Raw genomic sequence first — 121,847 nt, 5'->3', positions numbered from 1 at the left:
GGTTAAGTTTTAAATCCTTAACACAAACCTGTTCAAAATTAAGAAATTTGTTCAAAATAAGACTGTTCAATATACCTTTTAGACATGCCGTAAGATTAACTGTATTAAGCACTAAAAATAATCATTTTTCCTCAACAATATGTGTAACCATTTTTGTTACAAAGGTTTTTTCTTTATGATGTGGACCCCAGGAAGAGTAGCCATTGTTATGGCAACGACTAATGGACCTTATCACAGGGGCTGCTTTTCATTGGCTGATGCCCATGTAACAGCTGTGGAAAGGATCACACAGGAATCAAGCTCTGCGTTGATTTATTCCTATAAAACAGTGTGGGACACACTCAGCACCGGGTATGATACATAAAACCACCGTCACAGTCCAGCAGCTCAGTTAGGCAGCTTCTGCTTTTTTTATATATATATATATTAACAACAAATGGAATAAAGAAAAGTAAAATCATGTACAAATCAACATCAAACTACAACAAAAATCTGTGTATCCATTACATACCTATAAAACAGTGGGACACACTCAGCACCAGGTATGATACACACAATCACGTCACAGTCCTGCGGCCCAACAAACACATTTTGGAGGGAAACTTTATACAAACTTAATAAACGTAACAAATGAACTTTAACCAACACCAAAGTTTTTTTAAAAAACACTTACACAGTTAACATTGTATTTTTATGCAAAACAAAAGCTGTGAGAACTATTTTTAAGAATATAAACATTATTAAAAGTGAGAGGTAGCTTTAGCGCGCATCTTACCAGCAGCTCAGTTAGGCAGCTTCTGCCTGGCTGCTGCAGCTACGTCACTGAACGTTGCTTTGTGCAACACTAATAACGTCCCCCCATAAACAATATTTACATTAGGAACCAGAAATAAAAGCAGTATAAAACAGAAATAGCCATGTCAGCAGACATGTTAATTTGACAAAATAGAAATAAAAATGTTTTGAGAAGGTTCATAAAATAAAAAATAAACAAATAAATAAAATTAACTCAGCTACACCCATTCTACGTGGTCACGTGCGTGGCCGTCTCACAAACACACTTAGCTTTCCGTTAGCTAAGTGCAGCATAAAGGCAGAACTGATACAACTTCTACACCTTGAAGCCTGTCTGCTACACAGTCTTACGTTAGCTAAACAGATCAATATGCAATGTGTCTGTATCTTCTTCTTCTTTTCTATTATGGCGGATCACAAGCAACTTTAAGGTGCATACCGCCACCTACTGTACATGAGTGTGTAGCAGCATTACTTCACATCTATTAAATTCTAGTTTTTTAATTTTGTATTCTTAAGATAAATAAACAATGCTTTCCTTAATTTGTGAATATCTGTTATGTTTCCTTCATTTCCTAATATACCTTTAAGATTCCATTCATGCCCTATATTTCTAACTATTCTCTTTAATTCTTCCCTTTCGAGTTCATATGACTTACAGTTCATCAATATGTGTTCTACATTTTCTTTCTCTCCACATCTCTCACATTTATCATTATTTTTCCTCCCTATTGTATAAAGCATGTCATTTAAGTAGGTATGACCAACTCTTAATCTACTAATTATTATTTCTTCTCTTCTGCTTCTTTCATTAATGCTTCAAATTCGAACTGACTTTTGTACTTCATATAATCTTCTTCCTTTCTTATCTTCATTCCACATTTTTTGCCATTTCTCCATTTCTTTACTTTTAATTTGTGATTTCCCTTCCCCTTTCCCAAAAGGAATTGAAATTGTTATTTCCCCCTCTAAAGCCCTTTTAGCTAATTTATCTGCCTTTTCATTGCCTTTTACTCCTTCATGTGCTGGCACCCAACAAAACCAAACATCAATGCCACCCCTATATAATCTAAATAAAATATGATGAATTTCTAATACTAAATCTTTTCTATCGTTTCCTTCTCCCTTAATACTTTCTACTACTGCTTTGGAATCTGTGCACACCACCACCCTGTCTGGTCGGACCTCCTCAACCCATTGCAAGCTTAATATAACTGCCACCATTTCTGCTGTAAAAACCGACAATTGATCTGATATTCTTTTAGAAATAAATTTATTAAACTGATATATATATTCCTATTCCCACATATCCTTTTAAATTCTTAGAACCATCTGTATAGATTTTAAGATAATTGTTATATGTATTTCTTAAATAAATATCAGTCTTGATCCCTATTTCATTTCAATTCCAATCATTTTTCATTGTAATAATTTTCAAATCTACATTAACCTCTGGTATTAACCATGGAGGAATAACGCTAATTGGATTAAAATGAGCTATTTCCTTGTCCTCTAATCTATACATTTTAATCTATTTCCTAACCATCCATCCAAATCCATTACTTTGGAACTTCAAATATTCCCAACAATTCTGTAAAATAATTGAATTCACATTATCATCTTTATTACTTTTGATTTTCATCCAATATGCTAAAGCTAATTTAATTCTCCTCATTTCCAGTGGAGTTTCCCCAGTTTCAATTAAAAGAGCATTAATAGGTGTTGTTTTTACTGCTCCTGTACATATACGTAAAGCCCTACACTGTAATCTTTCTATTTTTTGTAATGATGTTTTAGCTGCTGCTCCATATATTATACTGCCATAATCTATTATTGATCTCATGAGAGCCCTGTATAAGCTTAATAATGACTGGCTATCTGCACCCCAATTATTTCCAGCCACAGCCTTTAATAGATTAATAACTTTTTTACACTTGGTTTCTAAGTTATCTAAATGTGTTTTCCATGAATAAGAACTATCCAACCATAAACCTAGATATTTATATTCTGTTACTCTTTCTAACGTTTGTCCATATAATGTTATTGTTTCTATATTAATATTTCTCTTCTTTGTGACAACCATATAACAAGACTTGCTTGCTGATAATTTAAAACCCCATTCATAAGACCATTTTTTTACTTTTCTAATTGCTTTTTAAATATTTCCTACCACATATTTAATATTTTTCCCTTTCATCCATTTGACCCCATCATCTGCATATAGTGCAGATTTTATACATTTATCAGTATCATAGAAAATATCATTGATCATAATATTAAATAAAATGGGACTAATTACACTACCTTGAGGTATTCCATTTTCAACATTAAATTCTTTTGAATAATCATTCCCAATTTTTACTCTTATTTTTCTATCTAGCAGAAAATTTGCTATCCAATTATACATTCTCCCACCTATTCCCATCTGTTTCATTTTTATAAGTAATCCTTCTTTCCATAGTGAGTCATACGCTTTTTCTAGTGTCTGTATCTGACACACACTAAAGATTTTATTTTAGCAGAAAAGGCTTTGGACTAAACTGTTACTCGTGTTAGCCACGTTAGCACCAAGTACAGCTAGTCAATCAGAACCATCGCTGTGTTCAGGGAAGCGCTGATTAATAATCGAGAAATAAATATCAAGCCTGGAAACTTGATATCGTAACGGACTGAATGTTATGTTTTTAACGTAATCTTTGCTCGTCTTGCGGGGCGCAGGCGGTTGCCACGGTAACAGGTGTGCTTAAACTACAAAGAGAGAGTAAAAAGGTAGGAGTGGTTTTGAGTTGATCATATTAAAAGAGGATAATTTAATGTTAACTTTGGACAAAACGTTTGGCTCTTTCCTCCTTAAACTTCCCGGATCCTCAGCGGGCGGCAGCGTGCTGCTGAAGTGAAACAACAACAAAGCGCGTTGACGTCACAGATCACAGAGTTTAATTCCATACAAGCAATCAACAACAAAGCTGCAGAGGAACAGAGATATGCATTTTTCTCATAAAAATAAAGACAGACAAGGGGAAGACAGACAAACACAAAACAAAGACGAACAAAAAGGCAAAGACGCGTCTTTGGAGAGAGCCGATATAAAAAAGGCAAAATGTTGGCCGCTCTCTGTATTTTTTCTCCTGACACGTAATCTTATAGTAAGGAGGTGTTTTTCTATTTAATTTATGCACTCAAGGCGTTCCTCCTGTTGACCAACTGGAAACTCCCTTAAGCACTCAGAGAAACTTGGAACTCCCCCTGATCTACAGCAAAGATCAAAGGGCCATCTGGATTCTGGCGAAACAAAGAGCGCATCGCTGCGCCCTGACCCCCCCGTGGCTCCCACGGTCATTCTGAGTACAGAACAATCCTGAGATAAGACTTCACAGATACCTGTGAAATCTAAAGTCTCTCTGCTGCCGGGAATGCTAATTTTATGGCTGCATGGTTTGACCTCACAGCAGGGAGGCCCCATTGAGTGATCTGCATTTTGGCCCCTGTTTGTCTGAATGCCTGCTCATCTGCTCAATCCCAAATGCTCGACACAAAGCTGTTCCAAATAAGAGTGTTGAATATATCTTTTACACATGTCGTAAGATTAACTGTATTAAGCACTAAAAATAATCATTTTTCCTTAACAGTCCCCCTTTGAGGTCTGAAAAAACAGACCTCACAAAAATTGATGAAGCCTTCTAATACAGAACCAAAAAACTATGTATTAAACTAATAAAAAGAAAAAAACCGAAAAAACCAAAAATAAAAAAAACCCAAAAGAGTGACGTAGCCTAATTATATAACAATCACCTGTTCTGGTTATTTTACCTTTGTTTACCTTTGCTGTGGCGCATTACAGCCGCTGTAGTTTCTAAACGTTGGACTAATTACCTCGTTCGTTTTTGAGTTTACGTCATTCACAACAAACATCAGATAGAACAAATATATTTCATAAAATTTTAAAGAAATCTCTTCTACCGCGATAATTATGTGAAATTAAATTAATTATATCCCAACTTCAGAAGATTTGCCTTTACCTTTACAGAGCTCTTTGGTTCCTCCTATCAGTCTGTAGCTTCTCATATTGACGTCATCAAACCAAATTTCAGATCTACCATAACTGACCGACACCTGCTGGCCTCAGGTTTGCAACCAGCTTGTGACTGAGAAACCAGTAGTGACGTTACGTGATGTGCCGAGGCTTCGAGGCGTGTCGAGTAATGGAGGGGGCGTTTCCGTAAAGCGCGTATCGAAGCTTGCTTCATTTAGGGGAGGAGCCGAAAACGATGACGTCCGAAGCCTCGCTGCCCGGCTGTACCACGTGACTTAGGGTGACCAGACGTCCTCTTTTTCCCGGACATGTCCTACTTTTCAGACCTAAAAAGATGTCCGGGGGGAATTTAAAAATCGTCCGGGATTTTGGTCAACTGCCTCAAAACACATTACATAGCTTACAGTGCATTGTGATTACATTGCCACTCCGATCCACTACTCCATTCCAGGTTTCTTTGTATGGCAAATTAGTCACGCCCTTCTCCCCAAATCCAATCAGGTTGCATTATGTGTGCGAGTGTGTGTGGGAAAAGTAAAGATAGCTGAGTTGACTTGTACACCAGCCGCTAGACTAGTTAAACCTTAAGTGTGACAGGCGATAGCACATGTGTGTCCGCCGATTCTACGGCAAAAATGCCTAAACGAAAGTGTACGTTAACGAAGGAATTAAAGAAAAGATTCCCGTGCTTTCGTCAAGGTCGTGATCCCTATGAGGCGGAGTGTTTGACGTGTAAGGCAGGCACTTATGTGTCTGTGGCAAATAAAGGTGCCAACGACCTGCAAGTGCACGTGAATTCAGCAAAGCACGCGAAAGCAGCCAGAGGCGAAAGCTCTTTGGCTAAAGTCACAGATTTCTTGTGACATTTCCGAAATGTCCTGTTTTTTTAAATTTCCTTCATTGGACCATTAAATTTACAGGCACTAGGGCACGGCGCACGGCGCTGCGTGTCACGTAATCCCTGAGCCGCGTCAGTGCGGGCAGCCCTGTTCTTAATCAGAAGGTAGATAGCGTGGCTGTCAGTACGCCAACAACATGCCAAAGCCCAAATGTATGGTGCTGCTAATATGGTGGCATGCGTGAGAGAGCTGAAGCTTCGCCACCACATTTGTGTTGCTCACACCCTCAATCTTGTTGTGAAGAGGGCGCTTGACCAGCACCCTGTGCTCTCTGGCCTCCGGGCCAAAGCAAGGAAGCTGGTTGGCTACTTTAGTAGCAGCACCACTGCTAAGGTATGCTCTTTTCTTTTATTCCAATATATAATGTTAATAGTTTGTCTGTACTCCTACTGCAGTGACTTAATGGCCTACTCTTCTGTATCTTTAAGGGAGAAGCTTACACAAGTGCAGCTTCAGCTGGGCATGCAAGCAACCAAGCTGATGCAGGAGGTGGAAACAAGATGGAACAGCACCTACTTGATGCTGCAACGTCTGGTGGAGTTGAGGGAGCCAGTAGGAGCGGCATTGGCTGGATTACACACTGATATTCCCTTTTTCACTGACATTGTTGTAGCGTGCCTTTCTTTACTCTCTCCTTTCTATCACGCCACCAGAGACCTCTCTGCAGAAGAACACGTGTCGGCATCAAAAGTTATCCCCCTCCTGAAGATGATAGAGAAAGCCCTTCAGGAGGAAGACACCAAGTCGGCACCTGCAGTAGCAGTGGAAATAGGAGAGCAGCTCATCAGACAGCTCAAGGAGAAGCTGCACATGCTCCAGTCAATGAGCATCTTGTCGCTGGCTACACTCCTGGACCCACGATTTAAACTTATAGCATTTTTCAGCAACACAAAAGCTGCTGAAGGAGCGAAGCGCTTGACTTCAGAGTGTGCCACCGTCATCCGACGGAACACAGAAGAGAACGCTCACGAGATTCCCCAGGCTTCCACCTCTCAAGAATTCACTGGAGGTAATCTTTTATATTAGACTTTGAGATTACTTATTCCTATTACAACACTTACTAACATGACCTGTGGTTTCCATTTAGGTAGCAGACTTTGGCAAAGATTGGACACTAGTGTCATGGAGGCAAAGAGGACTCAAAATGTGTCAGCAGATGCCACCGTAGAGATCCAGCACTACCTGTCAGAGGCAAACATAAGCAGGCTGGAGAACCCCCTGGAGTACTGGGCTAATCATCGGTCACTGTACCCCAATCTGTACAAACTTGCACTTATTTATTTATGCACCCCGGCATCATCTGTGCCATGTGAGCATGTCTTTTCAAAGGCTGGAGAAGTAGTGTCAAAAAAGAGAAATAGTTTGAAACCAAAAACTGTGGAGAAATTGTTGTTTCTTAATAAAAATGCATGAAATCATCCAGGTTACACAAGCATTAGCCTATTCACTACCCCCTCCCTAGTTCCACAAGCACTTTCACTGTCCTCTGCCTGATTAAGCCCAGGCCATTTTTCTAGAGTCACAGAAAAACATTATTACACAACATGCCATATCACATGACACTACTATTTTGGGAATAATTACACACAGAGAATACATTCAAACAATATTTTATTATACATATATGTGTATACATAATTCATGTAGACAAATGATTTCGTCCTACACCTTTTGTGACGTCATTCCCAAGAGCCATAATAGACAAAAATTCAATGCATCACACGTGTTAAGATACAGCTGGCTGTGTTTATACACCTGGCCAGTAGGTGGTTTCGTGTGCAGATGAAGCTTCAAGAAATGAACCCTTTCTCGAACCAGTTGGCTCAAGTGATTCAATGCCTCATGAGGCTTCATCTCACCATCACTACCGGTAGCACTGGAGCCAAGAAGGACACGGCCACACAGCGAACAAACGACAACGACCCGACGAGGACGCAGACACACAGGTGGCATTAAATACACAGAGGGTAATCACAGAAACGAGACACACCTGGGAATGATCAGGGGGAGGCAGGACGGCACAGAGACTCAGAAAACTCAAAACACATAGAAAAACACAGATCCTGACAAAAACACATTTAGGTTAAAACTGAAGAAGTTTACTCTGGTTTAGAGGAATGTTTGTGTTTTATATCTGCAGATTTGTACAAAGTTTAATAGGATTAAAGACACTTTAAACCATGACATGAAGTTTTTTGGTGTATTTTCTGTTTACTGATGATGTTATTTTTAAAAATCAGCTTCAAAAGCAAATATTTTGCTTTGTGCTGTTGCTTTTCTTCTGCAGAGCATCAATGCCCCTCCCCCACCTAATGCTGCAAGTCAGCTGACTGCAATGAAGTTTTCCAGGTTGACTGATTGGAAAAACTTCCACCAAAAGGAGAAAAATGTCTTTTCTTTTGTGTTTAACTTAGCTTTAGTGCTAAGCTAAAAATTAGCTCAACTAATAGATTAGTGGAATTTGCTGCTAATTATGACAGAAAAGAATAAAAATTTAACTCAGAAGTTCTAGTTTAATCTGTTGGGGGATTTTGAAGTCAGTGACTTGTTGCTTAGTGACGGATATTTCATCATTCAGTACATTGAGTCAGCCAACGCAGACGGAAACTGTGATACTATCCCAAGATGATAATCAGGCAAAAAATATGTGTTAACAAAAACTGTGAAGGTAGAAATGAATTTAGTGCAAAGGAGCAAATAGTTATGGTTTCTATGCCAAAAAACCTGATGACTTATTAAAAATGCACCACAGAAGCCCGACCCGACTATCAAACAGGTAACTTTGGTCCAACCGGGCTCAGATTTTGGGTCAGAACCTCAGAGGTTCAGCTAATATTTTAGATTTTCATGTCTCTTCATTCATTGTTTTATGATATAAATGCATGTTGCTGCAGCAACATAAAGGGGCTGGTAGTGTTTAATATTCTAAATAATAAATGTTTTGAGTTCAATGGGCCTAAAATATCTCAGCTCTTTGAAATAAACAACTTTTTCCGGTTGAAGATCTAAAGTTTAGATTTACCCTGAAAAACCTGGTTATGTTGCAACAAAGCTGATAATGTTGCTGAAGCTTCAATCCAGATTAGCATCACTCAGCATGCTCACGCCAGCACACAGAGGCTGAACTACATGCAATTGGAAATAATTACAAAATGGGGCTGCACAGTGGCGCAGTTGGTAGCACTGTTGCCTTGCAGCCAGAAGGTCCTGGGTTCGATTCCCGGGCTGCATGGAGTTTGCATGTTCTCCCTGTGCATGCGTGGGTTCTCTCCCGGTACTCCGGCTTCCTCCCACAGTTCAAAAACATGACTGTCAGGTTAATTGGTCTCTCTAAATTCTCCCTAGGTGTGAGTATGTGTGTGCATGGTTGTTTGTCCTGTATGTCTTTGTGTTGCCCTGCAACAGACTGGCGACCTGTCCAGGGTGTACCCCGCCTCTTGCCTGGAATGTAGCTGGAGATGGACACCAGCAACCCTCCCTACACCATTAGGGACAAAGGGTTAATAGAAAATGGATGGATGTTCCAGATTTATAATCTGAAGATGTTCCATCAATCCTCCTGGAGGACAAACTGAAAACTTTTCCTTCCTCTGCTTCTTTCTCCTACTGCTCTCCATCCTTGAATGTCTGCAGTTTTTGCTGACATTAAGTTTATGTTCTCTCTCTGTTTCTTCTCTTCATAGCAGCTACACCTGGGCTCATTTCTGTTTAGCTGTGACCCCTTCCTGGAGGGAAGCTGAGCTACTGCTGCCAACAACATCAGGTTCCCCTTCAGTGGATCACACACCTGGATCCACTCCGGCCACATGCAGAACAAAGACTGAACTAAACACAGGAACAACAGAGACTGGTGAAACCCCTGAATCCCAGTAGGCCCAGTATGAACCCATCTTCATGATGAGCTCCTAGGAAGGAGGCGTTGTCTCTGAAAGCAGCCAAAGACCTGAACTGTGACGTTCAGGAAGTAGCAGATAAAAAAGCTTAAAGTAGGAAGTGTTCAGAGTTTGGAGCCACATCCTGATCACATCAAGAGACGAAGCTTCACTCCACATCCAGAGGAAACATGGACCAAACAGCTCTGATGCTGCTTCTGTGTCTCTGCAGCTCAGGTAGGACTCCACTTTCAAACAAAAACACTAATATTCACTAGAGTTCAAATTAAAAATGATCGACTGATAAACATGTTAAATTTTACAAACAAAAAACTGGAAACTGTTTCTAGTCTCAGATCATAGAGCTGCTGCTACACAGTTAGTGATGTTTATATTGTCTACTTGCTGCTAAGGAGCCAATAAAATCAAGAATTGTTGGTTTTTGTGTTTTTATGATGTAAAGCACTTTGAACTGCCTTGTTGCTGAAATGTGCTATAAAATAAATCTGATTGATTGATAAGGAGAAGCTGCAGAAACTCTGCACCAGCGCTGAATCTGCGCAGTAAACAGGTGGAGCCACATAAAATGGCTCCTTCTGCATGAATTCTCTCATCTTCCTCTTGGCTCCACAGGTTCTCTATGAGGTTCTGGTCAGGCCCGTTTGCTGGCCAACCGAGCCCAGTAGCACCACGGTCATTGGACCAGCTTCTGGTACCGCTGGTTGTGTTGGTGAAAACGTTTGAGCTCCGTCTGACGTGGGAGTGTCTCAGGCAGGATGTGGAACTCGCCTGCTGCAGATTAGAATCAATCAACCAATCGATCAGTTTATTTGTAAAGCACATTTCAGCACCAAGGCGGTTCAAAGTGCTTTACGTCATAAAAACACAAAAAGTCCTAAAGACACCACACAGTAAACCAGTAAACAGTACATTTTGTCAAAGTGTCGTCGTTACACATCAAAATGTTGTTCAGTGTTTCATTTATTATGTTTCTAAAGCAAATCTGACCAGCTGGGTTTTTAGTCCAGATTTAAAGGAACTCAGAGTTTCGGTTGTTTTGCAGAGTTAATTGTTGAAACAGCTTTTCAATAATTTAGCTGATGGATGAAAGGTTGGAGATCGGCCTGTAATTCTGCAGTAATGATTTGTTCAGATCGTTTTATTTTTTATATCAGTGGTTTGAAAACTGCTGGGGGAAAAAACCTGATGAGAGCAAAGAGTTTAATATTTGAATCAGATCAGATGAAATGACAGGCAGGACTTTCTGAAGAAAAGTTGTGGGTGTTATTATCTTTGGGCATAGCATCCATATTAGATTTTGTGTGGCAGTGAATGTTGACCCTCTAATATTTTTAATTTTCTCTGCAGCGTATTTGGCAAATTCATTGCAGGCCGAGTTTGATTGCAGGTCAGGTGGTTTGTCAGCCTGTCAACTGTGGCAAATAAAGCTCAATCATTGTTCATGTTTTTGTTTATGATTTCTGCAAAGAATGTTTCCTTTGCATGTTTTAGTGTGGAGTGATAGCTTCACAGTCTTTCTTAATAGATTTCATAATAAACAAAGTTGAGTTTTACTCCATTTACGTTCGGCCCTACGGCTAAATTGTCTTGCAGATCTAAATGTTTGCACATTTTTCCATGGAGGTTTGTTCCTACCAGACACGACCTTCACTTTAATTTAGGCAAAGAAATCAATGACATCTGAAATTTTACGATGGAAGTTATCTACCAGCTCATCTACAAGGTTAGATGAGCTGCTCTGATTCTGATTGCTCTGCATTCAGAATCAGAATCTGTTGGATTTGACAACTTTTTACACAAAAACAATGAATTTGACTTTGGTTGGTTTCAGTAAAGACATAAAATATAAATGGGTAGAAAAGGTGAATAATAAGAAACATTTCAGGTCTTACTACAGAGTGTTAATAACATTTAGGTCTGGGCTTTAACTAGGCCATTCCAACATAAAGATGCTTTGATCAGAACCATCCATGATAGCTCTGCCTCTAACAGGAGGAAGAAACAAGAGAAGATCAAATAAACACGATCAACAGGATCCTGTCAACACATCCTGAATCTGTCTTTGCTTTTTGTAACCAAACATGTAAATGTTGTTTCTTCCAGCGCTGTCTGATGAATTCAGACTGGTAGCAGGAAGGAGTCGCTGTGGTGGCAGACTGGAGAAGAAGAATCTGGGAGACTGGGAACCAGTGAATTATTGGAACTGGAACTTTACATCAGCAGCTGGAGCTTGCAGACAGCTCCACTGTGGATCTGTGGTGTCGTTACAAAAAGATGAGGACGGCAATATAGAGATCGTCTGTTCAGGTGATTTCATATCCTGGCCATTGCCTTCCTGTTCTGCTTCCAACTCCACTGTAAAAAAAATGTCACTTCCAGCTCAGTCTGGGCTTCTTCCACTTCACCTGGATTCACTCTGGTAGATTTTCTATCGGACCAATCAGCGAACAGAAGGAGAAGTTTGAACGATGATTTATTTTTTGTTATTTTAGAAACATAGTCTCTGTAGTTTTAGCAATGCAGTGGAGGAAGTTCAGTCCATGGTGGCCACACTTCCAAATATTGAATTAACTTTAACGGCTCTTCTCTGTTTTGTGGTGGACAAATTATTGTAAGGTAATATCTGCTGGTTGTATTGTCTTCATTCTAAATGCTAGTGATTCTCACCAAATGAAGCTGTTTGGGTTGCAAGCACAAGGTTGGGAGATGTTTTCCTGCAGCTGCATGAGAACCAGAGCGTCTCTCCCTCAGCCTTGGTATAAAACTCCTGCTGTCTCTGCCTGAAAGAGTTTTCAATCGGAAATGTTTCACTATTGATCCTCTTATATGTTCTCTGTATTGTGCACAATATGCTAGTAAACCTGATTGAGTGATTCCATCTAACAGTGCTTGGTAATTGATTTTTTCTACATGTTTACAGCCCAGGAAACTTCCAGTAAACTTCTTAGTGTGGATCTGGTGCATTGCATGTCATGGACAAACGTTAGCAACTGGGTGAAATTTAAAAGCTCAACACAGTCCAGACTCTCTGGATGAATCAAAGTGTAGTTACAGAGTGGCTGGTTTTTACCAGGTTAGTGATTTAATGAAGTTTGATTAGATTAAAGGGGAACCAGTGGAGCAGATTCAGGGTTATAAAAACCTCAATGTCATTGAGAAGAAGCTGATCAAATATTGAACTTCCTCCACAAATTAAGTTTAAAGTGTAAAAAGATGATAGTTTTCTATTATTCTGTGATTAAATCTGTCCTCACATTTGCTTTGTAGAAGACAAGGATGAAATATTAATAATTCATAGGTTCTTTGTGATGTTGTAGTGTAATTTTCTCTGTTTGTCTTAAGTTTTTTTCCCACCCATCTCCAGGGCCGGCCTGCAGTATAAGCAGATGCTAAAAGTGTAAAGAATATTAAACAGTAGATTTAAAAATAACAAAACTCTGCCCAGCTCCCCTCTCCACCCGTTCTCCACTAGTTGGTTGGTTCCTCCACACAGAGTCTGCTCTGTATTGGAGCTTTGCTGAACAAACTGGAACCAAATTCAGTGAAAATGTTGAAGAAACTTTTTTCTTTCTGCATCCACAGACTCAGTCAGGCTGGTTCAAGGGACCAACCGGTGCTCAGGCAGACTGGAGGTGAAGACCAACCAGTCGTGGTCCTCAGTGTGTGAAAAAGACTTTGACCTGCAGGATGCAGAGGTGGTCTGCAGGGAGATTGGCTGTGGGCTTCCTTCAGTCCACCAGGGGGCGCTCTATGGAGAAGCAGAGGCTCCAGTGGGGAGCAGAGAGTTCCTGTGTGAAGGCAGTGAGTCTGCTCTGCTGAACTGCAGCAGCAGGAAGAGTTCAGGTAGAAACAGCTGCTCACCTGGTCAAGCTGTTGGACTCACCTGTTCAGGTAGAGGAGGATCTGCAGACCTGCTGCTGTTCACTGCTTCACTTCCTTCATTAATGAACTCTCTGTCTCTGCTCAGATCAAGAAAACTTCAGGTTGGTGGGAGAGGCCAGCCGATGTGCCGGGAGACTGGAGATGTTATATCATGAAGAGTGGAGACCAGTGAATGTTTGGTATCGTTACTGGAACATGAACTCAGTTGCTGCAGTTTGTGCTGAACTGGACTGTGGTTCTGCTGTTTCAGCAAGAAAGTCAAAGGAAGCTTCAAAGAGACCAGTTTGGTGGATCAGTTCTAACTGTTTCCAGTTACGATCTGCATTAAAGAACTGTTTACCTCATGCTGTAAACAGTGATCAGAGCCATGAGTTCATCTGCTCAGGTAACTCTGAACTCTCACATTTATTTCTTTTACAATGTTTCTTCCATCAGGTTCCAGATGTCTGCAGAGAAACCGTCACCTTTAACTAAGAACCTGAAACCTTGAGAAGAGGGAAACTAAAATAATTTAAATATCCAGATAAAGTTTTCAGTTTAGCCACATAGATGAACAAAAACTCACCATTTTAATAACTTTTAATCTCTGCTGCTTTGAAGTCGATGCATCAAAATCCCAGGAGGAGTTCAAGGAAATCAGACATTTTCAAAACATGAAAATTAACAGAAAATTAACTTTGATCCAAAATGGTGGACTTCCTGTTTTTAGTGAAAATAGCAGGAAAACCTTTTGTTTGTTATGGTTGTTGGCCTGGCTGAACTAGGGGGCGCTGTTCAGCCGTATTTCCAAATTTATTTTTAATTCAACTTTAATATTAACAATTTCACAGAGTTTAAAGTTTGTTTGACATTTAGTGAGTTTATTAACATGTTTATGTCCCATAAATATGATAATTTCAGCAGAAATAAAAATGAATGATAAAATTCCAGGTACAGTCGGTTTCACTTCACCTTTGATGCTCTGAGTTTTTCTAGTTTGGTTTTCTTGGCCTTTATTTTTATCAAACTCAGAGATGTTTCCATGTGTATCTATAAAAATAAAGTTCTGAAATATTTTAAACCTTTTTTCTTTCTGCATCCACAGACTCAGTAAGGCTGGTTCAAGGGACCAACCGGTGCTCAGGCAGACTGGAGGTGAAGACCAACCAGTCGTGGTCCTCAGTGTGTGAAAAAGACTTTGACCTGCAGGATGCAGAGGTGGTCTGCAGGGAGATTGGCTGTGGGCCTCCTTCAGTCCACCAGGGGGCGCTCTATGGAGAAGCAGAGGCTCCAGTGGGGAGCAGAGAGTTCCTGTGTGAAGGCAGTGAGTCTGCTCTGCTGGAGTGCAGCAGCAGGAAGAGTTCAGGTAGAAACAGCTGCTCACCTGGTCAAGCTGTTGGACTCACCTGTTCAGGTAGAGGAGGATCTGCAGACCTGCTGCTGTTCACTGCTTCACTTCCTTCATTAATGAACTCTCTGTCTCTGCTCAGATCAAGACAACTTCAGGTTGGTGGGAGAGGCCAGCCGATGTGCCGGGAGACTGGAGATGTTACATCATGAAGAGTGGAGACCAGTGGCTGTTTGGGATCCTTACTGGAACATGAACTTAGCTGCTGCAGTTTGTGCTGGACTGGACTGTGGTTCTGCTGTTTCAGCAAGAACTTCAGTGGAAGCTTCAAAGAGACCAGTTTGGATGATCAGTTCTGACTGTTTCCAGTCAGGATCTGCATTAAAGAACTGTTTACCTGATGATGAAAACAATGATCAGAGCCCTGAGCTCATCTGCTCAGGTAACTCTGAACTCTCATATTTATTTCTTTTAAAATGTTTCTTCCATCAGGTTCCAGATGTCTGCAGAGAAACCGTCACCTTTAACTAAGAACCTGAAACCTTGAGGAGAAAGAAACTAAAACTGGTTTAAATATTACTGACAGACTGTAGATCTATCATAAAGGTGCTAGTAATCATGTATAAACATGTTAGTAACCATGGCAACCAGTCTGCGATCAGCTCCTGTCTCTTTCTCATTCATGCCATCTTGTTTTCCACCTCAGATTAGATCCATTTGTCTCTGTGTTTCCTCTGCGTTCCCAGGTCTGCTGGTTGAGCCGCTCATCTTCCTCTCTTCCTCCACTGACGGGGTCTCCACAGGCAGAAAGCAGGGGTCTGAGCTCCTCATTGGCTCACATTTCAGCATCATCTGCTCCATCAGACCTCAGTATGAAGGCGGCTCCTTCCAGCTCATCTTCAGCACCTCTAACTACACTCAGAACCAGACCCTGCCAGCTGTTAATCACTCCGCCCTCTTCCTGTTCTCTGCTGCTGGCCACGCCCACCAAGGAACCTACCGCTGCGTTTACCACGTCTACGTTTTCTCCTATAACTTCTCCTCTATCAGCCAGCCTCTCAACCTCACTGTCTCAGGTAAAGTCATGGAGTCCATGAGGAAAAGTTCTGCTTCAGGTGAACCAGCAGCTGTCTGCCTCATTCATGAGGTCAGAGAGGAGGATTGATGATATTAATGTTCATGATCAGATCTACAGGCAGCAGGAAAACAAGGGTCTATATGATTATTTTCTAGCTGGACTCATCTGATGAAAGCTGATCCTGAATCTGTTTCATTCAGTTTCAGCCTCTCCCACTGCTTTGATCATCAGACTGGTTGTCGTCCTGCTGGGTATGCTGGGATCAGTCCTGGTCCTCTACTTTAAGGTACTGCATGTATCATGCATGATGTGTTCAGTTGGGAAAGTTCTTGCATTGAAGCTGAACCATCCTCTGTTTCCAGGCCAGGAGAAACCAGAAGTCTGGACCAGAAAACAACCATCATGATGAAGGATCCAGAGCTGAAGGCAGCTTAGAGGAGGAGACTGCAGTCTGAAGGAACCAGGAGAAAATGATCTTCATTTCACATCCGCAGGAAGGAGCAGAGACATGTTTCAGACTCCTGGAAATCTATCCGTCTATGTATCTATGATAAAATGTCTCTGTGCTCCTGCAGCAGGAAGGAAGTTCAACATTCAGAAATTTGTATCTGGACTAAACCTACTTAAGTTAAACTTATATAAGAAGGGAACACAAAACAAAACATTCAACAAACAAAATATAACAGAAAACCCACTTCATCAAAATCTGATCTTCATCAACCTTGCAAGGATAGCATATGATAGGATATTTGGGGTCAAAGGTCAGGTAGCCAATTCCATCAGGCCCTGAACCCAGCTTGTGTCCTTGTCTTAGTTGAATTGTGTGACAAATGTAATACAGTTGATCCTGGCTTGTAATACTTTGTCCTGCCTGTAGGTGGTGTATGTCATCACTGCCATGATAACCCATCCAATACATCCAGTTCCCACAAGTCTGAACCAGATGTGATCTGCGCCATCTTAGTAGGGAAGTGCATGCACAATGCATAGTGGACCCATGGCTCCGAGACCAACACAAAGAAAACATGCCGACCCTCTTGACCAATGTGTGAGAGAGAGATACATGAACAAAATGGCTGCCATCGAGATCGGCCCGTCTGAGACGGAGAAGGAAAATTTATCAGATGATGTGGACAAGCTGCCTCTGATCTCGTACTACGATAAAGTTAACTACGTAGTCAACACAAAGAGTGCATACGCCGTAAACGAGCTTCACTGCCTGAAATTCATGGACGCATATAATTAGTATTTCAACAGCTTTTTAAAGGAGAGAAAATCTCTCTGTGTGAATAATGAGGTTCTGGTGACTGGCAGACCAAGTACATGTAGCAACAAACATGTAGGCTACATGTCTGCTTAGCTTGCAGATGGGATGGAACATTTTATAGTTACTATGATTATGAGTGAATCAATGCATAACAGTGTTATGATTCTTGTGTAAAGCATGTGCTCATGGGAAAGTCTTCTGAAGCTGTTTCTCTGAACTCTGTATTATTATAAAGTTGTAGAATATTTTCTTCTTTGCATTCTTATGACATCCTTAAATGTTTAATATGCTTTATGAAGGAAAATGCATATGCTTGCAGTCAGTTTTGTAGCTAAGTAGATTGTTAAACTGTGTGAATTTAATGAAACCTTTCCTATAAAACAATATGCTGTGTTTTGCTCGAGGCTCTTTCTCCTGACTGTGTTCAGTGAGCAGAGACTCCAAATGCTGTAAAGCCTTCAAATTAATATTGACAAAGAATTTATATATTCTCTCTGGTTTTTGATCGTTTTTCCTCAGTCTGTTAAAGATCATTTCAACCACAAACAGGATCCGGCGAGTTGGAGAGGTCAAGGGCGACGGGAGATCAGATGCATCGACCAGCCAAAGGAGATAAACTTCAGGCCACCTCCTAGTTCAGTGGTGGGCAACTCCAGGCCTGGAGGGCCGGTCTCCTGCAACTTTTAGATGTATCTTTACTTCAACACACCTGAGTCCAGTAATGAGGTCATCAGCAGGATTCTGGAGAACTTGACTGCACTTAGGAGGTGATTCACCTATTGGATTCAAGTGTGTTGGACCAGGGTTGCAGGACACCGGCCCTCGAGGACCAGGATTGCTCATCCCTGTCCTAGTTGAATGAGGGGAGTCTGAAGTCTCGTTCCCAGTACTTCTGACCAACAGGATCCATAAGAACCTTAATAACTTTCATCATTGGGTGAAAATTTGTTTCAAACTTTTACTGGGATGAGCTAAATTTATTATTTTTTTACAAGGACAGGCTCAGGCTGTGGTTGAACCAAGATTAATGTAAAAACTCTAGTAGGGGAGTGTTACGGCCCTGGGCCTTAAGGGCTTCTTCTTCTTCTTCTTTTGTTTTTTATTGGCGGCTGGCATCCAGCTTAAGGTGCATTTACCGCCACCTACCAGACTGGAGTGTGGTCATCAGAGATCTCAGAGGGAATTAAATCCACCTCAATGATGTGTAGGATGTGCAAATTCACATCCTAACACACTCATTAATACCTGAATTAATGCATGAGCATGCACTGGCATACACACAAATATTTGTTCATATCCTAAATACGACTCATTAACCCAGTGTTATTTAAGAACCTAAATAAGAGATTTCTAACATAACTTGATTTATTATCTAATAGACTAATCATAGACAGTCCTATATTCTTTCTACTTAGTAACGACTTTAAAATCTGGCGTTCCTCTGAGTATTTATCACATTCTAACAAGACATGCTCCACTGTTTCCACCTGATTGCAATAATTACAAGCCCCATTCTCATGCTTTCCTATTTTAAAGAGCGAACTATTAAGTCCAGAATGTCCAATTCTAAGTCGAGACATAACTACTTCCTTTTTCCGCCTTCCACTCATATAATTACTATCTCCCACACTCTTTTGAATTGTATATAGTTGTCTCCCATTATCATGGTTATCCCACATCTCCTGCCAAATCTTAATAATTTCTTTTTGAATAATAGATTTGCCCTCATTTTTACTCAAAGGAATATTCAGATGAACAATATCTGATTTCAAGGCCTGCTTAGCTAGAATATCTACTTCCTCATTTCCTTCTATACCTACATGAGCAGGAATCCAGACAAATTGAACCAAGCATTTATTGCTATGAAGATGAACTAATAATTGATATATTCTTAATATCAAATCTAATCTGCTAGATTTACCAGATTTAATACTTAATAATGCTGCTTGACTGTCTGATGCTATGATAAATGTACTTACTTCCCTATTATCATTACCAAGCAACCATTCTAAGGCCAATATGATGGCTGATAATTCAACTGTAAAAACAGCTAAATGGTCAGCTGTTCTCCTCTTAATCAAGACTTTATGGTGTGGGATATTCACTGCTGCCCCAGTTCTACCACTATTTGGATCTTTAGATCCATCTGTATATATAATTATGTTGTCTTTATATCTTTCAAAATGTCTATTAACTACAACCCATTCTGGAGTCTTTCCCTTTTTAAGAATTTCATTTAATTGAAGATCAACTTCTGGAGTTAGAAATAACCATGGAGGAATTTCAGATTGAGGAACTGTAGCACTATACTGGAGCATAGTTAAACCAAGCTGTTTTGCCTTTATTTCCCCAATCCATCCAAAACTATTACAATTTAATTTATGATGTTCCCAACATTCCTTCAGCACCATCTTAGTTGGATGATCACACTTATGTCCTTGTAGGTTCACCCAGTACATGTACATTAATTTCAACCTTCTTAATCTTAAAGGAAGCTCACCAGTTTCTACTTGTAAAGCAGCTAAAGACGATGTTCTGAAAGCTCCACAACAAATCCTCAATGCTTGTGTTTGCTCACTATCAAGTTTTCTCAAATGACTGTCAGCAGATGCCATATATGCTATACCCCCATAATCCATAATAGATCTCATGAGCGCCTGATAAACTCCCAACAGTGCACTTCTTGAAGCTCCCCATTCCTGTCCTGAGAGACATCTTAACAAATTATTCACTTTTTTACATTTATTTTGAACTGATTCTATTTGATGTTTCCAAGTTAAGCTTTCATCAAAGATGACACCTAAAAACTTCACTGTTTTCACTTGTTCAAGTTTATGTTTATAAAGATTCAACTTAACTTCCTTATGTCTTCTATAAAAGCAAATTACTTGAGTCTTTGCGATTGACATCCTAAAACCCCATTTATTAGCCCAACCTTCCACTTTCAAAATGGCAGCCTGCATCTTTTTCTGTAAATAAACCAGATTATGTCCCCGAATCCATAGAGCACCATCATCTGCAAATAAAGATTTGCCTATACTACTATCTATCTCATCAAAAATATCATTAATCATAATATTAAAGAGAATTGGGCTACACACACTACCTTGGGGGGTACCATTCTCTACAGCATGTCTAGAAGAGAAATTCACCCCTACCCGAACTTCTATTTCTCTACCAAACAAAAAATCCAAAATCCAATTATAAATCTTACCTCCTATACCAATTTTCCCTAATTTAATCAATAATCCTTCTTTCCATAACATATCATATGCCTTCTCAATGTCAAAGAACACAGCTATCACTAACTCTTTATTCGCTTGAGCTTTTCTTACTTCTGACTCTAGACACAGAACTGCATCCATCGTATTTCTCCCTTTACGAAAACCACTCTGGAATGGACAAAATTTATTTTTACTCTCAATAAAATAATAAAGCCTATCTGTAACAATCTTCTCCATTATTTTCCCTAATTGAGATGTAAGAGCTATAGGTCTATAATTTGATGGGTCTGTTGCATTTTTACCAGGTTTTAAGATGGGAATTATAACTGACTGTTTCCATTCTGCCGGAATTCTCCCAGTCATCCAAATCAGATTAAACAATTTTAATATAACAGTAAGAGATGAATATTTAAAATGTTTGAGCATTACATAACACACTCCATCCTTCCCCGGAGTTGATTGCTTAGCATTATTAATAACTTTTTCTAACTCATACATAGAAAAAGGCATATCTAAATCCTGGTTTGAGACTTCTCTCCTAGTAGTAATTTCTGGATTTCCATCCAATAAATCTAATTTATTACTTTTCATTTCTTCAGATAAATTTTCTGAACTATTCACCTTAATTAACGTTACTGCTAATAATTCAGCTTTTTCTTTATTACTAACCGCTATTTTCCCATTTAATTCTAAAACCGGTAAGGAAAAACTCTTTTTAACACCATTCATTTTCTTAATAACTCTCCATACCTCTGACAGTTTGGTCTCTCTTCCAATGGAATTACAGTATTGCCTCCAACAAGCCTTCTTAGCTTCTTTAATAGTCTTCCTAACTATAGCTTGTGCTTTCTTATATTGAATTAGTGCCTCAAAGGTATGACATCTTCTTACCAATTTAAAAGCTTTATTTCTTCCCCTTATAGCAATACTACATTGCTCATTCCACCATGAAGTAGTCTTTTTATTTCCTCTTCCCTTTGATTTAGGAATTGAACTTTCAGCTGCATTAATAATGACAGACTTAATCTTTGAATAACACATCTCCGCATCACAAAACAAATTCTCATCCAGATTATTAAATTGACTATCAACTAAATTTTTAAATAACTCCCAATTAGCGTTACTTAACTTCCATCTTGGAATCTGTCCTTCCTCTTCTTTTATCACTTCAGAACCAACTGAAACTAGAATAGGAAAATGATCACTGCCCATTGGAGAATCAACCACCTCCCAAGAAGTAATTCCAGCTAATGTATTTGAAACCAATGTTAGGTCTAAAACACTCTTTAAATTCCTACAACAATCATATCTAGTAGTGCTGCCATCATTAAGGCAAACCAGAGAATGTAACTCAAGAAATTCTTCAACAGTCAATCCATTTACATCTGTATGAAGACTCCCCCATAAAATATTATGAGAATTGAAATCACCACACCATACAGTCTTACCTACGTTTTGATCATTTACTTCATTGAGATTCTGAATGGACAACTTCTTGTTAGCATTATAAAAATTTATCACTGACATTTGGTCATTTTCTATCCAAATCTTAATAACTATTGATTCATAATTTTCCCCTATTGATTCCACTTTATATCTTATACTGTCTAGTACAAAAGTTGCTACTCCCCCTCCTTGTCTTTCTTTTCTATCATTCCTAATTGATGTATACCCAGAAATTTTGAAATCCAGATGAGGCTTAAGCCAGGTTTCTTGAATGCAAATCAGGTGAGGTTTAACTGTCAAATCTGAAATATATTTCTTAAACTCTAGACCATTACTAATAAGACTTCTTGCATTCCACTGGAAAATAATTAACATAACGAAGAGGGGCCGCCACTGCATGATTGAGGTTGAGAAGATTGTGTCTCATTTAATTTTTTCTTTATTGATTCCCAATTAACATTTTTAACAATCAAGATACTTTTGGGCTGCCTTCACTATTATTTGAATTTTTTCCGTTTTCCTTTATGTTTGAGCAGTGCAGTTAACAACTTCTACCATGAACAATACAAAATCCTCCTTTGTCATGAGTAAAGTGTCACCTTTAATCTTAGAGCATTCTGAACAATTAGATCCTTCTTTTCCTCCTCCAGACACTTTCTTTGGGTATAATATTGATTGAACAGGAACTTTTTTCGTTGCTTCCGCATAAGTAATGCCAGTAGTGACTCTGACTTTCTGAACTTCCTCAGCTCTTTTACTAGCTATGCATCCCCTAAATCCTGAACTATGCCCACCTCCACAATTACAACATTTCAGCGGAGCCCCTTCCTCACATTTCCCATACTCATGATCCCCAGCACATCTCCCACATTTCTGTTTCCCCTTACACACTGCCGCGACATGTCCAAATTTCTGGCATTTAAAGCACCGCAGCGGCGGAGGAATAAATGGTCGGACATCATAGCTCATATATCCCACAAACACTTTACCTGGTAAACTGTTCTCTTCAAATTTTAACATGATAGAAAAACTATCACTCCTCTCTCCATTTTTATTTCTTTTCAATCGTTTGGCTTCCACCACTTTCCCTCCTGAAACATTAGACTTGATCTCATCAACTGGTACATCAGGTGGAATCCCCGAAATGACTCCGCATACATACTTCTTGTCATCCAAAAGTCTTCCTCTCACATTCTCACCAAGGATTCTTTTTATATTCAGCGCCCTTTCTTTTTGTTTAATATCATTACAGATAATCAATAACGATCCATCTCTTAATATTTTAACAAATTTCACCTTTCCAACCAGTGAATTGATTTCTTTTGTCAGCTTTATTGGATTCCACTTACCAAAGGACACCCTCTTTGACAAACTTCAGAACTATTTTAAATTCTGACATCGTAACAGTTTCTCCTTCAGCCTCGGAAACAGATGATTCTATTTGTTGTCTTGATTTTTTCCATTTATGCTTAGCTTTTTGAATATGCCAAGATCCTTCATTATCCACATCATCAGCACCCTCTTCCATTTCCGCAAAATCACTACCTGATACATTTCCCTCTGACATCCTTCCAACCATTCACAGTCTGATCGTGCCTCTTCCCCCTTAAGGGCTGAGCTGCAGGTGTTGTTTTTGTCTGTCTTTGTGCTCCTCCCCTTTGCAGGTGTTTCTGATCCGTTGATTTGGAGCGCAGAGTATTTGAACCTGGCTGTCTCCACCTTCTGGGTCGCCTTCGGCGTCCAATCTGCCGCTTGACGCTTGTGGTGTTTTGTTGCCAGGCCTCAGCTCCCCTCGTTTGTCTTTGTTTTTGCACTTCAACACTTCCATATGCACTCGTACAACACATCCAAGCATTTGCATTTAACTAGGGGACATGGAGAAAACAATTCTTTTGCGTTACCTTGAAATAAGCAAATACACTCTGGTCCATTTTGTATACAGTCACAAGTGTCAATTTAAAATGTCATATATATACACATTTAAAGAGCGTCGGTGAAAACGTGTTTTTAACTCTTTGGTGCAGAAAACTGATTGAAAATTTATTTATTCACTGCATTTTAATGTCTGTCTGTGTAATGTTGAGATGGAACTGCACATGAAAACGGCCCTTTACTCAGACTAACAAACACAAAAAAAGATACAATCAAGACTTTGTTACTTTGAATCCTCTACCATAATACACGCTAACCGTTTACTTGCAACTTCAGCATAACTGAACTTGGACTACAAAATCACTGCAAGAAAAAAAACCGGCAGACTCAATAAACATTGAGATTGTACGATTTAAACATGTTTATATGGAAAATATTTAATTCAAACCAAATTCATTTATGTTCAATATGAGATTTCAAACATGCCTGTCATTATTTGCTGTGTTTTAGTCTTAAATGTCTTATTTTCTGTTTTTATTGCTCTGGGATAATTTCCATTAGGTTCATAATGTTGACTAAAATTAAAATGACCAAGTCCACTCTGACCAACTGGGTCCAGATCCACCGCAAAGATTTTATGTTTTTGTTTAGTTTTATTTAGTTACTTGAATAGTAAAGTCAAGATAGAAACAGAAACAGCTGGGTAGAAAAATTTTTTATAGACAGAGATATTAAAAAGTCTACAGTCAGAACATTAAATCTGCAGTAGTTTGAGTCTGTATGACAGACACTTTATACACAAACTCACTTTTTAGACGTTTTAAAACAGATTCAATTGGTCAGAAATTTTTAAAGCTTATTAAACTAATCAAATGATTTCTGATACACTTCAATGCATTTGAATTTTTTTTTAAATGTGCTTATTATCCATTCCAGTGTCAAAAAAAGAAAAACTACGGTTGTAGTCAACTACTGACTTTAAAATATGTTTAGGCAGAAACATCAACCCAACTAGTTGGTAAGTTATCATGCTGCTGCTACATCTCAAATAATTGGAACATGGGGAAAAAATGTATTATTTTTCTCATTTATGTAACCAGGTGAACAAATGGGTACATGTCTAAACTGTATTTTGTAAACCCTGTTTTGCTTTGTTTCGCCAACTGGTTGCAATTCTTGTTTTTGCCAGCATGTGGTGCTGTTTTACAGAGAGGTCAAAAAATTTCAGGAAGTAGAAAAAAACCTCTTGTGTATATATCGTGGAAATCTGAGCAAAGCGGAAGAGAAGGACATTTTTGTGTGCCGAGACCTGGTGAAAAGGATGCCACCAATCCGAGAATCCAAGTATTCGGTAATGTCGAAGCTGAATTATCTTCTATGAACAAAGTTAAGGAGAGGATGTTAATGTTACGTTTTTCTTTGTTTGTCCTCTAGAAGTGCCACTGCCGTTTAATGCACTCTTTGTAATAGTTTAGCTTTGTATGTGAAGCTACGTTGCTACATGTGAGCCCGCCATTTTCAACGAAGCTGAGGCTTTATGTTGACAGAATACGGGTCATTTACGTTTGTTTCTTTGCAACCCAGAAAGAGAGAAAAGTGTTCTTTTTTCATAAAAAAAACAATAAAGGACCCATTTTATTTGAAGCTCCGTGTGCTGCATTACTCCCGGCTTCAAATATTGGTACCAGGAGTGGGGTCTCGTTTTTTTTAAAATTCTTTCTCTCTGTTCGGGCACGAATATGGCGGTGCAGCGTTAGCTTTGTTATACGGCAGTGGTGAAGAAGTGGCCTAAACCTGAGTGGACCTGGGTATCGCATCTGTGTGGCGGGATCCGTTTCGAGATCAGAGGAGGACGTTGCTGGACAGTCTGTGCTGGCGTGGTTGTGAGGGATTTCAGCCGAGGTGACCATCAGACCAGAACGCATTCCAGGCGGGAGAGAGCGTCGCCCAGCAGCGGTCTAGGAGCAGCCCAGGAGCATCCGGTGGACTCCGGACTTCGACCAATTTATCCTTTGCTATTTACACTTCTATTGACTGTTCAGTAAACTGAAAAAAAATTTAAAAAAAATAAAAATCTGACTATGTCTGAACAAGATGAACACTTTGAGATGGATGAACAACAGTTAGTAGTGAATAATGATGAGGATAATGAACAGGATGGTGGACAGAACAATGAACAAAATGACACTGAACAAGCTGGGGTGTTACAACAATTAAGTGAGTTAGCCAGAAGACAAGAAGAAGTCATGACAGTCATATCATCACTAAATACTGAGCCTACCAGATCTTATGTCTATGTACCCAGAGAAAGGCACATTTCACCATTTAGTGGAGACATTGACAAGGATGGGAGGAGTGTAGATGAGTTTATTGAAGAAGTAGAAAGGGTTATTTCTGCTAGAAATCAATCTGCACCTGAACAATTTGATTTTGTGCTGTCACTGTTAAGAGGCTCAGCTCTGGAGGAGGTGCGTTTACGCAAAGCTGATGGTGATGTTGTAAAAGACCTGTTTGTCTACCTAAAAGATGCGTTTGGAGATAAACGTAGTGCTTCCCAACTTTTACAAAACTTCTACAACTGTAAACAGAAGGAGGGTGAAGACATACGTGACTTTTCACATTCATTATCTCAGGCTTTTAGTTTTGTACGGAAACAACATCTTAATTCCGTGGCTAATGAGAACACAGTGTTAAGAGACCAGTTCATTGAGGGCATCAGAGACCTCTCACTGAGACGAGAACTCCGAAAATATGTAAGAGGAAAACCTGCATCTACTTTTGTAGAGGTGCGTGAGGAAGCTTACTTGTGGTCCTTAGACCAAGCCCCTAGCACAAAAATGGTTAGAAGTAAAGTGAAGACCTGCAGTAATGTTGCAGCAGAAGCACAGTGTTGTGCAGTTAAAGAGACAGGAAATCCAGTGTATCTGGAGGATGTGATGAAAACTCTTAAAGAGCAAGACAAAGTCACTAATCTAACTAGACCTAATGAGAAGTCAGTATCAATTGATGACGTTCTTAAAGTGCTCACTGAGCAAGGGAAAGTGATAACAGAACTCACTAAAGCTGTAAAAGAGTTGACAATTCAGAGCAAAAACCCTAGTAGCCAGACACCATATCAGATCAAAACTGTTCCAAGATTTACCCCGGACGGTAAGCCGATATGCTTCAAGTGCCAAACTGCTGGTCATGTTGCCAAACAGTGTCCTCAGAAAAGACACAAAAACTCTGATGAGTCCCCTGTTTCCAGTCAGTCGGGAAACGAGAGACCCTGGTTGCAATGAGTCGGGTAATGCAGGGTCATGTCCTAGACTCACCTACACTAGAGATCACACGAGAACAAATCATTGAGCGTGCCATAGGAAAATGTCCAGTGGTTGATCTAAAACTTAATGGCAGGTCAGCTCATTGTTTACTGGACACTGGCAGCCAAGTCAGTACTATGACAGATGAGTTTTTCAGAAAATATATTGGTAATGATGAGAGCATGCTAGCTACAAATAGTTGGCTTAAAATAACTGCTGCAAATGGACTTGACATCCCTTACCAGGGATATATTGAACTGGAAGTTGAGACGATGAGTTTAAAGATCCCAAATTGTGGCTTCTTGGTCCTGAAACCTTCAGCGAATCCTGTTGTTTCTGAAGAATGCATAATTGGTATGAATGTTATTCACAGATGCAGACAGCTGGTGACAACAGAGTTTGACAACACTTTGGGTGGATCCTTAGACTCTGGGTGGAGGACAGCTTTTCAACAGGTACAGATCTGTTGCATTGAGAGAAAGGCGGTAGTTCGGGTTGCAGGCAGAAACAAAATACGTATCCCTGCATCCTCGGTGTCCACTGTGTTCGTAAAAGGTCACACTAAAACCTCAGATGCAGCCTCTCAGTTGATCATTGAACCAGTGACCACTCCTCTACCACCCGGATTAGCAGTTATCCCAACACTTGTCACGAGGACCAGCCATGTTCTTCCGCTCCCGGTAGTTAATTTCTCTGCCGAGGAAGTGTGGTTGGGCCCCAGAACACGGCTAGGCGTGATCTCAAAGGTTGAGCCTGTTGAGAGTGAGCAGACATGCCAAGTAAAGTTTCAGCGCATCTCTGCCGATGTTGAACAGGTTTCAGTGGACTCTAACACAGTGCAAACTGACAGTAAGGTGCAAGCCATGTTGGAAAGACTTGACATGGGGGGCACAGAGGAAGAGCGTGTTGCTCTCTGTGCATTGCTGTCCCGTTACATTGATGTTTTTGCAGATGATGATGAGAATCTGGGTCACACAGATAAAGTGAAACATGAGATCAAGCTGGTGGATGACGTACCTGTCACACAGCCATATCGACGTATACCTCCTAACCAATACCAGGAAGTAAAAGAACATATCTCTAAACTTTTGAAAAAAGGAGTTATACAGGAAAGTGAAAGCGCTTACGCCTCACCAGTTGTGGTAGTCCGCAAAGGTGACGGCAGTATACGCTTATGTGTAGACTATCGAAAGCTAAATCTAAAAACGAAGAAAGACGCATTTCCATTGCCTCGTATTGATGAGAGTTTTGATGCGTTAAAAGGTGCCAAATACTTTTCCACAGTTGACCTTGCCAGTGGGTATCACCAAGTAGCCATGGATGATCGAGACAGACATAAGACTGCTTTCACCACGCCTTTTGGGCTGTTTGAGTATGTACGCATGCCCATGGGGGTGTGTAATGGGCCTGCAACATTTCAAAGGTTGATGCAAGCAACTATGAGCGATCTGATATTCGACATCATGTTAGTCTATCTGGATGACATTTTGGTGTACTCACCAAGCTTTGAGTCTCATTTGGAACGACTAGACCTAGTTTTTAAACGTTTGAGAGACGCAGGATTAAAAGTGAAGTGGGAAAAATGTCACTTTTTGCAGAAGGAAGTAAAATTCCTTGGACATCAAATTTCAGCAGAGGGTATCGCAACTGATCCCTCCAAGGTCGCAGCAGTCAAGGATTGGCCTGTGCCTGGCACTGTTAAGGAACTCCAGTCATTTCTAGGCCTAAGTAGCTACTACAGAAGGTATGTTGAGGGCTTTTCAAAAATCGCCGCCCCACTACATGACCTTGTGAATCAGTGCCGAGGAGCTGCTACTACAGCCAAAGCTAGTCAAAAACTGAGTGCATTGTGGGATACCAACAGTCAGATTGCATTTGACACATTGAAAGAAAAGCTTGTGACTGCTCCCGTTCTGGGTTATGCAGATTTCACTTGTCCTTTCATTTTGGAAACTGATGCTAGTGGTCAGGGTTTAGGAGCTGTCTTGTGTCAGCAGCAAGGTGACAAAAAACGGGTCATTGCATATGCAAGTAGACGGCTGAGAAATGCAGAGCGAAATGACAAAAACTATAGCAGCATGAAACTTGAGCTGCTCGCGCTTAAATGGGCAATAGTGGAAAAGTTTCGGGGTTATTTGCTGGGTTCTAAATTCACTGTGATATCAGACAATAATCCCTTATGTCATCTAAAAAGTGCAAAACTTGGGGCTATTGAACAGAGATGGGTAGCGCAGTTAGCTGCTTTCGACTTTGACGTGCAGTACCGACCTGGTCGGTGCAACTCAGCCGCTGATGCACTGTCACGACACCCGTTAGCAGGGGAGCCAGAACCAAATGATGATGAGGAATTTGATGATTGCGTTGCAATTTGCAATTTGATTTGTAGAGGCACTGTCCTTGAGCCTGAGCTGGTTACAGCTGGGGTCAAGTGTTGTCAACTAAACCAGATCAGGGCTGCAGAACCTGAAAAGTTCGAGTCACATGCTAAAGAGGCTACACCAACTCTTCCAGGTTATTCCAAGGAAGAGCTGCGGACATTTCAATGTCAAGATCCAGTGATTAGTGTTTTAAAACAGTTTTTGGATCAAGGCAGCCCACCAAGTTCACAAGAAAGGAAAAATCTTCCTGTTGCTGCTAAATCATTGTTGAAACAATGGAAACACATTAAGATGTGTGATGGATTGGTGTACAGAGTGGTGAGGGATGATCATGTTGGAGAGTACTTTCAGTTGCTTGTTCCAGGTTGTTTACAACCAGCTGTCATGAGGAGTGTCCATGACTCTATGGGACATCAGGGAATAGAGAGGACATTACAGTTGTTGAGACAGAGAGCATTCTGGGTAGGGATGCACAAAAATGTTGAGCGATGGGTCAAGAATTGCGAACGTTGTATTCTCACAAAAATGCCCAACCCAAAGATTCACCCTCCAATGAAATCCTTTTTGGCAACACGACCTTTAGAAGTTGTGGCAGTAGATTTCACGCTCCTTGAACCAGCTTCAGACGGCCGTGAGAACGTACTAGTCATTACCGATGTGTTTACAAAGTTCACTCAGGCGTTTCCTACACGTGACCAAAAAGCAGAGACCACAGCTAAAGTCCTCTTAAAGCAGTGGTTTATGAAGTACGGTGTACCTGAACGTCTCCACTCAGATCAGGGCCGTAACTTTGAATCAGAAGTTATTGCTGAACTTTGCAGAATGTATGGTGTGAAAAAAACGCGTACGACACCCCATCATCCGACAGGGAATGCACAGTGTGAGCGTTTTAACCGCACTCTGCATGAACTGTTGCGCACACTTCCACCTGACAAAAAGAAGCGTTGGCCTGAACATTTACCTGAGCTGGTTTACGCGTATAATGTTACTCCACACGCAACTACAGGATATTCCCCTTACTTCTTGCTCTATGGGGTTGATCCACATCTTCCTGTTGATGCATTGCTTGCAAATGAAAGTCACCATGATAAAAATCTTGATTGGCTTGCTGTGCACCAGCAAAGACTCAAAGAGGCACATGCAAAAGCAAAAGAGTATGCAGAGCAGAAAGCAGCAAAACGCATTGCTCGGCAAAGTCCCAAAGTGTACTGTCCTTCAATTGAGGTTGGAGAGTATGTTTACCTGAGACACAGACCAGCTGGTCGTAACAAAATTCAGGATGCATGGAGTCCAGTTGTTTACCAACTCATAGACATGGTAGGCACAACTTGCACAGTACAACCTGTAGAGGGAGGACCTACAAAAACGATTAATAGGGCTGACATCAGGTCATGTGTTAATCTGCCAGACACAACCCAGAGACACGTTGAAAACACTGTAATCAAACAGACGAACACTACTGAACCACACACTGACTCATGTAATGAGTATGATGGGGGTATAGTCATTGAAGAAGTTTCTTTTGACTTGACTCCTTGTTCAGGTGTAGAAAACTGTCCTATTGGTGAAAGTGTTCAGAAGCGAGCAGAGACTCAGTTGAGTTGATTTCAGAACGTGAACCTCCTGTCATCGAACAGGTGGAGACTGAACATGTTGACAATGAAACATGCAATATTGACCAACCGGGTGAGATACCAGTATCTCCTCCTTGTGTTAGACAAGCTCCCATACCTGCTCCACGCAGGAGTAAAAGAGTGAATGCAGGGAAACACTCAAACCCGCATCATGAACCTAGGTCAGTGTTGGAGCCAGAACTAAACTCATCAATGGTTTCACAGATTATTGCAAGCTTAGGTTCTGTGTTTTTCAGAGAAGCTTTAAAAGAAGTAAAAAACAGTTACTTTGTCACCGAGGACGATGACGGTTAAGCAGGGGAGAATGTAACCAGGTGAACAAATGGGTACATGTCTAAACTGTATTTTGTAAACCCTGTTTTGCTTTGTTTCGCCAACTGGTTGCAATTCTTGTTTTTGCCAGCATGTGGTGCTGTTTTACAGAGAGGTCAAAAAATTTCAGGAAGTAGAAAAAAACCTCTTGTGTATATATCGTGGAAATCTGAGCAAAGCGGAAGAGAAGGACATTTTTGTGTGCCGAGACCTGGTGAAAAGGATGCCACCAATCCGAGAATCCAAGTATTCGGTAATGTCGAAGCTGAATTATCTTCTATGAACAAAGTTAAGGAGAGGATGTTAATGTTACGTTTTTCTTTGTTTGTCCTCTAGAAGTGCCACTGCCGTTTAATGCACTCTTTGTAATAGTTTAGCTTTGTATGTGAAGCTACGTTGCTACATGTGAGCCCGCCATTTTCAACGAAGCTGAGGCTTTATGTTGACAGAATACGGGTCATTTACGTTTGTTTCTTTGCAACCCAGAAAGAGAGAAAAGTGTTCTTTTTTCATAAAAAAAACAATAAAGGACCCATTTTATTTGAAGCTCCGTGTGCTGCATTACTCCCGGCTTCATTTATTTCAGAGAGTTAAACATTTTAAGCATCTATTTTTGTAGTTTTGATGATTTTGGCTCACAGAAAATAAAAGTACAAAATTCAGAGCCTTGGGGAATTTTAAATATTACATAACACCAATAATAAAAGAATATTTTATAAGTAAAAACTTCTCAAACTCATAAATGGTGTTTTAGAAGATAATTTATCTTTTACGTTGTCAGTAATGGCGAAATTAATAGTAAATAATAAAGACTTTGTGGTATTCTCGTTTAGTAATGTAATTATATTAGTTGTGTTACCACCCCACGCCACTGGAGGCACTAGCAGGCCCGAAAAGATGCGACTAAGTAGCATATTTAGAAGTACACAGAAAGCTACCGAATTTGTCAAAAACTGTGAGCTGCGCTGAAGTAAATAAAAGAGAGAAGTTCAAATACATGCCCAGAGTGAAAATCCTTCCTACAGATGAAGATATATCACAGATTTCAAAAGAAAATAAAAACGGGAGGCAGCCGATACTATAGGAAATAGCGCCCTCTTCACTTCTGGAGTGCAATGGTCCCATTTCCAAATAAGGTATGTGACTGACAGTGGTCCGTTCCCGCCCCTTTCTGTTTGCTGCAGCGAGGTGTACTTGGTTTTTGACTTGCTGGAACTTCATGAAACTGGAAGTTTTAATGAATAGAACCGACTTTGACATGTTTCTGTTCAGTTCGAGCTAATTTTACTAGCAGTTTTTCTTCACATGGGCCACAGCTTTCAGGTAACTTCTCTTCCTGTGCTTCCATAACAGCCCTTCATTTTAAATGAGTTTCCCTGTGGACGTGGACGCCTCCTCTCTTGCTTTCCTTTTTAAAAATCATACAAAGAGGGTAAAAAAAATCTCTAATTTTAACGATATTACTAGTTATTTTTTGCTTTTAAGTCAAAAATTATAAATTGTCCTGTGGCAAATGTATTGACTGACCCCATTAGGTAACAATTCTAGTGGTTTTATACTGAACTCCGACGGAAATGCCTTTTTTGTGGGGTGACGTAATCATTCAGGAATTACTGTAAAGCAAATTACATAATATCCAACTCTTTATTCGGAACAATGGCGATTTAACTGTTTTATAAATATTATTTATATTAATACTGATATTTTGTTATTTGTATAGGATGAAGTAGTGTTACATTAGCTTGTTTTGTAAAGGAAAAAATCTGGTGGAATGTTACGCAATTAAACTCCACTACCCAGAATGCCTTTCGACGTCCAGCCTCTAACTGTAAAGCGACTGGCGTGAAACTCAAATCACGGGCGGGAGCTTCAGCTTGCCCTTTTAGTTTCAGCCGACTCCGCGCTCCGGCACATTTAAACGTTTTTCACCTTTTCAAAAATCGCTTTTTAAATTCCCTTTCATTTTTACTTCGGTTACATAAAAGCGAAGTTTTATCGGTCGTTCTTTTAGCGAAGTGAATAATTGCGACGAGTTTAAAAGTTAAACGGCAGCAACGAAACTCGCCGAGGGAGAAGTGAACTACCCAACAGGCCGGTTTAACTGTCGTTTTAAACAGTTTTACAAGTTCACAGCCTGGGTTTCCGGGTGAGTAAAAGTGCTATTTTTTTTAAACAAAATGTTAGAGTTGTTTATTTAAATCATTTTATAAAGTTTTCCCTGTATAGCCGGGTAATTTTTTTCCCTCCCACACGATGAATCAAACGTTACAGCAGCAACCCCCATCTTGTGTCTCAAAAAAAAAAGCAGCTCCCAGAATACCAAAAATGCATCTAAAAACTCAAAAGGAACAAAAACAAACTTGACTAAATCACAATATATAATCCAAACGGCTTCTGGTAGCGATCCTCACTCTACCTTTTTAGCTCTGAACTTTAAGTTTGACCTGTAATTAGATATAATCCTTGGGAAACTTTCACTGATTTTACACTTTTTTCAATTGAATGATCACAACCACGAAATGTTATTGAATTAGTTTATATTATATTGTTTATATTATAGTTTATATTATTATTATTATTAAACCTTAAGAAAAACGAGTCATGAAGAATGTTGAGTCATAGTAAAGCAGAAACCAACAGATGACTAATTTCTGTCCTCCATTAGGTTGATTGCATTATTTAAAAATAAGGACATGTCATATTCTACACTAATTGTTTTATTTCTTCCATACTCCATTTATCTGTCCTGAGGGAATATATATTTTTTATTTGTTATAACAGTCTTAAAGTGTTCAGTCTTAAAGTATAGAATTTGATTTGATCCTTTTTCAGGTTTTCTATGCAAAAAACAACATCAAATGAGAGGAAGCCCAAATTTAATATGTTCTTATTGTCTAAAATACAAATCAGAATTTATAAAAGATTTCCCATCGATTTTATATTAAGACGATATTTCTGATTTCAAATCACAAATTCAGAATCTTTTTTTGATCCGTTTTTCAGTTTCTGTTAGTAGATTAAATTTTCCTGACACCAAAAACAACAACAACAAAAAATAAACAGCTTTACTTCAGAATTGGAAAGGCATTTTCAGCTCAAACAACCAAAATATCACAAAAACTGATGGGAAAATCTGAAAACATTTAGTCTAGAACACCAAGAAATGCTAAAATGGACAAGTTGCAGGTTTTAAATAAGGGTGTAATTACAACTTACAAAAAAAGGATGTTTTTGTTTTCACAACTGGAGAAAAATGAATATATTTTTTAAAAAACCTGTATTCAGTTGTGTCCTCGGGTGCTGGTGCCCCACATGTTTTAGGTGTTTTCCAGGTTCAACACACCTGGCTGAAATTAACAAGTCAATTAAAGGCTCCTGCACATTTTAACCATTTGGAAACATGCTAGGAACCGGTCCTGTTGGACTGGGTTTCAACAGCCCTGCTGTCATCAGTGGAAAAAACTCCAGTCCAGGTATAACAGTTTATTTAGACACAGACACACACACCTGGAGTTTTTGTCAAAGTGAGACCTCTTGTTTTACAAACCAGCTTTGTTGCCCCACTTGGAATAAACTCTGACATTTTTGGCAGATTTTATCTTGTGATCATGTTATTTCTAGGTGTAATTGATCATTTAAACATTCGTCAGCTAATTTAGCAATCAGTTAATCAAACCAAAAAGGCAGTTTGTTGTAATCAGAACAGTAACTATAAGCCAAAACGGTGCATGTATATATATTTGTATATATACATTTCCATTTAAAATAAAAACACTTTCGTCTGCAAATGTGTTTTAGCCAAAACTCCTCAAGTGTAAAGTTTTAATAAGTTGAGATTTACTAAAGCTGTTTTGTTGTATCTGAGGCAATATGTTTTTTTTCTTCTTTCAAAAAGAAACTGAGTTTTTTTTTTTGTTATTTGCATCTTGATATATTTCTATAATTGTGTAAATACGCTTAAGTAGTTGAATGATAAATCTGTAGAGCGAGTGGCATCAACTAACATGAATACTGACAAGCAGTTTCAAGTCCTCCCACCTGTTGTTACCTAGCGACGACCTGCTGAGTAACTTGAGAATGTGTTCTTGCATTATTACCATTGTATTACCGTATTTTCCGGATTACAGAGCGCACTCAACTATAAGCTGCACCAACAAAGTTAAAAAAAAACCCCAACAAAAACAACTAGAGACGTACATATATAAGCCGCTGATATCTCCGCTGCTCTCGGGTTTTCAAAGGACGCAGCCCTTTGGTTTATTAAGGACGCGTCCCTCTGCCTCCAACGCTGAACCATCGATTCGTTCACGCCAAGCTTACGTCCAGCAGCTATCGCTCTGCACTGCTAGGCCGATAGCCTTTAACTTAAAAGCTGCACAATATGAACTTATTCGTGTGGTTTCCTTGATGAGGGGGTTGGAAGAAATTTCATTTCATCAACCACAATAACTTCTGGGACAAATTATCATCCAGAAAAATTAGGCCTAAAGTTATCACAGTAAATTTGTTATTGTGACAGGCCTGGCTGGATCCTGAACCGTTTCTGCTTTCCTCCGTAGCGTGAAGATGATTCTGAAAGGTCAGAAACGGAAACTGGAGCCGGAGGACGGGGAGGCGTCGGACCGGAGCAGCCCGACGTGGGAGAGCCAGCGGCAGTTCGTTTTCTCCGTGTCACTGAACAAGTACCAGCGCGGCCAGGAGCTGCCGGAGCCCAGCCTGCGCCGCTCGGTTCTGATCGCCAACACGCTGCGGCAGATCGCTCTGGAGAAACACGGTGAGTCGCCACGGGACTCTGCCTTAATGTCCGGAGAACCGGCGACTCCGCCCACAAACCGAGGCCCATCAGAGGACGAGGACTGGGGCTCGGCAGAGTCCGACTTCTCCCTTTCAGCCGCCATTTCCTCCATCCTCACTGCACTGGACTCCACCATTGACGGCGGCCCGCAGGCAGCTCAGCGGACGCCTCTCCAGTCCCTGGAGAACCTCCCAGAGAGTGCCGGCGACGTGGCGAAACCCGGCTACGTGAACGACGTCAATATGGAGGATCTGTTCCAGGAAGTAGACGCATCCCTGCTGGGGAGAGTCGGCTACCCGGCCGAAGAGGAGCTGGTCTGCTACCTGCCGCCGTTCTCCTCCGCCTCCTCCAACTTCAAGTGTTTGCCTTCATTCTCCTCCTTCAGTCCTCTCTCGTCCTCTTCCTCGCCTGACTCCGCCTCCTTCTCTGGTCCTAATCAAAGCAGGGAAGCGTTTGAGCTGGAGCACCTGATGGAGATCTTGGTGGAGTCTTGACGACTTTCTCTAAAATAAACATAAACAAAAAAAAAACTTCCATCCTAAGTTAGTGGACTGAATTCAGAAGAGAAGAAATGCTTATTATTTTTTTAAATGATCTACATTAACTCAAAAACTAGTACATTACGGGGTTTAGAAAGTCATAGGAATGCAAATGAAATGTAAAAATGGGGCAGGAGGAACTTCGGCAGCTTTTGGTTTAAAAATAAAACCGAGTCGCAGTAAAATGTTTGCAGAATGAGCCGTTTCCTCATTGCTAAGCAGTGAGTCGGTGGATCATGAGCCAGTAAGCTGCAGTTTTACGTGTCTAAAGCGGGAGCAGTACCGGGACCGGACCAGAAGATGGCGCCAGAAGTCGGTTCTGATCATGTGGCTGAAACACTAACATTACGGCTCAGATGTTCTGTGAAGAAGTCGGGAAGTTTTGTGTTTTGTTTTGGGGATATTTCAGCTGTTTTCCTAAACATGTCAGGCGTCTGTTACTTTCAGTTTGTGTAACAGTTAAACTTGAAGCTGTTTTCTGTCTTTTTAAACTTTAATTCAAAGAGCCATCGCAGCGCTGTTATTTAACACTGCTTCCTCATTGGATGATCGGTCGGCGTTCAGCAGCAAAGTTTCAGCCATATTGGCTCCAAGAATCCCGGCGATGCCGACATGTTTTCATATGGTTTACTTTACATGTTTGCACTTTGTCAGTAATATGCATTTGCCTCAACCATGTTAGTATTTTTAATAGACAGTGACGAAACAAAAAGTCCTGTTTTTGTTCTGTTATTGTTAGACATTTCATACTTATTTCATATTTAATTGTTGAGCATCGAACCCAGAGATAAATGGTTTGAAGAAACGTCTGGAGTTTTAGCTGTTCTGCAGACTATTTATAAACTGTTTTTGTTGCAAACAAAATGTTTTATTTAAAGTTGTATCGTATGGACAAATCACTAATGATGTATTAATGTACCACCTTATGTACTTTTATTTTTATGTACTTTACATTTTTTTTTGCTTTTTTTAATTTATGTACTTTTATTGTTTCTCTCTTTAGTTTTACAAATATAGATGTTCTTACAATAGCTGAGTGTAAATCGTGTGATTTTTAAACATTTAGCAGTTAGAAGCAACTTTGTCGGGTATCTTATAGAATTTTAAATGAGATTCTTCAACTACATTTTTATGACACATTACATGATTATTGCTAGACTATTTTAAATTGATTTTATTGTAAGTGACCTCAGTAGTGCACGATTCTTTGACTAGACCAGGGCATTTAGCCAGATTATAAAGGATAAAATAAAAAACATTTTACTTTATATTTAAATTTTTCATGATCACGTAGCTTTTTGTATCATTTGCTGTTATCTAACATCTCTTGAAAAACCAATATTTTTAAAAAATTTTCTTATAAAAACCAACCTAAATTTATTGTAAATCACCAATACAAAGTATAAGATTGGGATAAAAAAAAAAATCTTGGGATGAATCCGAAGAGCCTCTGGCTAAAGAAGATCTTCATGCTAACAGCTACATTTCCAGGCAGCAAGGACAATCATAATCAGCTCTGCTAATCCACCTCATTTCCTTTTGCCACTTCTCTTTAACTTTCTATTTGTCTGTACTAAAGTAGCAGATGTTGGAGTAGGGGATACGATGCTGCAACACTGATGGATGGAAGAGGTGGTCTGAACTTTCTCCTCTGCATTAAACTGAGGTTTGGGGTCAAAGTTCAGGTGTAGTTTGAGCTTTTGAGATGCTAACCAGCTGCTAAAACAATACCTTGCTGCCACGGTTACGCATCACAACTGTCCAAAAGTGAAAAAGCAAAGGCTAAAAACCTGGTAGCACAGCATCCAAAACTAGAAGTTATAATTATACAGACAGCAACGATTCAAACAATAAAGTCTAGAAAAAACGTATCAGAACTAAAAGTTGCTGCAACCACAAGCGGGACAATTCCAAAAAGACTAAATCCGCATTTATAAAACTGATTCTAGCTCAATTTTAAAATCCCATCTGAATGGGGAGTAGTTACCCTACATTAGGCATATCAGACAGACATTAGGTCTCCATATAGCCCTAAATTTGCCATACATCCTGGCATTTTTCATAAAGGTTTCCAATCATGTGTTTCAGTTTCCATGGCTCAAATTTGATGTTAAGTTCCTCTATTACAGTTAAGGTTCAAAAGCTGGACAGTTCAAACTCAGGGGTTCAGTGATTAAAGTCTTGCTGTTGACAAGTTGTGGGTTAGATTGTTGCTTCCTCCTGCGCTGCAGCTGCTGAGGAACCTGCATGAATCAGGATGTTTGTGCAGAACAGCAGCGCATTTCCACAAAAATGACACGTTGCCGCAGACAGAAGAACCAGGGCGGGTGGTGAGCTTCACTTCCAGTTTAATAAAACAATCTTTGTTCTCCGACGGTCATGAGATGATGGCATGGAAATTAGTGGTTCTTGTGTTGGACCCAGTTTCACGGCTCAGTAATGCCACTCTGCAAAGCCACAAGGCTTTTAATCAAAGACCCTTTTCAATCCAAAGAGCCATTTTTATCCTCAGTGCAGCAAACATGCAACTTTTGATGAAGCTGATCATTTTTTAAAGAGCCAATAGGGTCCAGGATCCTGTTCCTTCAACCTTTTGCATCTGGGATCTCATTCCTTTGGTCCTTTGGTTCTGGAATCTCGTTCCATCAGTTTCTTTCTGTTGGTCGCTTTTATTGCAGGGTCTCTTTCCGTCAGTCACTTGAATCCAAGGTCTCGTTCTTTAGGTTTCTTCGGTCTTGTTCCATCGGTCGCTTTGGTCCAAGCTCCAGTTTCTTCGGTTGCTCGGTTCAAAAGTCTTTTGGTCGCTTGCAGCCGTCGCCTCGTTCTGTTAGTGGTTTTGGTCCAGGACCTGTTAGTCGTTTGGAATCCAACTTTTCACACAGAAGTCTTATTGTGTTCCCATTTTAATAACAGTATGAATGGTCAAGCAAAAATTACAAAAATAAAAAAAATCGAGAATCAAAACCTGCAGTTTAAACATAACTTGTCGTAATCCCCTGCATCAGATTCAGAGGAATCGTCCACCATCCTGCAGAACTGTTCAATCGAGACAATAAAACATCAAATAATGTTAGTCTGATACTAAAACATGAGAATGATCCTCATTTTCAAGTTAATTCATAAAATATCTAACAGACTAGACGACAGGAGCAGACTTAAGGAAAAACTTATTTATTTAAATATGACTAAGGAACCAGCTAAATTGTTACAAAACAGTCATTATTTCAGCACTACAACTGCAACATCTGCATTATTTCACTAATTAAAGTGCATTTCAAGTATTTCTTCAAACTGAATTACACAGAACCAGCCATGGATGAGTTCAGCCTCTTCGTTCCCTGTATTGAAACCATTTGCTCCAGTTTTGAAAGAATCCCACAAACATGACGAATTACACCGCCAGGGGGCAGCAGACGACAGGACGCCTCTTTTACTGACGCAAACAGCGCCCCCTTCCGTTTTCTACCACTATGTACTGGGGCCATTGTAAAAAAAAAAAAAAGTTAATTTCTGGCAAAAATAACCCAAATTTTGAGATGATATAAAATTTTCTTAATTTAATAATTTTTAAGAATTTGTTACAAGAACATTTGAGATCTCAAACTTTCTAAAAAAAAAAAAAAAACTTGGACATTTGAATCTCAAAAGTAAAATTTGAACATTTCTGAGCTTAAGTTGATCTTTTGTTAGAATAACTCAAATTTTGAGATCTCAGAAAAATTTAAACTTTAGAAACTCAAATTTACAAATTTCTCCAAAAAATAGTTTCAAAATGAGTTCTTTCTCACAAATGTCCAAGTTTTTCTAAAAATAAATTCAGAGATTAATCTCAAAATTTAATATTTTTTGGCAGAAATTCCCTCTCACCCCCATCCCAATACCCCAATATGTCGTCAGTTTTCTACTAAGCAACCGACTGACTTCACTGAAGATCTGATGCAGCAGTGACGTGTTAAACAATCTGACATTCATTTAATAATAATCCACAAGTCAAACGGACGGCCATTAGTTTCAGAGAGCAGATCCGGATGTACGTTATGCTACGTTCTGCTAAAATAAAAATGTTACTCATTAGTTCTGTATTAGAAATCCAAACATGTGACAAAAACAAAAATGTACAAATGGACTAAAGTGAATTAGTTAAAAAGCTGTAGACCGACCAAAGTCTTGTGCCCATTTAGAGACTGTAAACATCAACACCAGTGTTTAAGACGTATAAACAGCTTCCTGTGCTTTTTACCAAGTTTTCTGTTCCAACTTTGGCTTTAACACTTTATATCCGCCAACAGGCTGAACCTTAAAGCTCATGTCAATTCCTCTGGAATGAAATTAAAACAAGAGTTCAGATTCAGCCCAGCGGCTCTCCAGAGGTAAATCCTTTCCCCCCCCGCCGGCGCCGGAGCCTCAGCCTTTGTTGATGGAGTTGTACGACGGTTGGGATCCCGGATCCAGAGGTTTGGTGGCGGCCTTGTCTTTCGGGCGAGGCGGAGTCGGGTCGTTGCCGACGATGGGCTCCGTGTCATCGGCCAGCAGAGACGCCTCGCAGCGCGGCAGCTGGAAGAACGTGGTCAGGCCGTGGACGTCGGCCATCTTGTGGAAGGTCCGCAGTAGGAGGTACATCATCATCAGACCAATGAACAGGTAGACTGGAAAAGCCAAAACAGAAAAAGTCTTCACTTGGTGTCATGTTGGGATTATGTAAAACCTGAGAAAATCTGATATTACTGGCCAAAATATTTTGTTTAAAGGGCCAGTGTTGTGTTTTTGTAGCAAAATAAGTTGCCTTATGCATTTATAAAATATTTTATGTATTTTGATGTACATAAAATAATGTACATCAAATATGACTTAAGAAATTTGGCTTTGTAATTTCATGCCTTGAAATTGGACCTCTGTCTCTTTAAGAAGCTCCTGCTCTTTCTGAAACTCCGCCTACAGGAAGTGACCCCAACATGGCTCCCATATTAACCCTTTAGCAACGTTCTTACCAGCGTTCCATTGAGAAGTAGCTCCTGTAATGAGCTCAGCAGTTCTACTATGCGTTTGCTAACTGCTGCTGGCTAGTCTGAAGGAGCCGAGTTGGGGAGGGTTGTCTTGTGAGGCAGAAGCTTGGAAACCGCAGCTCAGAGGAGGGGTTTTGTGCTCGAAGGCGGGGCTAGGGCCAACCAGGCATTTTGCACAGCTGAATGGTTGCCATGGAAATTAAAAGACTGCAAACACGTTAGCCAAACGCTAGCGGGAGAAATGGCTCGTGGTCTTTTACCAACAACAAAGGAGAAATCCTACAACCGCTAAAATCTGACACCACTCCATTTTCGTTTACATTCCATGAAGAAGTTGCGCTCTGTGTCTTCAGAGGATTTTGTGTCATTTCCTTCAGTGGTTCTTGGTGCAGCGCCCCCGCAGGCCAGGAGGAGAACAGTTTATTCAACGTATTTGGTTTGTTTGACTCGATGCAGAGTGAAAAAAAACCCACAGCATCTGAAAATGTAACAAATGTTGCAACTTCGGTCCCCAATCGAACTGAATTTTCCAAACTATCAGGTGGAAAAACAACGTGCAGTGGTCACACTTCCACTAATGCAACAATTTATTTGATTAGCACTTTAGAGAACTTTAAAAACATTTAGCACACTTTGCTTCTGAAATTAATTTATTGACATGAAATCTAAAGTTTTAGTTGAATAAAGTTCCACATCTGTGTTGAGGTTTCGTTACCATCAGATAAGAGTCATTAAGTAGATGTTTATATTCATGCTCTTATTTTGAAGTGGGTGAAGGTTCTCCTTTTTTCTCCCCTCAACTTTTACAAAAACAAATTAACTCACAGAAGATACAAGTACAATACGCAGAGCGTTACAGAACATGGACAAGTTCTAACTAAATTGGTGCTAAATGGATGGCTGCCATCTTTCAAGGGCTGATGTGTCATTTGAACTGGCGCTAGCATTAGCTTAGGCTAAATGCTGTTGGAACTAATGTTAATATAAAAAGTGCTTGACGGTTTGAGCAACTAACTAGTAGTAGTTAAAAAGTTAACAAAAAAATGTTTCATGCTCTTGAGAAATTAAGTGCATGTTTAAAAACTTTCTATTAAAATCTAGAATCTCAGGAAAACAAGCTAAACTCTTAAAAAAAAATCTAAATTGGTCCTTTTTTACTTGTTTTAAGCAGATTATCTACCTTTAAAACATTTTCTGGAAATAAACAGCATACATTTCCTGCTCTGATTATTTTCCTCCCTTAAACAAGAAAAGAGTTTTTCCTCCATCACATGATCACATTAAAGTGACTCTTCAGCAACTCTTCCTGGAAAACAGGGCAGGGTTACACAGGCCTGCTGCCATTAAATTACTCAGAAACCAAAGAATCAATCTACTTTGTTTTAAAGGTTTGCAGAATTTGGGAAACTATACAGCAACTGATAAGTTTCAGGACTTTGACTGTTCAAACTCCACAACTCGTCCTAAAAATATTTACTCAGCAGCAAAACTCAAACAGCAGTTCAGGAGTTTTAAAATTCCTCCCAGATTGAAGCAAAAGTGTTGCAGAAATTCAGAATCTGCCAGAAATCAGGTCCTTTTGCAGATCAAATGATGTGAATGTGGAATAAATGGCAGGTAAATATATTTTAACTTCAGTGGCTAAAGGAAAACGTCACGGCCTCCAGAGCAGCAGGTCACATTCTGCACTTTCTAATCCTGTTCAAAGTTAATCTGGCTTCACTTATTCTGATGTTACGTAATCCCGCCTGTCTGCCGGAACCAACTGCGTGTGAAGCGCTCGGCTTCCTGCCAAAACATGACGGAGAAAAATGTTCCCCCCCCGAGCAGCTGATGCAGGAAAACTCAAAAAGGTTCAGATGAAGTTCGAAGAGTTTGAGGTGAAAAGCTTCACACAGAAAAGACCCGACAGCAAAAACTGGTGGATTCATTTCCCAAAGAAATACTTTCTACAGAACAAGCCTGGTTCTGCAACCTACAGAGAAAAGAGAAAAATAGAGATGCTTTAATCGTACGACGTTTTTCCCCTTCATCTATACTGAATTTTAATTTTTATGTTGGTTTTTTTTTTTAACCGTCATAAAACTTTACTTTCACGACTTTCTGGAAATTTTGCGAAGTTTCGCCGACGTCACGCTGTTCTTCTGTCAAACGATGATTCCTCTACAATTTCTTTCTCGTATTATTACATTTTCTTATTCTCGTACTTTTTAACTTTGGCATCCAACTTTATTTTCACACTTTATCCTCATAACCGTCATTTTTCTCACAACATTGTGACCGTTACGCCAGCGGTGCGACTTTCTGTCGTACGACTATTATGACTCGATTCTTCTACGACTTTTTTCCTCACAATGATTTTTGTAATAATTTTCTGGCCCAAATACTCTGTCGTTTAAAAGCCCTAAACAGAAAACCTGTCTTTTGTCATACGATTAGTTTTCTTTGGCATCATGAAAGAAAAACTGATTCCTAAAGTTTTTCAACTATTCTTTAGAGTTAAAAAATAAGTTTACATTTTTTAAGAAAGGCACATAAAACTGCATCAAGTTAACAACTTTTTCTTAAAATAGAGGAAAAAATCCAAACTGCTTAATTTTAAACGGCTTCTAATGAAAACACAAAATGTTTACAAAGAGAAATGAAGTAACGTCAGGGGAAGTTGTAGGGAGAGCAACCGTCAGATTAAAGTTTCATTAAAGAGGAAGTGGCCGTCTAACCCTGATGTACTGCTGAGGAAAAGGAGAAGCGGAGAGGCGCCACTTCTCACCTCTGAGGTAAAAACGAAGGCCATCTGCTCGGCTGCAACAGTCAGCTTCACACCGAAGCACAAAGCAATAAACACCTGCTAAACAGAGCCTTCAGTCATTAAGATGAAGCGCCAACATCCAGGACTCGCTCTGGGGATTTTCCACCAAACTGGTGATAAACTGGAGCTTTCGGGTAAAAACAAACTGCTGGCTGGGCAAAAACAGGAGCTGGAGAGCAGCTCCAGTCTAACAGATCAACAAAATCCTCAATAAACTCAAACTTCATGTCTCCAGATGAAGTTTACATGAGCAGAGGTCATTAGCAGAAAGCTAACGCAACAACTGGGAGTGAACATTTATGACCATGTTCACGATAAAATCCAATTAATGTTTAGAAAACAAACTAAACCGTCTGGATTGATGTTTGTATCATTTTCTCCTACATTTGTTCAATTACAGCGTCATTAAATTTTACAGTGGGCTGTTCAACATTCACCACCTTATTCCCAGGTGGGTTACTATGGAAACCATTTTAAATCGAGATACACCACTGGTATTTTTATATTTTTCACTGGGTTTTAAGCCGTCTGTTTTGTTTGCCACCAGATCTTTGTTGAACCTGAGCTCAGTAAACACCATGAAGACGAGGCAGCGCCTCCTAACCAAACAGTCTGCAGTTTGAAACGGGAACTTCATCCTGCAAAAACAAAAACGCACCAAGTAATATTGGTTTGTTTGTTTTTTAAGTGTACTAAGAAGTGTAAATGTCTTAGTACACCTGAAATAAGACAAAAGTAATTTACAAGTAACTTTTAAGAAGGAAATAAGAGTTTGTTTGTAGTCAATAAATCCTCAATGCAAAAAGAAAAAACTCCAGTTCCGCTAGTAGATGATTTCACTTGCAACCAGACATTTTTCCATGTTATAAGTGAAATAATCTGCCGTGGGACTAAACTGGGTTGCTAGGCAACGGCCTTAAAACCAGTGATTTATGTTGCTGAAAAGTTACTCATCAGTTAGCTTTGTTTTAACTCAGCTGTACTAAGGTATTTGCACTAGAAATGAGACCAAAAATAGTTGGTAATATTTTGTGTTTCTGCATAAAAGCAAACATGAGATTATTTTATTGCTAAAGTTACAAACCGCTGATGGGACAGTTGAACTCACCCATGACGGCCACCTGGTACAGCGCTCTGTAAGGCTGGCCGGGCCGCGCCGCCGGGACGAAGTCCCCCAGCCCGATGGTGCACAGCGATATGAAGCAGAAGTAGACGCTGTCCAGGAACGTCCAGGACGCCTCCAGCGCGCTGAACACGGCGGCCGGCGCCAGGAGGCAGCACAGCACCACCGCCGCCAGGAGCAGCAGGAAGTGGACGACGGTGGCCGGCCGCGGCTTGAGGCCGGAGCGTTGCAGGAGGCCGACCGGGGCGAGGACCAGAGGCTGCATGATCCTCTGGACGCAGGCGGTCAGCACCAGCATGGTGAAGGGAACGCCTAGCAGCGCGTAGACGATGGAGAACGCTTTCCCAGCGTCAGACAGGGGGGCGGGGTGGCCGTAACCTGCAAGGACACCAACCACAGCTTACATTTACTGGAGTAACTTTTGAATACTCCTACTTTTAGGAGTATTTTTACAACATTGTACTTTCAGAAATTTTATCATGAAGCATCATTAGTCTTGAATTTCTAAATTCTCCAACTCAGAAATTTTCTAGTGGTCTAAAGTTACTAAATGCTCCAAAACAGTTTTCTGCACCAAAACCGGATTCTTCAGGTCACAAAGTCTCGACTGGATGATTAGAACGAGGCAATTAGATGCTAGCTGAGGTGGCTACGCTAAACAGCTAATGCGCTAATTTTTCCATTTAGCTTTTTTTGGCTAATTTTGAAAACATTTAGCATATCTACTTTCCCCTGAAAGTCAGGTAAATGTAACTAGTTACTACCAGAGTCAGGTAGTAACTAGTTACATTTACTTGAGTAATGTTTTTGAAATTATGTACTTTTAGGAGTATTTTAATACGCTGCACTTTGGGTAATTACATTATGAACCATTTCCATTCCTACATCAGTAAAGTTTCTGATTTTCTACCCACTGAATGGAAAAAAAACCCCAAAAAACATGTTTTAACCAAAAATTCACTAAGAAAGTGCAGCCACTGAAAAGTAAGAAATACCCAATTGTATTGTATAAACAATAAAATATTTGTATCGTCTATACGTTGGATATGAACGAGGCGAGAGCTAGCTCCAAACTAGTGGCTTGTTACTGTTGTCATAGCAACTGCCTACCAAGATGGCTGTCATTTACAAAGTTCCCAGAAGTTTGACGTCACGTGATAATTATGCATTTCAAAGTCAGGGTTAGAGCTCAGACCTCCAGCTGTTCTGCAGGTCAGAGGTCGTTTCCTTGCGCGTAGCGTGTGAATGACGGTAAAGCTGCAGAGTCGCTTTTAGCTGCACATCTCTCACTTTAGTGCAAACTGGTTGCACGTTTCTCCTGCAGCTGGTTCGTCTGCAGCTCTAGAGTACATGGCGACCAGCAGAAACATAAGAACCGTAACGGCAAAACAAAAATCACGCGGCCGCCGTCTGATCGCTGCGTGTTGCCATGACTCTGCTTTTGTTCTCGTCTTCATTTAAAACGCATAAGAAGAAAACGCAGAACACCAACCGGGCAAACAAAGATCACCTCTGTTCTGCTTCAGGCATGAATTTGCATTTCCTCAGCGAGCATGTGAGCGTTTTACAGCAGCATGTCTGTGACAGCGACTATCTCAGCAGCAGTTGACCAAGATATCGCTGCGTTTTGCAACGATGAGAGCAAAACATGCAGCGGCGTCACCGACTTCCTTCAAAAACACAAGAGGCTGAAACAGGGATTTTTATGAGTAATGAGATGTTTCAGCTTCCATCCAGCAGATGATTCAATATTTCACACGCAGATACAAGAACTGAACCTGTAGACGTTGCCAAGGTTTTGCTGTTTGTAAGAAAAATGTTAGCTGCTGTAAAGTTGTTTTTTTAAAGTCACAAAACAATTTAAAAATGAAAAACAATAAAGTGGGCCACTGAATTTAAAAAAAAAATAAAACAAAGCTTAAAAAAAATACATTTCCAAAAGTTAAAAACTAAAAATTCATTAAAAAAAAAAAAGTTACACTGAAAGTCAGAATAAAAGAAAACTTAAACGGAAGCTAAAAAAAATGTCAGCCACTGAAAAATAAAAAACAAAATAATTCAAAAATGTAAAAAAAAAAAAAATTGCCAGTGAAAATTTTAATTAAACGTTAAACAGAAACTAAAAATGTAAGTGATAAAGAAAATGTAGGAGATGATAGATAATCAGTTTTTTTGGTCTCTTATCCAGTTTCACTCCACGTCATGAGACAAACTGGAATAAAACTTAAACTGCTGCTGTGCCAGTTACCCAGCAGGTTGTTGCTAGGCAACTACAGTGAGAGTCAATTCACCCACTTAGCTCTGAGGTTCTGGTTCTGTGGGGTTTGGATCATGCTATAAAAGGTACAAAACAACTTTTATGCGTTTATTGAACCAGACGGAGATATTCCAGCCACTAGACGTTACATGTTAGGTAGAATTATTAGTTTTTTTTCCCATAGATTAACACTGAAATATTCAGAGGTGAATCACTGAATGTTTACCCTCCAGTTAGAGATAAATTTCCATCAGATTATTTTCAGAAACATTATGAAACTTTCATTTCAGGGTTTGTGGGGTTTTTGCTGCTGAAACTTGTTTCTAAATCGTTTACAAAGGGGGGGTCACTTTCCGTCCTGGCAGTACAAAAGCAAAAATATCAAACTATTCTGCAGCCCATCTTATCAGCAGCTGCCTCAACTTCCTGTGGAAACAGGAACTGCATTGAAAACCAGGTCTAAAAGTCCTGAAACACAATGATGACGCCAGCGCTTTCTTTTTACTCGTTTTCTAAATTCATCGTGTTCAGGAAACTCTTAAAACTACATGAGATTATATTTAACACCATGAGCTTAATGAACCAAATTAAAGCTGCAGGAGAGCAAAGAGCAGCAATTCGAGTTCAGTTCAAAAGTTTTAGTTATGAAGTGAAAGTATAAACCAAAAATACAATTTAAAACCAGATGCTTGTCTGTAACGTAAAAATATATTTCAGAGTGTAATATTTGTTTGTCTCAGTGGGAAACTGAAACCAGCACAGACACAATGATGTCTGTGAATAAATATAAAGTTAGATGAAGTATATTAATCCTCCTACCAACAGCATAATCCACTTTTTCTGCACTCTAAAAAAGCCACCTCTTAAATTAGACATTTACTTTCTAAATTGGAGCTAAATTGCCCCAATTATCACAATAAACTTGATGAAATACTGAAATTAAACACAAAAAAAAGCCAGTAATGCCTTAAATTGGTACCAAGTTGACATATTTAGGTCAAACAATTATTTGAGTTAAAAAACCCCAAAAACTTTGGTCTCTGTTACACCAAATATCAGGTCTGTCTTGGTTCCAGTGTTCACAAATCAAGGTTGAAAAACTTTACATAAGATTACGCAGCTGCGTTTCGTTATAAGTATCCAGGACACGTTATTAATTTAATGTTTATCTAAGTAAACATGTTAAGTTTATAAAAGTTGTCATGTTAAACTTAATTTGACAGATTTTAACAAACTAACTCATTATTTTACGTTGGAGCTCCATTTTCTTGTCAGTGAACACAATTTGATACTTTTAGGAATCTTAATTCAGGTCATTTAATTGTATTTAAGTTAAAATAACGAGTATTTCCTCCCTGTTTGTTTGGCTTGCGTCGTGCGTAAAACCCGCAAAGTTTCGCGGACTCACCTACAGTGGTGACCAGAGTGTTTGCGAAGAACATGGAGGACGCCAGGTCCCAGTTGGACCTGCCGGAGGAGTTCCTGAGGACGGACACGCCGTGCTTGTTGGCGGCCAGGACTCTGCTGAGGAACAGCTCCAGGGTCGCGGCGCTGACGCAGCTCTGGTTCAGAAAGGCTTCCTTCAGCCGCTGCGTGTCCCGGCGCAGCTCGTCCTCCGCCGGCCGCTCGATGCTGGAGAAAACCAGCGCCCCGAACAGCAGGTAGATGATGTAGAAGAGCACGAAGCCGCAGAGCAGCAGCCACGACTTACTGGCGGAGGGCATGGCGGCGCGTCGGCGGATCCGCTCGGACTGCTTCCCGTCTGCGCCGCGCGGAGATTGAAACCTTCAGGGGGCCGACCTGATTGGTCCAACACCGCCCACCGGCGGAGAGGGGGCGGGGCCAACATGGCGGCTTCACAGGTGCGTCCTGATGGCGACTACCTACCGACAGTTAGGAAAGTGAAAAAATGAAATAGCAAATTATGACAGAGTATTATGGTCACTACAGATAGAAACATAAAAAGAGGAGGAAATTTCTGCCAAAAAAGTAAAACATCTTGAGATTTCTAAGTTTGTTTAAAATACAGAAAAATACTTTTTTTTAAAGAATAATCTAATCTAATAATCAATAATTAAAAAAAAAAAGTGAAAATTTTCTAGAGTTGAAAAGTTGAAAAATTGTTAGAAAAAAAAGTCAGAAATTTTGACATTCATTATATATATATATATATATGTATATACATATATATATACATGTATATATATATATACATGTATATATATATACATACACACACATATATATAAAATATTCAACTTATGAAGCAGGGCAATGTCAAAGTTTTTTCTAAAAATGTGTTTTGTAGCAAATCTGCAACTTTTCAGTCTACAAATTAGTCATAAAATCTGATATTTTTCTTGCAAATATTCAACTTTTCAATCTCAGACCTTTTAAAGTTTTTATTGAAAATCTCTGAGATCAATCTCAAACTTTCAGAGTTTTATTCGGCAGAATTTTATTCCACTTTTCCTTTTCTCTACAATGGCCTACTAACTTTGAGAATTTGGACAGTTTTGGAACAAAATATCAAAGTTTTGTATGGAGCTAAATTGGAGCTTCAAAGTTTGTTCACAGGAAAGAAAAACTGAAATGAAAAAGAATTAATTTATTTTCAATTTAACTTTTTCAGTTTCATATCATTTATTTTCAGCTTCAAAAATATGTTTTAATTTCAAATCATTTTTTTACATTTTATTTTGAACCAGATTTATGGCCCCAATTAAGCTTCATAGGTTGGTTCACTTTTCTCCTCCATCTGTTTCGAAAGTTTTGATGTCACCTTTCAGTTTGAAACTGTTTTTTGTTTTCAGTTTAAAAATAATCTTTCAGTTCCTTTTCATTTTTCTCTTCAACAAACTTTATGGCCCCGATTTATCTCCATATGAAACAAAACACTGTCACCACACTCTAATGTCTCCTGCCAGAAATCCCTGTTGTTGGTCTGTAAAAATTTAAAAAGTGACTCATGGAGTAAAGTAGTGAGGTCAGGCCAGCTTGTTTTCTGCAGGGAATCTTCTATCAAGATGGCGGCTCTGACTGAGCAGAGAAGCGTTTTACAAAGGGCTTCATTGATCAGAGGTGCTGCTGACAAACACTGGAGATAAATTAATCAGTTTGAATAGTGTCACACAATCTAAGTGCAGCAGATTGTTCCTGGATTTGAAACTGAAGCAAGCGAAAACACGTCAACATGTTCTGAGATGACCCGGTTAAAAATGTCACACTGTATTTCTGTTTGTTTGCCTCCAGGGTTCAGAAAATCAGACCGACGTTGCAGTTTGTTTACGAGATAAAGCTTTAATCTTGTGACTTGGGATTTTCCAGCTATTTTTAAAAGGAAAAATATAGTTTCAGTCACATTTCCTGCTCTAATACATTAAAAAATGTACTTTTTGATGCATTGCAAACATACAAATGGTGATGATAAAACCCAGTGATAGTTTGGGAGAAAACAAACAAACTAAACTTAAAGAATTTAAGTTTAGTTTGAATTTAGCATCAAACTAAAAAGAATTTAGTTCACTTTAAAGGGATAAACCAGGTAATATTATTGTGCTTTTAGCTTTTAAGTGGTGATTTCTTTTAGTAAACTGAAAAATAATTTTATTTTATGGGATTTATGCCATAGCCTGCTTAAATATTATTTTAATTTAATTTGACACACAAACAATTTAATTTAGAGGTTATTATAAACCTTTAATATACTTTATCTTCCACTTAACTTTCACCCTTTGAAAGCATAGCTCCGCCTCCAAATTCTTGGCAAATTCCCCAAAAGTGGGCGGAGCCTGGATACGCCGATGGGCGTGGCTAAATGTGGGGATGAACGCAGGGACTAATCAGGGTTTGAGTTAGGACAAAAGAAGGACTGTTGCAAACTTGGTGACAAAACTAGCAATTTATTTTACATATTATTAGAGATTTTTTATGGTGACGTGAAACAAGGTTATTATAGTTAAATAAAACTAAAAATCCTAAATTGAAAAAATATTTTAACTGAAATAACCTACCGGAACTTTATCATGCATTTATAAAAGTAGGACACACTGAAATTCTAGTTATAATTTACTTCCTTATTGTGTTTATTAGCCTTTCAAACTGAGGCGAGATTAATTTTATTTCCACACAAGTAGTAGTAAACTACCGCACTTTATACTCCTCCTAGCGGCTACGCTACGCTAGTCCGCAAAAGTTGGTTGAAAAAACCGGAATCAATTGGTTGTTCAACAATAATTGAATAAATTTTTTGAAAATTTATTATCCAATTCACTTACAAATAATCACAATCCTCTGATTAAATTCTGCACCTAAAAATGAACCAAAGTATACAAAAAATTACAACTATAATTATAATAAAGCCTAAACAATATTTAACTAACGGTAATAAACAAGCACACACACTCTTATAAACTAGCAAAAATGAACTGAATTCGACAAGCAAAAAGTCAAAATGAAATAAAACCAAACTGTAACAAAAAACTATTATAACCCTGATGTGAAAGGAATATTAGCTGCATGTCCATTACAAAATGTCTAAAAAGCACAATTTAGCACTTATGTGTTTCCAGTAAGAAACACAATTAAAATCACATGTGAATAAGTTTGTTCACACAATAAGTCATTAAAAACTTGCCATGCTTTTGTCTGCCTACCACTTCCTGTCGGCTTCTTCGTGGTTTCCAGCAGTAGTAGCATCCAGATTCTTGATCATGTGTTCCTTTACAGTTTTGTGAAACAAACCAATTCCAATACGGCCAAAAGAAAAACTCTTTCCTGTATTTAGCCAAGTTTCAACAAAGCAAATAAAAGCAGATTTGGGTCCACTAAGGTGTACTTTACAGTACAACTCAATGAGTCGTTACCATGACAACAGAAGGAAAGCAGAAAGTTTGGAAAAGATTATCACTTTGTGTTGAATCTAACATTGTTGTAATTAGATTTCAATTAGAATTCTATTAGATTTTTGCCCTGATTTACTTTATTCATTCTAGAATTGTGGTCGGGTGGGCCGCACAAAGTCAATCCTGGGGCTACAAATGGCCCCCGAACCGCAGCTTGAACACCAAAGTTCTCCACCGGTGACCCATTAATTAAGTGAACACAAACAGCAGACACGCAGTATCCTTTTTTTTATTACATCAGTTACCGAGGCGACAGCTCCGCCATGCCGACTGGAACAGATCAGAAAATATTCGTATTTTTCATGATTTTAGAGGCTGTACAAATGGCACACACAAGCTTGATTGTTTCGGAGTTTCATCACAAATGACTGAGCCTTTAAATAGCAGAACAGAACAAATTATCTGCATGATAAAAGTTAAAAATTAAACAGTGGAGTCATAAACAAGTTGGATGTTTTTAGCATTTGATTCAGCAACCCGGGTGCAAACTGGAAGACAAACCTGTTCCTTGTGTCGCTATCTGCAGGCTAAAGGCAGAAATATCACATGCATTTGAAAATAATAAAAAGTAAAACGAAGCTTTAAAAAGTGTTTTCACACATTAAATGCCACAAATTGATGCTCAACTCTATTCTTCAGTAGCTGCGTTTCCATTACAAACATGTCCAAAACTTCGTCAACATTTTGCTAATGTTGAAAAAACGCAATTTTAGAAAAGAAAATCACACGTAAATATCTTTGTCTACGTGACAAATCATAAAAAAACATGCCGCGCTATTATCCTCCTACCACTTCCTGCTTTCTTCTTCGTGGTTTACTCCGGTGGCAACATGCGGTTGTGGATCACGTGACTCGTGTGAAGTGAGAAAAGAGTTTCCACTGCAGTTTTGCGAAATAAGCAGGAAGAAACACACATCCTAGCGCCTAAACTTTTTTTTTAAAACAAAAATCGAGTTTTTTCGACATTCATTTCCATTAAACTAGTTATCTGATTGAGCTCATTTATTTTCAAAACGGCATCAGTGTATGTCATCAATGGAAACGCAGCTGGAGCTAGTTAGTGCGGCATTTTCTCAACTGTGGACGAATCCAGAAGATGGAGATCAGCAGTTCCTGCTGCGTTTAAGGAACAATGAGAACAGGGGAAAGTTGTCAATCAGTGCGTTTGCATAAGTTTTACCAGCTTCCACAAAGGATCCAGCCGCCATGTTGCTACAGGAACGATTTAATATGTAATGTTTTTATCATGGCAAGAAAAACCTTTAATCTGGAGGGAATTCTTTGAAAACTATTTGAGTTATATCCAAAACATCAGATCTGATTTTGTTAATTATCTAATGATGTATAAAGCAATTTATTTATTTCCACTGGGAGAAAATACAAAAAAGTAAATGAAAAATGTATAAAATATACATTTAGATTTATTCCTAAATTATTTTATTATTTTTAAATTTAATTTATGAAAAAGAAAAATGTATATAATTATTTTTTTCCTTTTTTAAATTAAATTTAAAAATAACTAATGAAAAAAAACACATGCATATATATATATGTTTTTTCATTATTTTTAAAAAATTAATTTATCTTTTAAACTAATTCATGTATTTTCTCCCACTGATGTTGCAGTTTGTGATAAAACAATAAAACATTTGAAAAATAGCAACATCTCCAATAAAGAGGTTTTTAGAGGTTAACCATAAATAATTTAGAACCATAATGGAGAAAATCCCATTTGATTTATTGGGATGTAATTTTGTTAATATTTCTGCTCGTCTGTTTTCTCAACATGGTGGCGAGCGCCGTGGGTCTGCTGGGGTCAACAGGTCACCTCAGGATGAGGAACAAGATGGCGGATGGAGCGAAACATAGACGCTCCGCCCGTCTACGTCGTTTCTGGAGCAGCGGCCGCTCCGTTTTCCGGAGAGCGTCTCTCAGTCCTCTGTGTGTAAATTAACCGGAGTGCAAACAAGGGAAACATGATCCTTAAACGCGCGCCGCAGCGTCACGCCACGACGTTTCTGTTGTAGTCGTAGGACAGACGGCGCTTGGCGGCTGCGTGCTGATTGGCCGAGGAGAGGCCGGGGGACAGGCGGCGGTTCGTCGACCAGGAAGTAGATCTGCTTTCCTGGGAAGACGTCGACCAAAAGAAGGAAACGCATCAACTTATTTACAGACATTTCACTGGTTAGATTACATTATTACTGCTGCTACTAATAATCAGTTACTCAGTACTTGAGTAGACTTTTTACCAAATAGTTTTTTACTCGACTATTTTCTTGCTACTCTTTAATGAGTGTAATTTTTGGAAACTCTGCTGATCTCTAGTAATAATAATTATATTAAATAATTACATGGAAACCTTTATTTCATAGTTTAACATTTATTTACCTGTATAGTTCAGTAAAAAGTAATTTCTCATTAGATTTAATCATGAATAAGCAGAGGTGGGTAAAAACTAATTACATTTATTAAACTAATGACGCAGCGATCACTTTACTCACAGGAAGCGGCGGCTGCAGCTGCAGGGTTTGGACGACCAGGTTCTGAGACGCGCTGCTGGATTTCTTGTGGCTCTGGTCGATCATTTTGTTCAGATCATGGAAAGAGTCCAAAAGCCTTAAGAGAAAAAAACGACGACAACATGCAGAGGAAACGGACAGAATTACAATGTTTACCCGTAAAATAATCTAAAATATGCTTTAAAGAGATGATAACATGCAAATAAAATTCAAATTAATAATTTAATTGATTATTCCACCTTAAAAACTAATGTTATAAACACTCCAATCATAATTATGACAGAAATCAAATAATGTCATAAAGCAGTTCATACGGTTCACCACTTGGGGGCGACATTCTGCTTCCTTTTCCAAATAACAGCTCAACTGATTTCCATGTAAATCTTATTTTCTCGTATAAATGCTGCCCCCTGTTGGGACCAGGAAGCATAGCACATTGACTGGTCTGAATGTTTTCATCAAACTACATTTAAACGACCTTTTTTTTTTTTAATTAAATTGAAGAATTTTAAGTGGGAATGCTCCATTACACAAAAATTGATTGTTGAAATCATAAAATATAAACTGTTTATAATGTAACTATATAAAAGAAAGCATATATTTGTAAAAAAAAAAAAAAAAAAAACTAATTCAAATAATTACATGGATCTAAATATATGTTTAATATGGACAAAAAAAACAACATTTTAGTTTATTAGCATTACGGTGTAGAAAAGAGACATATTTAAACAGCAATCAAACTTCCACCTTAATTTATTTTTTTATATAAAGGTTTCAGTTTATATTCATGAGAATAACTCGTTTATTAGAAATGTATGAAAAGGAAATTAATATTGTATTCATCTTTTTTTTCCACAGAAATACAAAATTAACATTTTTCTTTACTTTTGACAAGGACTGCTAATATATTAGCCTTAGCATCGGTACTGGATGGTTCTTTTAGTGCATCAACCTGATAAGTAAAACTAGACCGATTATTAACAGGCAATTTTTATGTCAATGTTGTTGCTGTTTATGTTAATGGAGGGCGTGGGGGGCAGTTAGTTATGTGCAGTTTTTAGCATGGCTAGCTAAAAAGGTAGCTGGGCTAACCTTAAATGACCAATAACAAACATTAGTTCTGCTAATGCCAAAGTGCTACATTAGCAAGGTGTTTAGCAGAAGCTAATACCAAGGCGCTAACTTCCATTCAAAATCTATCTGCCCTTAAATGTCTCATTTATTTTGACATTAAGAGATGATACCGGTCTAAGTCTTCATATCGGTGCATTCCTACTTTCATCAAAGCTGCTTTGATTCACTGCTTTTTGTCTGCTGGAAACTCTGAATCAGCTCAGCTGTAAGTTTAGCATCACATCCCAGGTGGGATGAATGGCCCACCCTTGATCCCGTCTGGCTCGGCCGCGGAGGAGCTGCGTCAGCGTGGGAACGGCTTCCAGGTCACAGGGGTCACCAGGGGAAACACTGGGCAGCGAGGGGAAGGCTTCAGCAAAGACTGCCACCTGCAGGAGAAACAAAAAAACCTCAGAGGTTAGAGACAAAATATGAAAAACAATCCAGAGAGAAAGAACCGAACCTGTACTGCAAACACACAAAATCCAACTATTCTTGTTCTAGTTTTAAGCAAACATCTTAGTACACTTGAAATAAGACAAAATTAGTTTATAAGTAACATTTTTTAGCAAGATATAGAAACTTGTTCTACGTCAATAATTCCTTAATAATATTAATGAAAAAGTTCTAGTTCTACTAGAATGTTCCTCTTCGCCGTTACCTAGCAACCCCAGCCAAGCCATGCCCGTTACCTAGCAACCTAGTTCCAATTCAACTGGCAGATTATTTCCCTTACAAGTTGGGAAGAATGTTTAGTAATAAGTGAAATATTCTGTCAGTGGAAGTAGAACTTTTTCATTAATATTAAGGAATTATTTACTTAAAACAAACTCCTACGTCTTGCTGGAAAGTTATTGTAAGTTAGTTTTGTCTTATTTAAAGCTTACTAGGATATTTGCTCTAGATATAAATACTTAATTATAGTTTGTGTTTAAAACATGTGGTTAAAGAATGACTTTTTCTACCCAAAGACATTTTACTTGTAGATTTTGTTCCTAAAAAGGTTTCTATAAAGTGTTTAATTCTGAGATTTTAGCTTTTCTTTAAAACTAATTTGTTATTAAAATGAATACTTCGAAACATTTGGTGTTTCATGCTACAAATAACTTTGGCATTTTCTGTCTAGTTTCCAGTGCAAATATCTTAGACTTGAAATAGACAAAACTAACTTATAGGCAACGTTTCAGCAAGATAAAGGATCTTGTTTTAAGTAAATAATTCCTTAAAAGTGATGAAAAGGTTCTACTTCCCCTGGAAGATTATTTCACCCATAAAAATACATTTTTCCCGTAAGTCTTTTCATATTAAAGCATTATTGACTTTCAATACGCTCCAATATCTGGGTGCAAAGTTACTTGTAAGTTAGTTTTGCCTAAATTCAAGAAGACATTTGCACAAGAAACCAAACCAAAAATACTTTGTAATATTTTGTGTTTTTGCAGTGTAAGCGACATGTAAAGTAGAAAGTAATGCAAACATTTCATATGTAATAAAAAGAGAGACTCTTCCTGGCGGTTTGAAGCATTTAATTTGAAGCTGGCTCGCCCTCCTCTGTGGACAAGGCTCATTTTTCATCTGCATCTTTTTCCGTGTGTTTAATGTCCACAGAGACTTTCCCCCGCAGCTTCGTCTTCCATCTTTTATGACTGCTCCAAATGTTGCTGCACAACATCCAGACTCGTTTCTAACCTAAAATCACCGTCGCTGGGCGGCGCTGCCGTGGTAACGGGAGGGATAAAACGTTAAACTAGCTCAGAACTGAGATCACACCAACTTTTTTATTATTGGGATAAACAATAATATTGCTGATTCTTTGAGACAATTATTGACTAATTTATTGATGGGTTCGCCCTCTCAGACCAATAAACTTTCATTTAGTAAAAAACACTGAACACCCGAACTGTGAGATATCTAAAGATTAAAAAATGACGACCAAAGAAAATGGAAATAAAAACCACACAAAACAAAAACCATAAATAAATAGATTATAAAGCCCCTTTAGATAAAATTGCCCTTCAACAAATATCAATCAGAATGAAAATGATCAAGCTCATTTTAATTGATCAGGTGATTAATGAATTACTAAATTAGTGTATGATGATTTCAATAATCAATTAATCCCAATGAATGGTATTTTTGAGTGTATATTCTACTAAACTGCTAACTTAATTAATGAGTATCACAATAATTGATTAATCACGATTACACAATTAATCAATACAATCACAATTAAACGTTTTGAATGTATACTCTAGTTAATGATTAATCAATTACTAAATTGATTATTTCAACTATTGACTAATCACGATTAATCAGGATTAATGGTCTTTTGGGGCCTGTACAGTCTAGTTAACAACTAATTGACTAGTAAATCAGTTGACAATTACTTCAATAATCGATTAATCACAATTAATTATTATAAATCATGACTACTGGTGTTTTTGATGGCATTAGTTAAAGGTTTATAATGTAGTGTTTGATATCTTTTTAAATGGAACCCTCTTGGCTTCATTTGAGCCAACCTTTCAGTCTCTCTGACGAAAACAGAGGTCACTAGAGTTTGTTAAATTAAAAAATAATGCACATTTCCCATTTCTAAACTAGGTAGATTTATTTTAGCCCAGTGATATCCAGGGTCATATCAGTTAACAACTGAAATACTCAACAAACTCAAAAGATTCAGAAAATGAATAACATATACCTAGACTGTCTGTCTAACTTGAATCAGTGCTGGTAAAAGAGGCTCAAACCTTGATGTAATTGAAAGCAAAGAGTCAACCAAAAAATGGTCTGGCCCATCGACTACTGGTCTAGCCAAAGTTTTGAAGCCAGAGTCGTACCAGGCTGTGATTGGTTGGCGGTCCATTTCTCCTCGCCTCCACGGCGTTGGCCGGCCACCATCGCTCCACGCCATCTCCACTCTCACCTGTGGGCTCCTGAGGGAAGGCCGTCCAGGTGTCGTCTCCACCTGCTGTTTGATGACACAAACAGGCAATTTATACACTTAATTCACAAGTTTAACAGCTGAAATTGGTTCTGAATGACTCAGTTGAATCGTTTTCTCATTGTGTTTCATGCTGCCTGTTCCTTTTCCCCTCACAGCCACATTTGGCTGAGTTTTTCCTCTGACTTTCCCCCCTGGCTCAGACGAGGCATGAAGAATCCACCCGACACTTGCTCTGTGTGAATGTTTCTCCCTCTCTCACTGCCCAATAACCTGAGGCTAACAGGAGCTTAGAGTCACTTTTTCTCCTACCAGCCCAACTCTGAAAGATTAATAGCATGTAGTGAGAGGGAGTAGTCGGCCAAAAATCCAGGTCAGGACAGACTAAAATAATTTATCCACTCTGCAAGTGCTTTCTAAAGAAAGACATTACCTATATGTATAGAATAATATTTAGAATATTTTTAAATTATGATCTTGTTAGGCTACAAACCAGAGAAAAAAGTTATCGATCGAATCACGATTAATTGAAAAGCCGTAACTGTCTTAAAAACTTACGTTTTCTTTTGTATCAAGAGAAACGACCGTCTTTCAAAAACACGAAGGGCTACTTTTTCTTTCCGTTTTTGTTCATAAAATGCTGAATTAAAAAACTAAATTCAGCATTTAGTTGAATGCTGAATTCAACTAAATGAATTAGTTGAATTCAGCAACTGTTTGTTTATTTTTTACATGTTTGACCAACGTAGTCAACCTATTGTTTTTGTTTCTTTGTTATTTATGTTGCATTGGCTGTTTTACTCCCAACTGCACTGACAGAGCAAATTAAAGTTATTTACATTTTTACATGTTTGACCAAGTTTGTGAAGCCAACGATGTATTTACGTGTGCTGGAGCAGCAAAGATATGAGATAAGTTTGTAATTCTGTACATTTATGTTTGCATAAAAAAAAAAAAAAACATGTTAAGTAAATTCAGCTGCTTACTTAAAATGCCCCGTATGCTAAAATGTCGGTATTGGAAATTAAAAAAAGTTTATAGTTGCAGCCAGAAACTAGGCTAAAAGATTTTGTGTTTTTGCAGTGCGCTGCATTCCTGAGGGATCAGAAAAGGTTCAAATGGCTCCTAATACTCTGCACAAGTGTTGCTGGAGTTTTGGTCAGGAGGTGGGCTTGACAACTTCGACTCTTTGTTTTTGGATTTAAAAAGAAATGAGGATAAAAAAAAAAACACAGGAGAAAAAGAGTGAGAATGATAAAATAATAAAGTTAGGGACTCACCAATTCTCGCTCTGCTCCCAGAAGTTTCCGAGGCGGACATGTTGACCCCGTCGCTCCAGGCCACGTCTCCCTCCGCCTGCATGAAGACCCCAAACTCATCCTCCTCTTCCTCCTCAGTGGGGGAGACCCTCACCTCCTCTGCCTTCTCCTCCAGCTCTCCACTTGGACTCCTTCTCTGTTTTTGGCCGTCTTTCTCCTCCTCCTCTTCCTCCCCACTGGTCGCCATGGAAGCCAGAGAAGGGGCAGGATTAGAGGAGGCATTAAAAACCAAGGTTGATGTGTTTTCCTCTTCATCCTCCAGCTTCCTGCAGGTGCACTCATCCTTGACTTTCTCTGATTTCTCAGAAATTGAGAGATTTTTCTGTCTGACGGGCGAACAGAAAACCTCTTCCTCCTCCTGAAAATTGTTGTTTTCTTCGCGTTTTTGGAAAATATGAGGTTCTCTGGTTTCCTCGTCGCTGCCAATATTTGTTTCCTCTTCATGTTCAACTTTACGTTGGTTTTGGTGATCCAGGTTTATACAGACCTGGATTACGTCCTGATCAGCACCCCCTACAGGAATGGAGGACTCTACAGAATTCAACTGTACTTCCCGCTCAGTTTCTTCTTCTGGGTTTTGTTCAGCGCTCCTTACGGGAATGTAGGACTTGACAGAAGTCCACTGTATCTCTTCTGCGTATTGTCCAGCGCCCCCAACAGGATTGGAGGACTCCACACCATTTAACTGTATTTCTTCTTCTGCATTTGGTCCAGCGCCCCCTAAAGGAAAGGAGGACTCCGGTTCTGCTTCGTTTTGTTTGGATTTACAGGCAGAAATGGGGGAATTTTGCCTCTCCTGAAGTCTCTCGGATCCTTTCTCTCCATCAACAGCCGAGTCGTTTTTGGAGTCCAACTCCTCTGCTTCCTTCCCGTCCAGGTCCAGCTCAGTCGCCATTCTTCTTGTCGGACTTTCGGCTTCCTCTCGATCATCCCGGCTGTTTTTTCGAGTGCGAGTTTCGGGTGGAACATCGAATCGCTCCGACTGCTTTCCTTCAGCCGTTTTGCAGCTCCTTTCCTGGCCGATGCCGGACTTCCTCCACCTCCGGCCGGACCGCACCCTGACCCGGTTCGCTGCGGCCTCTGTCGGCGGCGGCTCCGCACTTCCTCCTCCTAATCCTTCTCGCTTTCCTCTCAACCACTGTCCGACCGTGCTGGAAGTCGAACCGGAACCGGGCTTGGCGGTTGAGTATAAACAGCTCCCCTTCTCCGTCCGGAGGAACAGGCATTGCGTTTGCGTCTTCCCGCCACCTTCCGACGTCTTCAACGTGGCGACCGTTACCAGCGCGCCGATCCCGGCCTGCCGGGCGTCGACGCCCAGCGGCAAACCATATCCGCTCAGGTACACGTCGGCAGGCCTCGGGCAGGACGTCGACGTCCCTTTACCTCCCAGCGGCGGGGCAGTCGGCGGTTTACCTCCACCGAGCAGACCTCCGGCTTTGCGGCGGTTCCTGGAGCACAGCGCCCAGGCTCGGAGGCCGCGGATCAGCGGCAGGTCTCCCAGGCCCAGCTCGACTCGGCTGGGGAAGGGCAGCGAGGTTCTGGAGCACCTCTGGAGCATCTCCCGGGGGCAGTCCGACATGCCCAGGCAGGGGTAGTTGTTGTTGTTGTTCTGCTGAAGCATGGCGCCTGTTGTTGGCCTCATCTAAGTTTTATGGTTGTTTCCTCACACCAGCCTGTTTAGTTCGTTTTAATCAGTTCTTTTGCTTACAAAGTTCGGTTCGGTTGTCTGATGCGGACCAAAAAAGGCGAACCTAAAAACCTCCTCGGTTTGGTTGGACGTGTTTGAATGCATATATGAACACCAAGCGGACGGAAGGCCGCTCCAAAAGCAGGAAGTGGAAAACAGTGCAGGGCATTCTGGGTAATCTTGTTTGTTTCAACCAAAACAAACAAGAATGTATCACTAGCGGGTAAAATGGCTTGTGGTATTTTCCTAAAGACAAAAGAGAAATCCTACAACTGCTAAAATGTGAAACTTCTCCGTTTTTGTTTACACTTTGTGAAGGACGCTCCTCTTCAAAGGTTTTTGTGTCGTTTCTTTCAGTCGTTCTTGGTGCAGCGCCCCCACAGGCGAGGAGGGGAACAAGTTTTTCAACTAATTTGGCTTGTTTGACTCAGTGCTGTGATTTTCAGGTTGAGCTGAATTCTCATTTGTGAGAAGAAACGCTGCCAGACTCAGTAATCTAATCTCAATTCAAAACACGGCAGCTCCAATAATTCAGACAAAACACCCTGTGCGTGACGAAACATCCCTTTTGGAAACTCCGACAACAATAAAACCAAAACAATGGGCTGATCTTTTTAATCTTGCATCTTGGCAGTTCCCTCTGATGGTGGAAAAGCTCCAGTCGCTGAGTAAACGCAGAGGAACAAGCAGGTTACGTGTCCTGCTGTCTCCGCTGATGAGAGTGGAGGTAATGAGGATTTTGTTTTCTTCCACGCCGATGCGCCGTGACGCTGTTTTCTGACCTCTCTGTCAGCTGGACTCGCGTCTCTCAGGGCCGATCGGGCAGTGAAAGCAACGAGGCTGCAGAGGAACGGGACAAAGCGAAGACAGTTAAGCCTCTCAAAGGAGAAATAAATGTATATCAAGAACAAGAAGGACATTTCGAGATTAAATTGAGTCTTATTTACAGACTGGTTTACTAGAATTTACAGAATGTCTCCCAGGCCCAGCGGCAAACCATATCCGGCAAACCAATGTAACAAAATGTAATTTGGTTTCACTTTCATTTTTGCCAAAAGCTGACATATTATAATAAATTAACAAAACTGGATAATTTCCGTTTGTTTTTCTACCAAAAACTGGATGATAAAATTCTTCAGTCTGGTGTTTTGGTCTCAATTAACCTTTTTTTGGAAGGGTAATTTTGTTTAGAAACTTCATACTTCATTTATTTGTTGTTTTATTTATTTTGAGTATTTAAAATGTCTTTCAGTCACAGTGTTAAAAATTCATTAGCAATTAAAGTTGATTGATCTTTGAGAATGTGTTCACTATTAATATTGCAACAATATTATCATTTGCCACAACAAAGCTAATGCTATGGTGCTAACATCATTTCAAATATTAAATTATGTTTACGTTCTATAATGTCTGAATAATGTATTTGTTTATATTATATTTTATATTGTATTTTATTTTGGTCCTATATGTTTCTTGTGTGTAAAAATGTTAGGAAAAAAATAGAAAGAGAACCTGAGAAGAGGAAATGGAACTGCTAATTAAACATTCCTCACCCACTTCAAAATAAAAGCATGATTATAAGCCGCTAGCTAATTGAAGATTTATTAGCAGCCGAAAACCAAAACTCCAACACAAATGTCAAACTTCTTCCAACGGAAAGTTTACAAAACTTAAGAATTGATGTGGAAAATTTTAGAAGAAGCTAAGTGTGCTAAACCTTTTAAAAGTTAGCATAAATTTAAGAGGAAAAATTAACTCTTGTATTAGCTTATTAGCATACCCACTACTGGAAAGTGGGTAAACTTATCAGTAGTGGGTAAGTGTACTGACTTCTGGGTTTCAATGTGTGTTTGAAAGAACATTTTTAAGCCTGTAGTTGTGGATTTGAGGCAACACACTTATTTTAAGGAAGCTAAGTGTGCTACATGTTTTCAAAGTTAGCAAAAAGCACTAAACCAAAAATTAGCTTTTCTATTAGAGAGTCACTGGAACTCGCAACCTTCCGATTGCAAGACGACTACGACAAGTTTAACACCACCCATCTCTGACTAACTTCCCTGTCCATGTTAAACACATTCCCATAGCATGATGCTGCCACCACCATGTTTCACTATATCTGTTCAGGTCACCATTTCTCGGCCACTCACAGCGTTTTGCATGAAGGAGAAAAAGTTACATTTTGGTCCTATCTGGACAAAGTTCAGCCATTCCAAATCTTGGAATATTGTTTTAGAACCACAACGTTCTTAATTAAAAATTCCTGCAAGAATTTTATATTTATATTTCTACGAATATAATGAAATCTTTAGCTACTTCACAATTACTTTATTATGTAATATCCGAATTAAAATACCATGAATTTTAATCAGGGTTCCACAAAATGTGGAAAACTTCACGGTGGTTCTGTTCCGGGTCGTAACAATGAAGCTTTAATTTGGTTTTAATTGACACTTTGCGCATCCTGGTGCCACTTAGATCAGACGTGACATCAGCAGACGCGTAAAATCCAGATTTTATAACATGCACCATCGGGGACAAAGGCAGGTGTTGGCCACGTATCAGACCAGCAGCAAGTGTGTTAAGATGAGCCACCAGTAAAACCAGTAGCTTCCCCACCAGAACGGAAGGTTCCCCCAAAGCGGATTTTAGTTTCTTACCTGATCAGATGTTCGGGATTTTAGTTCATTAGCATTTATTCAAGGTCCTTCCACATCTTCATTGTTTACAGAGGAAGCTGGTGGAACATCCTGAACTGGGATCGCATCATTTCCAGTCGGCCTGCGCCACAGAATCAGTCAAATCAGCGTCCGGTCCGATCCGTCAGAGAGCGGGGTAACCACACACCCAGGACCCGTTACTCCGGCTCCTGCGGCCGCTGCGCCGCGCCTCATCCGCCGCGACTCTGCGGGGCGCATCGACGCATCTTTCCGCAGTCAGTCCGCCAGTCACCTCCGGTGCGCTCAGCCAGCCGGATGACGGAGAGCGCGTTGGACCTGCAGCCCACTCACCGATGGGAGGAGAGATGCGAGCCACGCAGAGGCAGGGAGAGGTGAGGCCAGCGGAAGTGTATGGCGGGTTGTTAATGCCACGCGGAAGTGGAGGCTTTTAATATTTTACTTCAAATGGGCGATCGCAGCTGGACTATACAACAGCGTGTTATAGGGACATTAAAACAGAGGAAGTCACTACGTGTCCGCCAAAATCTAGAGACTAATCTCAGAATTTTTGTAATAATAATAATAAATTCACAAGAAGTTGATATTAATCTAAAACAAATTCTAGGAAAAAACATAAAATTTTCTAACATTATATGATTAAGAACTTGAAAGCTTTCCAAAAGTCGCATTTAAAAAAAAAGAGGAAATTTCTGAGTATGGTGAGTCAAAAACCTTCAAACTTTTCAAACTCAGAAATTTGAGGGGGTTTTTTAAACCTCAGAAATGTCTGAGTTTTAAATGAAAAAAAAAAAAAAAGATAAAGAACAACTCTGAACTTTTGAAATTAATCTAAAAAAAACTTGGAAATTTAAGAATTTGAAAAGTTATAATTGGAAAAAAATTACTCAGAAATCTTGATATTAATCTCGGATTGTTTGAAACAAAATGTGGACATTTCTGAGGGAGAAATAAAAAAGACTTCACAAATGTAACTCAGCCCCCCCCCCCCCCCCCCCCCCGAGTGTATTATGTTATATTTTTTGGAGATGCCAGTTATATTTCCAATCAAAAACAAACTTCATTGCTGAAAGAAAATAATTTTAAATGTAAATTTGCCATTACGAATAATTTTAAACTAAACATCTGTCAGAAAGTACAATACACTTGTGACCTAAAAGTCATAATTAAAACAGGTTATACTCTAACTTTCCCAAAATATTTGATCACAAAGTGTTAATTTTAAATCAAAAACAGGTCAAATAAAAAACAATCTTGAGTTTTCCATATGAAAGTGCAGCTGGTGACACTGCAGAGACAAATCTTTTCATTTCCCTCCTGACTGTGGCACTGTTTGCTCCTCATAGATCAGTTTTTATCCTCCTCAGACACACATTGCGGAGATACGTTTTCACTGCGTCATCGCTGAAGACGAGCTGCAAAACACACACACCGCCGGAAGACGTCATGCATCCGTGTGTAGTTTTCCATGATGGGCTTCACAGATTTTTATGACTCTTCATTCATTCAGGCACAGCAAAAAAACATCAGGTGGAAGTCACTAATTTCAGAAAATAAAACATAAAATATCAGAGTGAAATACTGCAAGAGTTATTTCTTTTAATTTTGATTAATATGGTTTTTAAATAGTAACCCCCACAAAAAATATTCTGTTTCAGAAAGTTAGAATATAGTATATCAATGAGATATATTGATATATTATTGATAAAATATATCAATATTATATATATAAATAAAACTGAAACTGTCATTTCTATGCTTCCTTTTGCATGAATTACTGCATCGATGTGGCGTAGCCTGGACACCAGTACATGCATCCTTTATGGCAAGCCGTTTTAACATAAAATCAGCTTCACTAATTACATTCCCGATATCTAAATTGGTTTTTGACTAAACGTAAGAGTTGTGGCATTTCTGAATTTTCAGATGGAATAAAATCTGTTTTAATGGAAACTTAAATGTTTCTTCCTCTAAAACGTTGGCTTTGTTCCCCTTACAGTAATTGCTCACCAAGAAGATTGCAATAAAAAAAACCAACAACAAAAAGAGTGAATAGTATTTTATTGTTGTCTTTCCAATGCAGCTCTGGCACAACACTTAGTTCTGAAAGTCTTAAAATCCAAAAGAAAATGTGATCACCTCATTCATCCAAAAAGGTAAAAACATCTGTACACATACAGTTGAGCCCACGCAATGTTATCTTGACTTAACTTTGCTTTTTAAAAAACATTTTTTCACCTGCTAGACGTTTCTTCCTTTCAGTTACCAAAGGAAAACTAAACAATCAAATGAAAAGCACAAATTTGCTCTCAGATGCTTTAAATATTTTGCAGCTGACATTTTGAATATCCCTTTCTCAGATTTTAAGCAGTATTTCCTCATTTCAGAAATGAAAATGGTCAATATATTGATTTACTGGCAGACACAGTTTTATAAAGGTAACAGTTAAAGGCACTTCTTATATTATTATGTAGCAGTAACCACACAAAACACATTATGCTACACTTGGACTTCTGAGTAAATTAAAGCTTGCCACTCCTTAATTAGTTTCATTGTAGCAGCCAAAAAATTTATAATAATTTAAAATTTACAGTTATTTTTGTGTTTAAATCTTTGAATTAAATCCCTTAATTTCCCATCGTCTCATTTTCATGTTTTTGCAAAAATAAAATCTCCATCATGAGACTGTTGAATAACTTCCAGGCGATGCAAAGTGAAAATATAAACAGGCTAGCAGCATGTTGACCTAAATGTTTGAGAGAATCTGCCACTATAAGGTCAGAGGTCACAGAGCAGAAGAGTCCAGAGCATCCTGCGTACACACAGCGGTAAACTCTGGGACGTAACACCAACTAAATGCCTTCAGTAGAATTCTTACGTAGAAAATAACAGCCTATCATCTGTATAACCTCACACTTTTCCTGCAACACCAACAAAAGAGGTCATTAGATTAAAAACAAAACAAAAAAACCCCCAACTCTGCTGAATATGAAAATAATTAAATTTTGCTTTGAAGTGACAACGCTTAAAAAAAAACTAAAAAAAAGAAAAACGCTATAATATAGAGATATTTACATAAATCTATCCAGTATGTTTTTTGATTGATCAGCATAAATGATTCTAAGTTTCTTGAAAAAAAATCTGGTACTATGTGTAGTTCACATGTGACGTTGCACTTCCGGGAACTTTGTAGCTGACAGCCATCTTGGTAGGTAACGTATCTAACTGTCATGACAGTTGCTATGACAACAACAAACAAGCCACAAGCTTAGAACTAGCTCTCACCTCATTCCTCTCTAACTTATAAAAATATAAGAACATTAAAACAATTATTCGAGTAACCTACTCTCTTTCTGTTGGTCTTGAAGCCATGGTTCACCTATGCTTTGCGCTGGACTTGCCTACCAAGATGGAGGATTGGTGGCGCGGCTCACTTCCGGTTCAGACTTGTTGGAACTACTTCGACTCTGCTGGTGAGCGTAAAGTTATTCGCACTTTGAATAAACAAAAATAAATAATTGATGGCGTGTTGATATTTAATGTGTTTATCAAAACTGAACAAAACTGGATAAATAATTAGGACAAACCTAACAAAACTAAATGAACAACAAAAATAGTCAAAAGAAAAATACAAAGCCAGTATATATTACTCTTTAGTTGTAATACTGATAGTAACGCTGGTTGATAAAAAGACCTTGTATTTAATCACAATCATGCCTAACCTGATAAAATATAAAAGATGAACTTTAATTTTTCCCTCTCATTAAAATAACACTGCAACCTCACCAGTCTAAAAAAAACACAAAAACAAAGAAAACCAAAAGTTATTTAAGATATCAATACAGCATTCTCAGTAGTTAAAAGTCTGACACTTGGTGAGTAGTTACTGAGGATTCGCCGGTCCGAGTCTCTGTGGTAAGCAGGTGTCTGGTGATTCTCGTCGTCTTGGTGACCGTTGTGACGGTTCCCTCCTCTGTGGAAGAGACTTGGTGCTCTTCGGACATTTGCTGGCTGGCGAAGTCGAGTCCCGAGGTGTGGAGACAGAAGGATCCAGAGACGTCCACCTCCCCTCCCAGCTCGCCCCGGCGCTGGGCCTGAGGGGAACCCTCTGGGGTTATCTGGAGGAAGCCTGGGGTCAGGAAACAGGGACAGATGCAAGAGGAAACAAGAAAGAGTGCGGAGGATAAGTGAAGAAATCAGGACTGAAAGGAAACTTTGTCTTCAGTAAGAGAAAACAAATCAGGAAGAGAGATGTTAATGGTTGAGGAACATCCTGTAGATACTACGAATGATCATTGCTGGTGGGTCTGTTCCTACCTGTGGCATGGGGCTTCAGTGTGAACTTGGGGACCTTGAACCAAGAGGTAGATTCCTTTTCCTCTCCTTCTTTGCTTCTGCTCTCCATCTCGCTCCACTTCTGAACCTTCGTTGATGTGAACTCTGCACCAAAACCCAGTGGTGACTCTGAACTGTCCCTGTCCAACATCTCTGTTCGGGCATGAGATGACACCACTTCCTTTGAGGCCATTTTGTCTGGAGTTTCAGCCTCTTGGCGGTCACCCTTTACTTCTGATGAAGAGTCCTTTCCCATTTTATCCCCTGATGCCATCTTGCTGTACGGACTAGTAAACTCCACCTTTGGAAGTTTGATTTTGCCCCCAAATGTCCCTTTATCATCCTTGTGATGAGTTTCAGCTTTTTCTCCATTGAGACTTGAACTGTCTCCCTTCAAAGTGACATCAGCAGACCCTGATTTGCCTGATGAAAATGAAACTTTGGGTATTTTAATCTTTGCTCCCTTTGACTTTTCCTCTTCCTCTGCTTCTCTTTCAGATGATTTATCTTTAGACTTCCCAAAGCTTGACTTCTTTTTGATTATGGGCATCTTCACTTTGACATCTTCTGTCTCTGTTTCAGCTTCTGTCTTCTTGTTTGGGGGTGTAATGCTAGCGGATGCCTGCTCTATTTCATTTGGATTCACCAAAACAAAAACAGCTTTCTTTACTTTGGGCATTTTAGGACCCTCATACCGAATTTCTGGTCCGTGGATATCCATCCTTCCTTCAGGAGAAGAGATGGAGGGCAATGGGACCCCGAATTTAGGGATCTTGACTTTCTTCTCTGTTTCTGTTTTGTCATCATCTTCATCTTGTGATGTACCAATATCAAACTCTATATCAGGTATTCTAGGTACTATGACTTCTTTACTGGAAGATGACGGGCCTCCTTTGGTACCTGAGCCTGTTTTGAGACTAATGCTTGGTAACGTCACCTCTGGTGCTGTGATGTTAACTTGACATTTATCAGTTGCATGGCCATTGTTTTTGACACCACCGTCCCCACTGTGTTTTACTTCTGCGGTTACATCTTCAACACCTTTCATTTTTGGCACTCCAATCTTGAATTTTTTCCCCTTCTTTCCCTTCTTAACTTTGCTGTCGGCTCCTGATGTGTTTAGATCCAGGTCTGGTAATACAATTTTTTTCTTGTCCATCTTAACATCCCCTTTTTGAAATTCTATGTTCAGTTCTTCTTTTGGACTTTCAATATCTATTATTGGCATTTTCAGCTTTATACCTTTGCTCTCTCCCTCAATATTTAAATCGGCTTTCAGATCTGGTGTTACCACTTGTAACCCAGGCTCGGGTTTGGGTATTTTATCCTTTGGCATTGATATTTTTCCCTTTGCCAGTTTGGCATCTGGACCTGTAACTTCCATCTCCATAGTAGGAACTTCACTACCTTTACCTTTAGGAAGGGAAATATCAACTTCAGGCATCTTTATATGGGGTAGTTTGATAGTTCCACCCTCTACCTCAGTTTTCCCACTAGATTTGTCAGTACTTGTTTTTGGCATCTTGAGTTGTCCTTCTTTCTTTATGTCCATCTCTGGAGCTTCCATAGAAGGTTTTACTTTGGGAAGAGATATATCAACTTTTGGCAACTTGAACTTTCCTCCTTCACTCTTAACGCCAGTGTTGGGGCATGCAGTCTTATCTTTTGGTAAAGAAATGTCTCCAGCGGCTACTTCTGGTAGGCTTCCCTCTACTTTTAACTCTGTTCCTTCAAATTTGGCAGCATTACCCTTGGGTAAAGAGATGTCAACATTTGGCTTTTTCAGGTGAGGCATTTTTATTTTGCCCTCTGTATCTCCTTTCTCAATATCAGGACTCTCAATTCTTCCTTTGGGTAATGATATATCAACTGAAGGCATACTAAAGTGTGGCATCTTAAGCTTTCCACCTTCACCCTCAATCTCCACATCTGGACCAGCTTTTCCTTTGTTGACTGAGAAGTCCACATTTGGCATTTTTACATGAGGCACTTTGAATTTTCCTCCCAAATTTCCTGTAATTCCAGAATTTGGGTCAGCAGTTTTTCCTTTAGATACGGATGTGTCAACTGATGGCAATTTTACATACGGCGTTTTGAATTTTGCTCCTCCATCGCCTTCAATATCTAAACCTTCAACCTTTCCTTTAGGAAGGGTTATTTCAACAGATGGTATACCAATCTGGGGCATCTTAAAAGTTCCCTTTTCTCCTTTAAGCTCTACATTGGGACCTTCAATCTGTCCCTTGGGCAGAACAACCTCAACATTTGGCATTTTATATTGAGGTAATTTGACTTTGTCTTCAGACGTGCCCTCTATCTGAACATTTGGACCTTCAACTTTTCCTTTAGAGAGTGAAACATCAACAGACGGCATGCTGATTTGTGGCATCTTGAATTTTCCCCCTTCTCCTTTGATTTCCACATCTGGACCTTCAATTTTTCCCTTGGGGAGAGAGATATCAACATGTGGCATCTTTATGTGAGGCATTTTGATTTTTCCTCTTTCTCCATCCATTTCAGCTGCCTCGTTCCCTTGGAGTTTACCCTTTGGAAGAGAGATGTCAACCCTGGGCATTTTAAACTTTTGCTCTGTAGTCCCCTCTATTTCAATTTCAGGGGTTTCCAATTTTGCTTTTGGCAGTGAAATATCAGCCTTTGATACAGTTATATCAACAGTGGGCATTTTGACATAAGGCATTTTAAACGTCCCTCCATCACCCTCTATTTCAGTTTTAGGTATATTGAGATCTTTAGGTTTTCCTTTAGGAAGACTCACATCTAATGTTGGCAATGTTACTTGAGGCATTTTGAATTTTCTGTCACCTCCTTTAAGCTCCATACCTGATCCTTCAATCTCTTGGGATTTACCTTTTGGGAAAGACGCATCAAGGTCTACTTTGGGAATAGAAACATCAATCTGAGGCATTTTGGGAATTTTAAGGTTTCCTTCGTAGCCTTTGATATCTGCTTCTGAAACATCAACTTCTGTTTTAGGTAAAAGAACCTCCATCTCTGGTGTTTTAGCCTCTGGGAGTGACAGCTCAACAGAAGGCATCTTGACTTTGCCCTGGGCTTTAAGTTCACCACTTGGTTTACCTAAATCTTTTTCCTTGGAGCCAAATCCTGGGATTGAGAACTTTGGTAACTTGAGAGTGACATCAGGTGCGTGAAAGCCACTCTTTCTATCCACTTCAGCTTCCCCTTTAGCATCAACCTCTCCTTCTGGAAGTTGAACCTTTGGAGATGACATTTTGAACTTTGGAAACTTTACTTTATGTTTTGCCTTGTCTGGGCTCTCAGTCCTGAAATCCAGGTGAGGAAGGTCAGCTTTTCCTTTTTTCAGGTTAACATCAACATCAGGACAAGACACTGATACATCGGTATCTTTTTTAGATATTCCAAATGAAGGCATTTTTATTTTTGCTTTCTTCATTTTGACTTTTCCATCCCCATCAAATTCCACTGATGGTGCCCTCATCTCTCCTTCGACATTTGGCGGATGGAGGGAAATATCTCCCTTGAGTCCGGATGCCTCCAAATCACCACTCTTTGACTTTACACCAAACCGGGGGAAAGTGAAACTAGGCACTTTGAGAGAGACATCAGGCAAATCAAAGCTACCACCTGAAGAAGGTCTTCCTCCCTCTGCTTTCAAAAGTTCAACTTCAACATCATCACCTTTAGGTTTGTTAAGGCCAAAGTCTAGATCCACTTTTGGGGCTGAGATGTCAACTGTTGGTAGCTTGACTGAGGGAAGTTTCAATGATGCACCTGGACCTTCTACATCTTCAGTCCTAACCTTCAATTGGGCTGGTTTGAGATTACCTTTCAGACCCGACATCTCCAAATCTCCAGATGCATCAGGTCCACTGATGTCGACTTTAAGACCTTTATTCTTTGACCCAGATGGAAGGCCTAGGTCCAGATCAAATTTGGGCATATTTATGTCAAGAGTTGGCATGTGGAACTTTCCACCTGTTCCTCCTTTTAAATCTGGACCCTTGATATCAACATCAATTTCAGGACCTTTTAAGTTGGCTTGCGGTTCCTTTGCTTTCATGTCAGGAAGATGCATAGAAGGCATATGAAACTTGCCTCCTTTCTTAGCATATCCATCAGTGTCAATTTCTCCTTCAACCTTTGGTTTTGGAAGAGATAAATCAATGTCTGGCATCTCAATGTTTCCTGCCTTGATGTCCGGGCCTTTGATTTTAACATTCCCTTCAGGAAGGCTCACCTTCGGTAAAGACACATCAATTTTTGGCATTTTAAACTTACCCTTCTTATCCTCAACACCCTCAAACTCATAGTCACCATCAACTTTTCCTTTGGGGAGTGAAATATCAACAGCTGGTAAGTTAATTTTCCCTCCTTCAACCTCTGGGCTTTTGAGGTTGACATCTACTTCTGGAGATTTGATTTTAGGAAACGATAAATCACCCTTGATTTTAGGCCCTTGAATATCAACATTTCCCTTTCCTTTGATTTTAGGAAGCGACAGATCAACCGAGGGAATGTGAAACTTGCTGCTTGTACCTGTGTTGACATTCATTTCTACATCTGTCTTTGCTTTTGGAAGTGAAATATCAGCCGCTGGTACTTCAGTTTCTCCTTTTATGTCTGGCCCTTCAACACTGGCATCAGCCTTAGGGGGAGTAACCTTCGGTAGGGAGATATCAAATTTTGGTAATTTAAACTTCCCACCCTTCATCTCAGGGGGCTCCACATCAAGGTCAATATCTGTCTTTCCTTTAGGGAGGGAAACATCAACAGCAGGCATTTTGATTTTTCCTCCTTCAATTTCAGGACCACCTACATTTACATTGGGTCCCTTAGCTTTTATTTTAGGAAGTGTAATGTCAATTGAAGGCATGTGAAACTTGCCTTCTTTGTTGGAAAGCATTCCAGTTTCAATTTCTCCTCCTGCTTTACCCCCTGGGAGCGATATGTCAACATCTGGCATGTCAATATTTCCTCCCTTCATTTCAGGTCCTTTCATTTTCAGCTCACCTTCTGGAAGATTGACTTTGGGCAACGAGACATCAAATGTGGGCATTTTAAGTTTACTACCTTTAACTTGAGGTCCTTCAACATTTAAATCACCCTCAAATTGTCCACCTTGAAGTGATATTTCACCTTTGGGTTTGGGTACTTCTATATCCATATTAACTCCTTTTGTTTTTATTTTAGGAAGAGAGATATCTATTGAGGGTAGTTGAAACTTGCCTTTTTTGTCACTTTGTCCCTGAATATCTATGTCTCCCTCAACTTTTCCTGTAGAAGTTGAGATATCAGCGGCTGGGATTTCAAGTTTTCCCTTAACATCAGGTCCTTTGACTTTGACAGCGCCCTCTGGTAGACTAAATTTTGGAAGTGAAATATCAACTTTGGGCAGGTTTACTTTTCCCCCTTTTAATTCTGGACCTCCAACGCTGAGGTCAGCATCAATATTTTCTTTTGGAAGTGAAATGTTAGCTTCAGGTATGTTGAGGTTTCCACCCTGAAATTCTGGACCTTCAACATTTATCTCAGTTCCTTTGGTTTTCATTTTAGGAAGAGAGATGTCAATGTTTGGCATGTGGAATTTGCCTCCCTTCCCAGCATGTCCTGCAGTTGCAATGTCTCCTTTTCCTTTTCCTTTGGGAAGTGACAAATCAATGTCTGGCAACTCAATTTTTCCTGTTTTGAACTCTGGGCCTTTTATCTTCAAATCACCCTCAGGGAGATTAACCTTTGGTAAAGACATGTCAATTTTTGGCATTTTAAATTTACCCCCCTTCACCTCAGGGCCCTCAACTTCTATGCCACCTTCAAGTTTCCCTTTGGGGTATGAGATGTCTGGGGTTGGTTGAACTACCTTTCCTACTTCAACCTCTGGGCCTCTAAGACTGATATCTACCTCTGGACACTTTACTTTAGGTAGAGACAAATCACCCTTGATGTCGGGTTTTTCAATCTCAATGTCAGCTCCCTTTGCTTTGACCCGTGGAAGAGAGAAATCCACTGTGGGCATATGAAATTTGCCTCCTTTACCACTTTCAACATTTATATCTACATCTGTTTTTGGTAGCGTAATATCAGTGGTCGGCTTCTCAATTTTCCCTTTCATATCTGGTCCTTCAACATTTATGTCAACCTTTGGGATGGTAATCTTTGGGAGAGATACATCTAATTTTGGCATCTTAAATTTTCCTCCTTTCACTTCAGATCCTTCTGCCTTGACATCACCTTCTATGTTACCTTTGGGAAGTGAAACATCCACATTTGGTAGGTCAACTTTTCCTCCTATGTCAGGGCCTTTGATGGTAATATCTATGTCTGAAGACTTTATTTTAGGGAGTGACGCATCACCCTTGATTTTAGGTCCTTGAATATCAACATTAGCTTCCTTTCCTTTGATTGTAGGAAAAGAGATATCAACCGAGGGCAAGTGAAACTTGCTTTTACCACTGCCTACATCAACTTCAACATCTGTCTTTGGTTTGGGCAGTGAAATATCAGCAGATGGTACTTCCATTTCTCCTTTCATGTCTGGCCCTTCAATACTGACATCAGTCTTTGGGAGAGTAACCTTTGGTAAGGAGATATCAAATTTTGGTAATTTAAACTTCCCACCCTTCATCTCAGGGGGCTCCACATCAAAGTCACCATCAACCTTTCCTTTAGGGAGGGAGACATTAATGGCAGGTATTTTGATTTTTCCTCCCTTTGGATCAGGGGTCTTGAGACTAGCATTTGTATCAGGAGACTGTGTTTTGGGAAGTGAAATATCAAGAGATGGTAAATTTATCTTCCCTCCTTCAATTTCAGGACCCTCAAAATTGATCTCTGGTCCCTTAGCTTTTGGAAGTGAAATATCACCAGCTGTAATTTTTGGGTTTCCTTTCATCTCTGGACCTTCAATGTTGGAATCAACCTTTGGGAGCGTAATCTTTGGTAAAGAAACGTCGAATTTTGGCATCTTGAACTTTCCTCCTTTTATGTCCATTCCTTCAGTGTTAACATCACCCTCCACTTTAAATGATGATGGTGACAGATCAACATTCATATCTGGACCCTGAAGGCCAACATTTAATTCAGGAGACTTCAGTTTAGGTGCAGAAACATCCACTGAAGGCAAATTTACCTTTCCACCTTGAACTTCACCACTCAGCTCTGGTCCTTTACCTTTCATTTTAGGAAGAGAAATGTCAACCGAGGGCATTTGGAACTTGCTTCCTTTACTGGCATGTCCTCCGGCTTCAATTTCCCCTTTTGCTTTTCCTTTTGGGATTGAAATATCAAGGTCTGGCAACTCAGGCTTCTCTCCCATAATATTTGGGTCTTTTATTCTAATATCACCCTCTGGAAGACTTACTTTGGGCAAGGAGACATCAAATTTTGGCATTTTAAACTTTCCACCTTTTCTCTCTGAACTTTCAACATCAAAGTCTCCATCAGTTTTTCCTTTGGGAAATGAGATGTCCACAGTTGGCAAGTTAAATCCTCCTTTTACATCAGGGCCTTTGAGGCTTAGATCACCCTCCACTTTGCCTTTTGGTAGTGTGATGTCACCTTTTAGTTCTGGACCTTCGATATCAATGTCAGCTCCTTTTGCTTTTATTTTAGGGAGAGAAACGTCAAGAGAAGGCAGCTGAAACTTGGCCTCTTTGTCCATGTGACCATCAATGTCAACTTCTCCTTTTGCTTTTGGTAGAGAAATGTCAACATGGCCCTCTGGAAGGTTTGTCTTTGGAAGGGAAATATCAAATTTGGGTATTTTGAATTTTCCTCCTTTTACTTCAGTACTTTCAATATTGAGGTCGATATCAGCTTTTCCTTTTGGAAGAGAAATGTCAATGTCAGGCATGTTGATGTCTCCTTGTTTAAGTTCAGGCCCATCTATGTTGACCTCTGGTCCTTTAGCTTTAATCTTTGGTAGAGAAAAATCAACTGAGGGTATGTGAAACTTCCCGCCTTTCCAGCCATGCCCATCAGTTTCTACATCTGATTTTCCTTTAGGCAGCGAAATATCAATGTCTGGCATCTCAATCTTCTTGCCCTTGAAGTCAGGACCCTTTACTTTGACTTCACCTTCAGGAAAGTTTACCTTTGGCATTGAAATGTCAAATGTTGGGATTTTTGTCTTTCCTCCTTTTATTTCAGCATCTTTAACATCAATCTCAAAATCAGCTTTTGGTTTTGGAAGTGAAATGTCAACATCTGGACCCTGGAGGCTGACGTCTACCTCTGGAGTTTTTATTTTGGGTGCTGATATATCCATTGATGGCACGTCAAATGTTTTCCCTTCACCTTTAGGCCCTTTAACGTCAATACCAGCTTCCCTAGATTTTATCTTTGGAAGGTTAATGTTTAACGAAGGCATGTGAAATTTAGCTCCTTTTGCTCCAGGACCGTCAATGTCAAGATCTCCTTCTATTGCTCCTTCAGGAGGTGAAATATCAACAGCTGGCATTTCAATCTTTCCTTTAATGTCGGGTCCTTCCACTTTGATGTCTGGTACATCCAATTTTGGAGCTGAAACTTTAGATTTGGGCATTGTGAGTTTTCCTGCTTTTCCCTCCGGTCCTTTAATATTTACACCAAATTTGCCTTTTCCTTTAGGAAGTTTAGTATCACCAGAAAGTATTTCAAAGTTTCCATCTACTCCAGAGTGGATGTCAATATCAATGTTTCCGTGTTTTTTCCCTCTAGGCAATGAGAGATCAATTCTGGGCATTTCAAATTTGTCACCCTTGACTTTTGGACCTTGAAAGTTTACTGGAATTTTAACAGTGGGTAAGTCAATGTCTACAGATGGCACATTGAATCCAGCCATTTTACCTTTATCATCAAAATCAACGTCAGTTTCTAATGTTCCTTGTGGTGGGGAGATGTCGATAGTTGGTGCTTTTACTTCTCCACTTATAATTTCTGGCCCTTCGATGTTGATTTCATCTTGCTTTGATTTTATTTTAGGTAGGGAAACGTCAACTGAGGGTAAATGAAAATGCCCTCCTTTAGTTTTAGTTCCTATGTCCACCTCTAATTTTTCTTTTGGAAGTGAGATGTCAACAGACTCTCCTCCGATTTCAATGTTTTCCTTGGGCGTCTTCACTTTAGGAAGGGACACATCAAGTGAAGGCATCTTTATCTTCCCTCCTTTTCCTTCAACAGTTATCTTCCCCTCTACTTTTTCTTTTGGAAGAGAAATATCTTTTGGGGGCAAACTCATTTTTCCTTCTTTGATCCCGGTTCCTTTTAAATTGACATTAGCTGTAGGTGATTTGATGTGAAATTCAGGACCTTCAGTGTGGATGTCAGTTCCCCCCTCAGGTGGTTTTATTGAAGGGAGTGAAATGTCAAGAGATGGCATGTTGAATTTTGCTCCTCCTTTGACTGCAGGTTCTTTAACATCTAGTTCTCTGTCTTCAGTTTTCCCCTTAGGCAATGAGAAGTCAAATGTTGGCATCTTAAATTTGGCGCCACCTTTTCCCTCCAGATCCACACTGCCTTGTTCCCTTGATGTCGGAAGCGAGAGGTCGATCTTTGGAAGTTCGGGAGCTTCTAGTTTCACATCTCCTTCAGGAAGTTTCATTTTAGGGAGAGAAATGTTTACAGAAGGCATGCTGAATTTGCCTCCCTCGACTTTTCCTTCAATGTCAAGCTCACCTTTGGGTTTAGGTACAGAAACATCTGCTGATGGAGGCGCAGTTTTAATGTCAACCTCAGCCCCAGCTGTTCCCATTTTTGGGAGTTTGATGTTGACAGAAGGCATTTTGAACTTTCCTCCTTTTGCACCTGGACTTCCTATTTCAACATCGCCCTCTGCCTTTCCTTTTGGCACAGACATATTTACAGAAGGCACAGGAATTTCACCTTCAATCTCGAGCTTATGGGTTTTTACGTGACTTTCTTGTTTTAGTTTTGGCAGAGATACATCTATCGAAGGCATTTTGAATTTGTCCCCCTCTATATCTCCCTTTATTTCTCCTTTAGGCAATGGAATACCAGGCATTTCAAATTTACCACCTTTCATTTTTTGGCCTTCAGTGCCGACTTCCACCTCGCCTGCCTTCAGTGTCGGCAGCGAGACATCAACTGATGGCAGCTGAAATTTTCCCTTTCCTTCACTGTCAGCTGCTCCTGCGTTGCTTTTTGGAAGAGTTAAATCTACCTTGGGCAATTTGAATCCCACTTCCACGTCTGGTGGATTCATTTTAGGAAGAGTTACGTCAAAATCAGGCAGTTTAAACTTTCCGTCACCACCAACGTAATAGTCCATGTCCACATCCGCGCCGTCTGATTTCATCTTTGGAAAAGAGACGTCAACAGAAGGTGGGTTGAACTTTCCTCCACCTCCTGGCCCTTTAATATCGACATCAGGAGCTTCCATCTTTGGTAAGGAGATGTCAACCTTTGGCAGAGAGATTTTGGGCCCTTTCACAGTTCCCTCCACTTCATCAGGAATTCTCTGACCTGAATCAAACTCCAGACCAGCATCGGGTACAGAGATATTGATAGCAGGCATGTTGATCTCTGACTTCCCTGCTCCTTCAACCCCTTGGACTGAATAACCTGTGCCAGACTTCCCCTTTATCTTTGGCAAAGAAATATCAACTGAGGGCATTTGAACTGAGGCAGCTTTTCCTGATACGTCTCCTTTAATTTTTGGTTTGGTGACCTCCACTTTAGGAACACTAAATTCTCCATCACCTCTAATTTCAGCTGTTGGAGTCTTGATGTCAGCGTGAGGTACTTTCATTCCCTCCGCTCTCACCTTGATTTCACCGTCAATCTCATCCGAGTGGCGTGAGAGTCTGATTTTGGGTAGTTTCAACTTTGGCATTCTGAGTTTTGCATCTTCCTTGCCGACATCAGCTTCTCCTTTGATGTCTACTTTAGGAGCCTTGATCTCCGCGCTTCCATTCACGCTGGCCAGAGATGCCTCTGCTTTTCCTGAGGGGAGGGCAAACTCCACATCTGGGGGGCTAAACTTTGAGCCTCTCTTCTCCACGTTTTTGTCTATTTTACCAGACAAACTGACCTCCACCGACGGCGGCTGGACGCTTATCTCTGGAGGCCTGAGCTCCACACTTCCCGTGGAAGAACCCGACTTTGCGTGTTTCGTCTTGGGAAATACGATCCCAAACTTGTGTCCCTTTCCTTTGGCTTTCACGTTAGCTCCAGGTATTTCAGACGAAGGGATGCTCTCATGTCCCTCAAGTTCCAGTTTTCCTCCCGCACCACTGCGTCCCTTCGCTTTCATATGGGGGAACCTGAAAACACACCCACAGTCCGAACTGTAAGCAGAAACCCGGATATGAATCGAACATCCAACCAGAACAGTATTTGTTGGAGTTAAACTAACCTGATCCTCCTTTTTGCATTTCCAACGCTTCCTGTTCCTCTGATCTCTTCGTCAGTCTTCCTCTGGCTTAACTTAGGAAGCGAAAACTCCACGTCAACTTCAGCTGGCGGGGGCGTTCCCTCGATCACCAGCTCCTCTTTTCGCTTCTCTTTCAGCCTCTTCAGACCAAAACGACCCCCTCTTTTCTTCTGGATCTTAAACGGTTTCATGCCTTTCACACTCTGGAACAGAAAAGCAAATTTCCTGAATGTGGTAATTCAGTGGATAAACGCAGTTTGAACAAGTTTTTGAACAGCTTTTTTGCTGAACCTCTTTGTAACTTAAAGGATATTTTTGTTGGATTGTTTTCGAACGATATTGCAGTTATACTGGAGTTATTCCTGAGGACAAACGAGAACGCAGCCTGTTGAATGTGACATGTAGCCAATCAGAAAGCAAGGAGACATAAACATGGAGGGGAATCCAAAACAACTGGAACGGTACAAGTAAAAGGTAGTAACAGTAGAGGGAGAACGTCTAGTTGTTTCTCTCAAAGTTCAGTTCAAAAACAGAACTATTAGGTCAACCTGTTCCTCCTATAAATTGCAAGTCTCTTTAAGAAAATATCTGGTTACCATTTTAGTCATCTTGGCCTTGGGACCTTTGACCTCCAGGCTGGGAACTCTTGGCCGGACGCTGATGTCAGCTTTAGGAACGGTCCTCTTGACCTGGAAGCTGACCTTATATGGCTCTGCGCACTGAAGGATCTTCAGCGCGTCCTCATAGCGCACGTTGTCAAAGTAGACCTTCGCACTCAGCAGTTGATCACCTTCAGAGAGGAGATTATAAATCAACATCAGAAAATACCAATATCAGGGTGCATAACTGCAAAGCTGATCATGTTTGTGCTGTAGATACCTGCCTACTATCGCAAAATATTATAAAACTAACCTTTATTTTGACACAGGCATGAGGAAAATAAACACAAGGAGTCAGTTTTTGAAGATAATTGACTTGATAGCTCACTTGCAGCCTGTAAATTTCAATCCAAATTTCATTTGAGAATCTAATCGATGTTGTAGGTTAAAGTTCAGGGGTGTCCAAACTTTTTGCCATGTGGGCAAAATAAAAAAACGAGCACAACTCAGCGAGAGCAACTATGAACAGCAACAAGTTTTGCCACAAATTGCTGTACTACACTGTTAAAGCACAAAATATTACCAAGTATTTTAATGTTGTTTCTAGTGCAATTTTCTTAGTAGACTTGAAATTAGACAAAACTACTTACAAGTAACTTTTTAGTCAGATATAGGAGCTCAAAAATGTCAAAATCACAATTTTCAGAATTTTTTAAAAAGAAAATGTTCAACATTTGAAATACAGAAATTTAAATTTTTTTGTGGAGAATTTTTGATATCTCTAGAAAATGTTTCTGAGATTACTCTCAAAACGTTTGGAAAAGCTTTTTGGCAGAAATGTACTACTATTATTTTCTACAATGACCCTAATATGTCACAGCAGATTTAGTATGTTTGCTGTTTAAAAATAAAAATTAATAAAGACACCTAGTTTTCCTGTTGTTAGGTAAGTTTAAATTTTTGATACAATGTTTCAGTTATCAACGGTGTGAGAATCTGTGGTTGTTGCATGTGTGATTTTATTTCCTGTACTAAAACACATATACATTGTTATTTATGTTAAAGATGGGATTAGTTCTGTGGATTAATGATATGAATTTATGTTAAATACCACTATATGATATTTTTCTGTTGCTGTCTGTAACTGAAGCTGCTGGACTGAAGTTAGCCACCACCTTTATTTCCTCTTTTATTAGAATAAATACAGTAAACCTGAATGTGTCCATCATGGATCTGAGACGAACACAGAAGGGTTACAAACGCGCCTATAAATGTCGCTTTATAAATGAAAAAAGATTGAAAATAGGCGATTTATTAACAGTGTGCCTTATAATCCGGTGCTCCCTATAGTCCGGGGAATACGGTACCTTGCTGCAGACTCAGGTGTTTAGCAGCTGGAGAGTCTTTGAGGACGTCTTTGACAAAGATCCCGTGCTGTCCTCCACCCGTCACGCTGTAGCCGCTGGCTCCGGCCTCCGCCTCCGTCTCCACCACGATCTCCACAGCCTTGGAGATTTCCTCCACACGCTAACAAACACAAGAAAAATAAATCCTCACATCCAGATACACTGCAGATGTTTCTCTGTGGGTTTGGTGTTGCAGGGTCGCCACCAGAATGAGCATTGTTTATTTTTAATATTTGCCGTTTTTAAAGATTTATTGCTGGTGTTTTTGTATTGTTAATGTTTTTCCAATAACACATTTACAATTACTTTGTCATATTTTCAAATTTCCTGCCTATTTTAAACATTTTTTAACTCAAAAACACAAACAGCCGCTGGATGATTGGTGTGGTTTCCGTGGGAAACCCCGTGTTAACAGAATTTACTTTATGAAAACCCATTTATAAATCAAAATGCTGATTAATGTTGCCCTGCTTACTGTCTGTTCTTCTGCAGACTCTGAATCCATCTCTGGTTCGGCCAGTTTGCAGGTCGACTCTCGTAAATTACTTCTTTTCTGACTCAACACCTGCTTCAGCTCTGCATGTAGTTTCTCCTTCTGCACCTGCAGACAGAAGAAAAAAAAAATAATAATAATCACACTTTATGGTCGACTCAACGTAGCATTTATCTTAGGCGACCAATAATGGCTATAAAAGCGGTTGGTTGGTTGGTTGGTTGGTCATAAGAACGTTTCTAAACACTCGTCCTTTTGAATGTGGAGACAGTGGTGTAATGTGTCTCACCACTCTCTCTGGGCTCTCCTGGTCGTCCGCGGTGCCACTGTGGTGAGGGTTGCGCTGCGAGGGCGATCTTGAAGAGGGGGGAGACCGCCGCTTGTCTTTCACCTGAACGCAGAAATCAATCAATCAATCAATCAATCAATCAATCAATCAATCAATCAATCAATCAAGCTGTCAAATAAGTTTATTTGTATAGCAAATTACAGCAACACGGCCGTTCAAAGTGCTTCACATTTTTAAAAAAACATCAAATAACATAAATCTAATTTTGTTAGCTCCATCATTAAAATGATAAACATCAAATGTCTTTGTGAATTTTCCATTTATTATTAATCAAAGGAAACTCTAACCAGAGGAAGTGAGTGTTTCAGCAGTTCTGCAGTTTTCTGTAAGTTTACTCCAGATTTGTGGCGCATATATGCTTCTGTAGAAGCTGAATGCTTCTTCTCCATACTTGGTTCTGGTTCTGGGGGCTGAAGAGCAGGCCAGAACCAGAACCAGAAGAGTCTCCCATCTTTGGAAACTCAAACATTCTTGGTGCGATTGAAATGAAAATCCAATCACAATGTCCCACCTGTACAGATGCTAAAATCAATAAAACGTCAACCTGTTGATTAAATGTAGAGTGACGAGTTCTGACTATAAAACTATAAACTTCTGCTCTGGTTCCACTGGGTTTTCTGGATTCGGATCGCTTCACCTCTTCCTCCCGTCCTGGAGGAAGCGTGTCATGACCCCATCTGCCATATCTCCTTCCACGTTTTGTCTCATGAACTCTTGCCCGGTAAATCCTGTGAAAACATTGCGTCCCAACACTTTGCTGGTGTGACCGGTAACACAGCAGCGCGTTTCCGGTCCTAAAATAGTGATACTGTTATAATTATTCCTGCATGAGACGCAGAGTTCAGCCCAGTTTCATCCACTTTGATTTTCTTTCTTTATCTATAACTGCTAATTTGTCGAAGTCACTCTTCAACAAAAAATAAAAAGCTAACCTCATGTGTGTTCACCTAATTCAAACAATATCTAAATTTTCTGCACCAAAACTGGCACAAAATCTCATTAACTAGATGATTAGAATGAGGTAATTAGACGCTAGCTAAGTGCCAGCTGCTAGCTGTGGTGGGTATGCTAATTAGCTAATCTGCTAATTTTCCATTTAGCGCTGTAGTTTTTTTGCTAACTTGAAAATGTTTAGCACCTCAACCTTCCCCTTAAAAATCACTCAACTAGATGTAAGTAGAGTCGGGTAGTAACTAGTTACATTTACTTGAGTAACTTTTGAAAAAATGCACTTTTAGGAGTATTTTTACTACGCTGTACTTTAAGTAATAATACTATGAAGTATTTCTACTTTTGAGTAAAATTTCTGGATTTTCTTCCCTCTGAATGAAAAACAAACATATTTTAGCCAAAAATTGCAGTTTCTGTTAAAGTTTCATCAGTTTTGTGAATAAAATAAACTGATTTAGACACATTTCATTTTGCCTGATTTTGTTACTTATATTAATTATTATAATTTTCGTCCTTAAAATACCAAAATTTACATTTAGCCTTATATCTAATCTGTCTGATGATGTAATTTTTAAATATTAGATGACAGATAATTTGATCAGTTACGCAGTACTTGAGTAGACTTTTTACTTTTATGTGAGTAAAAATATGATCCGATGCACTTTACCTTCAAACGTTTCCAAAGCAGATCTAAACTAAACTCTACCAGTTTGTCCTGGATTGTTTCTACAACAGCTTCACACCAGTACCAGAGGTTCTGATCAAAAATGTCTCCAAAACATCAATACTTGAGTCCAAATATTGTTAGTTAATGTGTTTGTTTACTCACGGCTTGATTTCTGGTCTGGCTGTAAACATGGCTGTCCTCTTGGTCAATGTCAGAGTCTGAAACATAAAATAAAATATCAGAAAAACTGAAGAGCAGTAAATAATCATGACCCAAAAAACTGTTTAGCAGTAATTAGCTCCCAGCAGAATGTGGTGTTCATGTCAGGCTTAGCATGTGAAGCTAAAGGATCTGATATAGAAGCAAGGCCAGCAGCCTGAAGCTTCTGGCGGTCTTTACATTCTTTCCGTAGCGTCGATCATTCCTCTGAGTCGGCTACATGAGCCTGAGCCGCTTGCATAACTCCACCAACAAGCTAACGCAGCTCTCATAAAGTCTGGCTGATAAGAAACGGAGCAAACAACCAATGGAGGATGACGAGCTGCTCATAAAAAATGGTAATTTGGACATGTGGGCAAACAATAAGGTGTGATAAACAAAGCCACTGCTGATAAAAAACAACAAAATATCAAAACTGGAGTAAATTTTGTCTCACCAGTATGACAAAATGTTTACCGAATCCAAGTTTTTTACTTAAAGCAGTGAAGAGCCTTATTTCATTTCTATATCTGCATATTAGAACCAGACAATTCATTGCATCACTTAACTTTAATGCAATTAATCGCCTTTTCTTTTATTTCTTGCAAAGCGGAACCTTTGTATCCACACGTTTCTAGTACAGCCGTAAATCGGACGCACAAGCTACGTCCGCTAACAGTGATGAGCAACCAAGCCGCTCCTCTGAGCTCTAAAAAACGATCTGCTTGGACGATGGAAAAGACTGTTGTTGTGCTCAAGTTGTGCTAAAAGAAGTTAGCCTAATATAATAGCATCTCAATGCTAAACATGTAGCAGCTGCACAGATGCTAACGCTAATGTTAGCATCCACAGTCCACACTTCTAGATAAGTTTAATTTCCACCTGGAAGCTAAATTAGTACAACAAAACTTTGCACCAATTTGAAGGTCAAATAACCCAAATAACAAAATAATAAATATCTTTGTTGAATAGTTCATGTTTATTTATTCAATAATTTAGCAGTAAAAGGGTTTTAGAATTGAAAATATTGCTTTTTTGTGCATTAGATTGTATGAAAAATATATGGACAAATTAGCACTGAAAAACAAAACATTCAAAAGGTAAAGTTTTTTTTTCTGATCCTTAAACAAAATCATTATAAAATCTGATTTAATATAAATATTAGAAAGGTATGAAGAGGTTTAGCTAATGTCTGAAATTTTTAAGTTTAGAAATTTCCCAATTTTTTCTGAGATTAATCTAAATTTTTTATGCAAATATGCAACTTTTGTAGCTCAGACATTTCTATGTTTTTTCTAGAAAATGTGTCAGAATAATCTCAAAATTTCAGAATTTTTTCTTGCAAATTCTCAACATTTGGAGCTCAGAAATTTTCTATTTTTTAATAGAAAATGTCAAAGCAGTGTTGTAGTCAAGACCACCTAACCTGAGACCGAGACAAGACCAAGACCAGCGCCCGGCGCTACATGACACAATAAAATCTGAAATATGATCAAAATTGCTAATCAAATTGATCTGAAAGATTCACATTCCCATAAAACACCTAGATATTAAATACTTAGAGCTGAAATAAATTTAACCAATATTAAAAACAGAACAAACTCTTTGTTCTGCTTATAAAAAAAGATAATGCCCTGGGCATTTGCCCATATCATCAGGGCCGGCCTAAGGCACATGCAAACTAAGCAGTCACTTAGGGCCACTAAGGGGCCCCCTCAGTGGAGCTGATTTATTATTTTTTTAGTAATAATTTCTATGTCATTATAATATCAAAAACACACAATTTCACTATGAAGTGATTTGTTTTTACAATAATATATATTTGATAATGCATGTAGAAATAATTTTATCAATAAAAAGAAAAACAAAACTGCTCTTGGGGCCCCCTGGTGGCCCCGGTAGGTACCGCATGCTTCGCCAGTAACATGAGCAATGAGAATCCAAACGTCCAAAGCTCCGGTCAGAAGTTTAGTTAGCAAAACAATGTCTCAAAAAAGGACTTATCCTTCAGGGAGGGAGAAAATAGGAAGAATAGAAAAAAAGCCAAGATAAAGGTTTGTTTTAATGAGCTTTGGTAATGAAATGTAAAAGATTTGTAAAGCTGTTAATAGAAAATGAGCTTGAACGATCCAGTAACAGAAACATGTAATTGGTAAATCACGTTATTGCTTGGATTTTAATCGGTGCGTTTTGCATCCAGTGAAAACAAACATGTTAACAAATAAACCGGACAGTACGCTGGACGTTTAGTGATATTTCCACAGTTGCGGTCTTGAAATAAAATCCCGAGTCCAAATGCAGTCGAGTCCGAGACGAGACCGTCAAAAAATGGTCTCGAGACCAAGACCGGTCTCGAGTACCACAACACCGTCAGAGACTAATCTGAAAGTTTTTTGCACAAGAATTTACTCCTTTTTTTGTTGAACAATGGCACTAATACACCATCATAGTTCAGTAACTACGCTACTATAAATATCTCAATTTCGTAGTTTTATCACTAAATATTTGACTTTTATAACTCATAAATTTTCCTGTTTTTTCTAGAAAATGTCTGATATTCATCTCAAGATTTCTGAGTTTATCTCACAACTTTTCAGTATCAGAAAGTTTCCATGTTTTTTCTCTAAATTTTCTGGAATTAATCTCAAGATTTCTCAGTATTTTGGAGAAAATGTTCTCCTGTTTTTCTATCTACTTTGGCTCTGATATGCTGTTGCAGTTCATGCGTTGCATCGATCTCATTCTTCAGAGTCCTGTCTTCCTCATGTGATCTCTTCTTTAACTGCCTTAGCTCTGCTATGTGTGTGTGTGTGCGTGTGTGTGTGAAGAGGAAAACCAATCCGTGTGTGTAAATTTGTGCGTATATTCCAGTGTGGTGTATCAGCGTGGATTCCTGTTTGTGCTGGAGATATCAGGAGTCCAACACTTAAAAAAACCAAAACAATGCATCGCATTTACTGCAGCCGTCGATGCAAAACAGTAAATTTATCTTAAAGAATGAAGCAAAGGAACAAAAAATATTAAAGTTTCTTGGAAAAAGAGTAGAAGCAATAAAGCCCAGATGGGAGATTTATGCATGTCTGCTGGTGATTTGCAGGCGGGACGGACAGCAGCAGGTGTCCGTCCCGCTGCGGCGGCGCTCCCTGGGTGGAGCTGAGGAACGGCGGCGTGGCGCAGGACGAGGCCATGATCTGAAATGCCTCGCATCTCAATCTTATTATAGATCCGACTCACATCTGCAGGCCTGAACACGCCCAGCAAACGCCAGAAAGAGCTTTGACCTCCGACCTCCTGCATACTGCATGCAGGTGCAGCAGCCATGATAGTTTTTTCCTGATAACTTAGGCTAATCTAAGGACCACATTTAACATTCCCGTCGTAGAAAAGGCGATTTAATAAAGATTTTTTTGACAGATTATTTGAAAATAATCTCTAATCAGCAGGAACTGCAGATATTTTCCACCTAAACTCACTTCAGTCGTTAAAGCATCATCATTTTCCTGATGTTTTTCTCTGTACCTTAAGATATTTACGCTTCCACCTGATTTGAAATAACTCTTTTATTTTAGTTAGTCGTGATTGCTGCAGATTTTCTGTTGCAAAGATTTATTGCTGCCTCTGTTAAGTGAAGCTTATATCACGATGATGTGTCCGGGCCATTATAGATAAAAAAAATTTAAAAAAAAGAGAGAGAAAACAAAAAAAATCTGAAAAAATAAAAATTAAATTTTCTATAAATAAAAAGTGGAATTTTTTACATGTCCCAAATCTGCTGTAAGAAAAAACAACTAAAGTTTTGAGATTAAAATTTTGAAAAAAAAGAAAAAGGAAAAAAAAGGCAATTTTGTTATAATTTTTATTAAATTGCCTAGAAAAAATTCAGGGATTTTTCTGGAAAAAATTTCTTCCAGAAAAGTATTAAAGGTGGAAGATTTGCTAGAAATCAGATTTTTTTTCTTAATAATCTGAGACTTTTTAGAAAAAAGAGGAAATTTCTGAGTTTGAAAGGTTTGAAATTCGAGCTCAGAAATGTCCAATTTTGTTTTAGAAAACTTCTGAATAAATGTCAAGATTTCAGAATTTTCTTTTACAAGAATTTACTTTTTTCTACTACTACTACAGCCCTGTTATGGTAAAAATAAATATTTAACTTGCTAATTAAACAATTAAACATTTGTAAGCTAAATATTGAATGTAAATATCTTGTTAGTAAACTAAAGTTTTGAGATTAAAACTAAACATTTAGCTAACTAATAATTTTGTTTTCAGCTAAATATTTAGTTTGTAAATTAAATGTTTTGCTAACTCAGTATTTCATTTGAAGCAGATATGTCTCACACAACCCAGATTAAAACTGTAAGAACATTTCAGATTTTATTGTTGTTTATGCTTTTTGAAGCAAATTAGAAGATTTTAAAAATATCAGACAGATCAACTCTTAACTCTTTGCTGCGGTTCATGTTTGGAGATTTTAGCTGGTAAATAATGAATAGGAACTAATTTAACTTTAACCCTGTGAGCCAGAAAAACATTTTCACCAAAATCCTGTTATAAATTGACTAAAAAGGTTTTAAAAATAAACTTGGATCTTCTTCATCTTTCCTTCCTCACAGAAAACAGAAGAAAAACATTTGGAAAATAATCTGACATGTTGTATTTGAGAAGTTACTGCGACTATTTCTGCAGACACACTTTCTTAAACTGAAATTAACATTTTAGAGCAAAAAAAGGAAGAAGTGTAAAACCTTATGATTGACGCCTGAGGCTGCGACGTGTTGTTGAAGCCCGGCTGCTTGTGAAGTTCTGAACCTGAAGATAAGGAAGCCGAGGAGAGTTGGAGCCGCGGTTTGTCTAACAGCAGCGGGATTAACTTGGCAGGTTTGTTATTGCGGCTGCTTTTATTAGCAGAAAAGAGTTTAAAAAGCCCTGAAGCGACTCAGCTAGTTATTCCTCATAAAGTCTAAAAGAAGAAACATTTCCGTTTGCATCGGCCTCCATCGTTCCCTCTGTGAGCTTTAAATGTTTTAGAGGAAGGTAGTTGTTGCCACCAAATAAATGACATGTGATGAACTTTGTTTATTCAGCTGTGATTTGATGTCTTCAGTTTGAATTTCTTAATGGCAGTTTCCGGTTTTACTTTGGTAAGCCATCCTGCTCTGTTCTTTTCACTTCCTGTTTGCAAACAGGCCTGCTGAGAGAAGCTTACTATTAGAGGCGCATCATAATTTTAGAAAACAAATATTTTCTAAAAAATTTCAGATTTTTCTACAAAAAACTGAAAGAAAAAAGTTTGAATAGTCAAAGATTTGCTAGACAAAACTGAATTTTTGAGCTCAGAAATTTTGTAAAAAAAATTTTTTTTAAAACAAACAAAAAACTAAATGTACAAAATGTTGACACCTTTGACTTTTGAAATTTGGAAAATTTCCAAACATCAAAAATTTGTGACTTTTGAAACAAATTTTTTTTTTTTTTTGCAAAAGTCAATATTTTCTACCTCTGAGAAGTTTCAAACATAAAAGTCAAAAAGTTTGAATTTTTAAACTTGAAAATTTTCCAAAAGTTTAAAAGTTTTGAATTTCGAAACTAGAAAACTTTCCAAAAGTTCAAAACTGACTTTTGAAACTTGTACAATTTCCAGTTTTGTTTAAAGGAAATTTCTGAGATTAAATTGTAAAAAATTCTGGGTTTAGTTTTTTTTTCTATCTACAATGGCTCTATGGCATCACGTGTTAGCACCCCACGGTTCTCGTCTCTTATAATCTCCAAACAGTCGCTCCCAAATTCACCCTTTCACTTCACGAGCCATCTTCTCTGTTTGCCTGAGCAGAGGTCAAACCAGAGGTCACATGAAGGAAGATCCTGACCCGTCTCTGAGGTTTCTCCAGGTCTGTGGACCCGTCAGAGACGTTGTAGTTGACTCTGCTCTGCCTGAACTGGAGCATCAGCCGTCGGCCCAAAGAGAACAAGCCCCACGCTGAGCTCTAAACAGTTGATATGAACGCCTCCTCCGGCGCGTGACAGACAGCTGAGGACGTGTTTGGGATTTATTTGTAGAGCGAGGTATTATCAGCAGAAACCAGATAACAGACATAAAAATATTTTCTCCTCTCCTGCGTGCGCAGGAGTTCACACTCAGGAAATACCGCTGAACTTTCTCACAATTGGTGGCAGTCTGGGCAGATAGCACCAAAAGTTTTTTTTTTTTTTTTTTTTGGATCTAATTTTAGGACAATCACACGTCTGGAGGAGGGGAAGCTGTTTCTATTCAGGGCGCTACGCTAACTGTAAACACATCAGATGGCTGAACGCAGCTCTCCATGTTCCCAACACTTCTCAGAGGAATAGTTTATCCAGTAACGTTATCTTTCAGACTCCTAAACTCAAAAGATAAGCTGAAGTTTGTGTCTCTAAAAAATTAGAGAAGACTTGTTGTAAGTGAATAATTCCTTAATATTGATGAAAAAATGCTAGCTCTAGTGACAGATTATTTCTCTTTTAGGAAAAATGATATGAGTGAAAAAAATCTAACAGTGGAACCAATACCTTTTCATTATTATTAGCGAACTATTTATTTAAAACAAGTTTCGATATCTTGCGTCGTTACCTAGCAACTCCAGCCAAGCCCAACCCGTTGCCTGGCAACCCAGTTCTAGTTCCACTGGCAGATTATTTCACTTAAAACATGGGAAAAAGGTCTTGTTATAAGTGAAATAATATGTCAATGGATTTTGTAGTTTTTCATCAATATTAGGAAATTACTGACTGAAAACAAACTCAAATGTTGCTGCAAATGTTATTTTTGTGTTATTTCAACTGTACTAAGATATTTTCACAAGAAATCATTTTGTAATATTTTGTTTTTGCAGTGTACCGAAATAATTTGCAGCACGAAAAACCCAATGTTTTGAAATCTCAGAAAAATGGAAACCTTTTCCATTTTTATGAACAAAATCTATGTGCAACATGTCTTTGGGTACAAAAAGACATTATTCATCCACATGTTTAAACACAACAAAAACACAAAATCTTACCAAGTGTTTTTTGATTTTTGGTCAGTTTTAGGGGAAATATTTTAGTACACTTGAAATAAAACACAACTAACTTACAAATCATTTGTCAGCAAGATATAGAAGCTTGTTTTAAGTCAATAATTCATTAATTTAGATTTTTTTTAATAAAGTACTAGTTTGTCTGGCAGATTATTTCACTGCTAACAAGTGAAATAATCTGCCAGTAGGTTGCTAGGTAACGGGCTGGGCTTGGCCGGGGTTGCCAGGTAACAGCACAGTGCCCATTGATTGTGAAATAAGTGGAATAATCTACCAGTAAAACTATAAAAAAAATTTAAATCAATATTAAAGACTTACTTAAAACAAGCTCATATCTCTTGCTGAGAAGTTACTTGTAAGTTACTTTTGTTTTATTTCAAATGTAATAAGATATTTGTACTAGAAAGTAGAGCAAAAATACTTTTTAATATTTTATGTTTTTCCAGTGCAGGACTCTCTGTAGGACCTGACTGGCTGCTTGGAACCAATTAAAAATTTTGATTAAAGTGAATAAATATTCAGTAACGATAAGTTGAGTGAATGAATGCTAAAACAAGCCATGATGCTCAGCACCTCCATCCAAGATGGCCGCCCTCGGGGGCCGTAGGAGCAGAACGTTTCAGGAAGCCTCCAGCCTCTTTAGATAGGAGCAACCTCCGAGCAGCACAATTTCCAGATCTGTCAGAGATAGATCAGAGGGTGTTCCCCCTAATTTTAAACATCAGATGAAAAAAAAAAACCAAGGCACACCCGCAGGCGTCTGCCTCTGGACAGGAAATGCCTCCATGTAAACAGGAAGCAGAGTTACAAATTTACCGATTCACATCTCACAAACAGCTTCTGTTGTTTGATGGGATCAGATGCAGGAACAGAAGCTAGAAAACTTGTTGGAAATAAAACTGTGGAGTAATTTCAATATAATCCTGAAGGTGTGAGTGTGGGCTGGATTTGTTGCTTTATTTAAGTTTTCCTTTCTTGTCTGAGGGAAGTTCACGCTCCAACGTACGTCAGGCGGCGTTTCCTCATGAAGCAAACTCATGACACCACTTGACCCGTTAGTCCTGGTCCAAGCCCACCCGCTGCCCACCGCCCAAAGTTCGTCGCCAGGAAACTGATGATGACCATCTTCATCCATCATCTCATTTCTGAAAGGATTTCCTTTCTGCTACGCTGCAGTATCAATGCATATTTCAACCAATGCGAAACAGTAACAGTTGATTTGCATGTACAGCATTACAAAAGTATTAATTTCACTTTTTGTTACAATACGAACCACAAACTTTAAAGGGTTTTATTTGGATATTGTCTGTTTCCTAGAAAACACTGGAAAATGTTGGACTTTAAAAAGTCAGAAATCGCCTTATTTTTTCTACAAAATTTCTGACATCAATCTCAAAATATCAGTTTTTTGGCAGAAATCTGCCTCCTCTATTTCTATCTGCAATGGCCCCAATACGCTGTTGTACGTATGTTATTGGGATACGGTAGGAGAATTAAAACTAATCATCTGAAAAGTGTGGAGTGCTTTTGCATTCAGCCCTCTGAGTCAACACTTTGTGGAGCCATGTTTCATTTAAATTACAGCTGCAGCTTTTTTAATGTCTGCCTCCATCAGTTCTGCACATCTGGAAACCGAGACGTTTGTCTGGTTTTTGTAAAAACAGGTGAAGATAAGAGGGAGACCATTGTAACACGTGAACAGGCTTTAATACGCAGGTTTTACAGCATGTTTTAAATGTTGCGGCTCTGTTTTTTGGTCTTCATGATGCCGTTTGTTCCCTTTACCCAGAATCTCACATGAAAACTGACTTCAGCAGGAGCAACAGCATGCAGAGCCATTTGTAAAGTTAAAATAAAAAATTAGCAAAAATAATTTGGATTATCTGGCCTGTCGTATAAAAAAAAATAAAAAAGTGGATTTTCATTTTTCAAAGTTTTGTCTTTACCATGTTATTAATTAGTAAGTGTCACAGTTTAAATCTAAATATATAACTTGCATCAAATTACTTAGCTTGTTATCTAAATATATAGTTAGCTAAACATTTAGTTTGTCACATACATATTTGTCTTGCTAAATAGTTAATTTGAAATTAAATATTTAGCTTACTAACTAAATAGTTGATTTGCAGCTAACTATTTAGTTAGCAAGCTAAATATGTAGTTTATAATTTAAATGTACAGCTCCAAACTAAATATTTAGTTTAACAAGTAAATAATTGGCTCCAAACTACATATTTAGTTTGCTAACTAAATATGTAGCTTGTAAGTTAGATATTTAGCTTACTAACTTAATATATTGTTCTGAGCTTAATATTTGTTGGTGTGCAAACTATGTAATTAGCTAACTAATTAACTAATTATTTAATTTGTAAAATATTTAGCTTGTTAATGAAATATTTAGTCTAAAAATGTGAAATTTATAAATTAATGAATAATAAGGTGAAAATATGACTTTGATAAATAGACCTCCATATATTTTCCTCTCATAAAAAGCTAAATGACCCAAACTATTGCTGTTAATTTTTTTAGCTTTACAATCGGCTCCCCGTAGAAAACCACCAAATGACAGATTATAACCGTCTTGAATCTCATCTTAAATCAGGTTTCTGCAATCTCACGCAGTGACACAGAAACGTCGGAGATCCTCTACAAGAGAGAGTGTTTTGACGGCTGCGCCCACTTTGGGGCGTCATGCATACCAGGCTGAGGGCTTGAGCTGGAACTGGGGGGACAAACAGATCCTATGACCGTCATCCTGCAGCTGCCGCCGCCGTTTAGCATTCAGGCAGCAGCTATTTCGCAGAATGACACCCAGAAGCAGCGCAGCTTTTAAAACCAAGTAAATATTTTGATCATTCAGGTGGCATATAGCAAAAAACACAACAAACAATCAGCAAAATGTAAAACATTTAAAAGTCTGGTGTGTTGCTTAACGAGATTCCAGTGACATGTCACGCTGCAAATAAATAGCATAACCCTGAGTGAATGCTGGAGTGTTTGTACCCGGCCACTGGCATGTTGGAATAAACACAGGCGGCAGCTGTCTAACTAAAACCGTCTTTGCATTTAAACAGCACTCCATTGTTATGCTCTCCAAAATCAGCAGAGTGGAGACTGCTGCATAAACCGTCCCGCCAAAACTCAACATTAAATTAAACAAGGTTTCCAGAGATAAATTAGTCGGATGAAAATGTTTGAATGCTGCTTTGTTAAATCAGCTGAAAAATCACAAACAGATAATAATTACCTTTACTTCCCAACCTCAGTGTGTTTCCTCCAGAGGTTTAAATGTGACACACCTCCACCTGCAGCAGCAGAAATCAGTTTTCCCTCCTCACATCACTCTGCTGCTTTTCTTCCTCTTGTTATAATTATTATTTTTTTAAATCATAAATATCTTTTCCCCGTCTCTCTGCTCCCCTTTGCCCCCTTCAGCCAGCTTGTTGCTCCCCTCACTGAAACTCAGGCCTGGCCCAAACCCATGGCATCTCTTGGAGGGACGAATCCAGGCAGCTGATTGGCTGGAGGCCGGACTGACACGCCCATATTTGGGCAGGCAGAGGTGGAGCTGCCTTACAGCGATTAAAAGAGGGAGAAAAACAAGAAAAAGTTTGACAAAGCAGCAGAACCAGGCTTGTTTAGAGAACTGCTCATCACCAGAATGAAGATGTTTTACATAATTAAATAGAAATTAATCAAAATTTTAAATGACAACTTAAAGGAGCTTTAGTTAATCATGTTTTATTTGTGCAAGCTGCTGGATTTAAATGGGCAGCACTGTGTGTTTTCCAGCCACATTATGTTATTTTATAGCAGAATCAAGTAACTATGTTAACTTTAGTTGTTATAAAAATATTTTACACATATATGTATATAAATATATACATTTTACTTCCTGATTTAATGCCCTGAAATTGGGCCTCTGTCTCTTTAAAAAGTCCTGCTCTTTCTGAAGCTCTGCCTCTATTAACCCTTTAATGACATTGTCTTACCAGCCAACCAAAGAAAAGTATCCTCTGTATTAAAGTAGAATGTATTTTCCAGGCAAATAGTACCATTTTATAGCATAATCAAGTCACTATGTTACCTTCAGTTGTAATTAAAATGCTGTATATATCAAGTGTGACTTAAACTAAATGTTTCTTTGTGATTTAACACTTTGAAATTGGGCCTCCGTCTCTTTAAAAGCTCCTGCTCTTTCTGAAGCTTCACCTTCAGGAAGTCAGCACAACATGGCTCCTCTATTAACCCTTTAAAAACGTTTTTACCAGCGTTGAACTGAGAAGTAGCTCCTATGATGAGCTCAGCAGTTCCACCAGGTGTTTGCTAATTGCTGCTGGCTAGTCTGAAAGAGCTGAGTGGGGGAGGAGCTCCATCCTTGAAGGCGGGGCTTCGTCCACCCAGGTGTTTTGGACAGCTGAACGGTTGCGATAAAGATTAAAAGATTTCTTAAACATCAAATCAACACTCCAGGTTTGATTTTCATGAAGGAAAAACATCATAACATGACGTGAAGCTAAAAATGTACATTTTACATGACACTGCCTCTTTAAGAGATTTAAGGCTACAATCACACAGCAGGCAAATGCGACCTATGTCCAACTTTTTTACGGCACAAAAGAATCCGATTTGTTCCAAATCAGTACAACCAAATTAATTAATTAATTAATTAATTAATTAATTAATAAAGTAGGCATAAATTTCCACTAAAAATCTCAGAAATTTTCTAAAAAAAATTTGGAAATTTTTTACTTTTTAACATTTCAAAAGTCAGAGCTTTTTTTATTTTTGAAACTCAGAAATGTCCGAGTTTTGTTCTAGAAAATCTTTTAGATAAGTCTCAGAAATTCTATAGAAACATTTTGCAGAAATTTGGTCGAAAATGTACATGTTTTTTCCTAGAAAATTTCAAAGATTAACCTCAAAATTTCTGAGCTTTTTCTCACAAATGTTCAGCTTTTGGAGCTCAGAAATGTTCCAGTTTTTTCTAAAAAAAATCTCAAAAATTTTGAGTCAAAGATTTTCGACATTTGAAAATCAAAACAATCCAAGATTAATTGTGAGATTAATTTCAAAATTTCAGATTTTTTTTCCTCCAAAATTTAGGACTTTCCAGTGTCAGAAATTTTCATGATTTTTCTAGAAAATATTCTGAGTTTTTTTGGCAGAAATTTACTCCTTTTATTACTATGTACATGCTGTCGCAGGAATTCAAGCTGATGATGTTTGTACATGAATATCTGTTTATTATACAGTTGTTTGTCTTTCTGTATCCAAACTTACAGCAACAGTCACTGATTAATTAGACATTTTTCTCTAAATGTTTTGTATTTTTGTCAAAGAAGAATCCATTTTATGTTATGGATTTGTATAAAATAATAAAAAACTGATTTTACTGAATTAGATAATTCTGTTTGAGCGCACAGCAGCTCTGTGGTCAGGAAGTTATTTTAAGGCTAATAGCTGAAAATAGAAACAGCAAGCCTTAGATCTTATTTTAGAGAAAGTGTGATGCATTTAAGGGAGGCAGCTGCAGCTGCGAGCTGAATGATTTATTTTATGTGTTTATCTCTAACTAAATTTCTGCTTGGCAGCGTGAATCCTTTCTGATCCAAGTACAGCATGTGACCCAGACAGGGTTTTTTATTAGTCCTAAATAATTTATTCAACCAAAAATGGAGCCAATCAAAAGGAATAATGTTGCTGTTTGTTAGTTAGGAGCATTTAACGGCACACAGAGACCACACTTTTGAAACAAACCGTGAGAACGTAAGAGATTTCCAACCCAACTGAAAGTGCGTTCAGTACGACGGCGTTTTAGGGAATGGCAGATATAAAAAAAATAGAGGAGCAAATTTCCACCAAAGAAATCTGAAATTTTGAACTTAATCTGAGAAACTTTTTTAGCAAAAATTTTGAAAATTTTGAGCTCCAAAAATTTAAAATTTGCACACAAAAAAATTAGATTTTACGTATTTTTATGTATTTTCTAAAACAGACTTGGAAAGTTTATGATTATTAAAAGTCAAATACTTTTCACTTTAGCCTATTTTCATTAGTTTCATGAGTTCTATATTGAAAAACTGATTTGCCTGATTTTGCTAATTTTTTTTTTGTTATTTATTTGTATTTCTGTCATTTCTGTCCTTAAAATGACAAAATTTCCACTTAACTTTATATTTCATCCATCTGACTGTGTAATTTTTAAATATTAAATGATTGATAATTTGATCAGCTACTCAGTAATTGAGTAACTTTTTACCAAATTACTCTTAATGGAGTAAAAACATGTTGAAGTAGTGGTACTCTTACTCTTCTCTACCACCTCCGCTGGCCAGCCTTTCACCTTCCTCTCATTTTAAATCCGGCCAGCAGCCGGTTTGTAAGGGAGGAGATGCTGTCAGCACAGATCGGGCCGCCAGCTCTCGGTCAGCTAACATGGTCATTGTTTCAATCCAGCTCCCACACAAAGCCTGGATTTACAGGCCTGGGACCCGAAAAAAGAGCTGGGAGTCACAGGGAGGCAGAAACTGGGAGTCTGATTGTTGTAAAACATAATTTTGTCATTTTTGAATTATGTACAACTAAATTATCCTGATTGTTTTCACAGGTGGGTAAAGTAACCAAAATTTTTACTCAAGTTAGAGTAAAAAGTATTAGGTAAAACGTCAACTCAAGTACTGAGTAACTGATCAAATGATCAATCATTTAATATTTAAAAATTACATCATCAAATGGACCAAAATATAAAGTTAAGTGGGAATTTTGGTATTTTAAGAACAAAAATCCCAATAATTCAATTCATAATTCAAAAATAACAAAATCAGGTAAAATATATTTTTTTTTCCAAATCAGTTTCTTTCAATAAAAAACGGATGAAACTTTAACAGAAACTGCGGGTGTGTGTCTGAGTCTGGTGAAGTTTTGGTTAAGACATGTAGAAAATCCAGAAATTTTACTCAAGAGTGGAAATACTTCATAATAAAATTACTCAAAGCACAGAGTAGTAAAAATAAATTTTCTCAAAAAAAGTTACTCAAGTAAAAGTAGCTGAGTAAATGTAACTAATTACTGAGGCAGAGAGAGGGAGTTTGATCATCTGATTACTATAAAACATCACTTTTTGTTATTTTAAATGATTTATAGTTAAATTATTTTATACTGTTGTGTCTTATTTTTACTGGTGAGGCCTGCAGGTCTCACCAGAACACAACTCTGCCGCTGCCAGAGCTTAAACAGGTCAGGAAATCAGAGCTTGCAGACAGTATGCAGCTCACACTGTTTACACTTCCTGTTTTCAACTGGGACCACTAGATGTCGCTGTAGAGCAGCAATCAATGAACCTGATGAAAAATCGATTGTCACCAACAAATGGTGCATTTGTTCCCAAGCAAGGTAATTATAGTTAACTAAACTAGCAAAATAACAACAACTGAAATTGAGAAAACGGTAATTAATGGAGAAAAACAATAACTAACTGGAACTATAATGTGTGTTTATAAAACTACCTAAAACACACAGAAATTATAGATATAATATCCTTCATTTTCTTGCTTATAAATCTATGTTAGTCTTTTGGAATTGATGTGAAATTGATCTTTGTTTTCCCAACCAGTTTATGTCAGCTGTCGACAAATTACAGCGCTCCATAATCCTCCTGGAGGCGCTAATGCTAGCACGTAAAATGGAAACGTTTGTTGATTGTTGAACAGTAAATGGATACAGTTTTTTAAAAGAGTATCTTCTGTTGAGTATTTACTACCCAATAAATGTAAACATAATCACAAAACAATACCTTTTGAATTCTGCACCTAAAAATTAACCAATGTGTGAAGAAACTAAAACTACGACCATAATAGAATAGAATAGAATAGATAGCATTTATTGTCATTGAACAGAATTCAACGAAATTTCCTAATAAAAGCTAAATAGAAACAATATTTAACTAACAAAACTAGCAAACTCTGTAAAAACTAATTAAAACTAATTGAATTAGATGAAAACAAAAAGTCACAACGAAATAAAACTAAACTATAATAAAAAAAAACCAAACTACCCTGCTCTCAAGTTCAGTTAATTTAATCAAAAACACAAAAATTAAATGTTAAAGTAACTCAAATCATCCACGCATCTTCAAAGAGTAGCTGCTGATGTTGATGCTTTCTCCAGAAGCAGTCAGCCTTTCAACCAATCTGAAGAGGCCTCTGACTGAAGACTGTTGCTGTATGTCTCATCCAACCGTCATGACAAGCGAACAGCTCAGTTTCCAGACAGCAGTGTCCTGGCTGACACCATCAGTTGTTATCAAGCTCTGCTAACCCATCTCATTGACTCATTGAGAGATGTTGGAGTAGGGGATATGATCTCTGAACATTATGATGGATGGAAGGGAAGGTTTGAACTTCCTCCTTCTCTCTCTGCTCTGCAGCCATAAAGCTTCCTATTCAAGTTCTCTGGGAACTGGGGTCAGAGTTCAAGTATTATTTGAGCTTTTCAGATGCTAAACAGCTAATCGCAATTGTAAAACACATACCTTGTTGCCACGGTTACACATTATAACAGGTGATGCTCCCACACCTTTCTTTTTTTTTAAAAGTAACAACATAATTTATTCAAATAAAACAGTAGGGCTGAAACGATTAATCAGATTAGTAGTGATTAATCGATTACTGAAATAATTTTATTTCAACTAATTTAATTATTGATTATTTACAAGATTATACAAACAGTACATAAAGGCTGTTTCCTCTAAGAAAAACAACATACTCAGAGCTGCAATTAAGCCAAAACTGTACAAAAAATATTAAAATTTTGAATTTCAGATAAAAAAGCATATTTGTTTGTAAATACTGTATGTTTTATCCAGAACCAGAGGTGGGTGAAGTAGCACTACTTCAAGACACTTTTACTAAAGTAAAAGCAAAAAGTACAATTTTCCAAAATGTTACTCAAGCAAATGTAACTGAGTAAATACTTTCCATCTCTACCAAAATTCAAGTAGCAGTTTTAGCTTCACCTGGTTAAATTCTGTAAGAAAAAAATCCTATTAAGCATCTTTTGCTATCTAATTATTAATCAGTTAATATAAAAAAATAGTCAACAGAGGCTGAGCTTTTCACACGGTGATGTTAGAAGTATTTTTCATTCTTTGCTACAAATGATCAAGTATTTACTAAAAGAACACTAGATTGTTGCATTTTAGGGGATCATGGTGTGAGGCTGTTTTCCAGAAGTTTACCTTGGGAATATGTGATAGTTCAATATACAAACATGTTTGGTCTATTTTCTGCTCCCAACTTTCATTTCATTTGTGGATTTCATTTCCTGACCCCAACCTGCACTTTGGAATGAGTTAGAGCGGATACTGTGATACGGGCCTTATCAGCCAACATCAGTGTCTGACCTCAGAAATAGTCAAAAACTAAACAAATCTACTGAAAGAAACTAGCTACCATATCCTTACTTTCTGCATTAAGATTTATTTGGTGGGAGCCGCTAGACATTTACTAACATAAATGCAACCAGAAATGATAGGAGAACAAATACAAAGGACAACTGAAACACAAACACGTGGGAATCATGAAATAGTTATTGTCCTTTAGGCCCCTGACAAACAGGAAAATACTTCAAATGTCCAAAGTTCCTTAATTTGACATTTTGCAAGAATTATAATGCCATTTTTTGCTTTAATAAAATATTAGCTCAGAGGCTCATCAGAGCCAGCCTTTATTTTGATAAGTCTACTTCCGCTCACTGGCAACTAAATTAGCATATTAGCTAAATATTTAGCTTGCTCAGAACTAAGCTAATTATTTAGATATGAACTAAATAGTTGTGGAACTAAATAGTTGCTAGCTATTTAGTTTATGGCACACTAAATAGTGAGTGTGAAGCTAAGTAAACAGTCAGCAAGCATGCTATTAAATATTTAGTTTGAAGCTAAATATTAGGATTGTAAATTCAATAGTTAGCTTGATGATAAAATATTTAGTAAAGAAGCTAGCCATTTAGTTTGGAGCTAAATAGCTAGCTTGCTCACTAAATATTAAGTTCTGAGCTAGACTGTTCAGAGCTAAGTATTTGCAAGCTAAGTATTAAGCTTGCAAATTAAATATTTAGTTTGAAACTGTTACTTTTATAAATAAATTAATTACAATGCCATATGAGCCAATGTTTTGATGGGTTTTTTTTGTCTTAAACAATCCTAAATATTGTTAAAATCCTGCTTTGCATTTCTCACCAACACAGAAAAAGTCACGTATTAACAACAATATCTGTCGGGTAAACACGGCTTCTTCTAAACATCACGGGAAACCCTGGCGTGGAAACAGCTTTGCTTTTCAGCAAATAAGAAAACAAATCACACTCTTTTACGTATCTATAGCTTTAAATGCTATGTAAATGTTATCTAAATAGAAATCGAGTATTACCTGTATCGGAGGAAGGTGTCCAGGTGACTCTGAATATCCCACGCAGACACTCGCACATGGTCCGCAGCAGGAGGCCCAAAAGGAGGCGATGAACCGGGGGAGCAGCCCACACGCAGGCTGGGAGAGCTGTGGGAGGCCGGTGGGTGTCGGAGGCGATCAGAGGGTCGGTCTAACTGTTTGGGTCAGAGTGACACTGAGTGACACCGTCAGCGTGGATACCGAATAGCCAGACGATGACAGAGAAAGAGGGAGGAGAGTATCATGGACGGAGGGATGCGGTACCGATTCACAGAGGTGGGCAGACTTAGCCAAAAACTGAACTCAAGTAAGAGTAGCGCTACTTCAACATATTTTTACTCAAGAAGTAAATGTAAAAAGTAGCCACCCAAGAAATAACTCAAGTAAGAGTTAGAAAAAAGTAATTTTACTGAGTAACTGTAACAAGTAACTGATTCCGGAGTTTTCTTCCAACTTTAGCTGCCGCCATTTTGTGGCAGCTTAGCGCCGCCGGCCGGAGTGCCGTAATTTGTAATTTGCTGACGTAAACTGCTTGTGGGGGGAGGGCAATTAATTTCACATCAATTCAAACAGTTCAAAAGGATAATAAGTAGATTGGTAAACACAAAAACGAAGGATATTATATCTATAATTTCGGAATGTTTTAGTTATTTTTATAACCACACAATATACAGTAGTTCTGCTAGCAGAGGTGGGCAGAGTAGCCAAAAATTGGACTCATTTTGATATTTTAAAGACAAATTTACAATAGTTAATTCAAGTAACAACAACAACAAAAAAAAAAATCAGGAAAAAGAAAATGTTCCCAAATCAGTTTATTTCATTAAAAACTCACAAAACTTGGACAAAAACTGCAGGTGTCTGTGTGTCTGGTGAATCTTTGGTTGAAACATGTTTGTTTTTCATTCAGTGTAGAAAATCCAGAAATTTTACTCAAGTAAGAGTAGAAATACTTCATAATAAAATTACTCAAAGTACAGTGTGGTAAAAATACTCTTAAAAGTACATTTAAAAAAAAATGTACTCAAGTAAATGTAATTGAGTAAATGTAAGTATTCTGCTCATTCATTAGTAACAAAGAATTATTTTCACTTTTCTTATCAAATCTGCAGACTGAGGTACTTAGTTTGCTTTCATATCTGTTTATAAGTGTCTGTTTGTTAGGAATAAACAAATAAGTGTGTATGAAGGCCGAACAGGAGCGTATTAGCAGTAGTGGGCAGTCAGCAGTTTGAGGTGACGTTTGCCAAAGCCCGGCTCCATTGTCTGCTGCTGCCGGGGGCTTTATCTGCGCCTTGTTTCTGGGCTTAGAGCGGCTGGACTCTGGGTGTTGTTCACACAAAATGACTGCAAACTCACCACAAGCACGGCAGCTCGGCTGGCTGATCATTTGTGATGGTTTAAGTCTGAAAGAGGAGGGGAACCGAAGACTTAAACCGTTTTATTTTTTATCTTATGTGGTCAAACTTGTGTGTTTGACCACAGGGAATTTTTTTTGTGATATTATTTTCTAAATAAGTATTTTCACTTCATCTTTTCTCCTCAGTGGTGAAGTCAGTTGTGTTAGTGCACTAATAGCAAAGCTAATTTTTCAACTTTGAGCACTTTTAGCACTTAGCTTCCACAAAATAAATTTTTAAATTATTTTGGCAGTTTTGTAAACTTTTAGATGGAAAACATTCAATGTTTGTGTTGAAGTTTTGTTTATTGAATGTTGAGAATTCATTAAACAAACATTCGTGCTCTTATTTTGAAGGGGGTGATTACAGTGTACGTAGCAGTTCAGTTTTTTCTCCTAATTGTCTAAATATGCAGAAAGATCATAATTATTGATTTATTGCAATCAGAGGACGTATGAAAAGTAAAAAGTGTTATGAAAAAGCATTTTGTTACCTAACAAACTTTATGCTCACAAACAACTGTTGTGGTCTGGCTATTTGCTCCCTGCTCAAGCTATCAATCGTAGCTGCGTTTAGCTTTGTTGTGTCCTTTTCCCTAATTTTTGTTTTGTGCCTGAAATCTGAGTTTTTGGTTGTTTCTTATCCTCCGAGGAAAGAAAAAAGTTATCAAATTTAGTTTCTTCTTCATCTGTTTATGTCCAAAAGCTCATAGATGAAGTTTGTAGCAAAAGTGTCCAATTCATCCTTTTCTTGTGTTGTCAACTAATAGCAATTATTTTAAAAAATTGTTTATTAAATAATAATTCCTTTATGTAAATAATAAACAATTAAGAAATAATTACAAATTATTTCTTTATTGTTTAAGAACTAAATAACTTTCATTAGAAAGAATAAAAAATATTTATTTATGTTTTATAGTAAAGCTTTTAGGTTTATGAAGATATATTGGGTTTAATTAGATAGTAAAAGTTATTCATGCTTACTTATGGACACAAACCTTTGCTTTCCGCTTCATTTTAAGACTTTAATTTTTTTTTAAAGTTGTATTTCCCTTTTTTAATAAGAAATTGGAGGGAATAAATGAGGATTGGTCTGTGCTGTTTGTGTGCAATAAGCCTCAGATAATCCGACTGCAGAGTAGCTGGTAGCTGAATCATGTGCAAACGTTTCCTTTCTGCTGAAACCCTGAAAATCCTGTGGGTTTAAGAGACGGTGGCTCAGATGGATCAAACGGCGTTTCTTCTCATCATTCACAGCTTAACCGTCTCATCTTCAGCTCCTTTCTTCTCTGCTGCTCAGAGGAATCGCTTGCTTTAAGACGCAAAACCTTTAGGCTGCCAAAAATAGGAGCAGTAGCACAAATGAAAAACTTGTCAAAGTTTTGTAGTTTATTCATCCTTATTGTTTTTATTTAATTCATGTGAAAGACTGGCAGCCAATCAACCACTGACCTACACAGATAAGTGAGAATATAAAATGGGAGGATGGGGAAAAAATGTAAAGGGTTAAATTTCCACCAAATAAATCTCAGAAATTTTCGAGAAAAAATAGAAATTTCAGAGTTTGAAAAGTAAAACAAATGCTAGAAAAAACTCAGATATTGATATTAATTTCAAAAATTTTGTAGAAAAAACAATGAAATCTCTGAGCTTGGAAAGTTGCAAATTTGCTATAAAAAATGTGGGAATGTCTGAGTTTGAAAGGAAAATATTTGCTAGAAAAAAATCTGAACATTTTTAAAAATCTCAGAAATTTTCTTGAAAGAAATTCTGAGTCAAAGTCAAAAAAATTGCTAGAAAAAAAAACCTCTGTAATTTTGAGATTAATCTCAGAAATCTTTGAGAAAAAGCCAAGAAATTTCTGAGTTTGAAAAATCTTTTTTTTCCTGACTTTTCAAAGTCAGAAATTATTATATTGTTTTTTTTAATTTCTGAGATTAATCTCAAAATTCCTTCGTTTTTTTCTGTCAAATTTTCTACTTTTCAAACTAGCTTGAATTAAAGTTAGCATCTTAGCATCAGCTTCTACTAAATAAAATGTTGTAGCATGTAGTGCTTTAGCATTAGCAGAACTGATCTTTGTGATTGGTGCTTTAGGGTTCACCAAAATATCTTTCTAGGTAACACCACTGCAAATTACCAAAATAAAAGCATCTACTTCGTAACTTGTTTCCAGCGTCCGTTGTTGCACAAACGTAAAGTCAAACTCTGATTGGTTCAGGTGGATTATTGAACTATCTCTGCTGCATGCAGATGGTAATAAATGCAAATCAATAAAATACATTTTTAGAAGACACAAAGTACTTTGAGTAAATTTGCATTTAATATTCCTCCTGTACAAAAATGTATTTTATACAGAATACATAGCAGGAAGCTGCTGTCTGTCTTAGAAGGACAGAAAAGGTTCGGTGTGGATCTGTGGTTCTGATGCTCCTGGTTCCTGGAGAGAAGGAAGAGCAGCGTTCAGGTTTTCATCTGGATTTCTGGAAGAATTTAAGCTCAAAGGAAACACTGTAAACATGTTTTCATCCTTGGAGTGTTTTAAACTTCAGTCACTGAACATGACAGAATTTATTCTGTCATGTTCTCCAAACTGCAAGGTTGAGATAAAAATCAAATCTACGACGGCAAATTTATGACTTTTTGAACTCTGAAATTTCCAATTTTATTCTATATGATTTCTGAGGTTGAATAGTTGAAAATTTGCCAGAAACAAAAAATAATAATAACAAAATTTTAAAAAACTCAGAAATTACTAAAAATTCCAGGGTTTTTTTTAGCAAATGTTTAAATTTTCAAACTCAATTCTCTTATGTTTTCTGTAAAATTTCTGCAATTAACATAAAAATTTGAGATTTTTCTTGCAAATTTTTTATTTTTTTTAAACTCAAAGTTTTCTTTGTTTTTTCTAGAAATTTTGACTTTTTCAATTCAGAAATTTCTTACTATTTTCTCCAACTCAGCTTCATGTCATATGAAACTGAAATGTTTCCACATTCAGATAAGAGTCTTTTCAGTTCTTTTCACCTAAAGACAAAGCAAAGAGATTAAATGCGTCCACTAAACAAAAGGCTGTTTTCTCTTTTTTTCCCCTCAAACTTTAACTTGATTAGAATCAGATGTAGTTCGGTTTTTCAGTGTGGTGGAGTTTGTTTCACCTCCAAACATCTGGCAGGTAAAAGTGTGAGCGAGTCAGAGAGGAGGAGCCACCGATTGCTGTTCGCACCCTCGTCACCGCGTCTGTCCACCGGCAGAACGGAGCGGCAATTAAAGTGCAGAAAATAAACAATAAAATAAACAAAAAAACACTGAAAGTAAAATAGATTTATTTTGACTTCCAACAGAAGTGGACTTTCTGTGGAGGTTAGCCAATCAGATTTCAGGGTCAATTAAAAGAGCTGAAAATGACTCTAAAATAACTGAATACTGTAACAAACTATTCATTTTAGTTTAAATACTTTTATTTATTACCAGTTTTGTCTTAATTATTACAAGTCTGGCTTATTATTTGGTGATTTATTAATTCATCCATTCATTTGTTTAACAATAATAGTTTGAGATTCACTGTAAAAACCTCTGATTGTTACCTGTTGTCAACAGAAGAGTTTTCATCACTTCCTGGAAAGAATCCCCCACACTTCCTGATGAAGGAAAATATAAATTAAAAATGTAATTCTCCTTATATTTCTATTGTTTATTCATCTTTTATTAGAAAAGTCCAAATTTTAATTGGATCATTGTTATCCAGTGTGGGAAAAATGTTAAGATTTTTTTTTTAACTAACTAATACATTTTTCATTTATATCAAAACAACTTTTAATTTGGTAGGTTATGACTTCCTGTTTTCCTCAGGTATAAATATGAGGCAACACTTTTCAAAGTGGAAAACAGAAGAGAAGAAGTGAAAGAGGTCAGGATTTGAACCTAGGACCTTCTTGTTGCTAAGCAACATGACTACCAACCGCTCCATTGTGCAGCTAATACATTTTTGAATACAGAGCTAGTGGACTCAAATAGGAAACTAAAAACAGTTAGTATTTAGTATTTCAGCAGAAAAATAACCTAAGGGCGTGCCATGGTGGCGTAGCGGTTAGTGCGACCCGTATTTGGAGGCCTGGAGTCCTCGACGCGGCCGTCGCGGGTTCGACTCCCGGACCCGACGACATTTGCCGCATGTCTTCCCCCCTCCCCGTTTCCTGTCAGCCTACTATCATATAAGGGACACTAGAGCCCACAAAAAAAAGACCCCCTGGAGGGGTAAAAAAAAAAAAAGAAAAATTACCTAAATGTTTGGAAATTAATGGAGAAGAAAAAAAAAAGAGTTTATTGACTTAAATAGATGAGGAGACGATCCAAGACTCCAGAGAGACTAAAAACTCAATTTAAAGGTTGAAACTTATAAGTAATTAAGCTACTGCTATGAAATAATAATTTATTCAAAGAGTTTTAACGAATCCTGACTAGAGGAGCCAAAAAGTGCCGTGCATTCTGTTTATCTCAACATCTTGGTTTCTAAAGCATCAACATGAGCACAAAAGATCCTATCTGCAAAAAATCCAGAATAGTAAATAAATTACTGGGTCCTCAGAGTGGAGGACACACACACACACACACACACACACACACACACACACACACACACACACACACACACACACACACACACACACACACACACACACACACACACACAGAGCTTCTCCCAGTAGTATATATAGGCGGTTCAGTGAACCAGTTTGATGATAAAGTTATTATTTTTTTGTTTGTTTTATGTAAATGTTTCCAATTTAAGTTTTTTTAAAAAGCATTTACAGGCTGAAATATACAAAGAACAAAAGAGTAATGTATGGTTTTAATCATATATGAGAGACAGAATATTCAAATGTTCGTTCCTCAGGGATGAATTCTTGGACCTGAACTATTTGAACACTGGAGGCTCAGTTTCTGGTTCTATTTTTAGGAAACACGGCTTCACATTTCACCGCTATGCAGATGACACTCAAGTTTACGTCCCAATAAAGTCAATAAAGCGAGTCGTCCTTTTGAAAGACATTCTTAAGTATTTAGATCAAGTTAAGGTTTGGACAGAGGTGAGTAAAGGAACCAAAACTGTAGTCAAGAAAGATTAGAACTACTTCAACATATTTTATTTTACTCACGTAAAAGTAAAAAGTAGCCATCCAAGAAATTACTTAAGTAAGAGTAAAAAAGTATTTGGTAAAAATATTTACTCTAGTTCTGAGTAATTTATCAAATTATCAATAATTTCATATTTAAAAATTACATAATCAGAGGGAGCAAAATATAAAGTCAAGTGGAAATTTTGGTATTTTAAGGACCAAATGAGAATAATTCATATAAATAACAGAAAAAAGAGACTTTCCCAGGTCAGTTTCTTTTGATGAAAAACTCATGAAAGTTATGAAAATTTTTGACATTTTACCTCTCTGATATAAAATTTCCACTAAACTTTATATTTTCGTTCATCTGATGATGTCATTTTTAAATATTAAATGCTACTCTTAGTTGGGAACAATTTTTAGCTACTCTGGATCTGGCAGAGTAGCAGGGAAAAATTGATTGTTATAAATGAATTTATCTGAATATTAAATAATTATTGACTTAACAAGCTCCTGTATCTGGCTGAGAAGTTACTTGTAAATTACTTTTGTCTCATTTCAAGTGTTTTAAGATATTTGCAATAAAAACTAGACCAAAATTACTTGGTAAGGTTTTGTGTTTTCTAAACTACCCAAACTGCTGTTTTTAATACAGGAAGTTACTAAATGAATACAGTGACTTATGAGCTTTACTGGTTGCTTAAATCTTGACAAAGCACCAATGTTTGTGACATTGTAAGTTTGTAGAAAACCTATCAGAACATTTGCAAACTTTCCCAGGACTCCGAGAAATAACTGGTCTGTTGAGACAAGATGGCCGAATGTTGGCGTCAAAGGAGCGTTTTATCTTTAGCTCGGCGAATTTAAACCCCACTTTGCTCACCTCGTGTCAGACATGTTTACCAGTCTGCAGTCAGCAGAGACTGGGTGGGCTGAGGCGATTAGACACACCCAGAGCCAGGGGTCAACAGCTGACCCTCCAAAACGTCCACAACCAATTACAGGGAGTGACTGGGAGTTTAAACTCCGGCAGTGATGTCACGCCTCCGGGGAGTTTATTCACTTAAATTTCTAGTTTGTTAATTTCAAGTTTATTCTCTTAAATTTCTAGCTTACTTTCTTCAATTTCTAACATTTATCTGTCAAACAGGTATAAGGGAAAAATAAACCTGCACCAACAGCGCCCACCAGTGTTTGAAATCTGCTACTGCACCCAGACACAAACAGAAAAATAACTGGAAACTATAAACAGATACTGGAAATCAGGAGACATGCAAACTACTGAGAAAAGCTTCTTTTTTTCTTTCATTAAGGATTATGTAAGCATTAAATCGCATTTAATGTTGTTTAAAATTGTCCATAAAACCTCAAAAATATACAAATATACTTCTGATTTGTCTTAAAACGTCAAACAACTTAACTGTACTTCTGTTAAAATAAGTATTTTAGATATGGAAAACTGAAACTGACATAAAGAAAAATAAAAGCAGAAATACATAAATCGATAGCCTTAAAATGCACCAGTTCATTTAAAAAATGGAGAACTTTGCCTCATGTTATAGAAATAAATGGACCTTCATATTTATTTTTTTCAGTTTAGTTCTAACAAGTTGGAAATAAGACAAAAAATAACTTAGCAACTTTTCAGCGAAATATAGGAGCATGTTTTGAGTCGATAATTCATGAACATTGATGAAAAAGTAGCTTTATAGCAGGTTATCTTATTATGACAGACATTTTTGGCCATGCTGTAAGTGAAATAATCTGACGGCGGAACTAGAAGTGGGTTGCTAGGTGATGGGTGGAGTCTCGAGGGGTTGCTAGGTAACGGCGCGGTAGCCGTTGAATGGGAAATAATCTGCCAGAAGAACCAGAAAATTTTCATCAATATTAAATGAATTATTGACTTAAGCTCCTACGTCTTTCTCAAAACCTGTACATTAATTTTGTCGTATTTCTAATGTTATAAGATATTTACCAAAAATACTTTTTTTAAACCAAACATACTTTGTTTTTCCAGTGAATAACGGTTGACAGCTGTGTTTCAGGTCTATCTATTTTATTTATTTATTAACTGCGTAAATCATCTTAAGAAAATATAAACCGTTGTTGGATTTTGATTATTGTGCTAAAAAAATGACCTAATTTCTAACCCGTAGCTGATGAATTAACCCTTTCATGTGTTTTTTCGTGGTGGAGAAGTTGGAGAAACTTGCAGTGACGGTGAACACGGTGTTCCCAGCAGAGGTGAAGGATCCGCGGGGTTTTAACCTGAACACAGCCGCTGAAACGAGGACGGAGAAATTTCATTGGCAAAACTTGACAAAAAGCGTTAAAAGTGGTTTAAAAACATTAGACGTTTATATTCCAGGCTATCTTTTTATTGTGAACTCCATGCAGTTTGTAATGATTTACCTTCATTTCCCTGGAAAAGCCGTTCCTGCATTTGGAAATCTGCCGGCAAAAGTTTGGACAGTTGCAACGCTGCAGCATCGGTTTTCTCCAAACATTGTGATTTTATTCATTTCGTCGCATAATCGGAGAAAGTTGGTCCCCGGTGGAGCGGAGCGGTGGTTATCCCGGGCTGGGCACCGCCATGTCCGCCTCCTGGTCGCTCCTCCTCCCGGATCCGCTCGGACCAGACGGAGGTTCGGAGGCAGAAACACCCAGAAGGTCTGACCGACCGCAGCAGCTGCACCGGGATCAGCCGGCTATTTTAGGGACGCTGTAACCTGATACAACCATACAGTCCGATGCATTCAGATGGGTAATAACTAGTTATATTTATGCAGTTACCTTTACTTGAGTAACTTTTTCTTTTACTGTTAATTTGCTTAATCCCATACTAAATATTTAGTTTGAAGATTTAGCTTGAAAACTAAACATTTAGGTCACAAGCTAAACATTTATAGCTGCAAGCAGAAATATTTTACTTACAAATATCTAGTTAGTAAACTAAATGTTTAGCTTACAAACTAAATATTTTTAGTTTACGATATAAATATATATAGCTTACAAGCTAAATATTTACAATAGCAAGCTAAATATTTAGCTTCAAACCACATATTTGGTTAAACCAAATTGTTTGTTAGGTTGCTAGCCATTTGCTGAAACCCATCCTAAATGTTTGGTTTGGAGCTAAGAATTTAGCTTGCAAACTAAATATTGCAAGCTAAATTTGTACACTTAGCCTGCCATAAGAACAAAATATTGGGGGTTTATTTTTTTATATTTTCACCATGTTTTTCATTCATTTAAATGTCACAGTTTCAAACAAAAATATTTTGCAGTGAAAATATTTAGTTTGAAAAGTAATTTTTTTTAGGTCAAAACTAAATACTTACTTGGCAATTTATGTTTTTTTTTTTTTTTGTTGAAACTCATCTTAAATATTTAGTTTCCAACTAAGAATTTAATTTGAAAACAAAACATTTGCTGAAACTAAATGTTCGGTTTACAAACTAAACAAGTAGTTTGAAGCTAAATATGTAGCTCACTAATTAAATATTTAGTTTGTAAGCTAAATATCTTGTGGCTAAACTGCCATTTGTTGAATTCCGTCCTAAAGATTTAGTTTGGAGCTCAATGTTTAGGCTACAACTAAATATTCCCCCCATCCATCTATTTTCTAACATCCTGGTCCCTAATGGGGTCGGGATGCTGGTGCCTCTCCAGCGAACATTTCGGTGGAGAGGCGGGGTCACCCTGGACAGGTCGCCAGTCTGTCGCAGGGCAACAACTAAATATTATTTAAGCAAATTAAATATACAAAAGAATAAAAAACAATGATGGTGAAAATATGAGTTTGAAAAAAAAAACATTCTTGAGTCAGACTAAATAATCCAAATTGTTGCTGTTGATTTTTGACTAATGGTACAATTGGCACTCCATACGTATTATCTACATTAGCTTTTTTTCTAGCTGAAATCACACGTCGCAGGTAAAAATGAAAACACAGAAAATGATTTAAGAACTTTTATTGAAAATGATTTATTGATCACAGGCAGCTGCTGCTGCAGACAATTATTGATATTCCCAGATATTTCATGAGATTATACCTGGGATTATTTGCTGTTTCAATCACTTTACAACAAAGATGCCGAACCATAGTTCAAAGTAGTCCTGAAACTAAAGACCATTGCTTTGCATGCTTAATTTAATTTATTTAACTGCTGTGAAGTTGTAAAAAGAAAAAGAACATGCACTCAGATCCTGAAAGTGAGTTTAAAAATCTCAGAACAGGACAATTACAGCAGATTAGGAAATAAAAAGGCTAATTTTCATGTTGATAAAGTCAAAAATAGTCAGATTTTAGTCCCTGAGTTGAAAAAACTCCCACTGATGGTGAAGCTTAAAATGCTAAAGAACTACATTCTAAAATCCAAGTAAGAGCATTTATGTATTGTAATAAAAAAACAAAACAATGTTCTGTTACTAAAATCAATAAAAGCTGCAAAATGTTTAAAAAAGAGACACAGGAGAAAATGTTTGGCCTTAATGCTTCACAAACTTCAATGTGTTTTAAGTAACAGACCAACTAAAAGTATCGCATAACTGTGAAATGGAACGAAAATAAAAGTCTAATGAAAGTAAAAATCTAAAAACAGAAACTTGTTAAATCCATCATTTGAATATGGATATTGCACTGCAAAAACACAAACTCTTCTGTGTTTTTGGTCGATTCTAGTGCTAATATCTTATTGCACTTGAAATAAGACAAAACTAACTTTACAGCTAAATATAGGAGCCTGTTTTAAGAAATTAATTCCTGAACATCGATGAAAAATGACCAGCTCTATGGGTAGATTAGTTCACTAATAAGACATTTTTCCCATTAAACTAGACCAAAAATACTTGGTGAGATTTTGTGTTTTTGCAGTGTACTGCTGTAATTTGTAGCATAAATACCCAAAGTATTTAAAGTTTTGAGGTATTTTTGATTTACTACAAACTACCTTACAAATAACTTTTCAGCAATATATTGAAGCGTATTTTAGGTTAATAATTCCTTAATATTAATGAAAAAAATACTAATTACACTGGGAAATATTAAGAAGTTATTGACTTAAAATAAGTTTAGAAAAATTGCTGAAAAGTTACTTAGTTTTGTCTTAGTTGAAGTGAACTCAAAAGTACTTGTTAGGATTTTGTGCTTTTGCAGTGTTCAACAAATAATCGACTTAGTGGTGCTGAGAAAAATGCACGCCACACGTTTCAGATTTTTCTGAGTAAAAAACTTTTTTTCTTTCCCTTTCACACTTATGCGCTTGAAATCCCAGTGAAGTTTGTGTAAAACCTCCACAACATGTGGGGGGAAAAAGTAATTCAAGGAGTAAAAATAGTTCTGTGCTTCCAGCTCACCAGAACCAGCGTTCGCCCGGGTCCAAAGCCCAGGAGAACCTGAATGCTACACATGTGCAAACGAGTTCTAGTGTGAGGAGATCAGCAGACGTGTTTGAGGTTTGCACCGTGTCTGATGGGGGCGCTGTAGGCCGAGTTCCAGTCCCGCTCGAAGACGGCCTTCAGCTGGGATTGGACGGTCGGGTCCGGCGAGTCCGTCTGGTTCACGACCAGCGCCGACCCGGCAGTGTTCAGGAAGTAATCCCCCGACCAGTTAGACGTCCCTGAGGACAAAAACACATTAAGAAACTGAAATCTCTCTGGGTTTTAAAAATAAAATCTGTTTCTTTTTTTTATACCAAATTCGATTTCCCATTTTAAATGTGACTTATTATCCTTGAACAGGTTCAGGCAGATTTATGGTCTACACAAAACATGTTCATCACATTTCTTTTGCCCACAATCATTCACAGTTAATGAGATTTTAGCTGTTTTAGGGCGTCCTGCCACTTTAAATCTAAGTAAGCTGCTGCTGGCCACACCACTGAAACTCAACGTTTACACTCGTACGAGAAAATGCTTGGAATTATGCAATCTTTGTACGTCTTTGAAAAGCACAAGTCGAGCCTCCTGCACACCCAATAAGAATACAGCAAGGGTTTTCTGAATGGTAAGTCAACAACAAAACACTTGTCTTTTCCAGCAGCCATTGTACAGTAAACAAAAACCAGCTGAGAAGATGTGCCGAAGCTCAGCTTGGGTTGCTAGGTAACGTGCTGGAGTTCCACTGGGGTTGCTAAGCAATAGGCAGTGCCTGCTGATATGTGACATTAGTATAATTATGACTTTATTCTGGTAATCAGAGTCGGGTAGTAACTACTTTCATTTACTCAGTTACATTTACTGTATTTTCAGTTATTTTCAGTAACTTTTTGAGAAAAATTTACTTTTAGGAGTATTTTTTACTACGCTGTACTTTGAGTAATTATATTGTAAAGTATCTTTACTCTTCCTTGAGTAAAATTTCTGGGTTTTCTACCCACAAAACATGTTTTAACCCAGAAATTCACCAGACTCATACACACACTGCAGTTTTTATTAAAGTTTCATAAGTTTTTTTATTGAAAGAAAGAAATGGATTTAGAACATTTTTATTTTGCCTGATTTTATTTTTTGTTACCTATATGAATTTTTGTCTTTAAAATACCAAAATTCCCACTTAACTTTATATTTTGGTCCATCTGATGATGTAATTTTAAATATTAAATGATTGATAATTTGATCAGTTACTCAGTACTTTTTACCAAGTACTTTTTTACTCTTAGTTGAGTAATTTCTTGGATGGCTACTTTTTACGTTTACTTGAGAAAAACTATGTTGAAGTACAGTTACTCTTACTTGAGTACAGTTTTTGGTTACTCTGCCCTCCTCTGATGGTAATACTATGATTTTATTCTCATAACTAAAACAATAATAATCGTAGCCTGGCGCTAAAACTACGTCATAGAGTTGATCTTCAAAGTCCAACTATAATGAAGCTGTAAAACAAGATGGCCGCCCTGACATCACTCTGAACTACGGAAACACAAGGAGTGAATTGGTGAAAAAAAATTCCATATTTTCCAATAATTAAATCATCAGAACCAAAGATTAAATCAATGGATGTACCACAGGTCTTACCGATATACGCCACTTTGTCGGTCACCATGTACTTGTTGTGGTTCACTCTTGCGTAGGGAATCGCTTTCTGCCTCGGGCCGGCGGGAACCGTAAACAGCCTCTGAAAAACCGACACCGAACACCCTAGCTTCGTTACCGTAGCAACCGGCCCAGTGTACCGCGGCTGTGTTTTTCAGGAGGAGGCGCCACTCACCACCTGGACGTCCAGCTTGTTCCTGTAGTCGTGAACCGAAGCCAGAGACTTCAGGAAGGGCAGCATGACGGGCGGAGAGTGAGGCCAGCAGCTGATCAGCAGGCGAACTTTGACCTTCCTCTCGTACGCAGACCGCCTCAGCTGCGTGTCGATGTCGGCCCAGTACCTGCACACAGCACAAAAAATCCAACCTAATATGGAGGCGACTATTTTGTGAAATTACAGTTAACAAGGGAGAGGGAATGATTTTACTATTATCAACTGTAATGAGTTTTAAAAACTAGATGCACAAGTTTGCATTTATTCATAAGCTCAAAATTACAACAAAGTATTAGCTAACAAAAAACTTTAATACCAGAATAAAGACATAATATTACAGAATAAAGTCCTAAAACAAAGAGAATAATAATAATAATAATAATAAAAATAATATTTCCAGAATAAAATTAGAATTTTAACAGAACTAACTCGCAATATTACAAGAATAAAATCTTCATATTTCCAGAATTTTGTTGTAATATTAACAGAATAAAGTTGAACTGTGATAAAATGAGGAAAATTGAGCATCTTATTTAGTTATACTTTAGTATCGGTTTCATAAATAATTAAATACTAAATCTGTTCACATATCATTAGATTATTATCAGCATCAGTCTCTGTTTTCTGCTGATAAGCTGACTAAATTTTGGCTAATTTTAGCCTTTGAATTTGATCGATTGACTTGAAAACTGAAGACATGGTGGATCAAAAGTTATCAAAATTAAATTTATTTTATTTCTTATTTTTTTCAGTATTTTCATCTTTTTCATTTCTTCTTGGCTACAGTAATACCCATGATGCTACCGCTGGCATTGCTAAAATCCACTCAGCTTTACCTTTTCGGGTGCGTATACTCCGTAGTGGGCAGGTAGTTCATGACAGCAATGTAGATGAACTCCTCTGCGTCATCAATCACGCTGAGAAGCGACTGAAGATCCGGAGTCCTGCCGGCGGCGCAGAAGGACGGAGGAGAGCTCTGAACGGGAGAGGAGAGTTAGCAAAACAGGAAACAGGAAGCAGGAGTCTGGTGTTACTGGAATAAAAGCTGATCCTCACAGAGAGGTAAACGCTGGACGGCGTGCTGTTCAGTGGCAGCTGGAGCGGCGTGTCCTTGTTGTACAGCGTGGAAAAGGTGGATGGCCACGGCGACGGGATGGACTCGCTCCCTCCAACCAACCAATAAGCTTCAAAGATCTTCTCCAGGTCTGAGGCCAGGCAGCTGCAGTTGTAGACGACGGCCCCCAGCTCCTTCACCTGGACAACCGTGGAGCCAAAATGTTTCACAGGAGAATCTGAGGCTGCGTTCACACCAGCCCTGTTTAATCCACTTTAATCCAACTCCAGTCCGTTTGTCTAGAAAGTCCGGTTCGGTTGTGGAGGTCTGAATCGAACCAAAGAGTGAACTCTGGTTCACCTACGAACCCCGGTCTTGGTTTGGTTGAAGTGAACTCTGGTTCGGTTCAAATGCATGTGTGGACGCCAAGCGGACCATAGACCGCTCCAAAAGCAGAAAGTGGACTACAGCTCAGGGCATTCTGGGTAAATACAACCAAAACAAACATGCTAGGCTAGCGCTAGCATTAGAAATGACTTTTGATGTTTAGCCAAAGACAAAAGAGAAATCCTACAACCGCTAAAATCTGATGCCACTCCATTTTTGTTTACATTTCAAGAAGAAGGCAGATGGGCTCGGCGTCTTCAGAGGTTTTCTGTGTCTTATCCTTCAGTAATTCTTGGTGCAGCGCCCCCCCCAGGCGAGGAGGGAACAGGTTTTTCAGCTGGTTTGGTTGGTTTGACTCAGTGCAGTGTGAAAGAGCACAACAGCAACTGAAAATGTGACAAATGTTTCTACTTTAAACCCCAATCGAGCCGAGTCTACTGGACTATCAGGTGGGAAAACAAGTGGGAGTCTCGGTTCTGTATCTCCTTCCTTCATTTTTGACATAAATGGATTTGATTCAGGGGTATTCCAATCACAAAACATGACATTTATATAATTTCTTTGCGTTTTATAACAGTAGTGGACATTGTTGTGTAGCAGCTGGTGGAGCTTAAAAGGTTTAGGAGATTCTGATAGATCAGAACGCTACACAAGCTCTCCTTTCATGCTCCAAACACATGCAAAAATTAACATCTTCTTCTTTTTTGTAATTGCATTTGGGTTTCTACTGGTTCTAAAAACAGCCGAGGTGGTTAAAAGAAATCCAGACTTCGGGGCAATAACTTCATATTTTTAGTGCCTCGAAAATGAGCTGTTTGAAAAACCTGCGGAATGTAACGACACAAATCAGTAGGTACTGCCCGTTGCCTAGCAACCCCAGCGGAACTCCACCACAACCTGTACAATGGCTGCTGGAAAAGACAAGTGTTTTGTTGCTGACTTACCAACCAGAAACTAAAGGTGTGAGATGTTGCATATTTTAGTATCAATCCAATACCAAGTAAACACAGGGCCAGTATCGCCAATATCAATATCGATACTTACTTTTTAAGTATGATACATCATCAAACTTTAGACCTTTACGTATTTCTGTGGGTTTTCCTTTGAATAATTTTGCTAAAGTCTAGGACAGAATCTAAATAAAGTTTATAGGTGTCTGTAAAATGCTTTAATAATGTATCAGCATAATAAACAGAAATATTAGAAAAACTAAACAAATTTGTGTGAATTATTTTCTAAATAAAAGCTATTTATCATCTGAGAGCAAATCAAAGCAAAAATATTTTTTACAGGATACTTAAACGACAATAAAATAAAATTTCAAGAAACGTAAGTATAAATCTTACCACGCTAACATTGATCTGATATTGATACAGACTTGGTATCAATATTATTGATATTTTGTATCGATCCACCCACCTCTACTACTTGCTGCATTCTTGTTGGTTGTGCAGAAGGCTCTACTAATGCTTTTTACGAAGATGTACAGTTGTATAACTGCACATCAGATTGCAGCATTTTCACTCTAAAACACCTTAAGATAGTTTTAGATAGTTTTATAACTGAGCAGACTGAAATCTCATTATCTAAGAATGATTTAGTGTAAAAATGTAATAAGCATGTTTTGTATAGGCCATAGGCCTACCCTGAGCATTTCAAGCAGTTTAGCTGTACCTGCGTCAGGGACCTCCAGTCCATGTTGGCGCTGCCGATGTAAATGTGCTTCCTGTCTACGAGCCAGAACTTGGTGTGAAGAACCCCGGTGGTGAGCGCCCTCATGTTGACCGTCCTGACGTCGGCTCCTGAAACACACCTGGGCTTTAGCAGGCGCTCTTTGTTAATAATCAGATTATAGCCAATTATTCATAAGATGCACAAATAGATGTGAAGTTCAGAGGAGCCTATGAGCATGATCAGTTATGAACTGATTTTTATGTGAAGAAAAACTGCAAAGTGATAGCAAAAAGTTTTCCTATTAGTGGGTTTTTTGTTGAAAAATCAGAAATATTCGAAAAAAAAAAATGCAGCATGAGAATCTGAAATACATGGGAGAAATGCTAGCGCCATTTGTTTCGCTTGGTGCCGATTGGCTGAACGCACGAGAAAGGAAATGAGGGAAAATGTAGCGCTTAGCGGTAGCGCTAAGACGGTTTCCACTGAGTATATTAATGCGTATCAAGGTATATTTGGTGTTTTAACTATTAAGATAGGCAGCTTTAATAATTTTTAGAGAAAATTTTAAATATTCACAAGTCTTAGGTATTTCTGTATACTGAGAGTTCACTTCTGAATGAATATATGATTTATAAATGTAAAAACGTATAAAGGCATACTTTTATAAATCACAAAAAGGGTTTAATTGTTTAATTAGTGGTTGGACTTGATAAAAATTTTAATTAAGTTAATTGCAAGATTTATAATGAATTAATCCTGACTTAATAAAGCTATATATCATCCAAATGTAGGTTTTTCTAGCATCTTTATGAGCTTTTTCTACAGACTTATCTGGAATTCCTCTGAGATGGTTTTTAGGAAAATATTCAGAAAAGATTTTGCTGCTTTGATTTTGATATTGTTTTCTGTATAACAAAGTGACAGTATAATTAGCTTGTGCTCTTTTTTTTTCTAGAATTCAATCTCTTAAAGGGAAAGCGGCAAAAACGTTGCACTTCAATTAAAAACCAAACATTAACTATGAGGGTTTTGCAGTTGCTGATGTGAAGGTAAACGAACCACCTGAATCGTTGAGCAGTTTGAGGTCAGCTTGTGGTTTTCCCTCCTGCGAATCGACTGCAATCCGAACTTGAAGCTTCCCGGAGAGATCAGCCAGTGTCTTCAAAACTTCCTCCCCCTGCGCAAACAGAAACCGCCATTACACACTACACTGCAAAAACCATGAAATCTTACCAAGTACTTCTGGTTTAATTTCTAGTGTGTCCTAGTTCACTTGCAAAACTAACTTTAAAATAACTTCAGCGAGAAGCAGGGGCTTATTTTAAGTTAATATTTCCTTAATATTGATGAAACGGTTCTAGTTCCATCTGTAGAATGATCCACTGTGCCGTTACCTAGCAACCCCAGCCAAGCCCAACCCGTTACTTAGCAACCCAGTTCTAGCTCCACTGGCAGATTATTTCACTTATAATATGGGAAAAATGTTTTGTTATATACCATTAAGGAATTATTAATTTAAAACAAACTCCGGAAAGAAACATTTTGAATGTTTTTTATTCACTATTCAATAAATATTACATCAATTTAACGTAAGTGCTGACCTCATACCGACTCATTTTAGACGGTCATAAGTTCTGTGGGAGAACATTTGTTATCAGATAATATCTTTTTTCAGCACAATTTTCTCTTTTAATTATAGGAAAATATTTAATATTTTACATTAAATACATCAAATGTAATTTATTCCCCACCGTTCTTATGGTTTTTTGCAGCTGAACGTTTTTTTTTGTTTTGGTCTTTTTCTTGCTATGCTAGCTTAGCAGAGTGATGAATTTGTCTGGTAGCCAATCAGAGAATGAGCATCAAAAATAAGATTTAAATAAATTATTTTAACTTGTATTTTACTGTTAAAAAATACGTAATAGCAAAACAAAAAATTATGAGGAAAATTTAAAGATTAAAAAATGTATCAGATTTAATTCTCTTTACTTTTCCATCCAACTTTCTGAGGTGCCACAGCGCCCCCTGGCGGCCTCCACTTTGAAAAACACTGTACTATTTATACT

At 38.3% G+C, this 121,847-nt stretch overlaps 6 protein-coding genes and 1 long non-coding RNA gene across 11 annotated transcripts in view; 2 read left to right on the top strand and 5 right to left on the bottom strand.

Annotated features, from left to right (window-relative positions):
• Window positions 1-14,854: 14,854 nt before the first annotated feature.
• On the top strand, window positions 14,855-17,628 carry LOC111611976. The gene is made up of 5 exons (XM_023351297.1): window positions 14,855-14,895; window positions 14,972-15,271; window positions 15,576-15,905; window positions 16,108-16,193; window positions 16,270-17,628. Exons 2-5 carry the CDS (start codon window positions 15,028-15,030, stop codon window positions 16,360-16,362), a joined length of 753 nt encoding a protein of 250 aa, XP_023207065.1. The 5' UTR covers window positions 14,855-14,895; window positions 14,972-15,027; the 3' UTR covers window positions 16,363-17,628.
• Window positions 17,629-32,512: 14,884 nt separating this feature from the next.
• Window positions 32,513-36,742, top strand: sertad3 (SERTA domain containing 3). 2 transcript variants are annotated; one of them, XM_005811396.2, is made up of 2 exons: window positions 32,513-32,665; window positions 35,902-36,742. In XM_005811396.2, the coding sequence occupies exon 2, from the start codon at window positions 35,909-35,911 to the stop codon at window positions 36,629-36,631; it is 723 nt and encodes a 240-aa protein (XP_005811453.1). In that variant the 5' UTR covers window positions 32,513-32,665; window positions 35,902-35,908; the 3' UTR covers window positions 36,632-36,742. The 2 variants fall into 2 exon arrangements, with proteins under 2 accessions (XP_005811453.1, XP_023207071.1); XM_023351303.1 differs by lacking the exon at window positions 32,513-32,665 and adding an exon at window positions 33,158-33,488.
• A 4,002-nt stretch (window positions 36,743-40,744) lies between these two features.
• On the bottom strand, window positions 40,745-49,637 carry kcnk6 (potassium two pore domain channel subfamily K member 6). The gene is made up of 3 exons (XM_005811397.2): window positions 49,277-49,637; window positions 45,597-45,989; window positions 40,745-41,322 (listed from the first exon to the last, which is right to left on the bottom strand). Exons 1-3 carry the CDS (start codon window positions 49,590-49,592, stop codon window positions 41,081-41,083), a joined length of 951 nt encoding a protein of 316 aa, XP_005811454.1. The 5' UTR covers window positions 49,593-49,637; the 3' UTR covers window positions 40,745-41,080.
• Window positions 49,638-54,331: 4,694 nt separating this feature from the next.
• On the bottom strand, window positions 54,332-65,402 carry LOC102218229. Its single transcript, XM_023351276.1, has 6 exons — window positions 65,012-65,402; window positions 60,629-63,194; window positions 59,245-59,375; window positions 56,672-56,793; window positions 55,274-55,388; window positions 54,332-54,897 (listed from the first exon to the last, which is right to left on the bottom strand). Exons 2-6 carry the CDS (start codon window positions 62,307-62,309, stop codon window positions 54,775-54,777), a joined length of 2,172 nt encoding a protein of 723 aa, XP_023207044.1. The 5' UTR covers window positions 62,310-63,194; window positions 65,012-65,402; the 3' UTR covers window positions 54,332-54,774.
• A 1,671-nt stretch (window positions 65,403-67,073) lies between these two features.
• LOC102218489 (neuroblast differentiation-associated protein AHNAK) lies at window positions 67,074-95,731 on the bottom strand (the record flags this gene model as incomplete). Its single annotated transcript, XM_023351690.1, has 9 exons — window positions 67,074-69,158; window positions 69,347-80,622; window positions 80,715-80,935; window positions 81,329-81,522; window positions 82,699-82,858; window positions 83,213-83,338; window positions 83,520-83,621; window positions 85,360-85,415; window positions 95,695-95,731. Coding segments are annotated over 9 exons (12,444 nt in total), but the record flags the coding sequence as incomplete, so codon positions are not given.
• A 10,864-nt stretch (window positions 95,732-106,595) lies between these two features.
• Window positions 106,596-112,084, bottom strand: LOC102238159. Of its 2 annotated transcripts, XR_001351232.2 has the most exons (6): window positions 111,830-112,084; window positions 111,568-111,698; window positions 107,882-107,935; window positions 107,453-107,534; window positions 107,241-107,321; window positions 106,596-106,734 (listed from the first exon to the last, which is right to left on the bottom strand). It is a non-coding gene; the product is annotated as an uncharacterized LOC102238159 (long non-coding RNA). The 2 variants fall into 2 exon arrangements; XR_002754333.1 differs by lacking the exon at window positions 107,453-107,534 and having other exon boundaries at window positions 111,830-112,083.
• A 2,368-nt stretch (window positions 112,085-114,452) lies between these two features.
• pld3 (phospholipase D family member 3) overlaps window positions 114,453-121,847 on the bottom strand; it is a 12,339-nt gene continuing 4,944 nt past the window's right edge. For all 3 annotated transcript variants that reach the window (XM_023351286.1, XM_023351285.1, XM_014473446.2), the window contains 7 exons: window positions 120,844-120,958; window positions 119,782-119,909; window positions 117,723-117,920; window positions 117,503-117,642; window positions 116,628-116,793; window positions 116,435-116,534; window positions 114,453-115,038 (listed from right to left, as the gene is read on the bottom strand). In XM_023351286.1, the coding sequence (XP_023207054.1) occupies window positions 114,857-115,038; window positions 116,435-116,534; window positions 116,628-116,793; window positions 117,503-117,642; window positions 117,723-117,920; window positions 119,782-119,909; window positions 120,844-120,958 (1,029 nt within the window). In that variant the 3' untranslated portion in view covers window positions 114,453-114,856. The remainder of the gene's footprint in view (window positions 115,039-116,434; window positions 116,535-116,627; window positions 116,794-117,502; window positions 117,643-117,722; window positions 117,921-119,781; window positions 119,910-120,843; window positions 120,959-121,847) is intronic.

The sequence above is a fragment of the Xiphophorus maculatus genome, chromosome 18, assembly GCF_002775205.1.
Source record: "Xiphophorus maculatus strain JP 163 A chromosome 18, X_maculatus-5.0-male, whole genome shotgun sequence".
In the NCBI taxonomy this organism is placed as follows: Eukaryota; Metazoa; Chordata; class Actinopteri; order Cyprinodontiformes; family Poeciliidae; genus Xiphophorus; species Xiphophorus maculatus.
The sequence above is the reverse complement of the archived record's forward strand: the minus strand, read 5'-3'. Positions and strand labels throughout refer to the sequence as shown.

Coding starts and splice junctions, on each gene's coding strand:
- LOC111611976 (XM_023351297.1), top strand. CDS start 15,028: ATGTTACATCATGAAGAGTGGAGACCAGTGGCTGTTTGGGATCCTTAC. Junction 15,906..16,107: donor TCTCAACCTCACTGTCTCAG/GTAAAGTCATGG, acceptor TGTTTCATTCAG/TTTCAGCCTCTCCCACTGCT. Junction 16,194..16,269: donor TCCTGGTCCTCTACTTTAAG/GTACTGCATGTA, acceptor CTCTGTTTCCAG/GCCAGGAGAAACCAGAAGTC.
- sertad3 (XM_005811396.2), top strand. CDS start 35,909: ATGATTCTGAAAGGTCAGAAACGGAAACTGGAGCCGGAGGACGGGGAG.
- kcnk6 (XM_005811397.2), bottom strand. CDS start 49,592: ATGCCCTCCGCCAGTAAGTCGTGGCTGCTGCTCTGCGGCTTCGTGCTC. Junction 45,990..49,276: donor CACTCTGGTCACCACTGTAG/GTGAGTCCGCGA, acceptor GTGTCCTTGCAG/GTTACGGCCACCCCGCCCCC. Junction 41,323..45,596: donor GTACCAGGTGGCCGTCATGG/GTGAGTTCAACT, acceptor TGGCTTTTCCAG/TCTACCTGTTCATTGGTCTG.
- LOC102218229 (XM_023351276.1), bottom strand. CDS start 62,309: ATGAGGCCAACAACAGGCGCCATGCTTCAGCAGAACAACAACAACAAC. Junction 59,376..60,628: donor TGGGAGCAGAGCGAGAATTG/GTGAGTCCCTAA, acceptor GTCATCAAACAG/CAGGTGGAGACGACACCTGG. Junction 56,794..59,244: donor CGCCAACCAATCACAGCCTG/GTACGACTCTGG, acceptor TTTCTCCTGCAG/GTGGCAGTCTTTGCTGAAGC.